This window comes from Maylandia zebra, linkage group LG12 (genome assembly GCF_041146795.1).
Source record: "Maylandia zebra isolate NMK-2024a linkage group LG12, Mzebra_GT3a, whole genome shotgun sequence".
NCBI lineage: Eukaryota > Metazoa > Chordata > Actinopteri > Cichliformes > Cichlidae > Maylandia > Maylandia zebra.
The window spans coordinates 13,257,979-13,400,186 of NC_135178.1; the positions used below are offsets into that span (position 1 = coordinate 13,257,979).

General features: G+C 41.8%; 6 protein-coding genes across 11 annotated transcripts; 5 read left to right on the forward strand and 1 right to left on the reverse strand.

Annotated features, from left to right (window-relative positions):
• The first annotated feature begins 4,276 nt into the window (after nucleotides 1-4,276).
• On the forward strand, nucleotides 4,277-5,391 carry LOC101476863 (immediate early response gene 5-like protein). The gene has a single exon (XM_004544146.5). The coding sequence runs from the start codon at nucleotides 4,436-4,438 to the stop codon at nucleotides 5,312-5,314; it is 879 nt and encodes a 292-aa protein (XP_004544203.1). The 5' UTR covers nucleotides 4,277-4,435; the 3' UTR covers nucleotides 5,315-5,391.
• A 592-nt stretch (nucleotides 5,392-5,983) lies between these two features.
• On the forward strand, nucleotides 5,984-14,260 carry LOC101477431 (carnitine O-acetyltransferase). 2 transcript variants are annotated; one of them, XM_004544148.3, is made up of 14 exons: nucleotides 5,984-6,349; nucleotides 7,484-7,753; nucleotides 7,938-8,056; nucleotides 8,704-8,757; nucleotides 8,902-9,067; nucleotides 9,193-9,367; nucleotides 9,478-9,656; nucleotides 9,754-9,854; nucleotides 9,942-10,061; nucleotides 10,167-10,289; nucleotides 10,385-10,520; nucleotides 10,605-10,667; nucleotides 10,750-10,887; nucleotides 11,001-14,260. In XM_004544148.3, the coding sequence occupies exons 1-14, from the start codon at nucleotides 6,323-6,325 to the stop codon at nucleotides 11,214-11,216; spliced, it is 1,887 nt and encodes a 628-aa protein (XP_004544205.1). In that variant the 5' UTR covers nucleotides 5,984-6,322; the 3' UTR covers nucleotides 11,217-14,260. The 2 variants fall into 2 exon arrangements, with proteins under 2 accessions (XP_004544205.1, XP_004544206.1); XM_004544149.4 differs by lacking the exon at nucleotides 5,984-6,349 and adding an exon at nucleotides 6,367-6,495.
• On the reverse strand, nucleotides 12,247-22,973 carry adamts13 (ADAM metallopeptidase with thrombospondin type 1 motif, 13). 2 transcript variants are annotated; one of them, XM_004544147.4, is made up of 29 exons: nucleotides 22,799-22,973; nucleotides 22,448-22,508; nucleotides 22,195-22,328; nucleotides 21,822-21,905; nucleotides 21,461-21,585; nucleotides 21,220-21,366; nucleotides 20,576-20,710; nucleotides 20,214-20,364; nucleotides 20,022-20,126; nucleotides 19,797-19,948; nucleotides 19,644-19,707; nucleotides 19,187-19,313; nucleotides 18,949-19,097; nucleotides 18,743-18,863; nucleotides 18,452-18,532; nucleotides 18,194-18,375; nucleotides 17,953-18,109; nucleotides 17,101-17,230; nucleotides 16,844-17,023; nucleotides 16,558-16,756; nucleotides 16,376-16,478; nucleotides 16,169-16,298; nucleotides 15,894-16,070; nucleotides 15,602-15,806; nucleotides 15,107-15,416; nucleotides 14,877-15,020; nucleotides 14,608-14,787; nucleotides 12,578-12,753; nucleotides 12,247-12,473 (listed from the first exon to the last, which is right to left on the reverse strand). In XM_004544147.4, the coding sequence occupies exons 1-29, from the start codon at nucleotides 22,874-22,876 to the stop codon at nucleotides 12,318-12,320; spliced, it is 4,143 nt and encodes a 1,380-aa protein (XP_004544204.3). In that variant the 5' UTR covers nucleotides 22,877-22,973; the 3' UTR covers nucleotides 12,247-12,317. The 2 variants fall into 2 exon arrangements, with proteins under 2 accessions (XP_004544204.3, XP_076746828.1); XM_076890713.1 differs by having other exon boundaries at nucleotides 15,107-15,434.
• Nucleotides 22,974-29,722: 6,749 nt separating this feature from the next.
• Nucleotides 29,723-50,660, forward strand: LOC101477905 (neuronal calcium sensor 1). 4 transcript variants are annotated; one of them, XM_004544153.4, is made up of 11 exons: nucleotides 29,725-29,959; nucleotides 30,044-30,166; nucleotides 30,617-30,737; nucleotides 31,766-31,908; nucleotides 37,294-37,318; nucleotides 43,457-43,595; nucleotides 45,633-45,711; nucleotides 45,897-45,985; nucleotides 46,074-46,151; nucleotides 48,390-48,497; nucleotides 48,611-50,660. In XM_004544153.4, the coding sequence occupies exons 4-10, from the start codon at nucleotides 31,845-31,847 to the stop codon at nucleotides 48,486-48,488; spliced, it is 573 nt and encodes a 190-aa protein (XP_004544210.1). In that variant the 5' UTR covers nucleotides 29,725-29,959; nucleotides 30,044-30,166; nucleotides 30,617-30,737; nucleotides 31,766-31,844; the 3' UTR covers nucleotides 48,489-48,497; nucleotides 48,611-50,660. The 4 variants fall into 4 exon arrangements, with proteins under 4 accessions (XP_012772680.1, XP_004544210.1, XP_004544208.1 ...); XM_012917226.3 differs by lacking the exon at nucleotides 30,044-30,166 and having other exon boundaries at nucleotides 29,723-30,011; nucleotides 30,617-30,744; XM_004544151.4 differs by lacking the exon at nucleotides 30,044-30,166 and having other exon boundaries at nucleotides 29,725-30,011.
• A 933-nt stretch (nucleotides 50,661-51,593) lies between these two features.
• On the forward strand, nucleotides 51,594-99,927 carry hmcn2 (hemicentin 2). Its single transcript, XM_076890714.1, has 81 exons — nucleotides 51,594-52,063; nucleotides 53,651-53,721; nucleotides 54,104-54,262; nucleotides 54,799-54,921; nucleotides 58,277-58,448; nucleotides 58,563-58,669; nucleotides 58,756-58,876; nucleotides 58,970-59,233; nucleotides 59,330-59,474; nucleotides 59,901-60,022; nucleotides 60,198-60,470; nucleotides 60,909-61,050; nucleotides 61,381-61,508; nucleotides 62,749-62,862; nucleotides 62,955-63,113; nucleotides 63,211-63,405; nucleotides 64,382-64,477; nucleotides 64,601-64,728; nucleotides 64,829-64,973; nucleotides 65,674-65,786; nucleotides 67,219-67,378; nucleotides 67,469-67,628; nucleotides 70,506-70,633; nucleotides 71,131-71,382; nucleotides 72,364-72,447; nucleotides 74,242-74,433; nucleotides 74,527-74,657; nucleotides 74,831-74,975; nucleotides 75,128-75,254; nucleotides 75,350-75,507; nucleotides 75,982-76,260; nucleotides 76,336-76,478; nucleotides 77,101-77,251; nucleotides 77,353-77,571; nucleotides 77,658-77,771; nucleotides 77,881-78,068; nucleotides 78,168-78,264; nucleotides 78,335-78,496; nucleotides 78,622-78,735; nucleotides 78,930-79,126; nucleotides 79,432-79,513; nucleotides 79,602-79,733; nucleotides 79,826-79,969; nucleotides 80,049-80,208; nucleotides 80,593-80,717; nucleotides 80,799-80,982; nucleotides 81,079-81,176; nucleotides 81,258-81,536; nucleotides 81,619-81,809; nucleotides 82,054-82,135; nucleotides 82,825-82,961; nucleotides 83,060-83,201; nucleotides 85,124-85,268; nucleotides 85,382-85,509; nucleotides 85,631-85,787; nucleotides 85,896-86,017; nucleotides 86,107-86,271; nucleotides 86,362-86,469; nucleotides 86,559-86,693; nucleotides 86,947-87,081; nucleotides 87,207-87,476; nucleotides 87,547-87,737; nucleotides 87,837-88,050; nucleotides 88,201-88,335; nucleotides 88,435-88,625; nucleotides 89,314-89,395; nucleotides 89,674-89,844; nucleotides 90,424-90,576; nucleotides 90,785-90,922; nucleotides 91,313-91,434; nucleotides 91,571-91,811; nucleotides 91,914-91,973; nucleotides 92,079-92,198; nucleotides 92,325-92,459; nucleotides 92,643-92,762; nucleotides 93,079-93,204; nucleotides 97,515-97,643; nucleotides 97,735-98,028; nucleotides 98,124-98,243; nucleotides 98,330-98,456; nucleotides 98,581-99,927. The coding sequence occupies exons 1-81, from the start codon at nucleotides 51,805-51,807 to the stop codon at nucleotides 98,957-98,959; spliced, it is 12,606 nt and encodes a 4,201-aa protein (XP_076746829.1). The 5' UTR covers nucleotides 51,594-51,804; the 3' UTR covers nucleotides 98,960-99,927.
• Nucleotides 99,928-127,488: 27,561 nt separating this feature from the next.
• Nucleotides 127,489-137,565, forward strand: angptl2b (angiopoietin-like 2b). Its single transcript, XM_004544156.5, has 5 exons — nucleotides 127,489-127,971; nucleotides 132,385-133,289; nucleotides 134,976-135,169; nucleotides 136,142-136,412; nucleotides 136,513-137,565. Exons 2-5 carry the CDS (start codon nucleotides 132,401-132,403, stop codon nucleotides 136,710-136,712), a joined length of 1,554 nt encoding a protein of 517 aa, XP_004544213.1. The 5' UTR covers nucleotides 127,489-127,971; nucleotides 132,385-132,400; the 3' UTR covers nucleotides 136,713-137,565.
• The last annotated feature ends 4,643 nt before the right edge of the window (nucleotides 137,566-142,208 follow it).

The following is a 142,208-nucleotide window of genomic DNA, read 5'->3' on the forward strand; positions in this document are numbered from 1 at the left end:
AGAGGTGATTTTTATAGAGCATAAATAGAGAGAAACCATACTCTACACCGATTTTCAACTTTAATTCAAAGGATTTAACAAACATTTTACATTAACTGTTTAAGAATTACAACCATCTAACCTCATCGAGAATAGTCTTGAGAAGGTAAGTGTTTCATTCTCAGTGTCTACAATCAAGGCAGACCTTCGTGAATACGAATACAAAGGATTTACAAGAAGATGCAAACCACTGGTTACACTCAAGAACAAGAGGGGCAGACTTTACCAGAAGACATTTAAAAAAAACTTGCACAGTTCTGGAAAAAATAAGTTATTTTAAAAATGACCCAAGATTAACTTGTGCCAGAATGATGGGGAAAGAAAAATATGGAAGTGGAAAGGTTAGGAAAAGCATTATTATGCCATGGACATGGCTGCCAATTGCACCGAGTAACTAGTGTTTATTGATTGAAGTAGACTGCTTATAAAAGTAGTATTATGAAGTGTACTGAAGTACTCTGAAGGGTACAGGGCTATACTTACTGCTGGGTACAACTAAATGCTTAAAAACTGATCAGACAACACACACATAATGAGCCAAAGGAAACTGCAAAAGAGTTTCTCAAGACAAAAAAATGGGATATACTTCACTGAGCAAGTCAGTCACTTGATCCGGATCCAGTAGAGCATGCTTTTCAGTTGTTAAATATAAAACTGAAGTCAAAAAGAACCACAAACAAGTAGCAACTGATGGCAGCTTCAGTAAAGACCTGGAAGAACATCTCAAAGGAGGAAACACAGCATTTTGGGTGTATCCATGAGTTCTAGGATTCGGGCAGTCATTGATTGCAAATGATTTTCATCCAAGTATTAAAACAAATCTTGGTTTGTCGATTTACTTTTGCACATCTAAAAATGGGGGACTAAATATATGTATATATGAAAATGGTTTTAATTCCTTAACAGTTAATGTAATACTTTTGTTAAACGTCTGGAATCAAAGCTGAAAATCTGCATCTTGATTGTTTAATTTAAAATTCATCATGGTGGTGTACAGAGGTAAAATTTAAAAAAAAAAATAGCATCTTTATCCAACAATCTTTGGACCTAACTTTGGATTACTATAGTATAATGTAAGGCAAGGCAAGGCAAGGCAAGGCAAATTTATTTGTATAGCACAATTCAACAACAAGGTGATTCAAAGTGCTTTACAGAGACATTAGAAACAAAAACAAATAAAAAGCATGATTTAAAATTGATTAAAACAAGCAAACAAACTAACTAACTAAACACACACATTTCACACCTGTTCGCGCGATCTGAACCCTTATCGTAAGGGGAGCTACCAGTCCTTCTGTGGACGAGCTACTTTCTATTTTAAATTCCCTGAATTTAAAATACTCTCTAGACCCAGTCTAGACCCAGCTGGGGAGCTACCCAGAGCTCTAAACCCACTTAACAAACAAACAAACAAACAAAACAGTATATAAAATCAAAACAGATAAAATCAGAACAGTAGATAAAATCAGTAGTTAATGCAAGTTTTGAAATTTAAGCTTAACAAACAAACAAAACAGTATATAAAATCAAAACAGATAAAATCAGAAATAGATAAGATCAGTAGTTAGTGTAAGTTTTGAAATTTAAGCTTAAAGTGTGGATTTGGTGCTTTATTCAAATGCAGCTGAGAACAGGTGAGTCTTCAACCTGGATTTAAATAAACTGAGTGTTTCAGCTGATCTGAGGCTTTCTGGGAGTTTGTTCCAGATATAAGGAGCATAAAAGCTGAATGCAGCTTCTCCGTGTCTGGTTCTGACTCTGGGAACTGATAAAAGACCGGATCCAGATGACCTGAGGGATCTGGAAGGTTCATACTGGGTCAGGAGGTCACTGATGTATTTTGGTCCTAAACCATTCAGAGCTTTATAGGCCAGCATCAGAACTTTAAAGTCTATCCTCTGACGGACAGGCAGCCAGTGTAAAGACCTCAGAGCTGGACTGATGTGGTCCACTTTTTTGGTCTTAGTGAGGACTCGAGCAGCAGAGTTCTGAATGAGCTGTAGTTGTCTGACTGATTTTTTAGGTAGACCTGTAAAGATGCTGTTACAGTAATCAAGCCTACTAAAAATGAATGCATGGACTAGTTTTTCCAGGTCCTGTTGAGACATCAGATCTTTTATCCTTGAAATATTCTTGAGGTGATAGTAAGCTGATTTTGTTATTGTCTTAATGTGTTTTTCTAAGTTTAGGTCTGCATCCATCACTACACCCAAATTTCTCGCCTGGTTTGTGGTTTTTAGATGTATGGATTGAAGTTCTCTGGTGACCTGTAATCGTTTTTCTTTGGCGCCAAAGACTATTACCTCAGTTTTGTTTTTGTTTAGCTGGAGAAAATTGTGGCACAACCAGTCATTAATTTCCTCAATGCATTTACCAAGAGCCTGTACAGGGCCTCGGTCTCCTGGTGACATTGTGATATATATTTGTGTGTCATCTGCATAGCTGTGGTAGTTTATTTTGTTGTTCTTTATAATCTCTGCCAGTGGGAGCATGTAAATGTTAAACAGAGGGGGTCCCAAGATGGAACCTTGGGGAACTCCACATGTGATACTTGTCTGCTCGGATGTGAAGTTACCTATTGATACAAAGTATTTCCTGTTTTCTAAGTATGTTTTGAACCAGTTTAGTACAGTTCCTGAAAGACCTGCCCAGTTCTCCAGTCGTTTGAGTAATATGTTGTGGTCAACTGTATCAAATGCTGCACTGAGATCCAGTAAAACTAGGACTGACATTTTTCCACTGTCTGTGTTCAGACATATGTCATTGAACACTTTGGTCAGAGCGGTTTCAGTGCTGTGATTCTGTCTAAAACCTGACTGGAAGGCATCGTAGCAGTTATTCTGTTTTAAGAAGTAATTGAGCTGTTGAGAAACTGCTTTTTCAATTATCTTACTTAAAAATGGGAGATTTGAGATCGGCCTGTAGTTTTTCATTTGTGTCTTGTCAAGATTGTCCTTTTTCAGTATAGGTTTGATTACAGCAGTTTTTAGTGGTTCTGGAAACACACCTGACATTAAGGAAAAGTTGACGATCTGTAACAGGTCTGACTCCAAAGTCTTTGAGACCTTTTTGAAAAAACTTGTTGGCAGGACATCTAAACAGCAAGAGGAGGAGTTCAGTTGACCTAAGATGTCCTCCAGGTCTTTGCTGTTAATAGGGTCAAACTGTTTGATGGTGTTTAAACAGTTTTTCGGTGGACACAGTACATATCCTGGATCTGCTGTTGATGTACCAACTGCTTGTCTAATCTTTTTGATTTTGTCTGTGAAGAATTTGGCAAAGTCATTGCAGGCCATGGTTGAATGAAGTTCAGCTGCCACTGGCACAGGAGGGTTTGTTAGCCTGTCAACTGTAGAAAATAAGTGAATAACGTGGCATAGTACCATGTTTTATAGTGTCATATCATATTATATTGCAATATACCATATAATATAGTGATATTGTTCTCTCCCAAACTTCTTTAGTTCACCTTATTATTTGCTTAAAATGTATTTATTTAGTTGATTTTGGGGAATTAGGGCTTTTTTTTAAATTAAGTTCTCATAACTGTTTAAAAGACAATTAAATAAATAATAGAATCAGTTTTTTATCTTTTAGATTCAATCATTATAATCTCGGCTTTGATCCTGTTAAGTGTAATTGTGATTTTTGCCATCAAGCAGCCATAAAATGTAGTATAGTATAGTCTTGTACTGTGGTAGCACATTGTAATATAAAATGTAACAATATAGTAGAGAAAGAATCCTCAGTATATAAAATGATAAAGTAATAAACTGTTTTGGAAAATAATAAGATACATGATTGGAACAGTCAAGAAACTGAGTAAAGTAGATAATGTTGATATTATAAAATGCAACTTAACCCTGTTTTAATGTTCATCCTCTCTACTTATATTCTACATCCACATCATCTAATATTTTTCTTATTTGTTATTACATGTTAGTACATGTTATATTTATAAATTACATCCCATTACACTATTTCACTCTATTGTACTACCCCGCTACATTCGCATCTGCTTGTTCTTCCACCTTCCATTGATTTCTGTTTTAGTGCGGACTCCAAAGTCTCCTATTTGTCTGCACTGAGATTTAAAAAGATCATATTTAGTGAAATACAGCTTGCCTGCTCCTACGTGCATTTTGAATGAGGCTAGTAGTGATATTTGCGTATAACAGAAGCACCTCCTCCCTCCCATTGGACAATGTGTACGTGAGGGCGTGGCAAGGAAAGATGAGAGTTGCAAATCCATGCCCTTACTGGGAAGACATGGAGCGCTATGGACACAGTCTACACGAATCTGATAGGAATCTCAACTAAAGGCATCACTATTTCTCCAGTTTGGAAACAAACGATTTGAGAGACCGAGAGCAAAGAAAGGGTGGCCCGACTGAGGATGGAGTGTGCATTTGAAGCACAGAATCTGATCTCCATTTCTTTGAGGAAAATCCAAAGCTCCAGGACGCAGAGAGGAGGCATCAAGCTCCACAAGAACTTACTGGTAACGTACGTACTGAGAAACGCCAGGCAGTTCTACATGAGCAAAAACTTGTCGCAGATGCAGAGGACGAATCCGTACGAGGATGTAACCGTAGTCCGAGAAAGGCAAGAATACCTCGAATGGACGGGGAGCTTCACGGAGTTGGCTGATGACTTCTACTGCAACTTTACTGGGGTTGAGTCGGACACTTGGCACTGCGGAGCGCACCAGCCCAACGGTCAGCCTGCAGAGGTGGCGCACCAAGGCGCATCTGCCTGCGCAATGGATTCACCGAGTGACTCTGACCTCATGGTTTCGGACGCCTGTTGGAGCTGTGCGGACAAATCCTCCTGGGAGTTATCTATCCCGAACACGCAAGCCAACCAAAAGACTGTCCTGGACTTGGACACCCATGTGGTGACTACTGTCACGAACGGATACTTCCACACAGACTGTTGCGCGCAGCCCAAACAGCCGCAGGGCGCGCAGTGCTACACAAAAAAGCGAAAGATTGACATAAGTTATCATATCGTTGATCCAGAGTTTTATTTGCCAGACTTTGCGCCAGTGCCGTGTAAAAGAATGAGGAGTGATGATGATTCACATTCAGACTCTGACCAGTTGGACAGCACAAACATCTCCAACCTGATCTCGGTGCTGGGCTCAGGTGGGCTATCTGAGTTTGTGAGTTGGCAGCAAACGGACCTTGAGCAAGTATTCGCCACTCAAACAATTTGTTTAAAACACACGCTGTTAACAGGCAGCGGCTGGACCAGAGCAATCGAAGCATTTTGATATGTATGACTATGTGTTTTTAATTTCTTTGTATCGTTTTATTTTGCTGCTTTTAAATAAATCATGACACGACTGCAGTTCTCTCTTGGACTTTTTATACAAAAACAGTGCTGAAATTATACAGAATGGTCATATGCATTTCCATTACTTTTTGCACATTGACATTTCCTGTGCTAGTGCGAATAATTTCTACACAGCATGACTAAACTGTAACCTTTATTTAAATATTATTTTGTGGTGGTGATTTTTTGTTAAATTATTTTTTTCTGCGGGAAAACCGGAGTCACTGGTTTGTATTTCCTGGAGAAATAAGTGAATGCTGTTTTCTCCTTGGAAAGATGTTGGACGACTACCACCATGTGGCCAGAGAAGATCTGTGCAGCTTTGTGCAACAGTTCAACGAGAATTCTTATTCTTATTCTTATTATGTAAATATATATTTATATCAGGGCCTGCTTTGATTAATCAATAAAACAAACAGTCTAAAAACACAAATGCATTGACTTCAAATTACTTGGAAAGAGGGCGCAGCGGTCAACTTAGAAATACAGACAGATTTTGTGTTTTTGTTCTTCTTCTTATTATTATTATTACAGTTATTATTAGTAGTAGTAGTAAATGTGCCATCATTTCACTGAACTTGGAGGTTTTAATATGCAATTTCTGAACACAATAACCAGAAGTAGTAAAAGACAAATGCTTATTAGCAGCTCTTGTGGAACATTTGAATCCATTTTTCCTAAAATGAATAAAACAATGAGCTGAGGAAGCTTTCATGCGGGTAGAGGTTTAGTGTAATTATTTGTTTTGAAACAGCAGTCTCACGTGTGCCAAACTCCACCTAGAAAAACACTTTTCAAGGAGAGAGAGCGCTTGTTTTGTTTGCTGTATCCGACGGGGGGCGGACAGCTGAGCGCAGAGTGCTTGTCCTTGAGACATGACTGTCCGAGGGTTTCCCCATCTATATTCCCGGGACAGTCCAAGTTTTTAGCGCGTCCGTCTGACAAGATGCTGGGTGTTTTTGTCAGAGCCGCGGTGAGTCCTCCTTTTTTCCCCTTTGCGTGGGTTTTAAGTGCGTGTTAAAAAAGCGCAGTAACGTTACGTTTGATTTTGCGACATCAGGTCAAGTGAGTGAGTGAAGAGGGAGGGGCGCTGTGCAGAATAGCAACAATGTGGCAACCGTAGGTTAAAATGTAACTTACGTTCACCCAACGTGTGCATTTAAATTGTGCGTTAAGGAATATAACGGAGTATTTTTCTTTTTTTCGGGGAGGGGGTTAGCTAACATTTTGCATAGCGTTAGCTTAGCGTAGCATAGAGTAACTTAGCGTTAGCTTAGTTCGTGACATGGGAAACAGCAATGTGACTCGGAGTCATCCCCCAGTATTATCCACATTCTTGCATCTTTTCTGTCGTGGCGTGCAATAAATACACAAAATATTTAGCAATAACTTTATGTTGATATCGCTAACCGGAAGTTAATTGTTGTGTTCCAGCTTGACATAAATATCCCTACATTTTTTCTAACCGTTACGTATTTAATTCAACCTTATTTGGAGTAATATTAAATCAAATGGGATATCATATGAATGTATCTTCTTATTTTTTGTCAATAAATCGTATAACGACTTTATATTGATGTGTTTTTGTTGTAGCTCCCATCCGAAGGTTCAACTGTGTCAACCTATTTATAAGCTGGCAGAGACTAACACCAGTTAGTCCGAATAGTATAGCTGCTTCTGTCGGTTGTTTTGGTGTCCGTTTTCATGCACCAAATCATCATCTCACTGTAAAGCACGAGCCTGTCTAAGTTATTTACCGTTGTTCGCAACGCCCGAAGCTAGTTCTTGCTTAAACCAGTTTGCAGCGACTCATTAATGTCTGCAGTCTTAGATTGCATGCACTAAACAACATGTTGACACTTGAGGTTAAAGAGATTCAATTAATCTGCAGGGTTAACGAGCCCCAGTGAGATTGTCAATAAGATTACATTTCAGTATTCACACTCATGTATGAATGTACTGGGCTATTTATATATTTAACTGTCTGTTGGGCTTCAAATAGCAATGACACCTTCAACTTTCTAAATCCATTTGTAATACTCCAATTTAATGTGTAATAGCAGAAAAAACAGAAGAGTTTTTAACTTAACAAGATATTATCTTATAGATGCGGCCAGGTATGGTGAAGCCATGTCACCTAGTCAGACCCGTAACGCAGATCCTTGCAAGGCCCCTGACACACCAAGAGGGTCTGCCTAAGCTACCTGTGCCACCCTTGAATCAAACGTGTGAGCGCTACCTCGCAGCTTTGGAACCCCTCATCAGTGATGAAGAGATGGATCACACCAGGAAGGTGGTACAGGAGTTCCTTAAGGGTGGTGTAGGAGAAAGGCTTCAAAAGGGACTGGAAAGGCGGGCACGCAAGACGGACAACTGGGTAGATAAATGGATTTATTTAACTTTATGTGTCACCGTAGACATGATGAGTGTAAAAGCAGTCTTTTGACAGAAGAATCTGTCTTTTGTAATTACATACACTAAATACATGTTTAATTTGGCTGTTTAAGAAATTAAAGTAATTCTTTTTTCGCCCTGGTCTGACTACAGCTGTGTTTGTGTAGTTAACAGAATGGTGGATGCAGTCGGCCTACCTGGATTGCCGTATGCCGGTGGCAGTTTACACCAGCCCTGGAGTAGTCCTGCCCCAGATGCACTTTCATGATCGTCAAGGTCAAATGAGGTGAGAAACCAGCATGCCCTTACAGTATCCAAACTGCTTATCTTAATAATCACAGGCCCACAAACACTAAAAAAAACCCCAGCACTTGTAATGCGTGCAGTAAATTTTCGGGGCTCCAGCAGTACCAGTTATAAAGTTTAATTGTCTGAATATAAGTGCAGCCATTAAGCTGTTTTAAAAAGTGATTTACTTTGTGTTGAAGTTACAGTACAAGCTCATTTTAAGCTGACCTTTGCACAGTCTTCCCTCCACATGCTGGCTATTTAAAGCCCCAGGGCTTCTCATACCATTGCTCAGCTGTTTTTGAATGCTGTGACCCATGGGATATGCAGTGAACATAGGGGCACCATGGAGATGTAATGCAAAAATAACAATGAAGATGATAAGAATATATGTGCCAAACATATGAGACTGTGGTAAACAAGCCAGTGCTTGTTTTTGTTTTGTTTTTACTTTTAGCTTCTAAAAATTTAACTGCGTTCCTCTCCATTCCTCTCCATAGTTCATGACTGATTTTGTTCCATCTGTGAACACTATATATGAGCGCTAGCTTTTGGAGCATTGATGCAAAACAAAGCATACACTGACCATTATGTGTAGTAATCTATAATCTGACTTGTTATTTTTTTATTTTTTTTTTTTTGCAGGTTTGCTGCCAAATTAATTGCAGGAGTTTTGGACTTTAAAAAAATGATTGACACGTGAGTTTGTCTGAAATCAATACAAACATTGTACTGCTGTAGCAATAAGCTCATTATCACCATGGCCTGCAGCTGTTTTTTATTTGTTTTTTTTTGGTTTTTTTTCAAAACTGCAAATGAATAATATTAGTTACTGTGTTGTAGTCAGACTCTGCCTGTAGAGTATTTGAGTGGGAAGCCTCTTTGTATGGACCAGTATTACCAGATCCTGTCTTCTTGTCGTATTCCTGGACCAAAGAGAGATATCGTTGTAAATCACGCCAGTGGAAAAACACCTCCGACTCACATCACTGTGGTCCACAACTTTCAGGTACTCTAGATGGCACTGCTGTTCTTTCTTCAATTATAAAGATCCTGATTTTTTTTTATAGTCATTATGAAGAAAAGGAGTAATAAACTAAATCTGTTACTGAATCAACCCGGCTTCTCTTCTAGTTTTTTGTCCTAGATGTGTACAACAGTGATGGCACTCCACTAACAGTGGATCAGATGTATATGCAGCTGGAGAAGATCTGGAACTCCTCTTTGCAGACTAACAAAGAACCGATTGGCATCCTCACATCACAGCACCGCAACACTTGGGGAAAAGCCTATAATAACCTGATTAAGGGTGAGGACAAGCCACAGTATCAGCCAGATGTATTCTATAGATAGAAAGCATTTTTTGTTAGAATCTTGTGATTCACAAGTTCCATTTCCCCCTTTTTTTTTTCTTCTCAGATAGGACGAATAAAGACTCAGTTCGTGCCATCCAGAAAAGTATTTTTACAGTTTGTTTGGATGCTCCAATGCTGCGGGTGTCTGATGACTTGTATCTGAGCCGCGTAGCTGCCCAGATTCTGCATGGAGGAGGTGCTCGTTGGAACAGTGGCAACCGCTGGTTTGATAAGACGCTACAGGTCAGTTTAAAAGAGCGCAATGACTCACAGATCCAAAGTAATAAACAGGATTCTGGCAGTGGTTGAGAATTTGAATGTACCTGCAAATCGTCCTCAGTTCATTGTTGGTGAAGACGGTGCATGTGGACTGGTGTATGAACATGCACCTGCTGAGGGTCCACCCATTGTGTTTCTCATCGATTACGTTGTTAAATACATGTAAGTTTATTTCAGATTTTAGACTAGTGTTTCTTCGTGTTTATGATGAGCTCACACTGACTCGGCGGGTCACGTTTTTCTCAACAGGCAGAGGACTCAATTCCGTCGCGCTCCCATGATTCCCCTGCCCATGCCCCAGAAGCTGCGTTTTAACATTACACCTGAGGTCAAGAGAGATATTGAGAAGGCCAAACAAAATATGAACATGTATGTCATGCTGTGCAGTCAGAATGTAGTTTTCTTGTTGCTGTTGTCATTTGGGCTTTGATGTCAGACATTTTCTTTGACTCCCTCTTTTCTCATTTTTGTCAGAATGGTACACGACTTGGATGTGAAAGTGCTTGTGTTTTCTCACTTTGGAAAAAATGTGCCAAAGAAGCATAAGCTCAGTCCAGATGCCTTTGTGCAAATGGCTCTTCAGCTGGCGTACTTCAGGTGAGAAGTCCGCTCTCTTGAAAGGGGGGGAAAGGTCCCGTGGGATGCAGACACTGAGTGCACCGCATGATATACTTTTTTTGTTTTCAATCCAGGATCTATAATATTTGCTGCTCTACCTATGAGAGTGCTTCCTTAAGAATGTTCAAATATGGGCGAACAGATGCAATCCGGTCAACTACTGCAGACTCACTTGAATTTGTCCAGGCAATGCAAGACCCAGCTAAACAGGTACTAGTAAAAATGATGGGCTCTCACAAGCGATGTAACATTTTAAATGTGATCGTAAAAACTGAGCAGTAAATGTTCAAACAGAGCGCAGAGAAGCTGGCACTGCTGCAGAAGGCCATTCAGACGCATAAAGAAAACACGTACAACGTGAGTGCTGAAATCCCCAAAACAACCACTTTTTAACTACTTGATAAATATCACTTTAACATGCTCACCATTGCTTTTTCAGGCAATTCATGGGCAGGCCATTGACAGACACCTCCTTGGGCTCAAGAGGCAGAGCATAGAAGACCTGACCTCTATACCTGAGATATTTATGGACACCTCTTATGCTGTGGCTAATCATTTTAATCTCTCCACCAGCCAGGTATATTTGCATCTAAGAAAAGCCCCAGTGTGTTACTGCTGAGCAAAGGATAATGTGTTGTAATATTTGTTTACTTGCATGTTTGCCCTCATCCCTCCCGTCTCGATGTCCAGGTTGGCTCCAAGACAGACTGTGTGATGTGCTTTGGTCCAATGGTGCCAGATGGCTATGGAGTGTGTTACAATCCCATGGATGAGCACATCAACATCGCCATCACAGCCTTTAACAGCTGCGAGGAGACAAATGCTGCCAACTTTGCCCAGGCTGTAGAGGAAGCACTGTTGGACATGAGAGCTCTCTTGGAAGACACAGCTACAGCCAAGCAGTGATTCCACACAGGAACCTGGCACGGTGTTTTTGTGCCCCCGCCGGGCTGTGGCTGTAGCTGAACCTGGAACAATGCCACACTGACACAGACCTGCAATGGACTGAGTGTGTTGGAGCTATGGGGAAACCAGTTTTTAAAGGAATTATGGGAAATTTACCGTGTGACTATCAGTATTGAGATAGAGCTATATATAGGTGTGTGTGTGCGTGTGAACTTTAGATGAGCATTATTTACTAACTGTAATAGTATAAGTACGCCCTCCATTTTTATACTTCAGCAGTTCTGTGTGCTATCTTCCAAATGACTTTGTCCTTGCTTAAGTTAAAGATTTTGAGTGCTTTGGTTTGTTTATTGTTTATTTAAGGTCAAAATAATTGCATATAGTTATAACAGTTAATGAAAAAGGATCTTTCAGTAAGATCCTTTTTCATTTCACTTTCACTTGAAGATATAATATGCAGTTATGAACCACAAGAACTGTATGGTGGTAAGTAAATCTGCAGGGAAACAGCCTTCTTGTAATTTCTTATTTTTCCTTTTTCAGGGGTGTTGCCTTTGTACAAAGGGTGTGTAGTCTCTGACCAACAACTGAGAGTGTGAGTGCAGGACTCTGTAAAAATACAGAACGAGGGGCATTACTGTCACTGTCTGTCTTCTCCGCTGTCCGTGTCATGAAAAGTCGCAGAGGTCCTTCTGTTCGGGGGGTCTGAGCGGAGCCAGAGGCAATAGCAGCCATCATGGAGCATGCGCTTCAGGTGTATTCCCACAAAACCCAGCAATGCAGCACCTCCCTTCACAGTTGTGATTTAGAATGAAAAGTGCTGCGAAACAATCACGTTATCACAAATAACATTTCATTTCACAGCTATTTGAGTCACAGCTTCGTTCTTGTTAACACCGCTCCTTTTCATCTTTCACCTTTTTCAGCTCGCGTTCGCACCGCTCCTCCCTCTCCCTTTGTGGAGCCAGAGAGGAGGGGCCAAATATAAATGTTGTGTTCAGTTTATAGAAATCACATAACTGATGACTGCTGCATATTATACCTTTAACTCTTTCTTCTCAACAGAGCACAAGTGAACATTGTCAAAAACAGTATCTGGTATCAAAGGCGCACAAATGAATATCGAGCTCTGAAGCTTCCTTCAGAATGCAGGTAGTCTCCGTGAAATTCAACCTCAGCCATATTTCCCGACGCATGCCACTGAAACAGCTGGTTACCTTTAAACACGTTGGTCTTTAAGACATCCATGTCCCGGATCTGAATAACACAACAAGCATATTGCAGTAGTTATACTCGTGCGCTTTTTGTCCTTGTAAGATACAGCATATTGAACCAACACATGTTAGAGAGCTTGTTCGCACCATAATGTATGTAGACTGGGAGTTTGTGGTGTTGAATACTAATCCTATGTGTAGTGCTTGGATTCTGATCTTCACTGAGGGAGGGGCATTGATGAGCACTCGACAGGTGTGGTTAGTGCTGGACGTTATTGGATTCTCAAACACACCGCTGGGGGAGAACAGCTGAATGTCACAATCTGAGGGGCAAATATGGATCGTTGGTTAACAAGTTATCATCACTATAGTCTGTGTGCAGTTTAGTGCAATTGCAATAAAATTTACAGTTGTCTACAAGGAATATTATAGCTGTGAATTGATTGTTCATAGCTAGAATATCACGTCCTTCCCACCTGCATGGTGGATGGAAAGGATATGAACAAAACAGCCCATATAGCTGGAAATCTTAAAACAGTCTCACTCTATCCGAGGCAAAAGCGTAAAAAACTTACAGTATTCTCATCTGACGTTATGTGTTGCAGGGCTTTTGTTTATGATTGCGTTAGACTGTGGAAGTATTCTCACTGCGTCATACAGTGCTGTGCAAAAGTCTTGAGCCAAACCTCCTTGATATTTTGTTAGGAAAAATGGGGAAATAGGTGTCAAAATTTACTGAAGATGTGCAAACATGCACGCGTGTAATATATACACTATATAAGGTATAAAACAGTGCTTGTACATTTCTAATTAGGTTTGGTATTATTACCTTTATTCTTCCACACAGCCTAAACCCTCTTAGGCAAGCTTTCTTTTAATTTAAAGTAGTCTTCAGGAATAGTTCTTCAGGCTTCTTGAAGGAAATTCAAAGCTTTTCTTTGGAAGTTTTGATCTGTTGTCTGCCAAAATAATTCCACACTGCTTCAATAATGTTGAGGTCCCAGCTCTGGGGAGGTGAATCCACGATTCACTGTTGCACCTCTCAGCTGACCTCTGACATGCTGACAATAAGTTGAACTAAATAGTTCTGGTTTAGATTCAGACCTGCTGATGATCAGTATCATCAGTCCATTTCTTGTTTAAGCTGGCATAGCTCAAAATTGTCTCCATCTTTCCCTTTCTTAAGAATGGCTTCTTGAAAGCCACTCTTCCACTGAGAGTATTTCTAATGAGGCTTCAGTGAACAGTAGATTCCACTTTCCTCCAGTTTATCCTCATGATGACTTTTGAAAATTACACATACATCCAACTCTTTGGAAGGAAAATAAGAGTGCCAACCTCAATCAGCTCACTCTCTGGGCAGTATTTTCTTTTAAGGAAATAGTAAATGAATTTTGTATGTATTAATTAGTTTTCTTTATTCTTTTTAAACATACTGCACTACAAATGTATTCAAGTAAAATCAAGTGCAAAGTGGCTTTTGTTATTTAAGAGTAGGTAATGGATAATAGGTATTGATTTGTTAATGACTGGACAGTTTGACCTCATTTGACCTTGAAGAAGAGGTCAGCGGTCCAAAGTAACATGATATTTAAAATTCCCACATATCTTTCCCTATTTACCCGTATGTTGTCAATGGCAGTTTTAAATCATTTTGACCTTCAAATCAATCTATCAAGCTTTAAGGAGAGGTCAGAGGTCAAATGTGACATATTTTAAATCTTAGTATGGTAGTTTCTATATGTCGACAATGCACACCACCAAAGACTCATACTTTCTAACTTGTATGGCTTTTGTCAATTTTCAATAAAATTATTAACTTTAACTTCAGTTGATGATCTTGGTGGATGTAACGTAAATTCTAATGGATTGCTAACATGACCCCGCTGTGCCCCCCTGTAGAAAGAGAGTGACACACATGCAAACGCTACCGAACAACAACCTTCTTTGCACAAGTAGTGAGGGGTGGCTTAAGACTTGTGTACAGGCTTGCAAATCTCTGTTAATTCAGTTTAAGTGAATAAGTTTCAATTCACTTGTTGCTGCATCCATTCAAACAACAAATGAAGGATGCTCTTTCATTAATCATAATCCTATCTTTCATGATATTTGACAATCCTTCTGCAAAAAAATTCCTTCTGCAAAAAATTCCTAGTTCTGTTCAAGCACCGTCTTACCTTGATGGTGGCTCCTCTTCTTATTTTTCTGTGAACTGTACGTAAACACAACCCCGCTCCCTGGCGTGAGCAGATTTTGACGCACCAGCAGGACATTTGTTCTGGTGGTCAGTTCAGTACCTCCCACATGCGCGCACTTCCTCATAAATGCCAGTCGGTCGAAAAATGCCACGTACTCCTCTGTAAAAACGCACGCAGAGTTGCATTTATTTTGCTGCTGCAGCCTTCGCACAGAAAGTAGCAGTATTAGTGTTATTAATAGAACCAACTTTTTCTGCAGTCCAGGGAGCTGGACACCACTTTAATGTGAATGACCTCATCCAAGGGTCGGCCTATGGATACCACACAGCGATCTGTCACATCAGTTAAATCCACTGTGCCTGATTCCTCCAGCAGTAGCTGTCCACATGCACCTAGACAGGAGCAGATGTTATAATATTAATAATAATGCTTTTCCTTCGGTTCTTCATGAGCTCTTAAAGTATTTATGTCTACTGACTTGATTTATGGGTTGGAGTGAGTGTTGTGGCAGCCACTGGGGTCACTGGGATGGTGAAGGCCTCTGTTGGACTAGGAGAAAGTTGGCGTATGCTTGGCTGTGATATGTTTTTAGGGCTTAGAGTGGAATGCAGAGGAGTGGGTTTATCTGATGTGGATGGCACATCTCTGCAGCTGCCAGTGTAGCAGCCCTGGATGGTGATTGGCTTGGGCATGTGCATGCAAATCAGGGGGCTGAGGGGCTCTGGCTTAGAGGGGCCCATGCAGGACACAGCTCTGGATTGGATACCGTAGCCACAGGATACTGAACACTTGAGAGAAACACAACACTTATGACAAGGAAATTTCACAATGTTAGCAATATCATGCTTAATGAGACATCAGTGTCCACTGCTTCGGTATTCAGCGAAGCAGTGGACGGGAGAAAAAAAACAGGTTCAAAAGAGATTATTTCATCCCATTTCTATCTAATAGCCATCCCCATCTTGTGACGTACCTGGCTCCACGGCTTCACCTCCCACCTAAAGGTGCAGACTTGCACCAAGCAGGGCACTGTGATGGCTGGTTTGACAGCTGCATGGCAGTTTTCCTCTGCCACCATGCTCTCCTTGCCGTGGATAAACTGGACACAAGACACAACCCTCTGAGCTACACCTAGGTCACAGGAGACTGAGCAGGGTAACGTCCTGAATACCTTCCACCTGGCCAAGTGACAGTGGTGGGGAGTTCATTATTTTTTTTGCTGTTGCAGAAATCGATTTCAGGTTTGCATTTTGTGTGATCTTCACCTTGCTGGGCAGCTGTGAGTGTTACATGATACCACTGCTGTGGGCTTGGGAAAGTTACTGCACTCCGAATCTTCCACAACCACCTCCTCCCCTTCTGCTTCCCGAGCACAGTACAGCACCCTGTTTGCTACCCCTCCTCCACACGTAACACTGCAGACTCCTTGCTTAGAGCGCCACCTGGTTGTTACAAGAAAAATATCCTGTAATTTTAAAACATTTATTTCAAATCTGCATCCTACTTTCTACACATCTCTATGGTTACTACAGTGTCTCACATAGGAGGGCAGGGTAAAGTGCTGCATATCTCAGACTTGGGATGAGGTTTAGTAGAGGCATCACAGTGGAAGTCAGGCACTCCCAGTGTGGTTTGATGGTCCACACAAGAAAACCACACCTGCAGAGTTCCTACAGCACATAATCAGTGGGCTTTGAGTTACTACATCTGAGTAGACAGCACTGTTTCTGACTAAGGGAGGACTTACCATTGCCGCAGGTCTTTGAACACAGGCTAATAACAGGGCTCCACACATACACACGAGGCTGACTAGAGCGTGGTAACAAATCAGACTTTAGACTGGGTTGTTCCTGGTCAAGAAAGACAACAATTGTAGAGATGTTTCACATTCTTAAAGAACACTGGAGTTCAAGTTATCGTTGATTTTACCTCTCGGTCTGATTCCCACCCAATGGGACACACGTCTACCACACAGGGCACAGAATCGGGGGGTTTAATCTGCTTTGAACAAAAACTTTGATCGACTTCAACATCCACGCCACCTTCAGGTCGGACGCACGATACAATCTGTTTTGCTTCTCCTGGCCCGCAGATTGCCGAACAATCCCCTGGCTCTGATGCGTGCCATCTATAAACGCACAGACCAAAGATTTACAATGTTAACTGTTCACACTCTGTGAATCTAATAATCAGCATTACATTGCAGATGTCATACCTGGCAGGACAGTGCTGCAGGTTACATTTTTCAATAGCGTGCGGAGCTGTATCAGGTGGACATTTGGAATCTGGAACCTTCACCACATCAGATCCATGTTTCTGAACACACCTTACAGGACGCACTCTTTCTCCCCCACCACAAGAGGCGCTACAAGGCCCAAACGTCCCTGCAGTCCATCTGTAAAATAGTACATTTTACATGTGCTAGTTTGTGCTGAGCACTGTATGTCAAAAGAAGCTGAGTATGAACCCAACCTGGGGGGACAGGGTGCAAGATTACAGGTTGTGTAGAGCAGTGTGGTTGGACGGGGTGTTGAACAGTCATGTTCCTCCAAAGGTTTGCTGGTCTCTTCATCTGCACAAATATAAACATGCCTCCGAACACCTGTTGAGGGGTGAAAGGTGGAAGACGCAAATGTTTACAAGACCTTGGATTTAACAGTTGTAGCCTCCTATAGTCTACATCAGGTATCAAACATAAGGGTGTAAATTATGGACTTCTAACTGTATTTTCATGAATTTTACAACTTTTCCTACTTATAAAGACCTCCCCCACAGCCTTCATGCTACACCAAAGTAGTGAAATAGCAGATAAACAATTAAATGACAGAAAAATTCACAGTAAAATAAACAAGTAGGACATTATCTGTAAATTAACAAGACAGTCTGGGCCTGTATTCTTTAATTTACTACAGCATAATCTCTTTATCATGTAGAAGAATTGGGATGTGCTGTTAACATTGCACCAGAGACTGGTACACTTTTTGTCACTCTTTAGCAACAAAATATGAACTTTAGTCAAGTAAAGATTGCTATGATAGTGTTAGCTTCCTTTTTATTTATGTTGCCAACTAAATGATTTTCATTCAACTTAGTTCCACTTCATTGTTTTCCCCAATAATCTAAGCTCTCAGTAGGCAGCGCACACCAGAGTTTGACAGCCACTGCTAAACACTATTATACAAATGCTTTCAATATGGCATTTTACTTGCAAAAGACATCTGTTTCCCAAACAAAAAAGCAAACACTACACGGTCTCTCAAGGTCTCAAATGATCCCCGTCATCATCAGTATTTTTTTTGTCACTTTCTTCGTTAAGTTACTTACCTGATCCACAAGATACAGAGCAGGGTGTTGGGAAAACAGACCATTTGCCTTTGGGTAACACATCCATTTGGCTGCTGTTTCTGGTAGGCACATAGAACTGGTAGCTAATGTTTGGATTTGTTTTTTCTCCATATTCTTTTCCATATTTGCGATAGATCTACAGTGAGAAAAAACAAAACAAAATCACTATAACTGTTGCACAAAGCCACGTGAACAGTTTAGTAAGATTTCCTCGCCTGACCTGTACTTTTATCTCCTTTTGCAGAGGCCCAGGCACGAGCAGCTCCTCCATCTCAGGCAAAAGGTCAGGTGTTAGATGGATTCGGTACTCCAGGCGGTTTTCATCCAGCGGGGAAGGGTGGGTCATATTCAGAGCCATGCTGCCCATTCCAGACACAATGTACGTCTCCCCAGTCTTTACAGCTGTGGATGCAAAGTTTTAATCCTGTTAAGGTTGTCTTATAGAAATGTAAATCTCCTGTCCAGTTATGCCACTCACCCATATGAGTGAAGAGAGGTGCCCTGTTGATAATATGAACCTGTGTGGCATTCACTGGCACCGAGACAAAGGTGATGTACTCTGAAACAAAAATAAATCACTGATTTATAACTGATGCACGATAATACAGCAGTTATTAATGCCATCAATTATTATTTTCAAACTAGTAAAGAAAAAAAACCTTTCACACCCCAAAAGCATTAAATTTGCTTATGTACAACAGGGAAAAAAGCAGGAAAACATCATATTTGCTTTACAAATAACTTAAATTAATGGCACTCAGTTTGTTACCTCTGGCCTGACCACCACTGTAGGAGTCAGATATCAACCTGCAGGAAGACCCATTTCCACCACACACCCCACAGATATCCCGTACTTTTCCAGAGTGCAGGACACCATCACAGCCAAACAGCTGATCAGAGACAAAAGAAAGATCACAGAAAGAGGGATATGGCATTTGATCCCTGATATATTTAGCCTCATTAACCCATCCCTACCTGGCATCTGCCTCTTAGACAAGCTGCTGTAGCGCCGAATGGAGGAGGGCTGTCTGTCTCACAGCGAGTACCATCCACAAACTGAGAGCCACGGCTCACTATGAAGTTTTCTCCATCTGACTGGCACATATATCTGCACTGTTCATCCCCTGGTTAGGATAAGAATAAGAAATGTTAGGTGTACACATTTTTCACATTTTGCTCTAAAGAAAAAAAAATCAAGTTTGCTTAGACCTACCCTGTGTAAAGCCTAATGCAGGAATCCATGTGTAGAAGGAAGCACTGTTTGGTGGCAGGTAGAGGGGGTGGTTATCTGTTTGGGAGCACTGCTCTGCCATGAAATTAAGTTGAGTGCGCTCACAGGGCTGCAATAAGGTAGATGGTAAGAAAAGTGTTATTTTCTCCTAATAAGTCAAGTTTACACTGCCAAGCCCAAATTACAGTAAGGATACTCTGGCAGTAAACTGAATTTGAAGAATAGCTGATTTGTCCCATGCTCTTATTTTCACATGTGCATGACTTATTTTCTCGTAATTCTAAGACATTTAATCATTTCTGTTGAAATTATGGGCTGCAAACTACTAAGAAAAGCTCATTCAAAGCTGGGAATGATTTTGGGTCCAATGTTCCATTGATTAAACAATATTGACCTATTGTATGGAGGCCCAATGTAAACATAGCCGGTAAGTACTTACTTGCTGGTTACAAAGTTCAGCCTCGATATCTGGGCCCTCACAATCATTCCCTCCAAACGCAGGTCTGAAAATTAGAGGTGACACATCAAAATCCCACATGTTCTTAAGAAGAAGTTCAGCAACATGTTTTTACTGACGCATCCATTTGTTAACCTTGGGTTGTTACATTGCCGCGTACGAAGTGCGACACCGCCACCACACGTCCTCGAGCAGGAAGAAAACTCAGACCAGCCAGACCAGGAGCCGTGAACCACATCAGGGGAGCTGAGATCATCTGGAGACACACAGCGCCCCTTTAGACACCACTAGAAGAGAGGATTGCATCCCGTGAAAAACACACTACTGTTTGATGACTCTCTGGTGCCTGCAGAGCTGTACCTGATTAGGACCACACTCTGTCCCATCCAGAAGTGGCACTAGGAGGCGTTTGCAGGAGCTATTGTCGTCTAGATTGACGTGGCAAGACAGAAAACGACAAGCTGGCTGATGGAAAGGAGAAAAAGGTTGTTAACAAACTGAAAATGTGGTAATGTCAATTTCCCATCCTGTGCCATGAAGACTGTGACATACCAGGTCATTATTGGTGAAAGAGCAGGCTTTCGCAGTGCTACCAAAAGCTATACGACACTGGTCATCCACGCCATAGTAGAGCCCTGGCTTCCAGTCTTGCAGGGATCCTTCCATTGCAGGGAGATCTTTTACACATTCCGCCTTCCCTTCACTGAGAATACCAACAGATGAGAAAACCCAAAGCGCTGACATTATATTGCGCTGAAAGACTGAAGACTTAATATAAATTACGTTTTAAGGATCAACCTCTGTGGCAGATATGAAGACACGACTTAAGAGTAAATACCATATTCAGTAGTGCCAGATGTGCATGATAAATGAATGGCATTTCTTGCACAGCTGCTGTGAACAGGTTGGCCCACCTGAAGAAAGTAAGAAGCTGCTGTCTGCTGCAGGGAGACCAGGTCAAATCCACACTGTTGTAGCCTCCGTCAGAGGCCATCATGAACCCACTCCTGCTGCAGGTGTTTCCTACTCCGTCATGGTTGATTCCAAAGCTGGGTGAAATACAATCAAGCATAAAAGATGTTAAAGTAACCATAGTGTAGGATGCTGTGAGCATGAGGTTGTTAAAAGATGACATTCCCTGGCTGGTGACATTTAAAGGTATTTTAAATTGCCAAGAATACCAGAGCAAACAATTACGGTAAAACAGTCTTGAAGCATGTAAAGCACCATTTAAACTGTCAATCACGGTCCAGTATGGTGACTATAGTGAGTGTTATGAGCTGAATTAAACTGCACAGTACAATTAAAGCTTTTTTTTATGGGTCTGTGATTTGTGAAGAATTTCTTGGAAACATTGAAAACATTTCCTGTATAGACAAAAATTTATCTCTGACTGAAAATAGAAAGAAAAACTCACTTAAGGGGGGAAAAAAAGCAATTAAACTGAATTATACTGTTTGATAATTTCAAAATGACAGAAATAATAAGGAATGCCCCAAATTAGACACAGCTGTAAACTAAAGTATACATTTTAGGTCCCGTGGATTATCCCTTTTACCTGTGGCCAATTTCATGAGCGATGGTGATTCCCAGGTCAAAGCCAGTGTCCTCTGTAATCACACAGCTCCAGTCACTGGAGCAAGCCCCACCGAGCTGTGTTACTCCCCTGACCTGCTTGTTTCCATCAGGTAACACCAGGTCATACCTGATTGTGATGGTAAAGCAAAAAAAAAATCATTTTGCTCATCTGCAAGATAATAAAACATCCTCTTATAACCAGATACAGACAGTTAACATACCTTGTAATGTACAGTAGAAGATCTGCATGTAGCGGGTCCGTGTCATTTGAAGGGTTAATCCTTCTGCCCCAGTCACACACACTTCTGAGAGAAGAAGTGATGTTGGTAGACAGCTGGATCTCTGGCTAAAACATGGTCAAATGTAACAAGAGAATTAAAGTACTTTGCACTGAAACTTTTAATCATGTTGCTCACATTCAGAGTCACTATGGATAGCAGCAGCTTAATAAGCTATAGATGTGACAATAGCTTACACAAGCACTGTAGGACTTCAGATTATTGTGCTAAAAAGCTATATCTAATATTTGGTCATTTGGGACTTAACTACAATGAGCTGGAGTCATAACAGAAAGCCACTTACCTCTGGCTCTGACAGGATGATCATGCGGACCAGGTGCACCCTCATGTTGGCACCCAGGGTAATGTCTCTCAACAGCTCTGAGGCCTGGGTGGAAATTGAAATATAAGTCCAATTACTATATTTCATCACTTTCAGTGTATTGGGACTATAGAATTGCGGAGCACTTACACCAGGCCAGACTATGGAAAGAATTCAGCAGACACGGTACAACTTCAGAACACATTACTGTCTCTGACTTATTGCTTTTAACACCTCTTTCATTATCTGCTGATTCCTCCCTATATCATCCTCACAGCTCCATTTACGGATTGTTCCAGTAAACATTCCCATCCACTAGTTCTAACTTCTTTTGCATGTGTGCGATCAGGCTTACAATGTTGAGGTTGGTGAGGATGTATCTTTCTGTGTCCTGCCTGTGGACCTGCTGGACATCAGGCCCCACCACTACCAGTAGCTCCAGATGGGTGATATCAGGCATCACAGCTGACCGACGCAGTCGCTCACTTACTGCGACCAAGAAGAAAACAGTGCAGACACAGAATGATAACCTGTCTGTGTGCCAGTGGTTGTGTATATACTTTTTTTCTCATTTTGTTGTATTTTCAAGCTTCCATTGACACACATACCTGTGGAATGAGAAGAACCTGGATAGGAAAGTACTCTTGGACTGGTCGAGTGATGAAAAGGCTTTTGAAAGGAACAAAACTTTGTTTACATCTAGTAGTGAAATTAATGCTATGTAACTAGATTTAGACATGTGAGTCAAACACCAAAAAAAAACATGAAAATACTGCTAATTGCTTGTTAGCAGTATGCATGTAAATCCAATAACCAAAGTTAGGACTCTCTGTAACTTGTGGGTTTTTCGCAGGATGATAAACAGCTTAAAGCTGAAGAGTTCAATGTACTTTGCAGAAGTTCCGAGCAGTGGAATGACTAACCGCAGTGCTCCTGTTCACCCGCAGCTTTCCACCTACCTTTTCCAATGGAGAAATCATTAGTGCGCTTAAGCCAGGCCGCAGCAGCAGCAGACAGAACAGAGTCATAAAAACCATGTTTCTCCTTCTTCCTGTGTGTGTACCTGCTCCGCTTTAACACCAGGACAATATGTGATCCTCCTACTCAGGCAGGACAGAGCCAAGAGTCTGTGAGTATGCGTTTATGTAAACAGTAGGGACAAAGTTGATGAGCGTCACGCGTCATTTGCTGTTTTTTTTGGGGGTTGGAGACCAAGAGGACAGCTCTTATTGGTTGGCTCTCTCAGCGTGTGCTATGACTAATATATGTCATTTCTTGCCTTTTGTCACTGAGTGATAAAAGCTATGACGACCCACCGAGAGTTTTTGTATTTGCAGTGATGGCAGCTTCCTTGCTTTATTTAGAAACCAAAAGTCCAACTTTAGACACCCCACCATATTTATGGGCCTTTCCCAGACAACAAATGAATTGTGCTGAATTTGTTACAAGTGATTGTGAAGTTTGTTACCCGTTGTAGCCATTAGAGGGCACACATGATCCTGTGGATGAAATGAAAGTAACGGGGGGAGAGAGCAGGAGCTACTCCACAAGAGTGTAACAAACTAACATCCCTCATGTTCACGACAGAGATGAAACCAGCGTTAAGCTGCTTATTTGTAAGGGCGGAAGATTCAGAGTGTAAGCAATAAAACAGCTCAATTTAAGCAACATTAGACGATCTAATAACTTTGGTCTGTGGCTATAATTAATTTCCTTTACAGTTTAAATTAGGTCAGAAGAAAGACTTTCTTCTCTCCAACTATTTTTAGTGCTTTTTTTTAACACTTGGTGGAGGAAAGCCATTTTAAATATAACTTTATGCTTTGATATTCCTTTGATGACATGAATACAGTAGCAATGAACTTATCAGATTCCATCTGACTTTTAACACAACGCTGGTTTCTCATCCTGCTATGAAAAAGATTCAAGTATAACCAGAATGTATTCCACGCCTTACATAAACTCCGAAATGTTGTGGAAATAGCATTTGACCCTCTTCCTCTCTCACTCGCTCTCTCTGTTCCTCTCCATCCCCTTCCTTCCTCTGGGGGTATAGTTTATCTCTGCAAAGCTAGGATTCAAGCCCCATCTGCCATTAGTCGGCCAGATATCTGCCTGTTGTCAGTCTGAATTAACAGCTGGGTGTCACAAGCATTACACCAGCGTTGCTGCTCCACTAAAACCTCAATGCCATGCTAGATTTGCCGAGCACAACAGACTGTGATGAGCGTCGTCGGAGTCTCATGCCTGCTCACTCTGAGGAGGGCATGAATTGTATATTCATGATGTCCTAAATTATATATATCTAGCCATATGGGATACACAAGTGGGCACAGCAGATGAAGCCTCAGGAAAATTTTGTTTGGTTGTAATTACTGAGGAAGGAGGAAGCTGTTTATGGCTTGAAAAATATTCATAGAAAGTAATCTCTGTTAGATCACTTTGTGCCCCATTTGTAGTTATCTTATTGCTAGAAACTATATTAAAGTCATGTAAAACTGCATGTCACGCATTACGACATTTTGGAAAGACATTTGGTAAACTGGGTTTTTTTCACTGTGAAGTCCAGCCTCGCAGTGTTTAATTTTGAGATGCATTTAAGTAGAGTGGCTCTGGCTTGTACATAAAAGGATTGTCGCTCATCTGCTGCTCTTTGTCATTCCATCCATCTGTCACAGAGTCGCAAAGATTTGTGTGTGTGCAACAACAACAAAAACAACAGAAATGTTCACCTGCCTCTTTATAACAGTCCATCACCAAAACTTTATGTTGGGGAAAAGCACTGATGGCAGATCAAGTATGTTAGTTTTAGTGGATGATTGAACAGAATCTTCTGACCTGACTTTTTTCTGCAAGTTATCAGCTGTAACTATAAGCAGAAGTCCTCGCATAAATATAGCACACCTTTCATGTCTCAGTAAAGCTGCATTTCTGTTCAGACTTAAGTACTGGACTATTTATAAAATTGTCACAGTGATGTATCAGATGCTGAATCAAAGTTACCTTCATGCATAAAAGTACCAGCAGAATGGCCCTGTAACATCTGTTTTTCAAACATACTGACGTTCCTCTGAACATTTATTTCCTCAATTTATGCATGGGTGTCTCTCTCTCTCTGGAAAATCTGTAAACCTAAGAATATTTCCTCCTGCTGGTGGAGTTTCTCCTCCCTTTCAGTGTTCCATCTGCTAATTAAGACAAATATTGTGTTGATGCTATACTGTCAGCCCTGATATGATAGCTTTCCAGTGTTTTCAAGGCAATACGGAGGGTGCTGAAACTTGAAATGTGCAGTCATTTTCCTGGCCGTGGCATTTCTTCCAGGAGCCCCCCAGCTGTTTTAGCATATGTCAGCATATCGCAGGGATGCCGACGTTGCGCCGGCATTTAATGATGCCACTGTGCTGCTGATGGTGATGCCTTAATGATCGTGGTGTGTGGTTTCTGATAAACGGCTATAATCTGCAAGTGATTATGAACAATCATTTTCAGGGGAGGCGCTTTTGTAATATGTGTTTCAATAATGGTGTGATGTGAGGTAAAGCGGTGTTTGATCAATGCATTATTCTGTAATGTTGTCCTGTTTGGAAGTTAAATGACTATAGGAGCAGAATTTTCATGTCTCGCTCTGGAAGTCGAGTTTTCTACACCGAGACTGTTTTATGAGCTAAAATGTGTGGCATCACAGATATGCACAAAAAAAGAATTATCACACAAGGCCGACAGCAGCAGCAAAACACTAGTTTAAAAGTCTGTGATATCACAAAGCAGATACTGTATGTATAAGCATACAGTTGGGTGGTGCAATGGTAATGCAATTGCCTTTCAAACAGATCCAGACAATGCAAACCTTACCTGCTGCAATACCTACTGAAGTTAACTTCAACATAGTGATCTAAAATTAGACAAACATAAGACAGCATTTAGACTGAACTTGATACAAGATGCAGACTTTAGTTTAGTAAACTCAACAAGGCTTCTAAAGTTCTAAACGATCCAGAAAGATAAAAAAAATCTTAGAGCAATTTGCCCCATTTTTGCCATGGCCTCTTTCTCTATTTCTCAGCCTTGTTCTCTCTATTCCTACGGGGCTACTGTAACTGCAGTTGACTGCAATAAGGGACTGCAGGGAAGGATACTGAATACTAAGCTGGCCAAGTCAGACAGCCTACATTTTGATCCAATCCTCCCATGAATTAACAGAAAGCTCCTATCGGGCTATAGGATGATGGCGTGGCAGTTGTTAATGAACAAATCCAATAGCTGAACATCTGTTTACATGATGCTCGGGGGAGTTGAATTTTAATAAGCTACGCATGGAGATGTCTGACTGCAAAGTTTGGACTCGAGCATGAGTAAGAGGAATCGCGAGCAAAAATACAAATGAGCCTTCTGGTTACATGACTCGTCCTCACGTCCTTCAGTATAAAAATCAATACACAAAACTGCAGCGCATTAATCTTTTTCTTCAGACCAATTAAAATTCCTTTCCCCATCTTTTAGCAAGTATGTATCTGAAATCATTTTCCCTTATTCCCATCTTGTGCTCTTTCCCAGCAGGACCCTGCAATCTCCAGATCAGTAATTATAGTAGCCTATGTTTGGATACACCTTACCTGAAATTTGCTGGTATGGTGTCTCAATTTACAATCCCACTCTCAAGCTTTCAGTTTTATTTACTTCTGCCACAGCCCTTCGATTGTGGATTCTTTGTCTTTTGGTCAGACGCATGGAATTTAACAGAAGAGAGTTTCATGAATTTTGGGAAAAGAAGGAACAATCTTTAAAAAAATGGGGTGGATTGTGCAGTTTGTTTTAATAACATAAATGAGTTGCACACACAGACTGTACATAAGAGATGTATGCAACCACTGAGAAAATCCCCCATTGGTTAGTAACGTTTCATCCCAAAGGCTGAGGTGATAGTTGCATCTTAGCATTTTGAAACCAGCCGTAGTTGGGTGTGGCCACAAACAGGCCCCCTCGTAGGGTAAGAAATTACCAATCACAAGGTAGGCCTGCCCCAAGGCAAATGCTGCTTTATTGCTGTGTTTTAACAGAGAGCATCATTTCTAGAATGAACATCATGCTGTGTTTAACAAACTAGCCACTGAGACCATAAAACTCATTAGGAAAGTATTTGCTGGGCTCATAGATCAAGCTACTGAAGGTTTGTATTTCCCACAGAGATTACTGAAATCTTTCTTGTTTTGGTAACAAAACGACCCCCAACCCCCTTTCACTTTTTACGTATCATTTTTCAGACCCGGAAACGAAGCCCACTTTTTAAATACAGTCAATAGCGTGGTTGCCAAGAAGGGATGGGCATTCTTCCAAAATCATCCATCATATTATAACCACAAAAAAGAAAGATAACCTTTTCTTTTTTTTTTGTAGCTCAGTGACTAATATTAGAAAATCATGCACATCCCTACCCCCAAGGCTAACAAACTTTACTCCCTAAATATTTGATGAATAATGAGGCTTTTACCTTTATTTGCAAACCTGTACACAGATATCTCCCAATCTCTCTCTAGTCAAATTTGTGAATTTAATTTTTGTGGACGTGTACAAGACCTGCAAATCTATCATTAGAGTCATATATGAAGATGTGCAATAAAAACATCCCAGTCTGTATTCAGTTTCAAAACTGTGCTGCTGAGAAAAGCAGACAAGTCGGGCAAGTCTGCAGACACGTTTTCCTTTTGCCCGGAAATTTGTATTTTTAGCAAACTTTATTAAGCATAATTCACTGGATTTTGAACCCAGGCTTTCTCTGTGAAGGTCAAAAACTTGACCCTACCTTACAAAGTTAATATAGTACCTTACGAAGCCTATTTTCAGTAGTAACAGTATTTTTCTTTGACCACAACATTTTGTTTACTATGGTTGAATCAGAGTGTCAGCATTTTATGTTACTAAAAATAACTCACTCATAAGTGATATACATGTATTCAGCTATGTATAAGCTTTGATAAACTTCTGATACCTGAGCCCTCCACACTAGTAGTGTTTTTGGGGAGGACACTGAACTAACTTGCTCCTGATGCCAGACAAGCTCCTTGCATTCCAGCTCCACGGTCGAGTGTGTGTATGTGTGTGTCTGCTTATGTGAAACTCATTACAAAGTCCTTATAGAACCTGGCAAAGGTTGAATAATATTCCGTAAGTGGCCCTTAACACATTTCACAGTTAAGATATGAAAGGAATAAATAACAATACCAGTCTGCATCAGTACAGGGTGTACTCCACTTCTCACTGGGAAAGGCTCCACTGCGACCTTGAATTGGGTAAGCGAGAGAAGATGCATGGATGGATAAATATAAGAGTACTTGGATTCACTGAACAGTTATTGGATAGTCTGGGTCCTGACGAGAAAGCAAGTGAAAAGCAGTGAGTACACACATTTTTCTTCTCAAGAACATAACATAAAACCATATATGTAATAGCATGTACGGTGTTATGTTTAGAGGATGTGTGCACTTACATACCTATCAAGCAGCAGACTATGGCATCAGCAGCCGATTCACCAACAGGGGGACCTCAGAAATTCCCTCTCATGTTTCCATGGTGGTCACGCTTTAACTCGTGTTCTCATTATGCCTGAAGCCCTCTGGTGAAGTTATTTTAATTTTGACCAAAGGCCTGTGAGTGTTAAAGTTCATACTCAGCAGTGATTCAGCAGCCTTTTGCTGAAAATGTAACGACCCACTTACACACATCATTTATTCACACCCCATTGTTTGAACGGCTTGCTGCCCTAGGGAGGCTTTGAGACTGTAGATGGGCTTTTTAACAAGCTAGCAGATCAGTCTCTCCAAACATGACTTGATGTTATCGTTTTGTAACCAAGCTTTAAAAAAACGAAACCAAGCATATCACGAAACACAAAAACTATTTCAGTGTGTAACTTGGCTACCTGCCTTGTTTTCAACCATTAACATTAAGCGTGATAATTCACTATTAATGGAGGAAAGAGAGAGAACAGAGAGCAAAAGAGGCAGGTGATCTTTTTTTGAGTATGGGCTGCTCTGCTGCTGACATTTGAAATCATTGAAAATAGCTTGTATTTAAAATGCCATTGATTTTAGGTGTTTGTTTTTTTTAATAAGTCATTGAATATGTATGATGTGTTAATGAGAAACGCCATTAGCAAATGCTAATCATTTCTGTGTTATTTGGTTTGATGTGAGAATACTGAAAAGTTTAAACAAGTGCAGATATGGAAGTGGATTACTTTGTAGCTTTTAAACATAGCAATAAATAAATAAATAGAAAAAAATAAACCTTTCTTTACTTCACACTTAAAAAGTGATCTTTGTACAAACCAGTGTTATTAACGGTAGTTATTTAGGCCAAACGCTGTAAATCAGATATCATGTAAATTTGGAATTTTACCTCAAACGCAGGACTGCCTTCAATGGCATTGTGGGACTTGTAGTGTTGCTCAACCTTGACTGACCCCGACGAAGGACTAAAAGTTAGATTATTCTGAATCGTTTTAGCCCCTTTACTTAAGGAACTTTGATATTTATGCTAAAAATGTAACTTAGTGCATTTTAATTCAACCCTTTGCCACAATTAATTTTTGTCCGTTTGAACAACAAACTCAGAATTCTCAAGTTACAAACACTAACTTTGAATCCAGTGCAGTGATTAAACATTAAAAAGGGTAAGTGTCTAATTTGAGTGTTATAAAGACAAACCTCACCACCACTTTCAACCATTTTTTTTCTTTCTTTTTTTGTGTGTAAAACTGGGCAGGCAGACTGACCTGTAAACAACGTTACATATAATGTGAATGTGAGTCGAAAAGTTAACCTCTCGCTATATGCCCGGTGACACGTGTAAAGGCTCTTAAAGCACACAAAGAGTCAGTGTGTGTCCAGTGGTACCGCGACGTCAGTGTCTCTGGCACTGAGCTAAGTTGGTCGGGGCCATGCAGCAGAGGCAGCAACGTCACTCCCTGACGGCGGCATCAGAGCAGCACGGACGGCCATCCGCGCAGCAGCGAGTCGCTCACTCCGGAACTCGGCGAAGGAAGACGGCGTCGGACAGCGGCTTTCTGCTGTGGGGCAAATTTTTTCTTTTCACCGCGACTTTCCGCTTTTGTGGCTGAGGTAACCAGAAGCCGCTTTATATGGGAACGTTTTTTTCTTTATTCGTTTAAAGGTGTGTTTTCTGTTTTTTTCCTTGTCAACTAGCTACACGGAACAGCATGGGTACCAAACGTTTCGAGTACAATGACTAGCTTCCCGCACTGTAGCCATAAACTGAGGGTTGCTATGGTACTGCCAGGCAACATCCCACCTGCTGCTGCCGCGACTGTATGTATTTCTCGCTGCTGTCAATCAAAACACGTTGAAATTAATAAAAACAAAGCGCTTTTCGAGGGTTTTAACCAGGCTATACGTTTGTTGAGAATGTATGTATTTTAGTTGTGCTGTTTTGTCTTAGCCAGCTGTTTGAATCAGTCATTTCACAACGTGACTTCATTTTCTGCTCGTTTAGGCTGTGCTGATTTAACGCAGAATACTTTAATAGCAGCCTCTACAGTTAAATTGACAGCACTCTTCTAGCTGCATATTGTGTGATGCCTGCTGGCTACACTCAGCAGCTTAGGCAGTCACTACAAAGGTCGTCTTGTTTTGAGTGTTTTTCCAGTTAAGTGCCCATGTGTCTGTGGCTCTAGGTGACAGTCCAGTCCATTTCTCATGAAATACAGCACATGCCTGTCATTCCCTTTGTAACTGCTGTCTGTTTGTTTATTTTCATAGTGTCTGTGCAATATCCAGGACCAGAAGGCTTGAGCAAACGCAAAATGGTGATTACCAGCGTGGCATCCCTTGCAAAGACATCACTGGCCGTCGACGCAGAGTACAGATGTTTGCAGTGAAGGTGCATAGTGCGTACAGTAGTCTTCTAATTCTGTGGCTCAGACAGCTGCTGTGGTTAACCGTCAGTGCATGCCAACGCCCGGCCCACGGTACAAAGAAATTCCATTATCCCCATCTCTGTGACAGAGAGGAAGAAACCACCATGCCATGTTGTCATGAGGCCAGAAAAGGAGGGAGAATTATGAGTCAGAATGGAGGAGAAAAAAAAAAGAAAACTGTCACTCTTCAAATACACATCTAAACTTGGTAGACAGCTCACATGCTTATTTTAAGAGCAGCACCGGATCTCTTTTGTGCTGTTCAGTTGGCATCAGAGCTGTAGAACCATGAACAGACTTGGCGTCTTTCTGGTATCTTCTTTTTTTCCCCCCTAGAAATTATTACTGAAGCTTTTTAAAACTGTTTCTTTACACTGTGGTGTCTGTGTAAATTCCAAGGATTAGAGCTAACGTTTTAGAGCGAGCGCAAAGTGCAGCGGGGGGCATCCAAGTCGAGCTCTGTTCATTGTATTTTAGTTTACACACCTCCTTATCTCAGCTGTCAAGAGGGAGGACTCTTTTTCTACAGTAACTTACCCTGAGCAATAGAGATAGTGGTGGGAAAGGAGGGGTGGGAGGAGTGAGAAGAACAGAGAATGACTGTGAGGGAGCGAGCGTGCTTAACCCAGCCACTGAGTGACTCTTGTATCCAAGGACGAAGGTAGCAACGCGTCCAAACGCCACTCTTCGCCCACGGGCTGCTGTAAAGAAATGAGGCGGACACATAGGCGCTCCGCAACGCTCGTATAGACTCAATAGCCTGCTGGGTCCTCTTCACGTGGTCCCCTGGGGTTTGACTCGTCTGTGTGGAGTGCTGATGGCTGAGCAGATCATGACCGCAGCTAGAGTGATATATACAGAACGATTAGCCTGAATGGGAGTGTTTTATTTCCTTTTCTGTCAAAGCAAACTCAAATAAAAGTGTCTTTCTCCTATCTCACCTGTGTCTTCGCACCTAAACTAGCCCCACTTCTCTTGCGTGTTTTGGCAGAGGAGCAGACTGGCGAGGACGTAGTAACAGGTGATACGTGCCAGCGTGGATTTGGGGGCGTCGAAGAGAGCTGAAGATCATGGGTAAATCCAACAGCAAGCTCAAGCCAGAGGTGGTAGAGGAGTTGACAAGGAAAACCTACTGTGAGTAACTGAAAGTGTGTTTGTTTTTTGCTTGTTCTTACAAAGAAAAACTTTGCAGAAACTTTTTCTGTGAGCTTGTCATAGCCTGTTGGCCTGAGGTTAAAGAACATACAGCTTGCAATAGGAATACATAATACAGAGTTTATTGCTGCGGTTTGCTAATCTCATTTTCCACCCACTGTGCACCACACAGGCTTAAGAGTAAATAACGCTGCCTGCTGGGATGCTTTGGGATGCTATACATTTTTCACCACTGACAGAGCAGATGTCAGTTGCGAATGATCTCCTCATTTGTTTCAAATTTCAGATTCTTGAATGTATCGCAGACTGCAATCAGCTAAGGCTGAGTAAAAAGTTGCAAGCGGGGGTCTTTAAGTTACGCTGAGGACATAGTAGAGTTTGTGGCAGCTGTAATGATAGCTTTTCTTTACCGATGAGAATGTGGTTTTATGTGCTGTGCTTGTAAACATGCTGTATGTTCTACTTCTAATGTGACAGACATTGATAAATTTAAACGTAGAAAGGGTAAATCAATTGTGCTTGTGCTTGTGCCGCCACACTTATAAATTGCATTCCTGCGTCAAGATCGATGGATGGGGTGGACTCACAGAAAGGGGACTGACCCTCCGATAAAGAACTGTAGCGAAGGTGCGACTTTGTAATTATATCTTCGATTGTTGTTCCCGTTGATGCATTAGGGTGCAAATTGACTGTATTTCTACCATCTTACCAGCCGTTGCTTATCAACGTCTGCTCAGCTATCACTTTGGATCACATTTCTAATTACCACCAGCAATGTCTGCTTGGTATCCACTATATTAACCACTTGTGTGTTATTTTTGGAGCACAGCATTGCTATTATTATTATTATTATTATTTGAGCACCGTGGTGTGCAGGTGTGGGTGGGAGTTGACATCCCCTGGCTGCTTAATGACAGTGTTATTTGTGTGGTTGGTCTCTCCACAGCAGAACCAAGGAAGGCTGTTGTAGCAGGAAATTGCTGTGGAGGAAGATTAGACTTCATGCTGGGCTGGACTGCTTGCTGCTGTCCCTTTCTCTCTCTCGCTCTCTCCCCCTGTCTGACTGGTTTTCTCATTCTCTCTTAACCTTTCACCCTGTCTCTTTTGCTTTTCCCCCTAACCGCCCTCTTTGAGCAGGGAATGGAATAGTATAATTAGGATCTTATCTGGTTAGCATCGCTGAGAGGGGCTCTGAGCTTTTCTCTCCCAGCGTGATCGTTCTCTTGTTGCTACTGTTGTTGCTTGACTTGAGACTATCGTTTCTGCTTTCCTTCATCCTGTTACCTCTTTCTCTTGCGCTCCCATGAGAAGCGTAGTCTGCCATTTTAGTCAATGCTTTCCTTTGGTCCTTGACAGATTGGGGACTCAGTAAATTTCCCTGTGCCCCTCTGTTTGTTTGTGTTTGTGTGTGTCTGGTAAAAGATGCAGGATGTTTTGCACAGAAAATAATGTGTGTTAAAAGGTAAACAGCAAGGCCAGAATTGAGGCCCATTTATTTACGAGGGATAAATGCTGACATCTGGATTTATTGTATTTTAGAAAATTTCTTATGAGCATATTTTTGGAATTTTTTTTTTTTTGTTATCGTCAGTAAAACACCTTCAGAGACAACAGTAGGCTGTGCAACAGCTCTCACTAATGAGTGATTTTTCTGGTCTTTAGTGGAAAACAGTAGGGAATAGTTACAAACTCGCTCCTCCCCATAAATGCTTCCCTGAATGACTGTTCTGGCATTACATGGAAGGACCAGCAATCCTATTAAAATGTCTGCAGGATGTAGCATAGGCCCATGTATCAGCATGAAGATTTTTTCTTTTTCTTTTTTTGAAGTGAAAAGAGACAATGACACTCATAGCGATGGAGGCACAAGCTGAATGTGTTCTAGCTAGACCCTGCAGGGCCAACGACTGAGTGGGCCCCGCACCCTCCTGCAACTGGCTGATTGCATTATTGCCCATTGCCGCTGACTGAGTTATGTAACACGGTTTTTTATTAAATCGCAGCCATGGTAAATTGCCTCAATTTCTGACTGCAGCAATGGCTTTTGAGGCCAATTTAATGCTAGCTTGGCTTGGCTAAAAGTAGTGAGATTGACCCTGTCATTTACTGACCAGAAAATGGTCACAGGATGAGTTTCTCGGTTTAAATGCTGAGCAGAACAAATTGAGATGGAGATATATGCAGAGCTCCTTATCCGTAGTCCCTGTATTGTTTTGCTCTTGATCTGAGGTAGTCGCATTATCACAAACATTTGGTAAATATCATGTTTTGTGTTTCAGGTGTTTATTTTCTTTTTTCCCAAATTTGTTGTGAAGGTTGTTTTTTTTTTTTTTTGTTTGTTTGTTTTTTTTAATTTGTCTGTCTCCTACAATGCGAGACTGCTGGATAATGTAATTTTATATTTTTATTTTTATTTTTATTTTTTTACAGGAGAATGTAGCCTTGCTTACTCAACACTTTTTACCCTCTCTGTGTTTTACCTGGCTAGTAACCATGACTATGAGCTGCTCAAGGTTCAACATTACAGTAGATGAAATTAGTGATTAAGTTACTGTCGTTTTGTTGTCTTTAAAAGCCTTTTACTTTCCCCCGGGCCAAACAGAAGTGGTGGTAGACAGCATCTATTGTCAGCTTGCTGCAGCAGCAGCAACATGAGTTCAGAGAGCCTCTCAAAAGACCACCTGGTTAAACTAATGCTATTGATTTCCAGCCCTTTTTTTTCATTAGTAATCCCAGGAGCCAAGAGGCTGAAAATTACTTTGGTTACTTGAGAGAAAGTAAAGAGACAAGGGAAAGGCATGTGGGAATGGTTGATTACATACTGGCAGATAGTAGTGCTTGTGTGGGCATGATAACACATCCTGCCACATAAACAGTTCTTTTTCTTAAATCAGTGGCTGACCTTCATTCCCTCTGCTTTCCTCGTCTTTTTGTGGCTCTCTAGGGTTTACTCCCACTTGTCTACTGCTATACAGGATATACTAGAATTAATGAATTCTATTTTCAGCAAAACAAAAGCTGTATTCCAATTAGGGCTGGGCCATATTATACCGTTCACGGTAATACCGGTATAATGTTAGGCAACGATAGGAAAATGAAATATCGCGATAGAATATGAGTAAACCGCGCATGCGCAGTGCCTTTGTTTTCATACGCACATGGCCGATTGTTGAGTGAAACAGATGAACCAGAATTGGTTTGTAAAAATGGTGCAACTTCAGTGATGTGGAACTGGTTTGGTGTTTGTCCGTCAGATACACGACAAAGCACATTTTTTTTGCAGAACATGCAAGCGGCCGTCGTTATTGTCATATTTGTCAGACTAAGATGCTCTTAAATCTGGGAGTAATCTGGGTCCTAAACTCCGTATGTTTCAGGTCAAACAACACTGCAGCATCACTGAGAGTTTAAAACTCTAAATTCTTTCATCTTTAATAAAACGATCAGCATTGCTGCTTTACCAGGTGTAACTATGAAGTTTAACTTCCAGGCATCCATGAAAACAAAATTTATTACATTTAACGGAGTTAGAAGTTAGCAGGAAGCTAGCGGAAGTTAGCTCGCTAGTTTCGCTAGTTACCTAAGCATGATATCCGGTTGTTCAGTCTGACGTCACTAGCCGTGTCTGGGTCTAAACTCCGCTGCAGGTCCATATATCAAACGATCACTATGGCATTACTGAGAGTTGAAAAACTGTCTAAAGTCTTTCATCTTTAATAAAATGATCAGCGTTCTGCTCTACCAGGTGTAACAATTGAGTTTAACATCCAGGCATCCATGAAAACGGAATTTATGACATTTAACGGAGTTAGAAGTTAGCAGGGAGTTAGCTCGCTAGCTTCTATCTAAATACAATATAGCATGTCCTGACTGGGGGTTTTGGAAACAAATTAAAATGTACAGCTCTGCTATCACTTCCAGCATAAATGAAGACAGAAAACTAAACAGCAGTGATGTTTGTAGGGTTACTGAAGTTGGGCTAGCTGGTATATAATGATTTGCTACGTGACCGCTAGCGACACAGCTATGTTAGCATAATATAAACAAGCTAACTTTTTTTTTCCACTCGATAAAAGTTAACGTGAGTTTTCTCGGTGGTCAGGAACAAATGTAATCGCATGGCAGGATGCTGTAAAAGGACCAAACTTCAGCCAGGAGAACAACTGAGATAATCCATCCATAATACGAGGTTAGTCATTCATATACTGCTGCATGGGCTGGGCTGTAGTTACATCCTAAGGTTTTAAAAACTGAGCTTAAATAAATGATTAGCGGTAATAAAAGCCGAGGGAGGTCAACAGGGATCACTGACTGTTTTAGGAGCTTTTTGAGATCAAATATCAGAAAATACATGTTAACAACACAAAAGCCATATTAAACGCAGAGGAAGTAGGATTCGTGGCGTCATCACTGAACAACCGCATGTTCTGACTGAGAGATTTCTGAAAAAATTCAAACGTACAGCTCTGCTTTCACTTCCAACATAAATGAAGACAGGAAACTAAACAGCAGTGACGTTTGTAGGGTTACTGAAGTTGGGCTAGCTGGTATATAATGATGTGCTATGTGACTGCTAGCGACACAGCTACGTTAGCATAACATAAACAGTGAAGCTGGAGGACAAACACTAACACTTTTCCACAACTGAGATAATCCATCCACAATACAAGGTTAGTCATTAATATACTGCAACAACATGGGAATAGAGCAGCTGCCAGAGAATTCAACATTAATGAATCAATGGTACAGAAGTGGAGGAAGCAAGAAGAATGAGTTTAATAAAGTTTGATTTATCTGACTGTTTTGTTTCACTTAATGTGCGTTATAATCCCGTGCACCTTATGGTCCGAAAAATACGTACTGCACACTACAGTTTAATGTTGCAAAGCACCTCTTTTTAACTTCAGTGGATATTATACATGGTTATGCTCAGGATATGTCAGCCCATTTCTACTGGAAATGCCTTTTGGTTAAACTTTCAGCAAGGAATTTGCATTTGCACTGTTACATTTTTATAAAGCTTTAATGTACATAAAAACCAGCTTCTTGTTTAAGTGAAAATAAATGGAAGGTTGTCTTTTTGCGCTAGTAATGTTGTGGAGTTGTATTTTGTCTCACATCAATTATATCGTCAGTTAAATCGTTATCGCAAATTTTCAAATATATCGTGATAAATATTTTTGGCCATATCGCCCTGCTCTAATTCCAATAATTGCATGTTGAAACTTAATGTTTTTTTTGTTGTTGTTGCATAAAACATGTTTGAAAGCCTAGTACCAATATGGTTGGCTACCAGGCTCCTCTATTGTGTCTGATATGCTAAGTTTTGCATCTAGCTAATGTCACTCTTTATTTCTCTTACAGTTACAGAGAAGGAGGTGCAGCAGTGGTAAGTGTGTGCATGCATTTTTAATGAGATTTTTTTTTTTTTTCCTTTGTTCATGTGGGGCTAGTCAAATATTAGCATTTAGCAGCGTCTTCAGTGACAAAGCTCGCTGGAGTTAGACGCTCCTTTCAGGTTTACTCCTTTGCATTAATCTGACAGCATCTGAATGTGCTGGTTTCATGTTTTTTTTATATAAAAGATACTGTGTCATTTTTAACACACCACAAATCCAAACTGCATGCTGTATTAACAGATTGGCAGGCACAAAAGTTTGACTCAAAGTGTCTCTTCATGAATTGCTTGGCTCACTGATAGCATGGTTGTCTTTGGAGAATGCCTTTAATTGCAATAATGTGAGAAATAATAGCATCTTGCTGGCTGTGTTTCTAATTTACAAAAGGTATTTACCTATGATGCACTCCTGATTTAGACCATCCGGTGGAGATCGCGCTCTCTATCTCTCTCAGCCTTTGTGTGAGGGGCAGTGACGTGCAGCATACATAAACGGAAAAATACATACTCGAGAAAGATATTTACAAATGCGGTCACACTCAATTAGAATCGATGTTGAGAGCTGTCGTCGTCACGATTAAAACAATTCTTTGGCACGTAAAGTGAAAGGTGTGCATCACGATCAGGTAAACACAGTGACCTTGACAGATTGACGAGGTCAGCATCGTTACATGTCCCAGGTCTCAAAAGGGTCAGGAAGTTTTACATTGACCCAGCTGGAAAAAACCCTTTTCGATGTATCCCTTCTCAGGATTCGTTTTCTTGAGTCAGCAAACAGTGTTGCTGGATTTGGTTTGATAGTCGATTTGGAGCCATCTCCTTCACACTTCCCTGAAGACAGATGAGTTCTGAAAATAGAATGACTTTGAAGCCTAACTGAGACAGAATAACTTTGAAGGCTGATAATACTGATACAAACATTTCCATGATGCATTCCTCCACAACCTTTTTGCTCTGTTTGCAAAAGGGATGTCTGATAACAGAGGAATGGCAGGGGTGCAAGCTGTTTCACTTTCAGGCAGTCATGACTACTTGGCCATAAAACCTACACAAGGTTGCTCATTAGTAATCCTTCCTGTCAGATTCTGTTCCTATTAGTCACTGTGACCTGAGCCAAGATGGGCTCATAGAGGTCTAGCCTTTGTCTGATCCCCGTCTATGTTAACAGCGTTAAAACATGCACGTCAATGTGTCAAAACGAAGCAAATTCATAAAACAAAGACAGTTTAAGCCAGGATATTGCATAAAAGTGGGCCCGGAGCAATCTGTTTTTATTGTTAAGGTGTGAATTTATGGATCTTTTTGTGAAGGGACAATTTGACAGCCTCTGGCAGATGGATAAGAAACAATGCTTTCTTCATTAGCGGAGATGATTCAAGCGTGAGCACAGTCATCTCTTTTGTTTGCCGGGTGGTGCTATTGGGCTATTATTTCTTTGAAAATCCAAATCAAAGTAGACCATAAATCAGAAAAAAGAGCTCTGTAATGAAGTGATGACTCTTCAATGTTCACATTTTAGTTCTCCTCCTTTTGACGTTTGCATTTCATGACCTAATTCCACATGCGTGAAAAGAGCTTTGCCTTTAGAACTAGTTGCTCTTCATGTTTCCTGTTGGGGAGTTTTTTTGCAGGGGGAAAGGGAGCCACGGCACATAGCAGTAGTACAGCAGCATTAGATATCACTGGACATTGGCAGGTCCAGAGCCTTCGAGCTGGCCTGTCTCTAGGGCTGCCTGAGTGCACTGGGGCGGAAACCCTCCCCTCCCCAAACCTCCACCCCGCCGGCTGTGCAGCCAGCTAGCTCGCCATCGCTCTCGCTGTCTTTCACAGGAAAGTTTGCACGAGCCCTCACTTGAAGATCAGTAGCAATCAACACGGCTGAGTGTGAGGGATGAGAGGGAATTTTACCAGGGGGAATGCCAGATGGCGTGTAATTAGAGCACAAGCACAGACACAGAAGAATTAGCAGGGTTAGATAAATGCCTGTGTTGTGCATTAAATTTATTCTCCTTTCTAATTCTCCTCTAAGGGAACATCATTAGTATGCCCGCGGCCTACCTGAAATCAATAACTAAATGCCATAGCTCAGTGATGTTCCCTGCCAGCTAGGCAGGATCAAAAGAAACATCCTGCACAGTACCAAGCCACCGTGGTAGATGCCAAAGAACACAACCAGTGCCAGAAAATAAATATCTTATCTTCATCCCAGCACCCGAGAGTAGTCTGATCCACAATGTCACATCCCCACAAGTACAGCACGTAGTTGCACTATTACACCGCTTCAAGTACAGGCTGAACGTGTGTGTGTCTTAGCACTAATGTCACCAAGTAGGATCTCTTGTACATGACGTGTTCTTGGCAAATGAAAGTGATTCGCATTATGAGCAGCTGACACTGCAAACATGTTTACACGTTGGTGCAGTGCTTACTGTATCCACTATATCTACAGTTTGAGTGTACAGTGCATATGTAAATTAGCTGTTGTATAGTTGATGTGTTTCCCAAAGTTTGGGATGCTGTGCAAAATGTCAGTAAAGGTGCACTTCACTGTTTAAACCCTGCTTTTTGTGGAAATTGTGCAAAGACAGCGTATCAAGTTGTTTTATGATTTTATTTTTTTTTTAATTTTTTAATTTAATTTTTTTTTTTTAATTTGATGCTAGCAAAATGTTTAACAAAAAAGGGGCAGGCTTAGTAGTCTGACTTATTCTTGCCGTTGTTCTTTTAATGTTACAGTTAAGTGGCTGTCTGGTTGATGCACAATTGATTTCACTTGAAATAAATAGTTAATTATTTAAATATTCAGCTATTAAAACTGAAACACTGTGGAGCTGTAATAATAATAATCATAAGATGAAATGCACTACTGCGTCATTAGAGCTCTTTTATTTTATCATGTGTAAGAAATTATTTTATAATTGTTGGCCTGTTGCTATTAACTGCTTAAATGTCACTGGATTAGTTTTGCATACAAGTATATTTACAGGTCTAAGGAAATACTACTATAGACACTGTAGTCAGGCGTTCTCACATTTTGAAACCTTGAAAATGTTGTAGATGTGCTAAATTACTGGAAGATGTTTTCTAAGATGGTAATTCCTTATGAGTTGCAAAAAGGGGGGGAATCCTTATTTACGCAGCTCTGAGGTACTCAAGTGATTTTAGCATTGCATTAAAAAAAGATTGAGTTCCTCTGAAAGAGCAAAAAATTAAAAAACTGTTCAAAATTAAAGCAGCCGAGTCCGCCCTATCCTTTTATCCATTTCCCATAATGCAACAGAAAATCACCTTCCATTAGACTGCACTTGCATCTTAAATGCTTTCTCCTCTTAAATGCCATACCTCCTGCTTGCAACACAGGCTTTTTGTTAAATTTTAAGGCTCGAGCTAAAGTCGAGAAAACCCAAACTACATCAACAGTCACTCAGTTTTGTTTTTTGTTTTTTCTATAAAGTTCCTTTTAAACCACAGAAGATTTGCTTTCACAGCCCGAGAAATGCTCCTGATGGGTGAACTGAGCCTTTGTGTGTAAAATTGATGGGTTGCCCTTCTAAAAGCCTTCTTTTTGCCATGCATAATGGCTCAAAACGCAAAGCAACAAAGTGTCTGGACAACATCATTTTTGCTGATCTTCATCTCAGTGAATTCATTTATCCTCTGGACAGAGAAGGATATAAAACAGCATTTTTGCCACGATTCTCAACACATTTCCAAACTGTGATTTTTGCCATGCAGTGTCTTGCTACTTATTAGAAAACAGATGCCAGTGCATCTTTAAGCGCATGCATCAATATGGGAGTGCTAATTTATTTTTGCTTGTCTGCAATGAGCTAAAATTTGCTGATATTTGACCCTCCTGATCTGACATTATTTAAAAAAAGAGCAAACTAGATGTGATATTGACAGAATAAGAATATTTATTTTAGATGTGATTCGATGAATTCATATTCCTCTCACTGTGGGTGTACCTATGATTAGGGCTGCTCAATTAATCGAATTTTAATCACGATTACGATCTGGGCTTTCAACGATCATTAAAAATGACTGAGCCGATTATTAGCCCCTCCCTAATTTATCCGCGACACCTTAAAGGCCGGTCCGTGAAAATATTGTCGGGCATAAACCAGTCCGTGGCGCAAAAAAGGTTGGAGACCGCTGATTAAGAGGACCCGAGGGAAGCTCGGAAAGCTAAGCAGAAGTTATTTGGAGAGTGACTGCCGTTGGTTGAAAAGAGAGTTTAAAAAAAAAAAACTTCAGTGGTGTTGCACACTATTTTATATTATTTTTTAAAGTCATTGTTAACCCTTTAAAGCCGGTCAGAGCAGCACGCTCCGTTTTGCGTAACTATTTTTAAATCCCTGTAGAACCTGAACCGTGTAAGCTAGCGCAATAATTTGTTTTCCATATGAAACCGGAGGAGTTGTACTTACATCTGATGCCATCAGCTTGTCCTCGGTCACGGTTTCGTTCCACATATAGCTTTGCAAAAATTGCATAAAAAGCGCTTGCAGGAACAAAAACATAATATTCCAGAAACACGCTTTGCCGTTCCTATCAGCTGTTCGTAACACTTCCCACAGTAAAATGATGCACATGCTGTTTTCTTTGCAAATTTGCAGCATAGGATTGTTTTTTGTTTTTCCTGCAGTATATAAAAATTGCTGTATCTCCAAAATAAAACTATGAAGACACTCAAAATAAATTTCCTGTTGTTGTAAACTATTTTTTGCAACTTTATTGTATTTAAAGTTTTGAGGGATAAGCCTCTTAAATTTCTCCAAGTAGAAATATATGTAAACAAAACAAAAGCGATTTTCAATTTTTTTTGTAGTTTATTGCACTTTTTTGCAATTTATGTAATTACTATGGACTTAATGCATACATATTATTAAAATATGGGCTATAACAGTTGTATTGATGTATAGCAACTTGAAATGCTCCCACAAATGGCACACATAGAGCACATTTCATTGTCTTCAGTCTTTTCTTTGATATTCCCCCGTCAAGCATTAAAAATGACAAAAGAATTCAGGTGAAATAGGTCAGCTCTGGATTACGATATGCATTGTGCGTTCGGTTCTTTGAATACCAATCAGGTTATAGCCTGCATAGTTAAGCTAGGCTTTCTTTTTTTTTTTCCCTGCATGTATCTCCAGATAATTCATATATGAGAATTTTGTGGTTCTGCTCTCTTCTCGCTTTTCTTCTCGCTGAACTTTTTCCCAGCTGCTCCTCAAAGCTCCTTGCCTATTTCTTTGACTGTAAGGAGCTGGCTTCATTATCTCCCGGGCAGATTAAAAGTAAAAGAGTTTAAGAGGAGTGAAGAGTCAGAGTGTGAGTGGAAAAGATCGCCCCTGGCCTTCATTCTTCATCAGAACGCGCTTTCTCTGGCCTTAATTATAGCCCAGTCTTATTACGAACAGCCAGAGCTTAAGCAGAGACGAACACGCAGTGCTCCCTTGTGTGAACTTGTGTCATTTTTGCTGTTGATTAAGAGGAAAAGCTTTTTGCAATGCTTTTTATAACTAGAGTGTTATTATTTCCCTGTCATGTCCTCCTCCTCCTACTATTCATCTAAGATTTATTTTTGTAAAGACTAAATCTCGCTTACTTGCTTCCTAACCTGTTCCTGTGTGGTTAGACTCTGTGGATGCAGACTTCCCTTATGAAGACATAGAAGAACACTGCCTACCTTTGAGTGATTGCGCTTGAAATTGCTTATGAAATGCTTCTATATTTAGGCTAATAGAGATGTTAAGTCACTCTCCAGATATGGTATTTCCAGAGGGCAAGAGGAAGCTCTCAGACTTATCTACCAGCCACGCATATTATCAAAAGAGGAGCAGAGAGTAATTTGATTAGAGTTAACCACCCTGGGCTTGCTATTGGATTAAGGCGATCGTCTTATCTGTGAATGAGACAAATAGCTTTGCACTTTACCTTTTTGATCTAGCGCACTCTTTCAGACTGAATCAGTAATGCCTATGGTAAGAGTGAGGAGGTGACTTCAGTCTACTGCTGCTGTCCGTTCTAGTCTTGATTATGAATTCTCGTTTCGTATGGTTGCATTGCATAAGGCTGTATTACTTTTTAAAATAATCTCACAGTGCGCTCTGTTTTTCTTTTTAGGTACAAAGGTTTCATCAAAGATTGCCCGAGTGGGCAGTTGGATGCTGTGGGTTTTCAGAAGATATACAAGCAGTTTTTCCCTTTTGGAGATCCCACAAAGTTTGCCTCCTTTGTCTTCAATGTTTTTGATGAAAATAAGGTTTGTAAACAAATTCATATGTTTTATTAGCCTTTTAGGGTGTGTAGGGAAATATTAAAATACCCTTGCTAGTTCACAGTAATATGATCATTTGGGGCTGGCATTGCCGTTAGATAAAAGGAGTCTGAGGAGAGGGCTAATCTGGAGGTTTTTGTTCAGATCATGTCAGTTTGTGAGAACAGCATCTCTTTCTTTGTGAACATCTAGGGACTACTGAGCAGAATAAAAGAGAAGCGTTGTAATCTTTTTCATTTTAATTATTATTCCAGTGCCATTATTGTTGTATTTTTCCCCCTCAGAGCTGTAGTCTCTCACATCTGTATACACACAGTTTTTGAATGAGAGCTGTTTGTTTTGGGCATTGTCATAAAAAATTATAGGCAAAAATGTAATTAACTATTTCCCCATTGGGACGTGTACATTACCTACAACTGAAGAATCTAGCAGTGCCAGTGCAGATATTCTTTCTGTGATGCACACTGAGTGCTCACATTATGTATTTCTGGCAACATTAGCACAAAAAGAACCTGGATATATTTTACACTTAAAGATATTATATTACACTAGGTACCCCTTCTTTTTAATAATAATAATAATAATGGATACTTTATTGATCCCCATGGGGAAATTACTTGTTTTTCTCTGCATTTGACCCATTCACTCAGTGAAGCAGTGGGCAGCCCACTAAGCAGGCGCCCGGGGAGCAGTGTGTAGGGACGGTACCTTGCTCAGGGGTACCTCAGGGTAGCCGTTAAGTGGATTCGAACCGCCGACCTTCCGATCATGGGGCGACCACTTTACCTACTGAGCTATCCCTGCCCCCCCCTTTTTTTGCTCAAAAAGGAGCAACGAGCTGCAGTGGAGTCTTCGTGTCTATAATAACCTATAATTGTAACCCAGAGAATGTGCTGTTCTCTTTATGGGGTGAGGGTTGGAGGATGTACTGGCAAAGCCAACAAGATAGATGCATTTTTCTGAAGAAATCCACCTCACTGTAGCTGTACGTGATCATTGTGATTGTGTTTGGGGACACAAACTGAAGAAGAGCAGTTCGCAGAAAGCTGCTGAGCCCCCCGGAGGTGTATTGACTTGAGTTAAGAGGCTTTGTGTCAGGAAGATCACACAATCCCCTTCATCTGATGTTTATCTGTGACCTTCATTAGCATTACGCACCCCGTAGTTAGAGAATGCATTGATCGTAGCAGTTTTTGGGACTTGTGCGATCTGCAACACATGACTTTAGCATTTTCTGTCTAGTCAGCTGTCTGGTAGAGATAGCATTAGCTGACCCTGAGGGGCACAAAAACACCAGGCTTTTTTCCCCTGCTTTAAAGAATACTGTGGCTAAACTTGCAGTGGGCAGCTGACTTAGCAGAATGTAGGAAGACGACAGACTCCGTCAGCTGCTTGAAACAGGAAGTCATAACATGATGGATTGGTTTGAATTAATGGCGTCTGAGAAACTTTGAGTTGTGTTTTTATGATGTAGAATCAAGTCAGTAGACCACTCTTTGATGCACAAAGTGTGGATTTAAAAGTGTAATTCGTCTTTTTTTTGTGGGGTTTTTTGTTTTGTTTTGTTTTTTTAGCTCAGCGAGTCACATTTTAACAACACTTAGAGAAAACTAAATTTCAGAGTGGAACGGTTCCTGCCCCGTTGGACAGAATGATCACTCGCGTCCATTCGTGATGTGAAATGACTGGAAAATGCGAGGCGTCTTTGCTCCCCGTATGTTGTGGTCGTATGTTTGCCTGCTGTAATTTTTAGACTTTGAGCCAGTAGCATTCTTCTTACTAATGACCAGAGGTGACATATTTCTACCTCAGGAGAGAGCCAGGTGCGAGGCAAAAAATAGCATCTGACTTGGAGCAAACGTCTGGCCCCATTTTCAGAAGAATCCAGCAAGGACATCATGAAAAGAACAGGACAGAGTTTGTGAAAGTACAGCCACTGCAAGTGTGAAGTGAGAGCCTCGTCTTGTCTCTGGGCCATTTCTCTTCACTCTCTTTCTCTCCCCTCTCTCGGTCGCTCTGCAGGATGGACGCATCGAGTTCTCCGAGTTCATCCAGGCCTTGTCAGTGACTTCCCGGGGGACTCTAGATGAAAAGCTGCGATGTAAGAAGATGGAATCTCCTCTCTTGTTGTTAATATTTAAATGACAGTAGTACAGACTTCTAGAGAGAAAAACGGCAAATAAAACCTTGACTTAATTTTTAAACCTGTGACAAAGTGTGACGATATTTATCCTCCTTTTTCACCCACATGAAGCCCACATATTTTAACTTCTTGTCTTTGTACAGGGGCTTTTAAATTATATGATCTCGACAATGATGGCTACATAACCCGAGACGAGATGCTGAACATTGTAGATGCCATATATCAGATGGTGGTAAGTTTTCCCAAACATTAGAGATCTAATCCTGACTCGTTTTAATGCAAACACCATATGAAGCATTATGATGTTGCTGATGTCGTAGGGGAACACTGTGGAGTTGCCTGAGGAAGAAAACACACCAGAGAAGCGTGTGGACCGCATTTTTGCAATGATGGATAAGGTCAGTGTTTGAGTACTAGAGATGTAATTAGTAGGGGTGCAACGATATTCGTATCGATATTGAACCGTTCGATACAGTGCTTTCGGTTCGGTACGCATATGTATCGAACAATACAACATTTGTAATTTATTTTATCAACTTTCCTTCTGACGATGCTGTCTGTGTTGAGCGCTCAGTGAATCTGCGTTCGACTACTCCGCCTAGGCTGCACTGTCGAGCGCAGATCCACTGAGCGCTCAACACAGACAGCATAGTCAGGAGGAAGAGCGCAGGGCAAGCTAGCAAGACAGAAGTTGCAACATGGACCTCCCCCACCCTCATTCAGATCTGGCGTTTGGAATTATTTTGGTTTTCATGTGACGTATGACCCTGAAGGTAAGCGAGTCATGGACTAAAGTAAAACAGTATGTTGGATGTGCCATGCAATGCTCAATTACATGGGTGGGAACTAGTGTGTTAGCGCAGTTAGCTCGTTAACGTGTTGGCCGTCTAGCCCCATGCACGGGGCGATCGGCAGTAGCTCGTTAACGGAGATTTGCCGTCTTGTGGCATTAAGGTCATTTCAACGAGATTAACCTGAAAGCACTAGTGGGAACACAACGAATATGACTGCACATTTATGCCGACATCATCCTAGTGCAAAGACAAAAACAACAAGCATGCTACTAACTTTAGCCGAGTCATTTAGACAGCTGTTAGCACGTGATTCTCCTTATGCTGCTGAGAATATAGCCCAGAAGAAGCGGATAGTATAGCTTTTATTTTGGAAAGAGACATTTCTCTGTAATAAACTCTCTTTTCCAAAGATGAGTGATTCCTCAATCAGATACAGGGCTTGCAATATCGCTAGCCCGACGTCCTGGGGCTAGCGATTTTTTTCAGACGGGCTACTCTGCCCGTCGGGCTATTGTAGAAAGGAAAAATATATGTCAATGCTTTTGCATTCTTTCAGAAATGTAGCTGGGTAATTATGTCATTGGCATCGGTGAGCCACTGTCAATATGTGACATATTGAAATCGCGTTTGAATTTGCGCTTGTTTTTTTGCTTTCACTTTGCAATCTTGCGAACTGTGTATAGAGAGCGACAGTACTGATCTGTGAGTGATGATAATTTGTGCACCAATTCCTCTGACATCGTCTTATTAATCGTTAGCTTACTATGCAAACATGACAAGTGAAATCTCCCGCAGCTTAAACATGTGAGAGGTTGATCGCGCAGAGAATTGCTGAGCTTATGTGAGTGCGTGTGTAAAAGCAGCAGGATTTATATTTCAGTTCTGCTGAGCCAAATAAGACAGGTCAGGGTGAAGAAGTGACAGCCAAAGAAAAGCTTACCACAAAACGGAGAAGTTATGACAAATGAGACTATAAGGCAAAAAGAAAGTGCAGCTTTATGGTTTCATGGACAAAATAATTTCTGTGGCTGCAATATGACGAGCTAAATAACCAGGGCTGCACATAAGTGGTCCGCAGGTGCGCATTCGCTGTCAAAATAAAAAACGCGCACAAGGGTTAGGGTTAAATTTAAAAACTGTACTTTTGAGTTAAAATATATATTTATAATTTTAATAAATGACAAATTAAAAAGGCATGAACATTTTTTTTGTATCGAAAAAATATCGAACCGTGACACCAAAGTATCGAACCGAACCGAACCGTGAATTTTGTGTATCGTTGCACCCCTAGTAAATAGTGATAGAGCAATATCTGATATTCATTGAGACTGACATTGATATAGTCATGAGTTTAACTTTATTAGGGCTTTCGTCTACCTTTGTTGCCACCCTCGGGGCTTTGATATGGACGCTGTTAAGTTTAGAGCTGTTAGCTGTATTCATCACAGTGTCACTAACACCGCCTGCAGTCTATAAACATCATATATATATATTCTCCTCCACCTCTAGCGCTCAGTGCTGGTGCCCGCTCTGTCAGCTCCAAGAATCTACTCGGCTTTAGTGAAAGATGAGATGCTGCCTGCATGGGCATGTTTGTCAGCTCACTACTGCCAAGATCAGCCCATAGGAGTAACTGTGCAGCACAGCAGCACTTAGTGATTTGTATTAGCTGAGAGTGGTGACTGTCCAAGTGCACTGAACCAAACATCAGTCCCAATAGCGTAGAATAGGGGCAACATGACATGGCCTGAGATGCTTTTTTGCCCCCTGCTGGAAGGTGTGTGTAAAAGCATCACAGGGCTTCAGCTCGATATATTTTTCTGTTTTTGTGTCGTGTTGCAGAATGCAGACGGGAAGCTGACTCTGCAGGAGTTTCAGGAAGGATCAAAGGCAGATCCCTCAATTGTTCAGGCATTGTCACTCTATGATGGACTTGTGTAGGAATGTAAGGTGAGTGGGGTATTAATCAGCTGCTACCTGCATACCTACCCGCATGGGTGATTTTTCAGTTCCCGGTCATGCTTCAGCCTCACAGTAATGCTGTGTAATTTCTATTTCTTCAGAGCAAAGAATACAGAAAGGAACTTCAGTCTGCGGGTTGAAACCAAAGTGAAGAAGCCACTTTCTGCTCTTGAGTTTGTTCTTATGAATTATTCATCTGGCTCATTTGTTTACTGGCAATCAAATATTCTTGCAGCGCTGAACGAAGAGCGAGACGGGACCTCCTCTCACTGGCTAATGTAATGCACTGGCTGCTGCCAATTGTTGCTGACATCCTGCTCAGCGTTTTGTCAACTGTGAAGTGAGCTTGTGAAGACTTTTTTTTTTTTTTTTTTGTAGTAACACAGCAGCTCTGTTAGTGATTACCCAGCATGCTCTGAACACAACCAGGTATCATAACTCAACTGCTCCACTCACATCCCTCTTACACCTCAGATGGATCCCACTCAGCTTCCCCCCACTGTCCGTTACACACCAGTGCAGCACCATCACACTAATAATGGGAGGAAGCCACATTTTAACTCGATCACCCAGAAGCAGATTGCAAACTTTTCTACTCCCAAGTATCTGCCCATCTGCGTTTCCAATAGCGGACTGTGAACAAATATATCGTCTGATGTGATAGCGAATCCAAACCTGTCTGCAAAACCCTCCGTTGTTTGTGCGTGCTTCTGCAGCTACGCAGCATCGCATCACACCCTTGAGTAACTCTGGACTTTGGAGTATTGTGTAGTGCGAGGTACTGAATTCCTGTGGAGATGTTCGTGTGCATCTTGTTCACATGCTGTAAAGCGGCAGATGCAAAGTGAACTGCTCACTCAGAGGAACTGTGCTGCTGCTTCATCACCACACAGAGAGACTCTAAACCACAGGAGAATCTGTCGGGGGGGAAGAAAGTGTTACTTTTGTGATAATGTGAACACTAACTTAAAGACACAAAGCAGTATAGTGTGTATTATATAATGTAAATATAATGGTAATTTATTTTCTGCTTTTTTTTTTTTTTTTTTTTTTTTTTGCTGCATTTATGGGAATTTCCTCATAAATATGGAATGAAGTTTTATTTTTAAATCAAAGGTTGTTGAAATGTATTGCACTGTATTTTTCATTATTGTTGCCCGATTCTCATTTTTGTCACGCCCCGAGGTTTCCTTTTCTCGAGAGAGCAGGGTTTTTGTTTTGTTTTTTCATGTGAGGAGGAATTTTGAAGTAGCACAGAGTTTTCTATGGATTATTTTGCTGTGTTTGCAGCCCGTGCATCCCATCGTGGTTCAGTCTCCCTGCTGTTGTTCGCTCTGCTGCCCCCGCCTCTCGAATGGCCCGGCCAAGCAGCCCAGCCCGGTTCTCACAGCAGCCGAATTGAAGCTCAGTATTTCTTTGGAGAGCACCCTCAGCAACACAAAGCCGTGGTCACTGAGAGCCACAAACGGACATCATTTCTGACTGTGAAGCTTTTGTGAGCTCTGTGGTTTCAGTTGTCTGCTTGGTATTTGTTCTGTGTGAGACCTGCACATGTATTGATGCCTTTTTTTTCTCCATTGGATTGTTTCATTTTGAGCATTAAGATGTTTTTCAGCTTCACTGATCTTTATGCCTTATGCAAATTTACTAAATTCTAAATGTCATTTTCCTGTTGATTGACAGTATAAGAGCACAGAATAAAATGCATTTAAGTGGCTATCTTTTCTATTACTGTATCCTTAGTTTGTAATGGATAGAAAACTTTCATTTAAAAAAAAAAAAAAAAATTATATATATATATATATATATATATATATTATTTATTTTTAACAGCTTTTAATAACTTTAAGGGGCTGCTTTGTAGAATGACTGTTGCTCATGTGTTTATTTGCAATATTTTAAACTTTACGAATCTTAATCAACTCTCAAGAAGTAACTCAAGTTTGCACAGACCCTGATGTTTTGTGATTCAAATGTAATTTATTATGAGTCCAGTTTTGCACTGCTGTACCACTGTTAAGGGAAGGTGTCATGTCAAGCTTTAGTGCCTGTAATGCTTTATAACACAGAATCTAACATGCCAGCTTGCTCTGTGGTATAAGCCTGCACTGTGTAGTTATGTGATGAACAATGAAGTGCATAAAACTCTGACGTCTTGGCATTGATGGGTTTAATGGGTGGGGCTCGTGTCTTTTAAAGTTGCTGGGCTCTCCGGGCCTGCTCAGACCTGCTTTCTTTCTTCTCCTGTCTCTTATCTCCCCCCCCCCCCTTTTCATGAAGGACAGATGCAGGTGTATTCAAGAGGAGGAAGGGTCTGGGGCCTTGACCTGAAACTGTTTCTTTACAGAGTTTTTTTTTATTCAGCATAAGTTTCAAATGTAGCATGTGTAACTTAAGTACAGTAAAACACGAGTGTGTTTTCATGTGAATAATCAGTTTCTTAAAAGAAATGTTCTGCTTTTATGCAGCTTACTTTGGAATTAGCTGACATATTTGCGTTTGTAAGATCTGGGGGTGGGTGGTGGCTTCCTCTGTGAGGTCTGATCACATTAAAAACGATATATCATAGCTGGGCACCAAGTCCACGAGGATAACATTTTTAATGATCAATAACATTTCATCCACATCAGCAGAAAAGAAAAGAAGCACAGTGACATTGCTCTTCATTCATATGTCAAGGAGATATTTGTCAGCGTGGGCTGTGTATAAAATTAGGTTGGTGTCAGCTGAATATAAACTATGGCTATTTATAAAAACCAGGCTGTTACTGAGACAATGTTCTCGACACGTCCAAAATACAGACGCCAGGCCCCGCTGGTAACAGGGGAAAGCTGTTAAAAAGTGCGTCTCCAGGGGCCCACCGCCATTGTAGAGAAAAATAAACTGACGGGAAATGTTGAATAGGGTTAAAGAAGCCTGGAAGTCACAGTGGGGTCGAGTTACACACACACACACTTTCACACAAACACACGAAGGAAAGGAGAAAAAAACAGGTTGGGTCCCGGGAACTTTTTAATACCCATCTCCGCCCCCGTTTGGAGCGTCAGAGCACCAGCTCTCCTGGGGCCAGTCCACATGCTCCTCCAAACTTTACGCACGGATGTACTCCCGTGGAAGTATTCAGCACTGGATTTTGAAGTGTTTCAGCTGAGCCGCGTTGTTCTAAATCTACTAGAAGCAGTGCCAGAGTCATTTGGGCGGCTTCGAAATCAAAACTTTTTAAAACTTTGTGATCCTTTTTTTTAAAATATATGACTCGCCTTATTCCAAAAGACAGATGCAGTAAATTTGGAAAATGGCCGGTGCCTTATTAAAGTGCTTAGTCTTGGCGCTCTCAGTATGCGCGCACAGACTTTTGGCAGACCCCCGCGTTGAGACGGGTGATGAATCCGATGACAGCGCCTCGACCCTGGCCTTTGTGTTCGATGTTACCGGCTCCATGTACGACGATCTGAAACAGGTGATAGAGGGCGCCTCACGGATCCTGGAGAAGACGCTCAGCCGGAGGACCAGACCCATTAAAAACTTTGTCCTGGTCCCCTTCCACGACCCAGGTACTTTTTCTACCTTTAACACAAGTTTGTTCTTTAACTAAAGAGCCACAACTTAAGAAACTTTTTTTTCGTGAAAGTGGATGTATGGAATGCGTATGTTTGTTAATTCATGAATATGATTATAATTTATTGGAGCATTGACTTCAAAGGAAAAGACTTTCTTGAATTACTACAAAGAGAGCGTGGTATTTTTATAGTTTCCGCGCCTTGCACTGATTTACTATTTATATCTGCCATTTACACACTTATACTTGCAACGCATCTCAGAACGTGTAGCAGAGTGTGCTGCTGCATAGCGGCTTCAGTGGAAGCCCACTTGTAGAGAGAAGTGAAACTGATGCAAGACGTCAAGCAGGGGAGGATATGCGAGCTCACAGTGGGTCTTGGGGACAGGTAAGGCTCTTCATCCCAGCCCAGCATCTTCCTTTCTATACGGGAAAGCTACAGCTTGAAAATAAGAGTGCTCCAATGGGGGGAGGGTGTTTGTGCGCTGATGGGAAGCATATGCTGTCTGCTTGTGTGTGTAATTACCCCAATCGCCACCCCACACTCACCCCACCCTACTCCTGCCTCTCCTCCCTCTTCTGCCTCGCAGCCCCCCCACTGGCCACCCGGGGGGGGGGGGGGGGGGGGGGGGGGGAGTTGTGGGGGTTGCGGGGGTTGCCTACCCTAACGCCACACATTTTGTCTGTGTTTAATGCGCCTATGCCCTTGGGGACCTTGTAAACTTCCAAGATCCCAGAGAAGCCCTCTGTGGCTGACGAAGAGGCGTGACAGCGCCGTCGGTGTTTCCTCTCAGGCACTCTTGAGAGGTCGACAAGCACTTGAAAGCAGCTGGAGAAAACACCGAGAATGAATTAGAAATGTCATGGCCCTGACACATGTCTGCAAACTCTGTATCATTAGTCTCACAAAGATACTTCAAAATTATATTTGACAGTTGGAATAAAGAGCAATGACACACCAAAATCATGAGGTATACAAGACTGGATGAGGGTCTTTTTCTGTAATAACTGTGATGAAGTGCTCGTGTTTATGGAGGGCAGCAACACAATGCATTCCCTCTGCACTGGTTAATGTTTACTGTTCTGTAGTTTGGCCCCAGAAGACATCCAAATAAGTGTCAGGCCCTGACAGGCTTTTATCCATCATCCTTGGGTCTGGAAAATGATTATTCCGTCATCGTGCAAACTGTCGCCAGATTTTTAGTGATTTGTGTAAAACAAAATGTTACGCTGTAATTTTGTCAGCACGGCCTCTCTTGTGCCCTGTGATGTGTGATTGATATTCATGTGGTGCACAACGGCTGTGGGGCATCATTCTGGCCTTGATAAAATGTGCTTTGGCTTAATAGGGTTTTTGATGCTGTGTGCTTTTCCTCTGCTCATAAGGGCAAAGCTGCTAAGAGGAAACAAACAAACGCTCTCCCTTCTAAAAATTCCAGACCATAGGCGTTTTGTGGTTGCAATGATTATCCTGTTCTGTATAGGCATACACTCTTCAGAAATCAGAACAGAACCGGCTGACTGGGTTTGATTTTCTTCACAGAAAGGTTTTTTTTCCTGATGTATATTTTTAATCTGACAGATATCGGCCCCGTGTCCATCACCACCGACCCAAAGAAGTTCCAGCAGGATCTGCAAGAGCTGTTTGTCCAGGTTCAGACACAGATTACATAAATTAATAATTTTGTACGAATGAAACCTTTAGATTATGGTGAACAGTATGTGGATTGCCAGCCCCTAAAACTGTAATCATGATAAGCAGCACATCTGTTGAATGTTAAGAACCCCAGATTGTACTGAATTGAACAGTACTCATATAAGGCACATCGTTTATGGGACCGGTTCTTTCTTCTTTCAAAAGTAAATTAGTGCTGCTTTTATGGGTAGTGATTTAAACGTATTTAAGAAACATTTGATGTGTCTCTCCACAAAATGGATGTGTTCAACAACACGATATCTGAATGAACATTTAAAAAATATAAATATCTGATTTTTTTTTCTGGAGTTTTTAAGCAAATGTGATTCTATCACACAGGGTGGAGGCGACTGCCCTGAAATGAGTATCGGAGCCATAAAGAAAGCACTGGAGGTTTCCCTGCCTGGATCCTTTATCTATGTGTTTACTGATGCCAGGGCCAAAGACTACCGCCTGAAGAGAGATGTTCTGCAACTGGTGCAACTCCGTCAATCACAGGTACAAGGCAGGGAATTTAAACAGGCCTCTTATACATCAGGACAAAACTGATACATACTTAATCAGTCCAATGTGTGCTCTTTATTCAATGTCAAACATCCGATAGATGCAGGCTTCTCTTTGATCAAATCTATGGTATGTAAACTGATTAAAAGAAAATAAAAACATGCCCACAAGCATCTCATTTGTATTCACTGGTGCTGAATACTCCCATAATGATCAAGATGCCATTTAACTGATGTTATCTGGAACACAGTTGAACCTACAAACACGAGCCCCATCCCACACTGTCTTTAGAGCCTCTGCATTTATTGCACGCTGTCACAAAAGGGATACAACAGCAATGCTGTAAAAAAGAAAAACCATCTGCATTCCAAAGAAGTTCCCGGGATCAGCTGAGTGCAGGAAAGTTGCTCGTCTCAGCCCCTACATGATGCATGACAATGAGCATTTGGAGCAAAGTGAAAGCGACTCAGCAGAAAGCAAACACTCAACAAATGTAATCCTCTTAACTCCTCTGTCCTCTTCGTTCCCAGGTAGTATTTGTGTTGACCGGGGACTGTGGAGACCGCTCTCAGCCTGGTTACAGGGCGTACGAGGAGATCGCCGCCACCTCCTCTGGGCAAATCTTTCACTTGGATAAGCAGCAGGTCAATGAGGTGAGAGCAACGCAGAGTAACCGTGCGCTCTGACGACTGGCCACCGAACCCCCATTAAGCCCTCACACATAATGAATTAGCCCCTAAATTGGAACTCTCTAGTGTATTTGAATATGAAAGGGGTGATATTTTCTAATAACAGAGGAGAGCAGGAGCAGAACAACATCAACTCCCATTTGACCCACCGATAATAGATGATAATGAGGAATTCATTTAGCCTAATCAAATGATTCCAGTGCTGATATTAAACTTCCTGGTCATACGATACGGGCCGGTGGTTCCTTTATATCGGAAGCAGCATGTAACAGGAGCTGAGTCTCAGAAGCCAAAGACAGCGGGGCTCACTTCCCAAGCAGACGTAAAAGAAGCCAGAGTTTCCTCTGGAAGAGACACTGGTATCCTACATGTCAACACAGGAGATGGCTGGGCAGCGCTGAGCTGGAGCCAACAGCTCTGCACACTGGTGGCCCACTGAACCTCTGAACTCAGATGTGTTTGTGTGGGTCTTTGTGTGTGTGGGGGGGTCTGTTTCCTGTCAAGTCATGCTTGCATATAGCTAGACATACAATGCCTGTGTGTGTGTGTGTGGCAGCTCGTTTCATTATCACTCCATAATCCTACCAGCTGTTTAAGGAGTGCTTAAAAGTCATTTTACTGTTGTCGTATTAAGGGAACAGGGGACCAAATGTAGTCTAGACCTTATACCTCAACACCAGATGGCTTTGTGCTAATGTAGCCCTATTATTTTGAACATAGTCTTTGTGTACATTTTCATATAAACAGGCTTTTTTTCCCCTCTTGGATTTACGCTGTCTGTCAGTCGCTTCTCTTTTTTTAACCTGTATGATTTTTTTAGCTCCTGGGTGGCATGCTTTTACCAAATTAATGCAAATCCTTTAATCCCTTAAAAATCCTCAGAAGTAGTACAAATCTAACCAAATATTCACCATTAATAGTAGTTTAATAATGTGCAGCCAAATGAAATATACAGTGTCTTTTTGTGGTATCCAGGGGGGCCAGCGCAGAGAAAACAGACTGCTTATTTTACTCTCTAATCCCAGGATGTGATCTTTCATGGTTTCGCTTCTTCCAACACAGCTGCCCAGTGGAATTGGCTCCAGGTCCTCGCACAACAGTTTATTGTCAGCTCTGTGTAACACGCTCTTTACGCGCTTTAAATTTTAATTGGTTATGATAAGTGAGTGAAAATGGTAACACAGAACACAGGCAATGAGAACCGCTGTCTTTAAAGTGTTGAACATTTAAAAATATCTGCGTTCTTAAGTGCCCTAAAGTGCTGAAGAACAATGAGGAATGTGATGTTTTACTGGGTGATGTGATGTTCGCTCAGAGAAAGACCTGAGATTTATTAGTTTTGTGTTTCTAGTTGGTGCATACATGGATAACTCGAGCACCTTGATGAGTTGTTTATAAGATTAGCCTCGGGGTCTTTTCTGATTATGGGTGCTGCAGCGAGTTAAGGGAAATGGCAATGGTAATGGTTGCCAGGCATAAAATCTAGGTACCTTTTACCCACAGTCCGGCTAAACAAAAGCACTGCTTATCCTGTAGCTGAGCCTCTCTATGTGGAAACTCCCACTCAGAAGGAGCAGGGTATCTGTCTGGGTCTCGTTTACTTTAATAACCTTGATTTGGAGCGGGCCATCTTCATGCAAATATCCGGTAAATGCTGTGTTTATACCTGCGTAAAGACAGAGCTGACCTCTAGCCCGCTGGGAGGTCTGGAGGCAAGCTGTTCTACCTTACAGTGGCGCGGTCACGCATTTTCTTCTTCAGGTAATGTACCTGAATCGATGTGGGGAATACACCATCACCCCAGCTTTAGGTAACACTTCTTCTCTGCCCCATCTGTCATGCTTCTATGAATAGCAGCAGGGGGTCTTTCCTGTTACAGCCCTGTAAGCCTGATCATCTGAGACACGCTGGATGAGGTTTCACGGGGACTTAAGGTCCTTTGCATTCCCAGTGGTAGAGCCAGGGAGAGGCTACGGCGCTCGGCTCTTCTAGACCCTGCAGGCCAGCCCAGACAGGGAACTGGCCCCACCTCTGGGCTCTTCTTCTCTTTCATCTGAGGTCCGAGGGCAGAGAAATGCCCACTCCTCTTTGCTCTACCGCATAAGACACAGACATAGATGTGGGTCACTTCTAAGCAGTTTCCTGCTCTGACTGTGACGACTGCACACGTGGCAGACATTACAGCTGTTTCCAGTTGTAAAATGGCAAGAGGATCCAGCTGCTGTCAGGACCTTGCAGACCCGATAGAGGAGAAGTCGAGGGCTGATAATTAAATTATCAAAGGCTTTCCCTGTTTCATTTTTACGTCTGTGTCGTAAAACGTGTTGGTGTTGGCCTCATCTCTGAAGGGCCTGCCGAGGAAATGTTTTCATTTGGCTTCATTACAGGCACAGTTAAACCGTGATGCCTCTCAATACGAGGTGAAAACAAATATTAGACAGCAGCTGCTTGTTAAGCGTTTGGAAGATGGACGACATTTAGTTTGCTGTGACCGCTGAAATAGGACTCTGTGAAAAGTCAGTGGGCTTTTGCTGTGCTTCTGTTTTGATTTGAGTGAAAACAAAAGAGAAACTGCATTTTTAATCAGTACCTCGCTGATGATTACACCCAGAGGGTCAAGCACCTGTCAAAGCTGAAATCCTGTAACATCACAGATTCCTGTGGAGAGCTGCTGAGGGAAATTAAAGTCTAAGTAATGACTGTTTTTACCATCATGTACAATCAGCTTGTTCAACCTTTCTGTAATCTTTGCTCAAAGTGGTGGAATGACTAAGAAGAGAGTCACTGTCTGACCTCATCAGACTTCTTCAGCTTAAACCTTTCAGCAGAAAAGTGTGAAATGCCTGCCTGATTCAGTTTAATGCTTAGGTTTAATTCAAAACCACGGCCGTTCCCACAACCCGATCCACCGCTTCCGCTTTGTCTTCTGAGGAACAAGCTTTATGATTAATAAAACCTGCGCCGCTGCAGCGGGACTGCTGCCTGACAGGCTTCCACTGTGAGAGACACTTTTTCTGGGAATACGTGCTTGAAAGTGCAGAAAACTGTATGTTATCAGTTTGACAGCTGAGCTGCTTCACTTTTCCTTTGTTTAGGCAAAATCCGTCTCATGAATAGTTTTGTGATGAAAGAATAGTCTGAAAGACGAAGAACAGGGAAAAGCAAGGGCTTTGTGGGGGCTTTCGGAGTTAAGGCCAGTGCGTCCTTCCTGTCCCTCTCCTGCCTTTTGAAGTTTACCTCTCTGACAGTTTGATTAATGCACTCAGGAATATCTTGCTTGGTTGTGCTCCTGCAAATGCTGTGTTTTGCCTCCTGCCAGGTTTTAAAGTGGGTAGAGGAAACAGTTCAGGCCATGAAGGTCCACCTTCTGTCCTCCAATCATGACAGTGCCCAGGAAAACAACTGGGAAGTTCCCTTTGACCCAAGCCTCAGAGAGGTCACGGTGTCACTCAGTGGACCAGCACCAGAAATCGAGCTCAGCGATCCTTTGGGTAACTCATTCCTGCTTTTCCTATTTATTCTTATCTACTCCTAGCATTATCAGTGCTTTTAAAGAAAGTCATGTTTTTCTTTGAAATAACATCTGTTATGTTTCCTTTTCCAAGGTCGGGCAGTTGGTGTAGAGGAGGGCCTTAAAGAACTCTTGAATATTCCCAACTCAGCTCGTGTGATAAACCTCAAGTTTCCTAGACCCGGTGCCTGGAAACTGAAGGTATTTATTTTGGTGAATAAATCACAAATGTGTTTTGTCTGACTTTTTTATGATGCTGAATTCACTTCACACGTTTCACTCTAAAGATAAGCTGTAGTGGGCGTCACACTCTGAGGGTCACAGGAGTCAGCAGTCTCGACTTCCGCGCAGGCTTCTCCAGCGTACCTGTTACAGAGTTCAACCACACGAGAGAGAGGCCGATAAAAGGTGTCTGGCATGTGTCTGTTAGCTCTTTGCCTTTTATTTGACCGAGACCATGTGCAGAAAATTACCTCATGCCGATCTTCCTTTGTCCTTCAGGGCTCCCATCCCATGTTTTACTGAAATGCACCGGCCTGAAGCCTCCAGGTCATCTGAGCCATGTGGAGCTTGTGTCAGGCTCAGGCCGCTCCTTGCGAACGATCCCTGTACCGCTGCCCTCTGACCTTGGAAAACAAGGCCTGTGGAGTCTCCCGGAATTCCGCACCCCTTCCCAGAGCTTCTTCATCAAGGTAACGGGCAAAGACGAAGAGGGCTACCGCTTCCAGAGGCTGTCCAGCGTCTCCTACACCAACATCATTCCAGGCAAGGCATCCCTCTTCACCAAAGCCACACTGCAGTGTCTCCCATACCTCATCAATCTCTTTATAGCCTTTAACCTTTGTTTCCTCCCTTGTGCAGATGCTCCAGCTGTGAGCATGTCGACTGTAGTGAAGGGCGTTTATATGCAGCCAGCTGTGATTGGCTGCTCTGTAAAGAGTGACATTCCCTACAGACTAAGATTCACCAGAAGTGGAATTACACTGGGAAGCGAGAGGTTCTTTCAGTGAGTCTCTTCTCTATTTGCTCAGCACTCCATAACATTTGGCTCACCTTCCTTCCGATTCCCTCAGATCCCCGAAGCTTCGCGCGCCTATTACCTCATTTAAAAGCATTAATTAAGTCACTCCCTAATCTTACCAGTGGGCACGCCTGTAAAGCATTAGTGCTGCCTCACTCTTGCATTTTATTGGTTCATCTGTCAACAAGTGGATATATACACAGTTGATTTTCTAAACATCACATACTCAATTTAACAAAGCAACTATTTTGTCTTGGTGTTGACTCTCTGGCTTGAATTACTTTCATGAAGTGCAGCTGACTTTTGATGAAAATTATTTCCAGTGCGTGGATGTGCCAAAGAGCCACTGGGTGTGACATGAAATAAGAGGAATATGTGCTGGCCAATAAACCAAACGTGTCTTTGCTTCAGGTATTCTGCCGTTGCATCATGGGAAATTCCGAAGGCATCAGCCGAGGACGAAGGCCCGTATGAGTGTATGGCGCAGAGCAGCGCAGGGCAGGGGTGGGCTGTAACACAGTTAACTGTTAGAGGTATGTCACACAACAACAATGCAAGCGCACACTCCCCTTCAGTTGGACGTGGGTGCGTTCCAGCCATTTAGATACAAACCTCTGCTTTATCGTTTAGACATAAACTAGATAGAAAGCATGTCTGCACAAATATTTGTTTTAAACATTGTCTGCACTCATGTTTCCACTAAAACAGATCCTCCTCCGGTCTTGAAGCCCCCAGAGAATGTGACATCTTCTGTGGGAGGCGTGGCTGTGCTGTCCTGTCAGGTGGAGGGAAACATGCGCCACAATTTGACCTGGCATCGAGGGGGCTATGCTATCCAGGCACGGGCAGGGAGGGTGAAGCTGCTGCCCAACTCTTACCTGCAGATCAGCGCTGTGCGGGCTCAGGATGCTGGGGAGTACCGCTGCGTGGCAACCAACCCCTACGGAGACAGCAGAATCGCCGTGTGGCTCCACGTCCCAGGTATGATAGCCCAATACCCTGCGGCTCATCTGCTTAAACATTTAACGCGGCAGGGCTTAACGGATCCTCGCGGGCCCCCGTCATCTGTTTTCCATTATTGCCTCGACCTCCTTGCAATCAGATTAAGCCACTTCCTTTTCTCATCAGCAAAGACTTATGCGTGTTGAAAAGTGTGGCGTCTACTGAGGGAATGCACTCAGATATTTGCAATGACTTCAACAAACAGGCAAATAAATATGTCTTCAAGAATATCCTGTAGTTATGAAGTCAGACATGGAGTGTTTTTGTAATTGCTTTGCAGCCCACAGCATCAAGTTTGCTCTTGTTAAGCTTGTGATAGCTATAAATGACATCATGCAGCCTGTGACAAGGCCCTGAGTCATCGTCTGCTTTTTATTTTTTTTTACATTTTTTGCCTTCCTTTGATTTCAACTGCAGAGGCTCCTTCTGTGGTAGTGCACCCGCAGTCCCTGGCTTTCTCCCAAGGCGATGAGATCCGCCTGGTCTGCTCGGCGTCCGGCTCCCCCCCTCCCCGGCTCTTCTGGAGCCAAGGCAACGTGTTCCTAACTAATCGGCCGAGGTAAGAGGGGAACTCTCAGCCCACTCGGCACCTCTGGCACAAAGGACTCAGAGAGTCATTACGTTCCACTTGACCTACATGCGCCATCGCCTCATCTTGTTTGCATCGCTTTGGAAATTTACATCTACTCATGTCAACCCTTTTTTTTCCCCCCAAACCACAAGTATTTTATATGTCAGCAGTGAAATATACATTCGCACACACACAAATTTCTCCCGTGACACCAAACGGCAGCATAAAGATTCAGAGAGATGGATCTCTGTTTTACATCTGCGCTTGTAATCAACAAAAGTATCAACAAACATGAATCCTGTCCACTGTATGCTACAGGTTCAGTCTGAACCAGCATGGAGTTCTAACCATTAAAGGGGCCCTCCCAGAGGATGCTGGGAACTACACATGTCTGGCAAGCAACGAGGCTGGGACTGCCTCTCAGTCTGTGTCACTTAGTTATGCGGGTAAGTCAACACATCCCGACAGATGTCTGGTTGAGGATGCCAGCGCGAAGATATATTGTTGCTGGAATTAGCCTTTCGTCATTCGGAGTTGTTAAAGTTTCTGTTCTGAATAATTGCTTCTCTTCTGACTTCATTTTTAACTTCCAGTGACACGAAGCATTTTTGCCCGTGTTGACTGTTTTTAAGGCGCATTTCTTTTAATGATATCCAGCAGGATAGAGCAGAGTATACAGCAAGCGAACATGGCCACATACAGCTCTGTCTCACACGACGTGATGTTTCTCTCCTTGTTTGGTGAGCGCTGACAGTTGTGGGCCTGAAGTTTCACTCACGGCTGTCAGTTAGTGCTTGACAGAAACCGTAACACTGATGGATTATGGCAGCATTTTCCTGGGGCTTGCTGGTATTATACGCACTTGTCTCTGAATGTCATTTTTAACAACACTGATCTGTCAAATCAGGGAAAACCTTATAACACAGTAGATCATCTCATCCTTTCAGCTCAGCTGCCTGGGTCTAAAGTATAAGCATCATTTTTACATTCACATCAGGGTTTTTCTCATGCCCTTGCTGGTATAAACAAACAGCACATTACTGTTCACGTACAGTAGCGCTGCATGAAAGACCGGTGCATTGCTATAAACTAAAAAAAGGGGGGCCTAACATAAGGCCCGGGGGGCAGAATTGGCCCAGCAAAAACTCCAATCCGGCCCACTAGATGTCTTTAGAAAATGTGAAGGAGAGCATAAATTTTGGACTTTAAACTGTAAGCTTGTCCTACTGATAGACCTCCAAAACAGCCATTCATACTAAACCAAAGTAATGCAGAAATAGAATTTGCAATTAAACAATTAAATAAATGAATAAAATAGAACAACAAAAATGCCCCACTTTAAAACCACAGGAGAATCTGGCCCACGAACTATCAGTACTTCTGTAACTTTACACATTTATTTGTTACAGTTTAAGTCCACAGAGTCATGCTGACAAATTTCTTTATTTTACTATAGCAGCGTTTCTTTATCACGTGGAAAAACTGAGACGCACCTTTGAAATTCCACTTCTTTTTCTTACATTGAGATATCGCAGGGTTTAAATGTGCAGTTAAACTCCTTTGCACCAATAGAAAGGGGATTTTCACTGGTCCGTTTAAAATCAAAGTCCCGAGGCCTATGATGTAAAATGACTTGGACATCCCTGGAATAAAAAGTTCATCCCACTGATTTTTTTTGTTCTGCAGAGGCACCAAGAATAACAGTGGTACAGCAGGTTGTGCTAGTGACTGTTGGTGGTGATGCAACTCTCGAGTGTCAGGCCACAGGCTTTCCGTCCCCTCTTGTCCACTGGTTCAAAGGTGAGTTAACGCCATACACAGTGCTTTTATTAAAATGACTGTGGAGATGTCTCTGTTAGAGGACGACAAGCTTATATTGCTCGTACTTCCAGGTGAACTCGAGGTGGGCTCTGCTCCTTTTGTTGAGCAGGACGTACATCGCGGGACGCTGCACATTCGTGGCGTGCAGGAGGTCGACGCTGGTCAGTACAGCTGTGTGGCGAGCAGCTCTGCTGGAACCTCCTCTGGCACTGTTAGTCTGGTGGTTGGAGGTGAGGCCACACTACAGTTTTCCACATAATACTTGTATTTCTCTCACATTTATACAAAGGAAAAAACATCCATCTGGCACCACTCTTCCTTCCACAGCGGGTCCATTGTTTTCCGAGGCACCGGCTGACGTGACAGTCAATGTCGGGGAGAATATCACCCTCCCCTGCACTGCCCGGGGATTCCCGCAGCCGACGGTGACCTGGCGCAGACAGGATGGCAGACAGATTCTCATGCGTTCAGACAGCCACAGTAAAACAATGCAGCTGGAGAACGGACATCTTCTAATCCAGAGTGAGTTATCACAGCAAAGAGCTTTGGTGTGCTGTGCGGCAGCCTCACGGTTTCCCTGCTCGAACTGGCTTGACTCAAATTGTGCAAGTATATATAGAAGAGTATCATATTAAATCCAGCTAAGATTTTCTTAAGAGGTGGGAGAGCCGGGATGTCATTGCCATTGGTAAAGTTACAGTAAACCGATGCCTCTCGAATATCCATCCTGCTAAAAGCATTATCTCTGCTCTGTGAAAAGACTCTCCTTAAAATGTTGTTAATTATTTGGCAAGAGAAGGCGTCTGTCTTTGTCCTCATCAGGGCAGGGGGATCAAAGCTGTGAACTCTGGAAGATATTTCAGCCTGAAACATGACTATTCTTAGCCACATACCGTGATGCTTTGTGCTCCTGAGACTAAATGTTTATAGTGTGAAATATAATATTGGACAGGAACAGACATATTTACATGGGCCGTTTCTGTCACTGTTTCCATTTGCGGCTGCCCTCTGACCTGATTGGCTCCATCTGCTACAGATGGCTTTATTTTATTTTTATTGCCTGCAGTTTCAGAAATGTCTCTGTTCATATTGCGTAGTGCTCAAACGCCACTATCTCCTTGAATCGTGCTCCTCACTAGTTACCTTTAATGCTTTATCCTGGAATCCTTCAATATTTGCTAGGACAGAAGAATTGAAACATATGTTGATCTTCCAAGATGTGATCTCAAGAGAATTTACTGAGTGGGACAGCAGGATAGCAGCTGAGCCAAACCCATTAATCCTGTTATTTTCTATTTTTAGCTCCTAATTACAGCACTGTCAGGCCAATAATACCAGTTGTTACTGAGTAGGGGTCTTAGCTGCTATTAGCATGAACTTATTTAGTTTTTTTAGATAGACTGTTTTCTTTCTTGGTAAGTGTGATGATGCTGCTACTCTCAGATGTATTGTAATGTGCGGCGGGGTGCATTTTTCAATGATGTGTGTTTGACTGTAGGTGTCTGGCTGGATGATGAAGGTCTATACATCTGCGAGGCCAAGAACCAGTTTGGAACCATCAAATCTGAGGCCAGAGTTAGTGTCACTGGACTGGGTAGGCTCTTTTTGTGATCCCATATATGCATGTAGCAGAAACACACAGAAGGACACTGTGGCTATAACACATATATTCCTGCTCTTGTTGTTTAATAATCATTTCAAATCCTTTTTCTTGCAGAGCCACCTCTATTGGCCCAAGTTGCCCCAGTGATCACCACCGGGAGCGGTCAGTCACTTAGTATTCCTTGCATGTTGTTGGATGGAATTCCTCTTCCAGAAAGACACTGGTCCAAGAATGGAAAACCTGTAAGGCTGGTAAAAACATCAAACTCAAACCTGCCTCTCCCATGGATCATATCTGTGTTTGTGTATGACAGGAATATTTTTACTTTTTTCGTTTGCACAGTTCCATCTGAACAGAAGGATGTTCTTGAGGAGCGATGGCAGTTTGTACATCGAAAGAGCCATCCCAGAGGACACTGGGATTTATGTGTGCACTGCGGTTAATGTGGCAGGCTCCGCGAACATCACAGTCAGCCTGGAGGTTCACGGTAGGAGAGTAAAGGAATAGTAACACTCACATTACCAATAAAATCAAAGCCAGCAAACAATAAGCACAAGCAGCTAAGACAGGCTTATAGTCTTGGAGATACTCCAGAAAGTAACTGACTCAAATTATTGTAGTAAATGACCCGCTGTAAAATCCCAAATTGTGTGTGTAATTTACATTTTTGGCACAGCCAGGTTAGTTGTTTCCCACTTTCTTCAAGTCTTTATACTAAGCTTCCATAATCCAAGCTAAACTAAACTTACATCTCCTACATCTGGTTCTATCGTCATATTTAATGTGCACTAATAAAATATCAGCAAGAAAATATATGAGCCTAATCTAAAAGCAGACCCTTTCACTCACTGAATGCACTTTCTCAGTGCAAAGTTTGCAACCACAGGCTATATAATTGGACAATTAAGCCAAAAATGTGCCAACTCAGCATGGAAAACAATTTTTGAATGAATCGACCACCTGTTGTCATCACAGAGAGAGGGCCTGCTTTATTGCATGCTTTGATAAATGGAGTCATGAGCATGTAATGACAGACAGCCAGGATCACGGTTCATCATCAGTTTGTAATGAAGAAATGCCTCAAACGCCGATGTTGCTGGTCAGCTGAGGCCGGTGGTAATGCAGCAGCAGATCGCTTCTTCACGCTCAGTCAGACAGCTGTGTTTTATGACCTTATTCTTCCACAGTGCCCCCAGAGATCAGCGCTGGTCCGTACCACTACATAGCCAACGAGGGTGTAGCCATCAGGCTATCATGCGAAACCACCGGCGTTCCCAAACCAGATGTTGTCTGGTCCAAGGTAACACTCGCAACCTTCAGCTTCAGCTCAGTAAATCAAGCGTGACTTCCACAGCACCGTCTAGTCCAAGGTCAGCCCTTTGTATCAGTTCAGCTTACAATGAGTCATTATTAGCACTTTGGAAATAATTATCACAATCAGGCAACAGCAAAAATCAATACTCAGCGGTGATGGGATCTAGATTATCCTTAAGAGTGCAATCTTGGACCGTGCCAGTCAATACAAGCATAACGATATTAATAAAACCAGAATCAAATCAGTGTGAAATGACTGATAATGAAAAAGGGTTTTAATTCTGAATTCATTTTGAGGCACACTGAGTTACTCTGGATATTTTTTTTATTTTACACATACATCTGTAGCACTTCAAATCGCCTTCACTTACTGTGATTACATTTACATAAATACAATTACATTTTTTTTGTCTTATTCAAACAGTTTTCTTTTTTTCCCCTCTGGTCTTTTCTTTGATTTGTCAGAACACAAAAAAACAGAACAAAACAAAACAGCACCAACAAAAACAGTTTCCACTGCAATCAAGACTTGATTAACCTGGCCAGGGAGGGAAGTAACCATGGCAACTTTACTATATTGCTGCTTGACTGGTGCAAATCACCCTGTTTTTATCGTACCTTAGGAATCTATTTCAAGACTTTCCCGCATCCCCTCCTAGTACAACACTTCATCATATCACGAGAGGAAAACACAAAAGTTTATGTGCAACCAGGCGGTGCTAAGCCGATGCTCTCGATCCATCCAGGATGCAAAAACAGATCTTATTACAGCTTGTGTGGTACTGCAGCGTTGCCTTTGACAGCCGCTGCAATATAACAGATTAATAATTTGTAATGTTGCTAAAGCTGTGAGATAAATATTGCCTGGTAAAAAGTGTACATTTATCTTTGACGTGTAGTGAAGCAGAAGCGGCAGTTTGTATACTGTTAATGCATCTGTTTCTCTTCCACCACTGAAATTAGGAACTGCAGTGATATCATCTTTTCTTTAAAGGCAAGAAAAACATGGCCGATGAAATACCCTGCCACTATTACGTACCCTGTACTAATACTACCCTGCACGAGGTCAGCATGCTGTTGTTGTCTACATGTTGCTGAACTGAGCCGGATTTATATTCCACCCGGCCTTTCCCCTAACATTTTCAAAATGTTACTCTAGAGTCAAGTAAATTTACCTTCTTGTCAGATAAAAGTGTATCTGTTAAAGCGCTCTAATGTTCAGAGCGAGTGGATGCGCAGCTGCCTCGGTTCTTGCGTGTGCACGCTGCAGATAGAGAGCAATCCGAAGGGGTGGCCAGTAATTCCATTAGACATCAAAGGTTGGGTTGTAAACTTTGAACTAATCTTAGCATCCATGCGCACGCTTGTGTGGAGGACTTTTCTAATATAATATGTTCTGTCTGATCTTATTCTGCCAGGGGAGGCAGCCCCTGCCCAGGGACAGCTCCGCTCTTCAGTCTGACTCTGAGGGACACCTCCACATCCCCAACCCCTCCGCCGAAGATGCAGGCATCTACATCTGCACTGCCACCAGTCCTGTGGGCTATGCTAGTCGCGAGATCCAGCTGAGTGTCAATAGTAAGGCGAACGGAGGCAAACAGTTTGCGTTTGGAATTGTAAAGGAAGTGCCTATGTGGTCGTCTAACAAGTTCTTTTGTTGTGTTCAAGCTGTGCCAAAGATAATGGGCGTGACTGGTCACGACAACACAGTAAACATGGCTGCAGAGGTGGGGGCAGAGGTTGTTCTCCCGTGTGAGGCTGAAGGGAGTCCTTCTCCGTTAGTCACGTGGAGCCGAAACGGGCATCCCATCCCCCCCGTCACAGCTGGGTAAGAGGAAGCCTTACCTCACCCCGACAATCATGCAGTTAAATGTCTCAAATATAAGCTGACATAATCCAAAAGCACTAACCATACTTTACCTCTGACTTAACTAACACCTGAGTCAGCTTTTACAAAGAGCTCTGGCTGTTGTTCAAAGCTTCTGCTAACATGTCGTAATGCCTCTGGAAGAGCGGCCAGGCAGAGGCAGCAGAGACTAGAGATCTGTATGTGGGCATCACCAGATGGCTAAACCGAGGTAAAACATCTGGTCCCACGTGGTTGCCTGATTCCTGGCTTTCATGTGTGGTCACTCTGGGCGCAGACAGGCAGGCAGGCTGCCCCGAGACACGAGCTGGATGGATGACAGGCAGACTCTTTGGGCCAGACACCAGGCCGAATCATTTAGTGCAGATAGAAGAATGACAGAGGGAGTTGAAAGCCGTTGTGACTCAGATACAGTATGACTTGTGTGGGGTCAGGAAGAAGGAAACGGTGGGGGGTGGCGTTGGAGGGAGGGGGTGCCAGGAAGAGGGGCGGAAAGTGAACTGACAGTGGAAGAGATACAAGTTGTGTCTGTCTGATGTTCAGATTCCCCGCGGTGTTTCGGCAGTAAAACAACATGCTGACTCTTTACTAGTCCTGTCTGATGAGAATAACACATCCCTGTGAACAAACCCAGCGTCATGCTTTGCATACGCAGGGACCTATGGAAGGAGCGGGCTCTGTAAAGGAACATTAACTCCTTTAAGCTACACTCTGAGGTTCGGAGGAAATAACTGAGGGGTGCTGATTTTTAAAATAACTTAAACAGTGGGAGATGATATTTATCTCATATCCATGTATTCAGACTAGTACCAGGCAGGGAGTTTTTTGTTTTTCTCTTTCCTTTTTTCAATACTGAGTCAGAAGATTTGGTCACAGGAGACCTGATCCTGATGAGGCCAATTTGTCCCAGTTAGTCTTTGGCCAGTCGCACTGTGTACACAGATGACACCAATGTGGGGAGTGATGGATGAGCGAGAGGGGCTGTTCATGTCACGCGGAGCAGCACCGCTGTAGCCTGAGCTCACATTAACCACTGCAGAGGCCGCCTTTCAGTTTTCGAGCTGGATGCTGTCGTCTCTCCTACGGCTGTTTGGGGAGGTGGGGGGGTGGGTGAAAGACATTACACCATATGTGCGTCTAAAATACAGAGCTCTTTGTGCTTCTAGCTCGTTTCCACTTAGACAGGCGTGTTATTGTTAGAATTTGGTTGCTTAGCAGACACACTTATCAAAGATAAATCGCAGAGGTGTGTTTACATTGCTGTATATTATACATTTGTACAGCTGGATAGCTTCTGTAGCATTTCAGGTTACCACACCCTCCTTTAAAGTTGCTGACCCACAGCAAGCAAGGCCTGACTTTGGAGCTGAGGTTGTGTACTGGAGTGTATGTGATGACCACCATCTGTCCACTTGTTTGACTTTGACAAACATCAAAAAAAAACAAATGGCAAGTTGGGCCAAAACGTTGCTTTGAACTTAGTTGGTCCCAGGAAGGATGACGCTTTGACTTTGGAGACCTGTGCGACCTTTCATTCGAGCTCCACCATTAAGTCAACCTTTTGATTTTCACTTTATCTTTATTTCCTGACCCCGCGGTCGTAAACGCACAATAGCTGCACACGCAAACAGAAAAATCCGCATTGATCTTTTTGAACCTACAACCTTTCCCATGGTGATATTATCAGGTCAAACACTGCTGACCCTTTCACATTGTAATTATCCCAGACAATCGTACTTAGCTCTGGATGAGGTCCAGACTCCGGCTATTGCTTGCTCTTTATGAACTCTAACCCTCACACATTTTCTTTTTCCATTTCAACAAAACAACATAATTGAATAAGGACCACTAAGTGTTTGACAGCATAATTCAATTTATGTATACCTGTCAAATGCTCTGATACTTGTTGTACAACCCAAATACCAAAAAAAAAAAAAAAAGTTTGGACGCTGTATAAAATGTCAACCAGAACGTAATGATTTGCGTCTCTCATAAGCCCACATTTTATTTACAATACAGCACAGAAAAGATATTAAATGTTTAAACTCTGAAAAAATATGAGCTAATTCTGAATTTGATGGCAGCAACAAATCTAGAAAAATTGGGGCAGGGCCATGTTTACTACTGTGTAGCATTCCCTCTTCTTTTAACAGCAGTCCATAAACATCTGGGAGCTGAAGAGACCAGCTGTGGGACTTCTTGGAATGTTGTCCCGTTCTTATGTGATATAGGATTCTAGCTGCTCAGCAGTCCTAGATCTTCTTTGTCATGTTTTTCACTTCATGATGCCAGATGTTTCCAGTTGGTAAATGTTTTGAACTGCAGTTCAACACCCAGACTCTTCTGCTATGAAGTCATTGTAATAGATGCAGTGTGCAGTTTAGCATTGTTTTGCTGAAATGTGCAAGACCATCCCTGAAAAAGACATCATCTGGTACAAAGTTTCTCTGGAATCTTTCTACCTTTGCAGATGTGCAAGCTGCCACTTTTGCTATTGCACCCCCTGCAGGATTTTGAAATGAGTGCTGATAACAACACAGACGCTCCCTCTCTTCTTTGCTGCAGAGATTTTTGTGTCCATTTTCTCCAAAAAAGAAGTTAAAGTCTTGATTCATCTGAACACTGAACAGTTTTCCACTTTTCCTCAGTCAGCTTTAAAGGAGTTCTGGCCTGCAGGAGGTGGTTTATATGCATGCTTCAAAATATAGGAGATATAGGAGAGAAAAAGAAAACAGACACACCTATTTTATCAGAACACAGTAGCTGTAGATCTTCAGTGACTCATAAAGTTCTGTGTTTTCTCCATGTCTTTGCCCTTGACCCCTAACCACTCCCCAGGTTCACTGTTTTGCCTTCAGGCTCTCTGAAGATCACTGATGTGCGCCTGATTGATAGTAAACTGTACACCTGCACTGCAGAAAACCCAGCAGGCAACGCGTCCCTAAGCTACAATTTACACATTCAAGGTAACTCCACAGGGTTTCAGTAAAAGTTGAAGTTTATGGAAACTTGTTTGTTCAGCCAATATCTTTAAGTCTCTGTGTGAATATATCACTTATATGTGAGACGTGTGTATGAATACAGTTCCAAATATTTTTGCACATAGATTTTTGCTACTTTAAAGCCATTTACCATGACATACTCAAGTTACAGTTTTATGATGGGCTTAAAGCTGCTGTCGAGCTTCAATATTGCATTAACAGCTGGGGAATTTCATTCATTTTTATGCACAGTTCTCTATGTTTTTTTTTCATTTCAGGTTTGAGAGTTGATGCGAAATCAGTTGGTTATCGGTAGTTGTGGGCCATCCCTTTGTTATTTCTTCATAAATTTAGCAGGAAAAGGGAACTGGAGATTATTCAAAGCTACAGCATGGACAGCCTGTAACTTTAATGTGATAAAATTTGTGTCAATGTTCAAAACTATGTGCATCTAATATTTAGGATATTTGTTTTGTCCTCAGCTAAACCCAGGATTCTGCCAGCACCCTCCCTCCTGAAAGCCCTGCTCGGCCAAACAGTGACTCTGCCATGTATAGCGCAGGGAGAGCCGAGCCCTGAGATCAGCTGGTTTCGCAATGGATCACCTGTTGGGGACAAGAATGTTACACCCCTGAGGATCCAGCAGGTCAGCCACGCCGACCAGGCCGCCTACCGGTGTGTGGCCTCGAACAGTGCAGGACAGGAGACCTTGGAGATCAAGCTGGAAATTCTTGGTGAATGTCACGAGTTCAATTCCTCAGACCTGCTTGTTCACTTGCAGAACTATTAAATTGTGACTCATGGTTGTTTTCTATGATATATCTGAACAACTATTCACTATCACTGGTCATATGAAGGTTCACTAATGATGCATCTGTTTTCGGCCCTCTCAGCGTTTAGAGGCACATTCACTTTAGGCGCACATTGACCGTACAAACTGGCAAACAGTGAGCTATTTGACCTTCTGATAAACATTCACAAAGGGAGATGACTTCGGGTTAAGAACTCAGAGTCGTGTCCATTTGTACTGAATCAAGCTTTCTTGTTGTTATTTACGTGATATATAAATAATATTATTCTTCCCGATCAGTCCCCTTTTATATTTCCATGCCCTTGTTCCTCTCTGACACATGCTCTTACTCATCTGCAGTCTGCCTTTGATGCTTTCCCAGCTTCCCTACTTAATCATTTACTCATTTTCAACATCAAGGGGATCAAGCGCAGGGACATTCTAACCTCTCCTAAACCAAAACTCATCTTTTAAAAGCAAAAAACTGGATTTTCCCATTCTTCTTACAGATGTTCAGGCTTTAACAGCTGTTGTTTCTTTTTGCAGCAACCCCTGTAATTGCTTTGATTCTCTCTATTTCACGCTTGACTTGTTGGTTTCAGTTTGACTTACATGTGCCGTTTGTGTGGTCCTGTCACTTTGTGTGGCATTTTTTGGGGTCTCTCTCTTAAAAAAATGATCTCGATCTCAATAAGACTGTCTGATTTAAGAGATAAGAAAAAGAAGTCAGCCTGGCTCAGGCTGTCAAAGCATGATGCACGCTCTGGTCATTGGGGAGAATCTGTTCGGTTTTTCAAATCATGTTTAGATCCTATTGAGGCTTCTTCTTACTCCGAAACCTAAAACTAATTGTCATTGCACCTCTTATTTATTAGCTGCCCTTGCACTTTGAACTAGCACTTAACATATTTTTCTGTACTCACAGAGGCCCCGACCTTTGCCGAACCTGGAGATGTTATCATGGAGAAAGTGGCAAACAGCAAGGTCATCATCCCTTGCCCCGCTAAAGGTATGGAATGATTCACAGATGAGTCAGCGTGGACACACTGAAAAGGTGTAATTCAAGTTTTAGGGAGCCTAAAACTGAACTCTGTCATCTTTCAGTTTGTTTCTGCAACACAGAAAGGAGAAAAAAAAGAGAGAAATCAATGTTATATGTAGGACAGTGATGTGTTTTTGTGCGCAATCAAAAGAATGTTTCACTGTCACCACAGACTCCTAGTTGCCATCTTAAAAGGAGAAACTTCTTTTCACTGCAGCACCCGGAGGCATGCCATTGTCTCTATTTCCTAACATCCATTTGCGAACGAGAGACATTCTGTAGGGATGTGGAGGACCTGCTGTTTTATCAAAACGCAGCAAGCGTCGGTGTCGCGTCTCCGTCTGGACTGATGGCTACTCAGTGGCAGCCCGCACAAACAGGTATTGTTTGTGTGGAGCTGTGTCATGGTAACCAGCTCAATGAGAGGAGGTGAGCACTGTGTATAATGTGGAGCAACAGCTGGAACATCAGTCTGCCTCCTGCCTCTGTGAGCCACATCTGCTTTCCTGTGTGTCGGTCCTGCTGGGAGCGGAATCCTAATTACAGGCTGCTTCTGGCAGATAAAGGACAGAGATGTCTGAGGTGCGCCGTGAAGCACAGGAAGAGAAAGACGAAGCCTCGCTGGCCTCACCTTTCTTCTGAGTCATACGGAAGGGTTGACAGTACCAAGCACAGAAATACAGAAATGCTTGATGCTCTTGACGGGCCGGAGAGGCAGTCAGCCTGCAGCACCAAACGAGGATCCCCACTTTCTTTGGTCCTTTTGTTTTCTTTGAGATCTATCTGCACGAGGGGAAACAAGCACAGTCTCTGCCAGAAGGAAATTATTAATTCACCAACAAGCACATTGCATTTGATAGAGGTAATTATTGGAGAAACACATGGAAGAGATAATCTCAGACTTCGTCAGCCCCGGTAAATAAATTCAGAGCCTGCTAATGAGATCTGTTAACATCTAAAACACAACATCTGTATGCATTTCCCGCAGCAATGAGATAATGAATTTGCTTCAGAGCTCCTTAACTGTAAACACGTGTTCTGAGAGGAAACAGACAGTAACGTCACCTTTGGTTGTGCTGCGTCTTCTCCTGCTTTTTGGGGGATGGAGAAGGAAGGGTGCTGCGGTTGATTTTTCAAGTGGTGTTTGTATATGTGTCACCTCTGTAAATCGAGGGAGTGTGGCTCTGTGCTGCTCTGTTAGTCTGTTAGGGAATCTGTTGTGGAGATTTTTGGAGGGTTACAAAGCTTTTTAAATTCTCCACCTTGTCCCTGATCCAGTTTTCTTCTGTCGGGCATTTCTAGCTCTATTTCCACCCAATAATCCACCAAACACATGTGTTTTTAAGGCTCCTGAGGAAACACGCCAGTGCCTTTGAACCACTTGTTCAACCACTATCTTTCTTACAGCTCTTACTCTCTCTACTCACTCTCATCCCAGTGTTTAGCAATAAATCTTTGTCTGCATTTTAAGTATTACATCCTCCGTCACTCCTCTATGCAGTGTTTTACTTTTTTTATGTGACTTTGACCTTGAAATCTTAAGCCTGCAGGCGACAAGGACTCTAACCATTTTGGCATCCACTCCCTGCTGTCCTGCTGTCTGATAAATGTAGAGAGCTGGCTTTTTTGTAGTCTGGGCTGCTTGCCCGTTAAGTTATCCTGCACAGAAGAAGAGAGATGGAAGTAACTCTTCTTTCTGTCCGATATGATCAATAAAGCTCATTTTATCCTCACTCGCTTTTCTTGTCGCTGCACCTGCAGGTTCGCCTAATCCCAAAGTACGCTGGTTCAAGAATGGCCTGGAGATACACCCCGAACAACCCGACTTTTCCGTGGCGAGGGATGGAGCTCTTGTAATTAGCGCAGCGTCTGCCAGCCACAGTGGGGACTTCAAGTGTGTGGCAGTTAATGAGGCAGGCTCTGTGGAGAGAAAGACCAGGCTAAAAGTGAATGGTGAGAACTTATCTCATGGCTGTTTTCCTGCTGTTAAAAGTATATTTTACACATAACGATGGTCCATAAACCTTTCTTTCTGTGCTGTCTTAGTTCCCCCTGAAATTCAAGATAATGGCCAACCGCTGAACCTCACTGTCACCTTGAAGCAGCCTCTCACGCTGGGATGTGACGCCTTTGGGATCCCCTCTCCAACAATCACCTGGACTAAAGATGGCAAAGCTGTGAGTGTGTCATCCTGGATTCCCATTTACAGAAAAATCTAAAAGCCAGGTTACATGTTTTTACTGTAAATGCTATCTTGTCGATCTCTAGCGGTACAATGCCACCAAGTGGCAATTATTTCAATAACATTTAAACAGTGTGGATGCACTCAAGCTGATTTCTGTGTGTGCAGGTGGACAACCCTGGGGTGTATCTTGAAAATGGAAATAGGCTGCTCAGAATCTACAGAGTTCAGCCTGAACATGCAGGACAGTTTGTCTGCACAGCTCAAAACTCAGCTGGAGAGACCCAAAGACAATATAACATAGTGGTGCAAGGTGAGCTCATTATAAACCTGCTTTCACATGGATATTTAAGAGGAAGGTATAAGGCAGCAAGAAAGACCAGTTTGGGGATCTGTGATAAGATACACATTCAGCATTCATTCTTAATGCAAACTAGTTATTGAGCATGTGGTGTTTTTCGCCAGCTCCACCTGTGATCTCAGGAACGTCTCGAATGCAGGAGTTAACTGTGGTACTGGGCCAGGAGGTGGAGTTTCAGTGTCGGGTTAGTGGAAAACCAGCGCCAAGAGTGGAATGGAGCCGCGATGGAGAGTAAGAATCTCTTTTATCGACGTGACATTCAGCAGCGTACACAGGATGCAGGATTCACTGAATTGATTCGATCATCCTTTCCGTTCTTTCTCCAGGGTTCTGTCCCGCGATGGAGACCCTCATGTGGAGTTTCTGGAAGATGGCCAGGTGCTGAAGGTGAAGTCAGTAAGGCCGAGAGACCAGGGTCTTTACCGGTGTCTGGCCAGTAACGACGCAGGAACTCAGATGCGCCAATTTAGACTCAACGTCCAAGGTTGTTTTGAACATTTTTTTTAACAAAATGTAAACCTCCAACTACACTCACCTGAATTTAACAGCAGTTATTGATTTAACACCTATGAAAAAAACAAAGCAAAAAACAAAACAGTTGTATAGATTCAGGATATTACTCTGACATTTTTCCCTAAATTGCTGCTGTTATGGCAACACTCTGAGAAAGAGAATTGCGAGGCATCATATATAATTCATGTGAATGCCCAGCCTCTATAGTAACATAAGTTAACATTGTATTTAGCCATGTGGTCGATGTGCACATATTGAATTCTCTTTAAGGGGACATTTCTCTGTCAGGTGCAGTAATAGAGTACCACACGCTGCATTTCTTTTTTAGAAGGTTTCCTACACAAAAGCAAAGCATTCTCCTGTTGCTCTGGTTATTCTGTACTGTGTGCCAGTAAAAAATGATTTGGCTGTTAAAAATAAACGTGTTCTCTGTTTTTTACTCCAGCCCCTCCCACTATTAAGGGGACTACTGAGACATCAGAGGTGTCAGTGGTGCTGGGTTTCCCTGCAATCCTCCCCTGCAACGTCGAGGGCTTCCCCACACCCAGCATCACCTGGCTCAAGGACAATCACCCCATCGTATCCACTCCCCAGCTGACATACACCCGCGGTGGGCTGGCCCTGCGGCTGGGTTCGGCACAGGGAGACAGCAGCGGCCTCTACACTTGCAGGGCTACAAATCCAGCTGGCACTGCCATCAAGCACTATTCACTCAGTGTTCTGGGTAAGAGACATGTGCATCTCTAACAAGGTGAAAAATAAAAGAGGGATTTGATTTTTAATGTTTTCATCTCTTTAGTCCCACCGCAGATAGAAGGAGACTCTACCTCCCTAACGTTTGGTGGGCAGGAACAGAAAGTGCGGATCAACGGGAGCTTAACTCTGTCCTGCCTCGCCAAAGGTTTCCCCGAGCCCAAAGTCCAGTGGTTCAAAGACGGACAGGTCCGTGTGCGTCACCGTTAAAAGCTATGCTTCCTAAAATCAAAATGTGTTTTCAATGGAACAAGTTCTAACCTCTGCCAGCCTCTATTGGCAACTGGTATGAATTACAGCAACCCTCTTGCACAACCCACCTCCACTCGCCTTATTTAGTGTGATGAGTAAGCCAGTTAATTATAGACATAGAGGAAGAATCCAGTGATTAAACCTCAAGACATAAAACACTGTGCGATTTCTTTTTTTGTTTTTTTCGTGACCTACTGTGTTTTGATGTACTGTGTCCTTTATTCTGTTCAGAATGCAAGTGCACGTGTATGAATATTCTGCAGGGCCTACAATATGAGAAGCAGGAATTGGATTAAAGATGATGTAAAATATGATTTTCTTTCTGAGTGTGGGTGGAAGCTCTGTATGTCTTGGGTGTTTTAAAGCCACATTTAAAGATCTGCTAAATATTTTCTTGACACAGTAGTTCAAAGAGGCAACAAATCTTAAGGAGGCTCCATCGAGCTTAAAGAGCACTTTTGAACAAAGTATCAGAGACAGTCTGTTTTATTTATTCATCAACCCACAGATTCCTGCGAGCAATACTTCACATTAACTGTGTATTTTCTTTGTGTTTTAGCTGCTGACTGGAAACATCCATGCTGGCATTAAAGAGAGCGGCCACTTCCTTCACATAGAGAATGCCATGCTGTCCCATGAGGGTCAGTACACCTGTGTGGTCACCAACTCTGCAGGAGAGGACAAGAGACACTTTCGTGTAACTATTCAAGGTGTGTTCGGTTAGTTCAGTGTATAGCAGCTAGAAAAACACTTCATTTTAAAACCTTTGTATAGAAAGCAATCTGGCTCTAATGTGCCGCTGTCTCTTTAGTCCCTCCGATTTTCCACCGGGTGAATAACAGGGAAGCATCCTGGGGTTTGGGACACGAAGACGACCTTAATGATGAGAACGTGGTGGAGAAGCGGGAAGTTGTGCTAGGCCATCAAATCAGCCTGTCCTGTGAGAGCAATGCCATTCCCCCTCCCAAGCTCAGCTGGTATAAAGACGGCAAAAAGTTAACCTCTGCAGATGGAGTGGTGCTTCTTCCAGGTCAGGGAAAACTCTGTAAAACCTCATGTAAAACCACTAGTGCAGTTGTTATATGTAACTGAGGAGTCATTTTTAATGTATGACAGGGGGACAAGTGCTACAAATTGCCCGAGTGCAGAAGGAGGATGCTGGAAGGTATACGTGTCAGGCTGTTAATGAGGCAGGGGAGGATCGCATGCACTTTGATCTGGAGATTCTAGGTAAGTGAGTACATATACCTAAGTTAGATGTAATTAAAATGTTTGCATAATAAAATCTGTGATTATAGAGATGTAACTTAATAATTTCAGTTGTGTTTAACTTCCATAGTCCCTCCTGTTATTACTGGAGCATCAAAGGAGTTTATGGAGGAGATAGGAGCAGTGGTTAACAGCACCGTGGTTCTACACTGTGACGTGATTGGACATCCAGCTCCAGTCGTCTCCTGGCTGAGAGAAGGGCAGCCGGTGCACATGGACTCACAGCACCACATCAGTGAGGATGGGACTCAGCTTCAAGTTAGTTATCTCTGACCTTTGTGCACCGTTGCCAGCAAATAGACAGATCCAACCGTAACGTTCTATAGTGAAGAATAACGCTTGTGTCCTAACTTACAGCTTCTCAGTGTCCAGGTTTCAGACATGGCTGGGTATTCGTGTGTAGCGGAGAACAAGGTCGGAACAATTGAGAAGCTCTTCAGTCTGACAGTGCAAGGTAAACCCCCCCCCCAAAAAACCCCAAAAAAGTCTTTACTGTGATATGCAACTCTCTTCTCTTTTTGCAGTCCCTCCTAGAATAACAGGCCCTAAAGAGGAGGAGGTTAGTGTGACTGAGGGCCACATGGTGTCTTTGCTGTGTGACGTCCAAGCATACCCTCCTCCAGAGATTACCTGGACCAAAGATGGACAAGTCCTCCATTTCAGCACCAGCATTCACATTCTGCCAGGTTAGCCTCTGGGCCATCTTCAATACCCAAATCCTTCAATCAGAAGCATTATATTGGGTAGAATCTAATTCTTGCACTGATATTTCATATCATTATTTGATATATTGCCTATATATATGTAATAGGTGGCCAGATGCTACAGTTGCCCCGGGCCAGACTAGAAGATGCAGGGCAATATGTTTGCACAGCCACCAACTCAGCAGGGCAGGACCAGAAGAGTATTCTCCTCAGTGTTTATGGTGAGCAAACACACTGTGACCCATCTGCACAATTCAGCCACATATACAGATGATCAAATCCCAAAACACTGCCTGGCAAAAAAAATCTGTTTATCTCAAGCCAGCTGTGACTGAGAAGAGTTCAGGAGTGACTCATTCGAATTCTGAATGAATCAAACTGAGATCATGTCCTCTCTAAATGTGCAAACCAACAGTCGTGCCCACCCTGAAGCCCCGGCACGATGCTGAGTCAGACTCGGTGACCCCTCAGGTTGGCTCCTCAGTCACCTTGCGATGCGAAGCCCACGGCTTCCCCGAGCCTGAAGTCACGTGGTACAAGAATGGGCTCCAGTTGGCTGCAGGGAACGGACTAAAGATGGATCAGTACCAGCTGGAGATAATAGGAGTCCAGGTCAGACTCATCAGACATTTTTTATGACTGCAAACAAAACATAAAAAAGGATTTTAAGGGGTTTTCAACAGCGTGCTGATGTGTAATGTATACATATTTTCACTGCACTCACTGTTCCTTTATCTGGTGCATTTAAAACCCCTGAGATAATTCTGACTAATTCTAACAGGCTGGAGCTGAGATCACCCATCTGAAAGCATTTGAAGCCGGTGTTCCAAAAAAAAAAAAAAAAAAATCATGAATCCCTTTGGATTATAACTTGTAAAGAAAACACAACTCACAATTTTTTCCTTTGTGGTTACTAGATGGGAGATAGTGGCACGTACACTTGCAAAGTGTCCAATGTGGCTGGACAGGCGGACAGAACCTTTAGGCTGACGGTTCATGGTAAAAATCACTCTGTAGCATTTTGGAACAAAATCGCTATAGACAAATGTCTTTAATGGACTAAATTCTCATAAATATATATTGACAGTTCCACCTGTCCTGGATGGACCTCTTCGAGAGTCTCTAAATTATAGCCTGGGCTCCCACGTGGCTCTGCTGTGTGAGGCCACAGGCGTACCCGTTCCCAGCATCTCTTGGCTTAAAGATGGAACTCCTATTGGTAAGTGGGAGGGAGTGACATGGAAATGTGGAGAAATGCAGACGTGCCAAAGGGTGTCACAGCTAGATTAAGTGGATCTGTGTGGTTTCCAGAAAGCAGCCTGCAGTGGCAGTGGTCTGTTCGAGGCACCAGGCTGGAGCTGGGGCCTCTCAGCCTGTCTCATGCCGGAACATACACGTGTGTGGCCAAGAACAGCGAGGGAGAAACACGAAAAGAGTACACAGTCACCGTGCAGGGTAACGAGGTTTCTTAAAGCATGTGTTATGAGAGAAATGATTTCAAAAGGTGTTTAACAGTAATCTCTGCCCTACTCAGTCTCCCCAACCATCCTGGACTCTGACCTCCCATCTGAAGTGAGTGCACCCAGAGGAGAGGAGCTGACCCTGGAGTGCAGAGCAAATGGAATCCCCACACCTCGCCTCAGCTGGCTGAAAGATGGAGTGACTCTGGAGGGATCGGATGCCCGTCACATTGCGTAAGTCATTCTCAGGCCCCGCTCTGTCAAGTGTGAAGTAATCATAACAATGGTAAATATTTGAATCGATGAACAGCCTTCATTAAGGGTTTGGGAAAGTGTCACCGTTAATCAGAAACACAGAGAATGATGTGCACGACGAACAAATGGTTTATAGTGTCTTGCCCAGTTAGATCATGAAAAACTGTAAAAGCAGCTGCTTCACAGCTGTTCGCCAGCTTATGTGGTCATCAGACAGTAAGCGACTGTGTTTATGTATCTGCATGCGACTGTGAGAAAACTGTGGGATGTGGGTGATAATGAAAGAATTACACCGAGGTTCAGATGTGGACAAATAATAGAGAAAAATGGATGTGAAAACAAAGCGTGCTTGTTCTCTGGCAGCGTGACATCTGATGGCAGCACACTGACTTTGCTGCGCCTGAGTCCTGAGGATTCTGGGACGTACACCTGCCTGGCTGTGAATTCGGCCGGCCAGGAGAGCAAAATCTACACCGTCTTTACTCTAGGTTGGTTTTTCACCCCTTAGCTTTGTTTATCTGCGTTAAGTTTCTGAGCGATTTCTTCACAGTCTATTTCATCTGTGGCAGTACCGCCATCTATTTCTGGTGAGACCACCATCCCCAAAGAGGTGCAGGTCACGCAGGACAGCGCTGTGACGCTAGAGTGTCAGGCAGCAGGAAACCCCCCGCCTCAGATCAGCTGGCTGAAGAATGGGCATCCGCTGCTCCTCAGTCACCGCGCTCGCCTCCTCTCCGGTGACTCTTTGCTGAGGTCAGTTAAGATGATTACAGACTGTGTTGTAAAAAGATTACAGGTTGGTGGATGAGGTCATTCTAAATGTTCTCTTTCTTCATTAAAAAAAAAAAGGATTTCTCCTGTGCAGCTGTCTGATTCTGGAGTTTACACGTGTGTGGCACGCAGTCAAGCTGGTCTTGCAGAGCTCAGCTATAATGTCCAAGTCCAAGGTACAATCCCAACAGTAGATGACATGAAAACAGAACATGCTGGGTCAGTGGGGTTTCACACTCTGTGTTTATGGTCTGCAGTGCCCCCCGGTGTGAATCACGTCGAACCGGTGGAGCCAGTTTCAGTAATCCAGGGATCCTTGGTGACTTTATCCTGTGAAGCACGTGGCGTCCCCCCTCCGACGCTAACGTGGATGAAAGATGGACAGCCGCTGTCCCTTCACCGCAACCTGCTGCTGGATGGACAGGAGACAAGACTGCAGCTTCCTGACGTGGCCCCCTCAGATGCGGGCTTTTACAGCTGCGTGGCTAGTAACCAGGCTGGAAGCAGTACCAAGAGCTTCAACCTCACCGTGCTTGGTACGATCACCCTCTTTTTATTTATTTATATCTGCAATAAAGAAAAAGAACATAAGCTAACACATTTTGCTTTCTAATGCAGAGCCTCCAAAGATAGTCAGCTCCGACTCACCAGAAGAGCTGACCATAGCAGTTAACAGTCCACTTGAGCTGGAGTGCTCTGCTGTGGGAGTCCCACCTCCTACCCTCAGCTGGCTCAAGGATGGTCGGCCCGTGGAGAGATCTGATATCGTTCAGCAGGACGGAAACTTTATCAGGATTAGCAAAGTTCAGGTATAAATTACTGACTGTGCGAGCACATGTTCTCCTGAGATTGGCAATTTAAGGTGTAAAACTTTATTTAAGACAATGTATGTCGCTAAGACTTTTTCTAAGCAATCACTCCTGTTAAAAAACAAACAGAAAAACATACCCACTCTTTTTAAACCTTAGTCGTCACTTTAGTTGAGTGTAAATTTTCAAATAAAGCATTGTCATGCAAGAACCACTCAAGCTGATTGATATTGTCTCTTTAAAGGTCGAGGATGCAGGTCTGTACACCTGCTTGGCCAGCAGCCTAGCCGGAGAGGATGGAAAAAACCACTGGGTCCGGGTCCAAGGTGACACAAGCTGTTCTTGGATATTATTCAGCATGGAAGAAATATGTCATGCCCCCCTTTTCCCTTAACTTCCTCCTCTCTTTGCACCTGGTACTGCATGAATAAAGCTCTGTGTGCGATCAGGAATAAAAGTCTGGATTTTTACACAAGTGAAAAACAGACTTGCGCTGCTTGTATATCGGTCTCGCTGTTTTGCACGCAATATGACATGCATGCAGCGCAGGGTGCATTTTCTTGGGTTTTTATTGATGGCCTGACTTTAATTTATGAGTGTGCACTACTCACCATTTATTCCACTTGTTAATATTTGAGTAAAATGATGCTTCTATAAATATAATCATACACAATGCAGTTAAGACCTGCCAGACTGCTTAGATCAGTGTTTTCCCAAATTCATGGTGTTTCTTTTCCCCATTCCTATAATTAAGACTCTTCTAGAAGATTCAAAACTGTGTGGCACACATTTTTATAGCACTTTTTTTAGTAATGTCTTTTTTTAAGTGAAAACACATGCTTTTTATACCCCCGATCTACATTCTGACTTCATCTGTTCCACACGGCCTCATAACTTTACCAAGCTCTTCCTGAAGGAGCACTTCAGGCTCACAGCACTTTTTTTTCTTTTACTTTCCTTTTGTTGCTGTTATTGTGGATCACATAAATCTTAATGGTCAGTGGTTGTGTTGCAGTACCACCAACGCTCCTTGGCTCCGGTGATGTGAGGACATTGACAGTGCCGGTTAACGGTCACCTCACTCTGGAGTGCCTGGCTGACAGCGACCCTCCTCCACACATAGAGTGGTACAAGGGTGAAACCAAACTGCAGGTGCAGAATGTGAACTCAAATAAGTCATCCACTATTAAAAGTATTGATCTCCTCTTTGACTTGCGTATTCTGTCTTTCCTTTCCTTCTGTTGTATCAGCTGGGTGGTCGTATCCAGCAGCTTGCAGGGGGTCAGTACCTGGAGATACAGGAAGTCAGGTCTGAGGATAGCGGCCAGTATAGCTGTGTGGTTACCAACATAGCTGGAAGCAGCAGTCTCTTCTTCACTGTGGAAATTCTCTGTAAGCATACTTGTCATATCTTGTTTTTAAACTGTTGAACTTTTGAACCGTAGACATAAACACATGACAACCAAATATTTAACTCAGCAAGTTGCCAGTTACTGCAGTTAGTAACCAGTCCAAGTTATCAAGGAGAGAGTGAAAGACCAAAGTATACTCCATTCTTTGGAGTCATGCCAAACACTGCAGACAATGGAGCTCCTTCTAAAAATGTTTTGCAGTAAAAGTGTTAGTGAGCTATGAATGAATGGCACACTGAGCTGCTATTTATCAAGGGGTTGCCACAGTGAATACATCTGGATGCTTTGACTTGCCACAGATGGAAAAAAAACCCCAAACAGTGGATGACCTTTGTGGTGTAACCCTCTAATTCAGGGGTCCCCAATCCCAGTCCACGAGGGCTGGTGTCCCTGCAGGTTTTAGATGTGTCCTTGATCCATCACAGCTGATTTAAATGGATACATTACCTTCTCAACATGTCTTGAAGTTCTTCAGAGGCCTGGTATTGAACTAATCATGTGATTCAGGTGTGTTGACCCAGGGTGAGATCTAAAACCTGCAGGGACAACGGCCCTTGTGGACTGGGATTGGGGACCCCTGCTCTAATTGATCCAGTCTTGGAATAAGACAAATGCAAGTACGATACCTCGTGAGCCCCTGAGGCTGGGTTTCTGTCGCCTCCTGGTGTCAAACCGGGGACCTACATGTAAGGCAAATGTGTTAACCACTACACCACGGAGCCACTAGTTTCTGAAATGCCTGTTAGAAAAAACAAACAAATGTTTAAAAGAGCTAAAAGAGCTGTCACTTTAATACATTGTCATGACTTATTTTGAACTTACATAAGAAGGTCATAGATACATGCAAAGAGTAGCTAGTTGTAGCTGAGGCTCTGCAGTACAATAGAACAGAAGCCTAATTAATTGTTCGAGGTGGAAATGATCAGACACCCCACAGTATGATATTATCACAGTTCTTCACAATGCAATACTAGTGTGATGTGCTGAGTGCTGAATATTGCACATATATTGTGATTTATCCCCTTTTTCATCTGCTAATCATGTTATCAAAGTTACACTTTTTATCCAATAAGATAAAGTTATCTCAAGTCATTTTTCCTGCTGGATAATGAGGTTGTCAAATATACCAACACTGCTACTGAAACCTGCCATAAATGTTTCTATAAGATGGAGTTAGTCTACTATTATTCTATTTTATTCTACTATACTGTTATATTTACTATTATAGCTGATAATACATCAACTGGGATAACTCTGGGATAAAGATGACATATTTGACCTCAGCAGCATTCCTGCTGTATAGGAATAAAACTAAAATACAACCAACTGGCAGTCCGTTGAGTTGAGTCCCCTTGAGTTTTGCTCATTAACAAAGACTCAGTCAGACTGTTGGCAACCTGTCTGCAACAGACTGCAACTGTTTGCACAAAGTTTGGGCGACATGTGCAATCACTTTGTGAGAAACCAATCAAATCTCTGTGTTGTATTAATTTAGAAAGGTGGTAAGTAACTTTGTACTTGCATGTGATCCAGATTCCTAAATATTTATATGTGTGAGGACTAATAGAGATGAAAGAGAAATTCCCCTGTCGTATTTCAACTTTTAATGCTGCCATTAAAGGTTGACTGTAGGTGAGTAGCTGGAGCAAAGTTCAAGAAGTTTATTTAGGAGGCTGAGTAAAGAATTAGAAGTAACATGTGGTAACATGTAACATCATCATTTGAAGAGCGGCTTAAAAAGAGCCACCTACTCAAGCAAGTTTCAAGGGAAACCACTGTTTGTGCGTTTAGGGTGGTTTTAAGGGAAATAAGTGTTTGGTGTGTCGTTCAACATTCATGTCTGGGGAGAAAAAAAGAGTTTTATATGCTAAACACAACAAGATTCTGTCTCTTTACTTCCAGTACCACCTGTAATAAAGGAGAGCAGCTCAGTGGTGACTGTACATATTGGCCAGGATGCAGTTTTACCCTGTGAAGTCAAAGGCGACTCCTCACCTGTGGTCATGTGGAGGAAAGACGGCTTCCCCGTGCGTCAAGATAACAATAAGTACGTCCTGAGATTTCTCACAGGTGTCTGTAATTGTATACGTCACACTCGACTGTATCTGTCGAACACAGACGCGGTGTATCCCCAACTCATTCATCTTTCGTGCATTTCAGATACACCATATTATCCGAGGGCTCTTTGCGCGTACATGCAGCTCAGCTGAATAACGCTGGTCGCTACTACTGCACCGCGTCCAACCAGGCTGGCTCAGATCACCGAGGAGTGGATCTTCGTGTGTTTGGTAAAGACAGTATAAGCAGTACTTAGCTTATGAAGATTTTGGGGATGCCAGCAGATTCAGTTTTTAGCACAATTTTTTATTGTTATAACAGCTTAGCTGAAGGTCTTCTGTGTCCTTTTAGTGGGTCCCTCAATCACTCCGGGTCCATTCAACGTGACAGTAACCACTGGTATCAGAGCCCTGCTTAGCTGTGAGGCTGCAGGTATACCTTCTCCTAAAGTATCCTGGAAGAGGAATGGCACTCCCCTGGATATCAGCCAGCAGCCTGGTGCATACAGGTATAGACAAAGCTATGCCTGTACGCTTCAAATACACAATTGGTATGCAGTACAACTCGTACAGCTATAAAAACTTCAAAGCTGATGCAGTTCTGCTTATCTGTTCAGGTTACTGTCCTCAGGGTCTCTGGTTCTTTTGTCCCCAGCCAATGAGGATGAAGGTTATTTTGAGTGCACTGCAGTCAATGATGTTGGAGAGGAGCGCAGAGTCATCGAGGTCATCCTGCAAGGTATTGATTTAAAGTGTTGTGAAAATCAGCCGGCTGTAGAATGCTGTTTCAGATAATTCAGCCCACAAATTTGCTGTTCTCTCCCGTAGTCCCTCCATCTATTGAAGATGATGTTACGGCAGTTAAAGCTGTGAAAATGTCTCCTGTCGTGTTGCCTTGTCACATACAAGGACGCCCAATGCCCACTGTCACCTGGACGAAGGGTGGAGCCAAACTGAGCTCCAGAGGAGGAAGCTACCGCATCCTTCCCACTGGTAAAGCAGCACACCAGTTGCTGTTTCCTTACATTTTCATACATCACGGTCCTCTGTAAACACATGTTCTTTGTACTCACTTTAATGCAGGAGAGTTGGAGATAACTGCTGCTTTGCCCAGTCATACTGGCAAATATACATGCTCAGCCAGAAACCCAGCTGGAGTGGCTCACAAACACATCTCTCTCTCAGTGCATGGTAGGCCTCCAAGGACATATGTTATCTTATTATGTTTATGTTAAAATGTATGAAACCATATGACACTGTGTTCTGTCTTCCACACACAGAGCTGCCAGAGATCAGACCAATGGCAGAAGAGGTACAAGTAGTGCTGAATCACGGGACTCTTCTCCCCTGTGAGGTTCAGGGCTTCCCCAGACCATCCATCACCTGGCAAAGAGAGGGAGTTCCCATAGCAACAGGTAACGGTACAAAAAATATGAGCCAAATCCTTATTTATGAAGAGACAGACAGATGAACATTGCTGTAATTATGCACAGTTTTCATATATTAGAATCCAACACATTTAACAGCAACTAAGTCATACTCCAACAAGAATCTTTTCTTTGTTTTGTTTTAACGTTTTACAGATAAGACAGCAATGTCATCATGCTGTGGGCTTTAATTTGACCTGTCTCATGTGGACCAGTAATTTTCATGTGACTGTGTGTCTAGGTCACAGGCTGGCTGTGCTCCCGAACGGAGCTCTGAAGTTTTCCCGTGTGACGCTTGGTGATGCAGGGACCTATCAGTGCCTGGCAAAGAATGAAGCTGGTGTAGCTGTGGGCCGGACAAAATTAGTCCTTCAAGGTAATGCCGATTTTTTTTATCTCACCATGGGAATAACATTATGTAATGTTTCATAATCTTATGAAACATTACATACATTTTAGGAAATTTGCAAATAAATATCTGCTCATCTTATGTTTCCGCAGTTCCACCAGTGTTGAGCGTGCCTCATGTCGAGTACATGGCTGTGCTAGGCCAGCCAGTCAGCCTGGAGTGCATAGCTGATGGGCAGCCTCTGCCTGAAGTCACCTGGCACAAAGAGAGGAGGCCTGTGCTTGATGGCGCTCATGTGCGCGTCTTCTCCAATGGAACTCTGGCAATTATTTCTACCCAGCGCAGCGACGCGGGTCTTTACACGTGTACTGCTAAAAACCCCGCCGGCAGAGCCAGCCATGATATGAGGCTGCTCATTCAAGGTGAGTGAAGCACTTTACAAGCTGCGCTGTGTCGTAACATGTTTGTGTTAATAGTGGTGTCTCTTTTCAGTCCCACCCGTGATTGCTCCTACACAGACGCAACTGTCAGTTATCCAAGGATTTCAGGCTCTGCTGCCCTGCGCTGCTCAGGGTTCACCAGAGCCTAAAGTGTCATGGGAGAAGGACGGCAGCGTGGTGCCCAACCTCCCTGGCAAATTCACCGTCTTACGGTCAGGAGAGCTGATCATAGAGAGGGCTGAGGTTAGCCTCTATGTCATGCTTTCTCTGCACTTTATTATGAACTGCATCTCTCTGTAGTTCCATGTGCAACACTCAGCTGCTGCTTCTTTCCTTCAACAGTCAGGAGACGCTGGTGTGTTTACATGCGTAGCCACCAATGCAGCAGGCTCTGCGAGGCAAGACATCCGACTGACCATCAATATGAGGCCTGCATTCAAGGAGCTGCCAGGCGATGCAATGCTAAACAAAGGGCAGACTCTTGCCTTATCGTGCCATGCTCAGGGAACGCCTTCTCCTACTATCTCCTGGACTGTCAACAACAGTCCCTATGCAGGTAGTGTTTTCCTTTTTTTCTTCAGTTAAACAGCTCATAATTGCCACACAGATTACTGTATTTGTTATTATGTGTAATGCATTCAGTTTAAAAAAAAAAGAAGCCTAATTTAAAATAAAACTGTGGTGTAAAACTGCAAAACTGTTGCAGGTGCCACTGTAGATGAGGCAGGCAGAAGCTCCATCATCATTGAGAATGTGACTCGGAGTGATGCTGGGACCTACGTGTGCATAGCAGCAAACAGCGTGGGTTCCATTAGAGCGCTCTCGTTCGTCCGTATCAGAGGTGAGATTTATCCTCGAGGATTCCCGCTCACTGAACTTTCTATAGATATTTACATTATGACACATTCTATCTGAAAATACACATGCTATGTGTTTCCAGAGCCTCCGGTGTTGAAGGGTGAAGCCCACACGTCTCAGACAGTCATTCAGGGTGGCTCTGCTTTGCTTGACTGTCCCGTCCACGGAGACCCCAGCCCTGTCCTCCGCTGGCTCAGAAATGGAAAACCGCTACCTCGCTTCCTCCGAATGCAAACCCTCCACAACGGATCTCTGGTCATTTACAGCACCACTGTAAATATAACATTTTCTTTTCTCCTCCTATTTCTGTTCTTTTGAGCAGTAATCCTGCTTCTAAACAAGTTCTGTCAAGCCTAGCTCACTCTGGCATGAAACATTTTCCGATGTAGTTTGCGCAAGAAGGCTCCATCACGCAATCTGAGTAGAACAGCGGCGCTTTATTCATCCCATCTGAGCTTCATCTACAATACCCTTGGGTAGAGGAACAGCGTGTGACTGTCCTGTAGTGTCCTGCTCCCATCTAAATCAGATTCAGTTCAGCCGGAGAGGCTAACAGCATTAGGCTCAGAGGGAAGAAACAAACAGAATGCTGTATGTTCCCAGACTCTGCCCCTCTTTCCGTAGCCTCTAACCTTATTATGGTCTCTAACTGCTGCTGTAATTGCACAGCCTGCAGCTGAGACTTTCTCACAGACAGATGACTGTCCTTCCAGCAGAGTGCTCTTATTATGAAATTTCCTCTCTCTGTCCCTGTAATATTAATTATGACAAACAATTCAATGGAATAAAGTCAACTGCCCCATTGAAAATGTCAGATTTTGTTTGCTTGTATGGTAATTTCCCTAAACTGTAAAACTGTACCCAATTCAGAGATATGTTTGTCTGGAAGGTTTGTAGTCCTATTAAAGGATAACTGTTCCTTAGATAATTCGATAATCAGCTAAACCTGGTTGATCTACAGGCTGCAGATGAAGGGGAGTATCAGTGTGTGGCTGAAAGTGAGGCTGGAACAGCTGAGAGGACCATTACGCTCAAGGTTCAGAGTGAGTTCTGTCTATATGATTTATTTAACGGGTTATGAAATAAAAAATTCAAACAAGTTTGTACCATAATGTACTTCCCAAACTGCCTCCAATCCACTTTTAAGAACGACTTTAAAATGTTAGTTTCCCCCCGTGTTCACTTATTCATGTCTGTTGCTTTCATGTGTTGCAAGTGCTCCTTTCCTTTGCACAACAGCAAGTTTGCACAACATAACCTGTGCAAATGAACTTCCTGAGGACCCACTGTTGAAAATTCTTTTCTTCTCTTCCTCTCTTAGTCAATGGAGGCTACTCTAGCTGGCAGGAGTGGGGACCATGCAGTAGCACCTGTGGCCAAGGCTTCCAAGAGCGAATCAGACTATGCAACAACCCAGAACCAGCTAATGGAGGCCGATCATGCAGCGGCCCCAGTATCGACTCTAGAAAATGTCAGGTCGGCTTGTGTCCAGGTACCAGTGGCTTTGTTATTCATTTCGATTCATTTTGATGCCTCCAAAAAAATATGTCTGTGTAATGCATGAGGAAATTTGAAAATTAAAATATATTATCTCAGTATTTGCAATCTTGGCCGTTGCCAATAACTACAAAATATTTCATTATTCAACCCTTCAATTCAATTTTATATATACACTGCCAAATCACAACAGCAGTCCCCTCAAGTTAGCTCAGTACCATAAGAACTAAAAATAATACAGAGAAAACCAAGCGCTTGGTGACAGTGGGAAGGAAAAACTCCCTTTTAACAGGAAGAAACCTCCGGCACAACCAGGCTCAAGGAGGGGCAGTCATCTGTTGTGACCAGTTGGGGGTGAAGGGAGGAAGACAGGACAAGAGACGCAATATGGAAGAAAGCCAGAGATTAATAATAAGTAATAATTAAATGAGGAGTGGTGTCTAACACAGAAGTATGCTCTTTCTTTCCAGTCCATGTCAGTAACTTTAAACACTTTCAGGGAGCGTTTAGGACAACCTGATATTAATGAATTTCAGTTAATGTAGCTTATTTAAACGTATTTTGGTGCTGCCAGGTGAGGTTCCACGCAGGACTAGAGGCAGCCTGATAGGAATGGTCAATGACAGAGAGTTTGGTGTGTCCTACCTGGAGGCCAACATTACAGACAATGATGACGAGGGGAGCAGCACTGTGCAGGCACGCCTTGACAATATTCCTCCCACTGTGGGTGAGTGATGGCATGTACCATTGTGTACCATTGGTTGCTGTTGACCTCAGCCTCATACCTAACAGTTACCACTTCATTAAACAGTGGTCACGCTGAATTTTACTAGAAAGAGTTGAATTCTTGGGGATGCATTCCCAATCTTGTTCAAATCACATGTTGATGTGTAGCAGAGCAGCAGAGGCACAGAGCTAATGCTGTCTTGTTGTAGGTCCCTTGCTGCGGGTGCTGGTGTCTGTGTTTGCACCCATCTACTGGACCACCGTGCTGCAGAATGGAGCAGCCAGAAATGGCTACGCTTTCACTCAGGGCCAGTTCAGACAGGAGTCTCAGCTGGAGTTCGAGACTGGTGAGCTTTGCCTACTACACATTTTTGCTTTGTTTTCCGTGCATATGCCAGTTAATATTTAAAGCTTTTGATTCATTTATTTAAGGTCATGCACTGCATATTTAATCGATGAAAGTACTCGGCTTAAGATAAGTTTTGTTCAACTCTTTTTATTTCTGTTTAGTTTCTTCTAAACTGTGGTGTGATTTTACAGGAACAACAACAAATGTTGAGTTTTTCATGTCCATTATGCGCTCTTTTGTAAAACAGTCAGTAGATGGCAGCACTTACTAGCAGTCACATACATTGAACATGGAGGCTTGTGCTTCTAAGCAGTTACAGCACGCCCCCTTGTGGTTTTAAGTGGATTTACAGTGTTATGTTTTTTGGTTTTTTAATCTCTTCTAACAGGGGAAATCCTACGTTTGACTCATGTTGCCAGAGGTCTGGATTCGGAGGGTGTTTTGCTAATTGACATAGTAATTAACGGATTTGTTCCTCCTTCATTATCATCATCTCACATGAGCCTTCAGGTGTGTTCACAGCTTTCATCGCAATGTGTATTTAAAGATCATTCAGATCAAATCCTGACTTAAAGACATGACACTTTAGTTTCACACCTCCGATCCTCTTTAGTTTGTGTGACCCGATTTCACTCCTGCCCCGTAGGAGTTCGATGAGTCATATGTGCAGACGGGCCAAGGGCAGCTGTACTCGTGGTCAACGCAAACCCACCAGAGAGGAGGAAGCCCCATGGTGCTGCGTTGTAATCACACAATTATTTACGAGGGCCAGGAAGAGCGCCAGGGTCCTGTGCTTCAACTGCTCAAGGTTTCTGGGATGAATAGTGCCTACAACATGTTTACGCTCACTTTGGACTTCCATGTTACTGCCAGCCTACACGTACCAGGTCTGCAAAAATATTAAAAAATTCCAGCAATTTAAACTCGATTTTACATGAAATCCAGGATCTGTTGGAAAGCCTAACATTGCATGTACTCTGTGTTTGCAGATGGTTATGAAGACGCATGCCCTAAAGGTTTCACTCTTGACACCACCTCCTACTGTGCTGGTATGCTGTGCTTATTTTTTAATACCTCAATCATTTTTAACACCATTTATTTGAACATTTGTGACTGTTCTATTTTATTATTATCATCAAATGCATTCTTATTAGATGAAGATGAGTGTGCGCTCCAGTCTCCCTGCTCTCATTCGTGTAACAACATTATGGGAGGCTTTTCCTGTACCTGTCCGTCTGGCTTCACCATTTCTGCAGACACCAATGTATGCCAAGGTAAGACAAAGAAAACCTGCTGGGTGATTTTTTTGCAATATCCAATATTACAATACACAGTGCACAGAGATAATGTCCTACTTAAGTAAATCTAAAATGATCTCACTAACTGTTTCCCTCATGCAGATATCGATGAATGTTCCCAAGGCTCACACATGTGCCACTACAACCAGCAGTGTGTCAACACAGTGGGAACGTATCGCTGCCAGGCCAAGTGTGGACCAGGATTTAAGGCCAGCATCACAGGAACCAGCTGTGAAGGCAAGTAGCTGTTAATCACTGTTAAAATGTCCAGCATTTCATATGGAGGCATAAACGTCTCATTATTTTCCTGTTCGTGTAATATTTGCACCTGCAACAATAATAAAAATCTCATTTCTTGCCAATCACTTAAGTGTTAATCAGCGATAAAGCCCTGCTGTATGTGTCGAATTGGTCTTTTAGATGTAGATGAGTGCCAAGAGTCCGCTGTCTCCCCGTGCCAGCACCAGTGCCTCAATACTCTGGGTTCCTACCGCTGTGTTTGCCACCCTGGATACCAGCTGTCAGGACGTCACTGCATTGGTCAGTTGACATAAAAAGAACAAAAACTACCTGCCTGCCTTAACTTGTTTGAATTCTTATTAAGTTATGCTACAGAAGATTTCAAAAGATAAGACTACACCCAACTGCATTTTTGTATATACAAACTTAGCACAAAATATAAGGAAGTTTGTGTTCAGTTTGTGTTCTTTGTTGTAACGCTGCTTCTTATACTTATAATGTTGAAAAGCCTGTTTATTCCCCTTGGATGTATTTTCCATTGATACAGCATCCACAGTAATGCGGGCCCTGCAGAATATTTACTAACAGCTCCGATGTGACGGTTTAACTTTTGCAGACATCAATGAATGCACGAGGAACGTATGCCCGGCTCACCAGCAGTGCCGTAACACAGAAGGAGGATACCAGTGTTTCGACAGCTGCCCAGCTGGAATGACCAAAGCAGAGAATGGGGCCTGCGTGGGTAAGCTGCTTTTATCCACTTTATTTATTTAGACATAGATAGATAGATAGATAGATAGATAGATAGATAGATAGATAGATAGAACTTTATTAATCCCTCGGGTGGGTTCCTCTGGGAAATTCGATTTCCAAAAAAGCACAGCACCGACAGAAGTTACATAGTTACAGAATATTATATATATATATACACACACACACACACACACACACACACACACACACACACACACACACACACACACACACATATATATATATAAATACAGAGACAATATAAATAAAATATACGAAGGGGATAAATAGAATAAATAGGAATAAAAAATAAAAATACAAGTGAATTGCACATTTCAAGTATTGAGGTCTATTGCACTGTTGACTATTTACAAAAGTATTGCACAAAAGGTATTGCACAGTGAGGTGAAGAGGCACTACAGCTTAGTTGTTCCCTCCTTTGTCCTCCTGTTTCCCCTCCCTCTCCCCTCCAGAGAGAAGTTAAACAGTTTGATGGCGTGTGGGACAAAGGAGTTTTTAAGTCTGTTAGTTCTTGTCTTTGGGAGAAGCAACCTGTCACTGAACAGACTCTTCTGGTTGTTTATGGCCGTGTGCAGAGGATGCCTGGCATTGTCCATAATGTCCATCAGTTTCTTTAATGTCCTTTTCTCTGCCACTGTCACCAGAGTGTCCAGCTTCATGCCGACCACAGAGCTAGCCTTCCTGATCAGTTTCTCCAGCCTGGATGAGTCCTTCTTTGCTGTGCTGCTCCCCCAGCACACCACAGCATAGTAAAGTACTCCAGCAACCACCGACTGGTAAAACATCCTCAGGAGCTTCCTGCAGATGTTAAAAGACCTCAGCCTCCTGAGGAAGTACAGTCGGCTTTGGGCTTTTTTATACAGGTGCTCTGTGTTGCATGACCAGTCCAGTTTATTGTCCACCCACAGCCCGAGGTACTTGTACTTGTTGACCACCTCCACCTCCTCCCCCTCTATCTGAACCGGCAGTGGACCTGCTCTGGACCTCCCGAAGTCCACAACCAGTTCCTTAGTCTTTGAGGTGTTGAGTTGCAGGTGGTTTGTGTGACTCCATGCGACAAAGTTCCTCACCAGACTTCTGTACTCCTCTTCCTGATTATCCCAGATACACCCCATGATGGCTGTGTCGTCTGCAAACTTCTGAATGTGGCATAATTCAGAGTTGTAGCCGAAGTCAGAGGTGTACAGGGTGAAGAGAAGAGGGGACAGCACAGTTCCCTGTGGTGCTCCTGTGCTGCTGACCACTGTGTCAGACGTGATGTCCTTCAGCCTGACGTACTGTGGTCTGTCGGTGAGGTAGTCGGAGATCCAAGCGACCAGGCAGGGGTCCACCTCCATCCTGTTCAGTTTTTCCTGAAGCATACAGGGCCGTATGGTATTAAAGGCACTGGAAAAGTCAAGAAACAGGATCCTGACCGTGCCTTTTCCCCCATCCAGGTGTGAGTGGGCTCTGTGTAGGAGGTACAGGATGGCATCCTCCACTCCGACACCCGCCTTGTATGCAAACTGTAGTGGGTCCTGGGCATGTTGTACCTGTGGTCGGAGGAGGTTGAGGAAGAGCCGCTCTAGAGTCTTCATAAGATGTGACGTCAGTGCCACCGGTCGGAAGTCATTCAGCTCATTGGGCTGGTTCTTTTTGGGGACCGGGACGATGCAGGATGTCTTCCATAGGGCGGGCACTCTCCCCAGTCGCAGACTGAGGTTGAAGACTCGTTGTAGCGGCTCCCCAAGTTCAGCAGCACACGCCTTTATTGCTTCATTTAACAGTTCCTGTTCATTAATCACTGCTTAATTTATTGACTGACAGCATGAACTCATTCATGCCTTGAAAGACTCAGATTTGGCTTCTACCTCCAACCCTTCAACACTGTATCGTGAATTTGCTAAAATGGTTTTCCTAATAAGTGGAAATGAAACCCCCTGTAATCCTTTTGAAAGCCAAAAGAACCACTGATCACTGGTCAAAAGAGGCCAAATAGAGAGCAAAAGATTTTATGAACTGTAAATCCACTGCTGCGAAAAGAAAACTTCTGTAACAAGATGCAGCAGAGTTTATGGTAGACACTGCTGCACGGCAGCTTTAAGGTACTCAGGATATCTTCTCTTTAACTGGCTTCAAGTCAGCAATCGCAGTCAGCATTAACACACATATTAGCTCAGGTCGTCCCAATCTAGCCAAGTGCACTCACGTAAAAGAGGCAGTGTTTGCAGTGTAGGAGCAATCACTAAACACAGGCGTGTGTAAAGGGGTCTTTTTTTTTCTTAATAAAGAGAAAATGATAATTTCAGGAAAAATACAACAAGAACAAGATGCATAATCCAGGCTTAAATCAACCTTTATTTAGCCAAAGTGAGGAAAAGCAAACTAAAGTTATCGGTTTTGTCAATATAACCATTAACCTTAATCTATCGTTAAGGTATAGCTGGATATGACCAGTGTTGGGACTAACGCGTTATTAAGTAACGCGTTACAGTAACTACGTTATTATTGTGGTAACGAGCACGGTAACTAGTTATTGTGCCAAAATCAGGAACGCGTTAGTCGTTACTGGGATTTAGATGGGCTCGTTACTCGTTACTTCGTGTGGTGGCATCGCGGAGCTTCCACAGATTCAGTAACATTAGCAAGTGGTGGAGGCCAGCAGGTGGATGAAGGAAAGGGGAGGCAGGAGGAGGAGAGGCCCGAGGCGGCCGCAGGTCCAAGTGTGAACTGAACTTCAGGTAAGAAGTTCTGACCTGCGGTCTCTCCTCTGGGTCAGATATGAACCAAGTTTAGGTGGAGTTTATTTTCGTTATTCTGACTTTTTCGTACTGCGTGCTAGCTAGCATGACGGAGTTTCTATACAGCTGGGTGGGTGCTATGTTACTGATGTTGAACTTTATTTTGTTCATAAGTTATTAGAGTTGCCAACCGTCCGGTATTCAGAGAAAATATTACGCGTTTCTTATTGAGGTGAAAAGGAACAGTTTGTCCCGTAATTCAGCTACAATGAAAAAGGCACAAAGCTGGAGTTATTCTGTGTTTACGCTGCACAGCTGCCTCTTCTTCTTTCATTCTCTCCCTTCCCTCTCCCGTTTCTACTTCAGTCATGAAAACTGATCAGCTGATCAACTGTTCTCCCTTGTTTGTTTATCGCTCACTTTGCGCCAGAAAGAGGAAACCAGCGGATGTCGCGCTAAACAACAGCAGCGCGTTTAAGCTTGATCAGCTGTTGTTAGAATTTATTTAATATTAATTTCTAGTATCAGCTGATGTTTGCTGGAGCCACAGCTGTAAAGCTGCTGGTCATGATGTCGGTTTGGAGATGTGGTGAGAGGGAAACATGAAGATGAAACCAGGAGATGTCCTTACTGAACCATCAGAGCTGTGATGGAGAAACAGGTTTACCTTTTAGGTGACATGAATGAGTTGAAGTTATGAACTGTTTCTGAGAGACAAATAACACCAGGATCCTTTTTTATGTAGCTGACAGCTGGTAACTGTGCAGGGGCGGGTCTAGCAAAGTGTTGCCAGGGGGGCATGTAGGGCATTAACAGGGAGAGGGGGGCACAAAGAAATACTTTTCTTTCTTATTCTCATTTAAAATGTCTAGCTTTTATTAAATAATTATCTGAATCTTACAACAAACGATTGATAGATTGATGCATATATACCATCAGAACAGTGAACATCACTGTCACAACAGTGTTTGTTTTCATTCAAAGGCTTTATGATTTTTCCTATAATGGTGGCCAGTCTCTAGTCAAAACGCCCGGGCCAATTTTCTGTCCCAGTCCAGCCCTGTATGCAGCTCATCTGCAGTCTGGTGTTACCTACATCTTCCTATTCAGAAGGCAGAATTTCCGAGTTCTGAGTACAATCAAAGCACCACGACTGCAGTTTTTGTGTTGGATGTAAAAGGCGCACATGACGCTGTGACGTAGGCTAGAATCATGGCAGCAGTCAATGACGGTCCAGGCGTGGGATTTCTCTCGTGGAAATGTGCACATTATCTTTTCCTTTCTATTGGTAGGTGGCACAGTGCACTGTGGCAAGTAAGCAAGCTAGAAGACTGGCAAAGTTATGGAAGCAACACATTAACAAGAGAAGTCTGAGTAAAACCAAAGTTACTTTCCCTGGTAACTAGTTACTTTGAAAGTAACGAGTAACTTGAAGTAACTGAGTTACTTTTGAGAGAAGTAACTAGTAATGTAACTAAGTTACTATTTTAAAGTAACTTACCCAACACTGGATATGACTGTGTGAAAATCATCCTTTTTTGATCTGGACATTTTTCAGATATTGACGAATGCCAGGATGGAAGTCACATGTGTCGCTACACTCAGATCTGTCGAAACACAGTCGGAGGTTATGGATGCGTGTGTCCCAGAGGCTATCGATCTCAGGGAGTTGGGCTTCCATGTTTGGGTAATTATTACGTTTGTTTAACAAAAAAACCCTAAACATCACACCCAACGGAAGCACAAATCACTACTTAACTTTTGTTTTTCATTTCCAGACATCGATGAGTGTCTGCAAACGCCAAATCCCTGCGCCTATCAGTGCCGCAATGTGCCGGGCAGCTTCAGGTGTCTGTGCCCCCCTGGGACAGTGCTACTCGGCGATGGGCGCTCCTGCGCAGGGCTTGAGAGAGGGCACACCTTCACAAACGGAACCAGAGTCAGGGCGAGACTCGTCCCACAGCTGGTGTCATCCCTCGGCAGGCCAATCCTCTCCCGTTCCCATGGAGTATCTCGCATCACCAGGCAGAGCTGTCCTGTCGGGTACACCAACAGAGACGGCAAGTGTGTTGGTAAGTTGAAATCAAAAAGACTCCAAAAGATGTAAAATAACAAAGGATTCTTACAATATAAGCCCAAACAATGTTCTGTTGTTTTCCACTTACAGATGTGGACGAGTGCCTCCTCAAGAAACCGTGCCAACATGAATGCCGAAATACGATTGGTAGTTTCCAGTGCCTGTGTCCCCCTGGATACCAGCTGCTACCCAACGGCCGAAGCTGTAAAGGTAAATGTCTCCTTAAACTGTTTTAAAACTTCCACCTTCCCCTCAAATTATTACAGCTATATACTTATCCCCTCTCTTTCTCTTAGACATTGATGAGTGTGTAGAACAAGGCATCCAGTGTGGACGCAACCAGATGTGTTTTAACACCCGAGGAGGATACCAGTGTCTGGATACACCCTGCCCTGCATCCTACCAGAGTGGAAGAAGACCCGGGTAATTTGCAACATTAATAAGTGTTATACAGGGTTATTAATTAAGTTGTAGATACCACACAAATGCAAAATTATGTTCATTATATGAATTAATAATTTATTTTTTTTCCGGACGACTTTTAAAGGACCTGTTACAGGCCTTGCTTGCTGGATTGCGCCACCGGAGGCTCTCCTCTGCTCCTGCAGTACAAGCTGCTCACTCTTCCCTCCGGCATTCCAGCCAATCACAACGTGGTACGACTGTCAGCTTTCTCAGAGTCTGGCATCCTGCAGGAGCGCACATCCTTTACAATACTTGAGCAAGAACCGGAGGCAGGCGGGCTGGGGCAGGTGTTCGGTATCAGAGATGAGGCCGGCAGAGGGATCATCTACACCCTGCAGGTTCTGGACAGACCTGGACTAGTGAGGCTCAAAGTGCAGGCCACCACTATATCGCTGCAAGGCCGCATTACCTACCAGAGCATCTTTATCATCTACATTTCCATCTCACCCTACCCCTACTGATCGTCCATGCTGCTTTCCACATGACTCTGCCCCCCCAGGATGTTAGCAAGTGGATAATTATTGTGTATCTTGACTTGCGACTGAATCATAGCAGGAAAAGTCCTGTTCCAAATCTTGGCTTCTGTGGGATCTTTTGATCACAGAGCAGAACATCCTGTTCGGAAGACATCTGAAGTTCATTTCATTACCCTGCACCCTCTTTGTGGTTAAAAAATGCAGAGAGCATCTAATTCACATCTGAAAATTCAGAATGTATCAGGAACTTTTTTTTTATGTTCTTCTATCAAACATTTTGTATGTTAGTTTAAAGTGTTGCATTTCTATTACTGGGAAAAATTCCTTTTCATATAAAAACATGTTTGCAGCATGGAAATACAAGCCTGCTGCTAAGCTACTATCACAGCTACGAAACTGTACAATGTTACCCCTATTATTTTAATTTATTTAAGGAATTTGAACACATCACTGGTTAATAAAACTTCCTGTCACAGAGAGTTTGACTTATTAAGGATCTACTGGCATTGTAATGGCACATTGTAACTAGCTAACAACAGTCTTTCATCTATCTTAATATTTTTGTACTCTTTTCTTACGTTTTGTTGTCACGTAAATTGTAAAGGTGCTATTCTGAATGTATTTTGGCGATACCATTACAAGCGATGTGATTGGTGCTGATTTTACAAAGGTAATATAGTTATTAACAAATAATGAAGCACAGTTGGACTGCACTTACATTTTCTCCAGCGTGGCGCTACAAACTAGCATGCCTCTCCTGCTTTCACACCACTGTACAGAGCACTGTATTGAAAGTTATCGATGGTGTTCAGTAGTCAAATATGTGCCGCTGTTGTACAAATCTGAAAAGGAACATAACCTGAAAACCATAAAGTGCAGTTTAAGTACAGTATGTCCCTGTTGCTGTAAATGAATGTCAAATATCCACAGAAATAAAATGGACCACAATTTTGTTTTTGTCTATCTTACTGCCATACCACCGTAGTTTTAATTATCTTCTGTTGAAGAAGAAAAACTCAAAAAACAAACTTTAACTTTGGGGACCATACTAAGAAAATCCTCCCTTTAATGGGGCAAGAAGAACTTTGAGTGTTTGAGCTTAATCTTGTTATATCATTATTCCTTTTTGGTGATCTCAGTCCAGACCTTTATTTAACCTGGATTTTTTACATCTAAAAAAAGCAGTTTTATATTTCAATCAGAAAGGGGTCAAATCTAACAGGATATACACAGGGATAACACATTAGAGTCCGACCAATACAAAATTAATCACAATTATTACATTGTTGCAAAACAATACTTCTGTACTCATAAGAGTGATCTCTTCCAGAATGACAACATCCCCATCTACAGGCCATGATGGGTCATGATTTAGATCATCAGCTTCACAGTGGCCAGATCTCAACCATCCCTTCAGTAGAGTCAATGCCAACACAGTAAAGCTGTTCTAACACCACGTGATAGCCCAACACCAAGAAACTTCCTGCATTTTTTTTGTTTTGTTTTTTAATTTGCCCCCCATCTGCAACATAAAATTTGCTCTGGACAAAAATATGCTTTAAATCAAGAATCTTTTAGCGCTTTAATCAAAACCAGGAAGTCATATGAATCATAGATTCTTCACTTTGGAAAACAGGAAATCTCCAGTAAATAGCCGTTGCCTGAGGTAATACCTCAGCTGCTCTGTAGATGGAGCAGGATTTAGCCCGTTTTTAAAAAGATCCACTCGCGGGTGATCTCTAAAGTCCTCGCTGCTGGGTAACGGTGCTCTCTTAGCGTCATTAATCTCAGATGTTGAGCTGCTGGTCATAACTGACAAAACCCAAATCGCACTGGGCAGCTCGAACTTTACAGGAGAGATGTTTATATTAGCCCCCCCCCCCCACATCGTACACGGTTTCTCCTGAAACCTATGATGTGCTCATCTGGAATACAGAACCCAGTTCTTTGCTGTTCATTTCCCCGAAATGAGTAATAGAGAAGGTCAAGGAAAGCTGGCCTGCGCTGTACCGGGGAAGCGTGTTTGTTGATGCTTCAGTGCTGTGTGTGTGTGCAGTTGCCTCAGGTTGTTTTCTATGATGTGCTCATTAGCCGTGACTGCATGTTAGGAATAACTAGTGAATACAAAGCTGATGGCGTTTGTGAAGATTTAGTATTTGTTGCAACATTTACAAGAGAATTGATCTGCTGAAATAATGTTGGAGCACTCTGTTAAAGCCAAAACCTGTCATGTAGCAATACTAACATTACTATTAGGTAAAAATGTTTCCTTTTTAAAATAAATGCAGGTCTGTGAATACTGTCCCATTATGTTCCATGCTGCTCGAGTTTCTAAACAAACACGCATTAAACTTAATTCTTTTTGACTATGGTGCATGCCAGGCTAATTAAAACCATCTGCGCTGCGTCTTTAATATTTCTGAAGCATGGGCAATAACTAAATCAGTGCTACCACTGGAATTTTTTAACAGATATGTGTAAATAGAACGAGCAGTGGTAGCAAATAATTAAAAATAGCATTAAAATGAGAAAAAATTACATTTCCTTCTCCCATTTCTTTCAGAGAAAAACAGCAGGACTGCACACAAACTTGGAAGCTTATCCTTCATTAAGTATCACTAATTCCCTGTAACACATGTAAAAAAAAAAAAAGCGCTGTAAGGCAGACTGAAGGCTGTTTTCCCTTTTCTATAAAACACAAAGTATTAGTGGGAATGAATGCTTACGTCTGAGCGATGGCTACCAGTACCATCTCCCCTACTGCTTTACACAGTCAGGATGTCAGGAGAAATGGGGACTTGCTGTGCTCCACTCGCTAATGAGCACAACACTGCTGCCTATTAGTAGGTATAAGCAATGAAGCTCGGAGCATAACCATAATTAACAAATTAAACCTGCAAACAAAAGAATTCTTCGAGTCAAACTCTTGTCAAACATTTCACTTTGTCCTAGATTCTGCTTCACGCACAAATCAGCCGCTGTTTAATCACTCAGAAAACTTTCACATCCTGAAAAATATTTAAAAAGACCAAAAAAAAAGTGCTGAAGTAGTCCATATTTTAAACAAAAATGACAGTGTGTGATATGAAGGGTTTAGCTCATGATGAACTCACAAAGAATTATTATTCAACTCTCAAGCTCTTGCAGAGCTTTTCTTTTGAGTCTTTAAGCTCTCTTTTCCAGATGCAGGCAGCTGGTTTTATTCAAAAAAATCCAATGATAGATGTATTTCAAACTACCTGTTGAGCATCAGTATACTGAGAAAGTTAGCATCTGGTGAACCACTGGGATATTTAGTTGATAAAGAGATTTTCTCAGAAGTCAGTGGAATAAAAACGCAGTTAATAGGAGGATGAATGTCAGATATTAAAACCACTGACGTGAGAAATAAGGAGCATTGATCGTCTTGGGCAGTCTCTCTGGATTTCTTGTGGATGTTACTTATATGTGTACCACAAAAATAAACTCCTTTTCAAACTTTGCTATAAAACAAAGGAGGAATGGCTCCAGACACCACAGGACACAGGAGGTTCCTCATCAGTGCAACGGTGGTAAAAGAGCTGTTTTGTAGGGATGAGGGAGCGCTACACAATATTAGACAAGTGGTTTTAATATTTCACATTTCTCGCCATGTGTAGGGTGTGCGAGCAAGCACTGGTTTCATAATACATTTTTTTATAAGCTGATAATGTGTCAATGCTGTGTTTTTATATCTAGTTCAACTGTCCAGAAATGGCAACAGAAGAGTTAAGGCAATAATATGTTACCATTTTACCTCCAAATATTACACTCAAAGTACTTTTTATGGTACACTGACTGAGCCAGCTTTAGCTTCATGGACAATAAATTAGAGCTTCTCTGGCTAAGACTGAAAGCAGATAAGGAATTGTTGCTTTCTTCTGACCAAAACTTGGCTCAATAAAAACTTGCCAGATTCAGCTTTTCAACTTGGTCCTTCTTTTGTGAGCAGACTGAGACTCGGAAAAGTTTTACAAATGATATCAGGGAATAACAGAAGAGGCTGACCAGTATATGTCTCATATTGTTGAACTTGCTTAATGTTTGGCTTTGTCAGCAAAGTTAACGACTTGCAAAATTTTGTATTCAGATGATTTTCAGCTTTACTGTGTTCCCGATTCAAACCTAAATTTAATGCAATTCATGTAGCCTTGAATAGTCTAACATTCATAATTAAAGGTAGAGCGTGTAAAATCTCACCACCAGATGGCAGTAGATAACAGCTTGCAGTCAACTGAATTCTGTTTTCTTACCTGTGAGTTATCTCCTTTTCTTGTTTTTGTTTTTTTTTTTTTCAGGTTACGCGTATGTGGCCGTTCCCTCGCCACAAACTCAATACGCACTTAGGTGGAACGGCCATGTCCATCTCGGCCACTGTGTTTAAGATGATGGGACAACATCTCGGTTTCCACAAATCTGTTCCTGTGTATTCTTGAAACCTTCCTGTCGTGTTCGGATTAAATCTGACTGATTTACAAATTAAAACACTCATAAATATTGTGTTTTACATCTGATTGCTTCAAGGCCTTATGACATCCTCCACACTATGAACTTGAACATATAAAAGTAACGAGCACCTCTTTCATTGAATTTTGAGTGCTTTAATCAACTTTGTTATATATGTGGTGTTCCCGGTCAAAAGTGTCCGCCATAGGAAATGAATGGGAATCCACCCCCCACCCCTTTCGGCCTCTGACCCCCTGAATGGCCCAGTGAATGACCAAATAAATAAAAGACCCACTGAACGACCTATTGAACTGAATTTGTTGGTGAAAAATGTTTGTTGTGTTAATTTAAGAGCTGTTAAAACTGACTGGTCCATTGTGACCGGAAACTCTAAAGTAAGGGGGATGGGGGTCCACAAAATTCTACATTTATACATTTTATCCTTGCACAATATTATTTTTTCTTTTCAATAACCTCAAAAATAGCTTAATATACCTTTAAAGTAACTTTGGATTGTTTAACATTGGTAATTGAAGGAAAAACTCAAGAATTTGCAAGAAAAGCATGTGTGTGTTGAAAGAGCCTGTACCCATTAAAGTTGGTACAAGAAGTTTTCCAGACGTTTTTTTTTGCTTTTTTGCTTTTTTTCAATGACACCCTTTTATTTAACATCAGACACAACTGGAATCCAAACCAGTAAGGAATATGACTAATGTCCAACATTCATATGGTCACCAGCATCTGTGGAGAGACTGAGTAATACTATGAAGTGGCGACTGAACTACTGGTAAAAGCGTAATGGAGGATGTCCATGAGCAAAAGTGTAGTCTGAGCCAATTCGCCAAACACTGAGTATTTCTTGCATATTCATCATTATTGTTAGACATCTTAAAATGTGAAGTTTAGAGCAGATTGTCTGGCACCGAATCAGTGCATGAAGTTGAAACAGAGGATGAGGGTCACCAAAGGCCCAACTAATGCAAATGTAATCATGCTGCACACTGCAGTAACTGCGTGAATATAAAGATGCTGGCAACATGCTTGAGAGCCATTAATGCATTTTGTTAGCACATACTTTGTCAGCATAGCACTCAAGTGTGGAGACCAATTTATAAAATTGAAATCTATTTTCCAGATGACATTTTAAGTTTCTTGCTCCATACAGCTGTGCTGCCAATAAATGTGATAATCAACATACATACGCAGTATAGTATTAACCATAACATTACCCTGTGCCCTCCTGGAAACCACTTGTGCACAGATGAAAAGCATGACATGGCAATATTTACTTGTTGCCATAGCAGCAGTTGAACATACATACATAAAAAAAGAAAATCTTTATGAAAGTAAGCCAGAGGAAAATAGGTAAGTGTGGAATAATGCAGACATGGTCCATAAATAATAATTTGGGTAATTTTGTATTTAAAAGGTTATTTATAATGCACGTGCACTCACACATTTTAGCTTAATTTTTGTGGTGCTAAGTGAACTTTCTCTCACTAAGGCGGTTGTGAAAAAGGATAAAATGTTTATTTATTTATTTATATGTTTATTTTTTGCATGGAAAAAAGGCTAACTATGATCAGAGGCTGATATCTCAGGCAGATGTGTCAGACATGTCTACAAGCTCACACCGACCTGCATTACAAATCTGCACCAGCGAAGCCCTCAAAGCCATCTCTCCTCTCGCCGGGGCAATAAAACACAAATGCTGTGTGGCATATTCGTTGACATCATTCTTTTCAACTAGCTTGACAATATTTCCTGCACACGTCAGTGAACAGCTTGCCAAGAACATTAGTAAGTTTTGAACTGGTCTTTACCTTTTACAGCGCTGTATAAGACATCACATGGCTCTCTGTAGAATAGCCAGTGAAATCATTACTGGGACACTCTTCCAGCCACCCGCAGCGCTCCTCCAACACATGCAACAGAGACATCAGCTTGTCTTGATCTAGGCTAACACCTTCATGTGTTCTAAGCATGTTGGCTGGAATCTAGCTGTTGGTTGACTGAATGTGTCTGGTAAAGATTTAATGCGAGCCAGACACTGACTTCATCCCCACAGAGTTCACCACAGTAGTTCCATCCATCCTGCTACCCAATCTGCCAGCCAAGCCCCGCTTCCTTCCATTACTCCACGGGACTGCAGATGGGAGCGGGAGTGGGGGGGCGTTGTACCAAATCAAACATTTTTTTGCTACAGAAGGAAATAGGAATAAAGACCACCACATACACACTCTTACACAAAAGTCTCAAAGCTACTGTTTTGGGTTCGATTCGACATTTAATGTCATTCACATCAGTCCTGGCATTATAGCAGGACATCAGACGCCAGATTTTCTTCTTCCTCACATTCACATTTCTTCTTAGAAAAAAGACTTTCCAGGCTCAATTGAATAAAACTCTTATATAACCACTTGCACGAAGAGGTCCAAGCAAAATAAAGCAACGCAGCACACCACTAAGAGTAGTAACGTGCACGAACTGAATTTTGTTGTTTTAATTGCGCATAATTCAGTAACCGCTATAACTACATAATTATAGAGAATTACACAAAGACATTGAGACTTATAAAGCTGCTATAATCAATATAGTAATAAATGATGTAACTGCTGTAACTCACTGTGAGAAATCCAGTGATAATTATGAGCCCTCTGTGCTATTCTCTACAGCCTTTCAGCTCAGCTCTTCCAGCTCAACCGCACTACTCTCATTAATGCCACATTCAGCAACAGCAGGCAACAATAAGACTTTTTAACAACAGAACTCTTGTCATGATAAATCGAGTACTTAGATAGCCAGGTATGCCCCTCGATAGTGAGCAGAGAGAAAGGTCTCTGCTGTGTGTAGATATCTAGTTTAAAGCTCCAGATAAAAAGACTTTTATTTTACTTGCAACCCCCGCCAGTTTAAATAGTTGGCGGCACAAGCACTCTTTGCTCCCTCAGGATATTTTGTGTCTGCACCATTAGTGAGGTCAGACCCACAGTTGTTACCTAATCACTCTGCTTAGATCTACAGCCCTGACAGGATAGGTAATTGTCAATTTTGCTCCAGCAATGACTTTTAGACACACCCCATGCTGTGTAGGACTGATACTAAAGAAGTGCTTTACAGCCCCAAACCAGAGGCAGTAACGCTGAGATGAACCCCCCCTCAGCCAAAGCCCTGCAACAACTCACATGCTACATTGCAAGTTTTAGTGTTTTGGTTACAGAAATATAGTTGCTTAGACGTGTGACTGCAAATCAAGATTTACTCCCTGAGTAAGACATAACACATACGTTTTGTTAATTTTACAAACTACATTCCATATTGCTATAATATATAAGATACTTTACCAATATGAGCATAGGTCAGTTCAATTCGGTTTTACTTACATTGCTCCAAATCACAACAACAGTTGCCTTGGTGACCTTTATATCATAAAGGCAAAGATGCTACAATATGAGAAAGAAGCCCCATCAATCAGACGACCTTCTGTGAGCAGGCGCTTGGAGACAGTGAGGAGGAAAAACTCCCTCGTTATCAACCAGATGCCTCTCTGCTCCACGCCCGTAATCACACACTTGTGAAATGACTTTTTAAAAGGTCACGCTGTTCATGTTAGGTGTTTTTGACATCTGGTCCCCAGTCTGTAGACACTTGGTGCTTTCCAATTTCAGAGTTGACTTTATTACACATATTCAGTGCAATCAACACCAGCAAGCTGCAGCTGGCAGAGTGCGACGCTCCATTCATTTCATCTACAGCCTGGAACGGGACGAAATGGAAATATCAGCATTATAAATAGCTTTGCAACAAAGAGGTTCAGGATAAGCCGAGAGTCTTCCGTTCAGCGTCTATGGGGAAAAAGTGGTTATGACTCTGAACAACCGGTTGCATAATGATTTGAAAAAGCTACTCTCATATTTTAGACGGTACCAACTTCTTTTAAATCATTTAGTTAAGTAAGAGCTGAACATGTGTCGCTGTGCTTTAAAAAGAACTAATGAAGTCTTTAAGGACTCTTCTTATGCAGCAACAGTTGCAGCCATAACTGGTCATTTCCTGCCTCTGATGAGAAGTCAGACACTACATAGACCATCAGCAAATCTGTGAAGAGAGCATAGGGTAAATTACGGGGTGACATCACTGGATACACCCCCCCATATAACTGCAAACAGAATTACCTCATAAGAAAAGAATGGGCCTTATATGGTTCCAATAAAGACATGCTATACCACATCTGAGAGTCAGTCAATGTTGTATATTTTCAAGAAGAAGTCTTGGAAAAAACCACGAAGACACTGTTTGTCTTGGCAGCCATTTAGTGCAACATTTACATTTTGTTGCTTTGGCTCTATTCGACAGTTTATGAGTTTCAAAGATGTATCGGAGCTTTTCCCGTCATGGGGCTGAGAGTTCTGGTGGCTGACTTCCAGAGAGACATGACCTCCAGTGGTGTGACCCCAGGAAATGGGGTGGCACTGGAGGGGCTGACAGCCATCCATCACAGACGGTGCCATGGGACCAGCCACGGTGTGCTCTCCGGCTTTCCTCTCAGCACCGTCTATTTCGTGCTTCTTGAAATCCAATACACATTTATATTTAGCTTGTCCTCTCCACATTTTACAACACGGACAGAGCCAACAAAGACTCATGGCTCTAGTATGAGACATAACCGTTCATGGGTGTTGTATGAAATCCTGTCCATGGCAACGAACTGCAACCGCTCTGCTGTTTCTTTGTTGTTGCAAATGACACGTAGCAGCGAGTGACCAGAGCGATAAACAACCAAAAAAGAATGACAAATGGAAGTCAGCTGTGGGCAATAAATCAGCACATTCGGGTAATTATGTTGCAATTTCTTAAAAAAAAAAGTTAGCAACCTAAAGCCTAAAATATTTCATCAACCTTCTCATATAGCACGGTTAGCACTTGTAAGCGCCACACACAATATCCCCTGAAAATGGAGAAACTCTTTGTGGCATATTTGACTAATCAGCTTAATTTTAATATTTGTTTTTGCCACATCTCACATCCCAAGTTTAGGAAATCACTTAACTATTCAAAGAATCGCAGTGTAAGTTTAGAGCTCTGCTCTACCTACAAATGAAGACAGAGGCCATAAGAAGCTGAAATCCTTTGACACGTGACGTCACGAGTTTAAGTGGAAGTGATCTTTGTTTCCATAACTCATTACTCCTCGCTTCAGAAATGCACTGAAGTAGAGGCACAACATTTTTCTAGGAGTATTTAGTAAATAAAGTCAAAACCGGTCAATGTCATTAGTGATCAGACTTTATCCAAATACTTGGTATAAACAGCTGACTTCTTTTAAAAACTTCTGGCCTGAGTGATTACAACAGTCCTCCTCTCCATAAACATGAAAACATACAACGACTGGAGACAACATCGTGTTCAGACTTTCAGACGTTGACAGTCAGGATGGAGCTTATCCGTTGCCACAGTAAATATAAACCAACGGCCGGTGATCACACGAGAGAGAGAAAAATCAAAGCTGAAGAGGCCAAAAAAAATGCCGAGCCTCGGTGAGATCCCACTTGGAGAGGAGTGGGGTTTTTGAGCAGCACCAACTGGATATTAAAACATTAGATAAAATGGGCATATAATTCTTCACAGTACGGTAAAATTCAATAAATCTGATGTTTTTGTCATAGTGCGTAACATAGGTGTTTTCAGTGTTATGTGGGTATGTCTTTTATTTTAGATATGAAAATGTGAAATTTAGCCTGTGTGGCTAAATCTGGCACATTTACATGATGCATTTAAGTACTTATGTGAATTAATATGCATTGCCCCCTTTGAATAAACAGCAGTACCTATACCAGACTGACTTATCAGAACTGAGCTGTTACAGCATGTACCGTTTGCCTCTTTGATCTCATCTGGTTAACAACACGAAGTATTAACACAGCTTTTCCTTATGCCTTGCCATCCTTTTTGCAAATTTGTTGCGCCGTTGAGTTTATGACAAACGATCCGACTTAAATTTAATGAAAAACAGCTACTCTGCGAACTGCCCACGGTTGGTGAAAACATCCCAGGCCAAACTACTGTAAAACCCACTCTCTGTGATATCAGCAGAAGCAGTCTGCACTTCTTCTGTGGACTTATTTTAAGACTCTAGAGATGCATGTTCTCTATTTTATTTATTACCGGGAATTAAACCAAATTGTTAACTGGGGAGGATTTATTTCTAGGTATATTATCACAAGGCTAAGCTGTTATATTTCACACACTACTATGAACCTAGTCAGTGTGTAAAATATGAAACAGAGCGATTTTAGCCAGTGCTTACAGTACCCTCACCTACAAGTCAGTGACTCAATTTTACAACCTCAATGAAGGCTTCCCCCAAGACAGGTCTTACATTCATTTGATACACACTGTGGGTGCTGACACAAGCACTGTTCTTTTACAAGCTCGATGTTAGCGCACTAGTAAAGTCGGGAGTCAAGAAATTTAAGTTTCTTAGCTTTGTTTCCAAAAAAGGAAAGTTGCAAGAGTTAGGCTCAAAACAAACAGGTCAAGTACTCTGACCTGACTTTTACTTTACTCTCTGGGACATTCCTCCAAAATTACCTCATAGGGGGGAAAGCAGGCCTGGAAAGCAATAAAACCAGTCTCAGTATAGATGGCTTTTCCATCAGCTCTCCAGGTTCATTGTTCGGGGCTAAAGTTCCAACCTGTAGCAAAGAGGTTGTAATGACTTAAACTGCTGAGGGATAAACTCCCACGTCTCAAACTGTTGCAACTTTATAGTAGCTAAAGTCTAAATTTACACCTGAGTTAGCTAAAAGTTTCATTTTGGTTTGCAGCGTTTTGCTGTACATGCATGGGGACAGGTCGGGTTTCAGATGTCCAAAGGCCACGTTTAAGCCAAGGTTCTTCAACTACAGGAAAGAATTTAAAAACATGCAAACACTGCTTCCTGTAATTATTTAATTAAACTAGAACATAGGACATGGAGAATATACAGTACAGGGCAAAGGTTTTAGGTACTTTAGACGTTTAGATTATTATCCTTACAATACAGTCAGGAAGTAGATGATTATTGGTCCAAAATTCTTTCTACAGCATGACCAGCATGCCAGACTCTGGCATTTCAGCATGGCTGAGCTGCTGCTGAGGGAGAAGCTGCTGTCTTTACTCTCAGTAGTGTCTCTGGAGGTTCCATAACAAGGACATCTTTACTTTGCTGTTATGCAATGGCAAATAGCTTGTGGAAGAAAAAAAAAGACAATCCAGCTAACTTTATCCCAAATTGCTCAGAAATTGGGAAACAGGTACAGTGACTTGCGCAAACATGTGCAAACACACATAGAAATACGGTATATAAGGGAAAAAAAAGTTTTGAACAATTCTAACAAGCCTGAAAGTCAGTATTTGGCATGACCACCTTTATTTTTCAACACAGCCTGAACTCTGCCATGCTTTCTTCTTATTTCTTTAAGCAGTCTTCGGTCATAGTTCTCCAGACATCTTGAAATATATTCAAGGCACTTCTTTGGATGTTCCTGCCTTTCGTTCTGTTCTCTGTCAAGATGATCCCACACTGCTCCAATAATCTTGATCCATGACTGATCCATGATCCATGACTGATAGTGTTCAATTGCGTTTTTGCTGTCCACGTGTGCTTTTACTGCATTGGCCATATGTTTGGGATCATTGTCATGCTGAAAGAAGAAGCTGTTGCCAATCAGATGCTTTCTAGATTGTCTTGCTCGGTGGATGAAAATCTGACCATGCTTTTCTGCTTTCATAATTTCAACCATTTTTTAACCACCGGCTCCTAACCTCCTTGATACTTGTGTTCAAAACAGTCTAGTCATTCACTCTAGTTCTTGTGTAATTTGGTATACCTCAGTCTTTTCTCCCTGTTTCCCATCCTTTAGGTTTCCTGACAGCCACTCTTCCACTGAGGTCACTTCATGTATCAGCTGAAGGGCCAAATACATCGCTCATTATTTATTTTTGGAAGCCTGATGCTCAGTCTTTTGGCCTTCACTTATCCAGTTGCTGAGTTATGTCTAGTTTTAATAGATTCTTGGGAATCAAAACAAAAGTATCCATAACTTGAAATTTGGAGTTATTACCGGATTATTATTATTATTATTATTGTTATTACCTGGAAGGATATGGAGCAGAGGAATGTGCACTCAAAACCAGATCGTGAGCTACCAATGTATAGCAACAAATTGGCGCTTTCGAGAGTATGTTTGCTGATAGTAACGCCATGTGATTCAGCTAATAACACCAAGGATTTCATCATTTGTGAAGCCACGCTGAAAATACTCAGCAATTTGTGCATTCATGACTGACTGCAATACTGGTAGCTTAGCTGTAGCATTTGTAGCTGAGGGCTTCAGCTTCCGAGTAACAAGAAATTACGTCATTCACGAAGTCATTGGCAGCGCTAACTTGAAATTTCGAGTTACTTTTCTCAAAAATTTGAGTTAATAAGTCAAAATTTTGACTTACTTTTGCTTAGTTATGGATATATTTTTTGTGGTAGAAATGGTCTTCCATACAATTCTCAAAGATTTAACCAAAGAGATGATAAAAAATTATTTCTTTTGATGACAGGCTGCTTGTAACAAATTGCTTAAAGATGCAATTTTAGATTGTTTCATTGGTAATTTGCCTGTTGTGTGTAGACACCACAGTGGTTCATCCCTTAACTTAGGTGACTTTTTTATGCTTAAATGACTGTAAAGTGGCTTAACACAAAAATCTTGACAATTTGTTTTGAAAATGGTCAAGTACAAAGTCTAGACTGAAAACGAATGCGAAAGCAGCCAATGTACAAAAAAGAAGAAGACCATCAGAAATCCTGGAGAACTATTGCTCAACTATTGTTTTCCACTTTAAGAATTACAAGAAGCTAAACAGAAAGAAAGGGTGGCTCAAGACTTGTGCACAGTACTCTTAGTCTCTCTCTCTTTCAGAGAAGAATAAGGAAAGCAAACAATAAGAAAATCTACAATATCAGGAAATATCAAAGAATTATTTAGCTGAATGAGCAGACAGCTGTCTCCTGTTGACTCCCTCTAACCACTTCCGCATGTTGTATAGGAGGCAAAAAACCACTGATAGCTGCGATTCCCTAAAACTACAAATGATGGATTGCATAACGAGGGCTGATTCACAACTTAATTAAATGTTTAATGCACACGTGCACACAATTAAAAGATTTAAAAAGGAAATTGGGTTTGAGAATGTTAAATCAGGCTGCTGAAAAGCTGGCAGTAAAAAGTACACTAAGTAAATTTAAATACTCTGACACTGGTTTAGCGAAGCACACATAGTGGATAACAGTCTTTGTCACAGATGCAGACTTCTATGCTGACAGGAGACTCAGCACTATAACGCACAGTGTTTACATAATCTGAGGATGTTGCCTGAACAGACACACTGGTGTAATACTGTCTGTCTGGGGCTCCAGTCTTTTTAATGGCCTGACCAGTGGAAATAGCTGACTAAATATTGGCTGGCTCAGGGAAGCCATGACAGACAAACATTAGGTAACAGTGGTTAAGCACCTTCAATTTAAGGTATTAAGACAGAGGTAACATAACACAAGCATAATGATCCGCATTTAAAATAATCTTTATGCAGCAGGCTACCAGCTATGTTTTTGCAAATGAACAGACCATGAATTACTCTACTTTATTCTTCTAGTCCACAAATAGGGGAGTAATCAAGTACAGCATCTGCTACAAATAGCCGTGCAAATGAGAGTTTAGGGCTGATTAAGTGTCTGACTAGAGCAACGGTTGAAACAAAAGCCATGGAGTTTTTTCGACTGAGTACATTGCAGTCCGGTACCTTAAGGTCATCCAAGTAAGGTTATACGAACAGAGCTCTTGGAAAAGAAATTTGCTGCATGGCTCTGGAGGAACAGCAAACGTTATAAAGTTTTCCTTTTGAGACAATTCGATCGACAGGCACCCTATTGTTCCACAGTGAAACCGACTGCCAGTGCTGTGAAGGAAAAGCACGAGTAATAAAAAGTTTCATTTGATTGCTGTTGCTGGATGAATGTAACTTTTGAGTAGTTTCAGCAGGCGTTTTATGTCACGGCATCAGGTCCTCGGGAATGACATGCGACATTTACAACAACCTGTCAAATGGACAGTAATTATGGCAACGAGCTCCGCCGCTCGCCGGAAATTAAACACTTGACGCAGCATTCATGTGCAGGAAGCCGGTGGCATTTCACTAGTAAACGCTTCGCACTTCAGAAACTTTTCAAAGGAAAAGTGCAGAGATGAAACTCTGTCCCTGACATCTGCCTGTTCAACTAACCAAATTCAAACCTCTTTCCTGATCCTAGCTGCAATGACGAAGAGGCAGAGCTAAAAGGACCTGACTTTGCATGTTCAGAAATGATTCCCAAGCTAAACTTCCAAACTAAACATGCATGTCCAAAGCGGGATTGGAAGACTGTTCTTATGAGGTAGTCTGAAGGAACGAGACAAAAAAGCTTGCAGACACTCAGCCAAATTATGAGCTCAACACTGGCCTCTGAAAGCAGTCTGTGCTGAATGGGGAACTAAGTGTATACATGTGTTTGTTCAGAAGCGTGTGGTAATTAAGCTTGTCTCGTTTTCTGATGTGGTCCAGGAAATGCCTCACTGTTCCACTCGAGCCACGTTTAGGTTATACTAGTAAACATTTTGTATCCAGATTTCTCCGAGCTGTAAGACCCGTGGTGTAAGAGTCTTATAAAATCTTTCCGAAGGCATCTACTCATTACTGTAACTATAAAGCATGAAATCACATTACATCAGTGTGAGCTGTTGAATCCAATAAATTAAAGAAGAATACGGCCGTTTCTAAGCCAGTAGCTCATCTGTAGGACTTTGTCGTATAAAAGTATTATTTAAGTCTTGAGCAGACATGGGTTCTCCCGGTCGTTTTTTGCGGTTCCTTTGGTTTTCTCCTGTGAAATTTGGGTCCGTCTTTGGAGCGAGGGCAAAGAGCATGCTTTAATGTGAAAAATATTACCAGGGGTGGAAGAACATGGGAAACAATAACAGTAAGAGGATTCCTCCTCTTCCATCCTCTGGGCTGCGTGATTAGGAGATATGCTTTCGTCTGCAATTTTACCTCACCACAGCAAACCGCTTGGCCCCCATCCTCCGCTACTCTTTTTCCATCTTCCTCTAAAGTGGGCTTTTGTATTGGCCCGCACATTATGCAGAAAAGCAGTAACAGCAAAGAAAAACCCTCAGGTAATGGTTATATTAGTCAGTACTAAACTAAACTGTGCTCACCCAGACCATTTAACACGTTCATTGAACTTTGTGCTTTCAGGTGACTCTTTTACCTCCTACCAGCAGAGTCCTAATAGATGACACTGACTTGTCATGAGGTTTCATTGCCCTGTGTGGAAAGCTTCCCATGTTCAATCGAATACTTGCACTTCACACATGGAGAAGTCATCAAAACAAGTGGAGCAAGTAGTGCTTCCTTCAAAGCGAAATGACTCCCTTCTGTTTTTGACATTGAGAGAGCCAAAGCTTTCCGGCTACTGATTAACTACTGTTTTCACGGAGGAAACCATAACAAATGATTTGTACGCTGTCTAACAAAAAATCACCACGGGGACAGTAAACAGAAAATTGAATCCACTTTTACTTCCTGCTGGGTTGTATTGCGGAAAATACCTCATGGAAAGGTAAGGCTACTGAGAAATGAAAATATGTACAAATCAGCGCCAAGCCAAATACTCTTATGCTTGATGCCTTTACATAATTACTGAATAGTTTGAATGCTTGAATGCCACAGTCAAGGTCCTAATCGAATTAAAGAGTGGTGATTTGTGATGAAAACCTGAAAGCAAAGGGATGCAGTAAAACTTGCAAGAGTGCAAGCAGACCTGCTTCAATGAAAGTACTCAAAAAAAGTGCAAGAAAAGTCTGCACACACAGCTGATTATCTGAGTCACTGTCACAACAGGGGATGATAACTGTACGGTTTTTGCATGTGAGTTCTGCTCAGAGGGAAATTCAGTCACATATTAAGCTCTTAAGTGCTGAGTATAGAAAACTGTCAGGTCACAGAGGCCGATTGTGTAAGTTCTATGATTTGACAGTGTTTAAAGAAATTTGAGTAAAATAGTTTGCCCCATTCATGTTTTTACCGCTCAAAGCATTTCGCACTACGATCCATATTCACCCAAGGATACTTCAACAACAAGGAGGAGCTCCGGGGATCAAACCGCCAACCTTTTGATTAGTTGACTATTCGGTTGCACCTCTTGAGCCACATTTCTATATGAAAGGTGTCTGTTACTACAAAAGTCAGTATTTGGGGGGAAAATGCTTACTTACCTCGTGGTGGGGGGACATGACCCCAACTGATCAAGGTGGATGGCGCACCCCGAATCTGGTTCTTACAAAGGTTTCTTTCATTTAAAAGGATGTTTTTCCTCATGATTGAGGTGCTGGCTCATGGGCAAACTGTTGGGTTTCTCTCTGTGGTACCTTTTCCTGGTTCAGAGTCGACTTTTGGGGGAGGTGACTATGCTTTAAACCATAACCAGTCTCCACACAGACAAGGCAATAATTTTCTGTTACTCTATTAGATAGAAATGTCTTTCTGTAGTTTTTGAAAATTTTATAAACAAATGCTTATCGTGCGTGAGTAAATTGAACAAATAAACGAAATTTCATGTGCAAGAAAAGATGGTCTTTTTTCTAATGTAATTAAGTGCAGTTTTAACCTTATTAACTAATTAATTAAAAAGAAATTTGAGCATTGCTTTATTTTACTGTAATGATTGTAGTGTATATATGTGTATGTACCCTATCTCCCTTTGATGAGTGGCTCAATTTGAACAAAACTTTGCACATCGTCATAATTACAGTGACGATGTATCTTATGTCCATTTTATGTCCATAAATATGTCTTATGTCCATTTCGTCATCAACCTGATACTTCAGTGTCCTGCACTCTGTTTACAAAAGTAACTGTTAGCAGACAAACAGGAATCTTTCACACAAACTACAGGTGATCGTGACAATCGGCCGCTTCCATCAACCTCCCGCCTCCTGGTGAGGAAATACACATTTCTCCCTAGCAACTGGAGGTTGCCAGGAAGTGCTGACCATTGTTTAATCAACAGAAGAACGAATGAGATTGCAACATGTGGTTAAAAATGAACAGTTTCCTTTTGTTGCTTCCCCCTCAGATGTCACTGTAATCTGTGCAACTCTTTCTAATGGAAGATCCACAGCCAGCCAATTTTTTAATGCTGTGTTTATGTCAAACCCATCAAACTGCTACATCTGATATTATTATATCACCATCTTATGATTGCCAGGTATTAGCATTCAGGCAGTCCAGCAATAGATGTGATGTTAAATTGCATCTAATGTTACAAAAAAAGCTAAATAATGTGTAAATGGAGGAGGTCAGGCATTAAATCCACTATTTATTCACATATTATTCAAAACAAATACAAACTTGAAATCTAAATTACACTTTTGCTATCATTATGTGTAAATTTTTTATCTTGAATGTTTAATGCATAATTACTCTATTTTTATAGTAAGAGTTGGCATTTTGGAATTTACATTTTACAACATTTAGTGCTGGTATTTAACATTCTTTCCTGATTTCACAAGCTGTCAAGGCTAACTAATGGCGACATTAATCCTGGCTGGTAGACTTTGTTAAAGACCTTCTTATTTGGGTATCAGGTTTAGATTCAGGTCATTATCCTTCAGCACTCAGAAGGTTTCACATATGTTGAATGCAACAACTGTTCTGAAGACGGCTGGTGGTCGAACGCTTTACTGAGACTTTTTTCATTTGTTATGCAAGTTCAAACTTTAAAAGGCTTGATGATAAAATAATTCATAAAAAGCATCTACTAAGTTTTAATTAGCAGTGCTTTAGAGCTCATTAGTAGCACAGCTAATTAGCCTCGTAGATTTAAATTTAGTAGGTTAGCAAGAACTTAATACTCACAGCACTGTTCACGTTTTTACGAGAATCACACAAACACACATGTACTCTACTGAAGGAATGGAAAAGGCCACGCTTGACTGAATTTAGTCACATAAACCGGAGTACATATACTTTGGGACTTTCAGGTCAACGGCTTTCATTTGGAAATCTCGTCATTAAGGCTGAAGTTTACGATACAAAGCAAAGAAGAATAAAAATAACAATAAAAGCCATAATCCAAGAATAATGCTGCATTTTTGTGCTTTGCTTGTTCCTTATTTCAGATTTTGTTAGGAAAAAAAGTCAAATGACGAATGTTGTTCAATATTCATCATCATCAAACTGATCAAAATGAATTCAAGATATTCAGCTTACAGCTGCCTTTGATTTGTGGGATGACAATAAATGTGTATGTGTAGTTGATGCAAACATCTATGCTTAAGTCTGGATCTGTTTCCTCCCGTTTTAAAAAAATACATTTGTATATCAGGTCTAATTTTTAATGTTTCTGTAATTAATTTTTTCTCTAATTTTGTCTAAATGTAATAGTCTACTTATAATGTCTTCTTTTAGTTTTGTTGGACTCTCTTGTCTACTAGCTTTTCAAACTTTTATCATCAGCCTGTTTAGAATAGGAGAACACAATTATTAAATCAGCCTGAGCCTGGTTCTGCCGGAGGTTTCTTCCTGTTAAAAGGGAGTTTTTCCTTCCCACTGTCGCCAAAGTGCTTGCTCATAGGGGGTCATATGATTGTTGGGTTTTTCTCTGTATCTATGAAGCGCCTTGAGGCGACTTTTGTTGTGATTTGGCGCTATATAAATAAAATTGAATTGAATTGAATTGAATGGCCTGACCAATATTTTTATTGTTATTCATTAATTCAAATGTAATATTTTTATTTACTCATCGCATGTAAGCATGTCAAACCTGAAGCCTACTATGTCACAAACTGAGTTCATCTGCAGCTCAAGTGAACGAGCTGCCCTGTGTTTGAAAGGTGATGCCAAAATTTTGACTTGCAAATGTATAGTTTAGTATACATTATAATGATAGTATCAGTATAAAATGCTGGTTTTCCATCTACTTACTAACACCAATAACTGGTAACTGATGATCATCATTGTGCAGCATGAAGGTGTAGAAAGCCTGATACTGTTCCTGAAAGTGGAGTGACAATCAAATATTTGGACAAACACATACATGTAAACATATGTGTAACATCTCTTTGTCATAAAAGCAGCATTATTTATGAAGTGGTATTAAAAACAAAACTTCCAACTGTTTTTTGCACAAAGGACATTATTAATAAGAACTTCTCTGACAGAGTGGAGGCTGCAAATTTTCAACAAAGTTCCTTACATTGGAATATGCCCATAAACTCCATAAATTCCTGACTTCTTTGACATAATGTCTCCCTAGTGCTGCTACTAATGTGTTAGGCAGTATAGCATAGTTGCAGTTGAGTTTTAAAGGCACCCCCAGGCCTCCTGGGGTTTGGGGGTGGCCCTGCTATCATCAGTATTTCCATAAACAGTAATGAAATGAGCTATGGGCCATGCTGCGGAAAGGTGCCTTTCCAATCTTTCCTCATGCTGCTTTTCATCCAGAACTTCAGCCATTAAATCTAGTGGACCTGAACCTAAAAATATAGCAGCAGAATACAGTTTTCACAAATAAAGGAGGCAAAACTAGAGGAAACTAGAAGGAATCAGACAATAATTCAAGGATTTATCGAGCTTATTCAAAGAAACGTGTCCTATAAATGTTCAGTAAGACTGGAAAGAGACAAAAAGATAACATTTAAACAGTGATCAATGCAACAGTGGAAAAAAACTGTCAAAAGTCCAGATATACTTGTTTCTAATCTTGTCCATCTCTCACAGTGAAAATCTAAACATCTTTAACTCTGCCATCTCCAGGTCTGTGTTTTCATCAGTGCTACTGTCTCCAAACCATTGCAAACTTTCCCTTTAAATACTGTTGCCATTCTTTACCAATCACCCCTGACGTGGGTGTTTAAACTCGTCCATGTTCACTACCTTTACTCCTGGCAGCTTCACGGTTACACCTGTCTAGCTCTCATTCACGCAAACATATTTTGTCTTGCTTCTACTGTTTTTATTCCTCTTCCCTTTAGAGAATACCTCCTGCTCTCCAGGCTCTCTTCCACCTGCTCCCTACGCTCACTGCACATCATAATGTCGTCTGCAAACATCATAGTCCACAGAGAGTTCTGCCTGACCTCAACATGCCTCCCCATTTTCCTTTGCCAATAGTAGCACAGTTTCCACTTGCACCCTGTTGTCCAACAGTAGAGACAGTAGTTGTTAACCCGGGCTCTGTCCAATTGGTCATGGAAATTTCATTTTTTATGATCCACATGTTTGATTTGGCCACGATTTTTCACCAGATGCCCTTTCTGACACAGCCCTCCCTATTTACCCAGGCATGGGACCGGCACTATAGGAGTGCACTGGGTTGTAGGCCTCTAATGGCTGATTTAATTGCTAATACACCCACAGACACACACATATATATACTGTATGTAGTGATTATGTAGTATACTATTTGCTCTACCAGGTGAGTTTTAGGGGACATTCTGTTTAATTGTGGAAATAATGGTCATCAAGCTGAAAAACTAGGTCAAATATGCTGCTGACATAACTCACACAGAGACTTACCAATTTCATTGTGAGCTGTGAAATCTGAACTGCACCACAGCCAGCCGGCACTAATGACAGAGCTATATGTGTTATGCGTGAAACACATTCCCATGTCTAGATTTTGACAGGCCACCGGGATGGCCTATTAAAACTTATCCATGTACAACACCCGTAGAAAACAAGTGGGATTGCTTTTCACCTGTACATTAGGTCACACTTAATTATATTTTCAACTAGATCTTTAGTTGTTGTCCTGCTCTGCATCCATGGATCCCAAGGCACAGCACCTGCAAAAGCCTTTACCTGAGTGCTCCTTTGGATTCTTTCCAAGTGATGTAAGGAAGACCAGACTTGTCTGGAAAGCACACAACAAATCTTTAATGCTCTCGAAAAATACATACGGTAACATCAATCTTTAAATTCAATGTCATGAGACAAGATGTATTTATAGCTTATTGAGATTATTTAGGGTTTAGAAACAGGGAAAAAGGTGAACATCAGGCAAAGTTAGTAACTTCTGAATTCCTGAAGTTTGGTCACAAGCTGCACATGTGGACAGATCTCTTAATGTTATTAGCAGTAAACGCATTGTTAGACCGTTACACCGTTAAATCGCTGCATGAATAACGTTGAGTGAATTTCAGACGGGGCCACACAGGTTGCTCATTCCTTCAACGTCAGAATAATGAAGTCTGAATGAAATCCTGTTCCTCTGAATTCTCACACGTTGAATATTTACTAGTCTCATTTGGCGGTTTTGTGCAACAGTTGGGGTGAGCTCGACAAAATCCTGAGCCAGTCCCATTCTTTCCACTCAGATCATAAAACTCAAAGTTTTCCTCCCAACAGAATGGTCCTTGTAGGTCCAACCACAGGGAACAGTAAGCCCTACACAGCAAGGCCATGAAATAATTACGCAAACTCTTTCCATACCACATCATATTTATGAAAATATGAATATTTATGTTTTAATAGCTTTGTTGGAGTGCCATCTCATTAGAGCGGAGAGATGTGTCAAAAAAGGCTGTTACAGCAGCAGCTTCCAAAGGCGAAATCACAGCTCTAATAGGCTTGTCAATCAAACACTGATAACAAAGAAGCAACAAGCCGCGGGTGACAAGGTCGACGAAGGTCACCACAGACCCATCCGTCATGCCAGGCAGACAGGGAGAAAAGCTGGCCTGTACAAGACTGCGTTTAAACAAAGGTCGCTATGGAGACACATCTGCTACGGACGTACACTAACTGCCAAGATACAAATCAGTGACTTAAATCATCTGATTTGCAAAAAAATACAGATACATGAAAACATAATAACATTTTGTCAAGGATGAAAGTAAATGGGACAACTACCTGAAGTACATTTTATGTTTGACTAATAAACTGCTGACTTCAGAATCCATTAATGAAAGTGCACTAGAAACGTCTTCCTGTGAAGATTTAGTTTAGGGTCATTAATATCTAAGGTTTAAAATTTGAACCAAACAGCAACCCTGAAACTGAACAATCAAGAGGACAATTTAACTATAAGTTTAACAACCTGGTTGATATCCATTAAAAGATACAGGAGCATTTCCCCATGAATACAATGCCCCTAACAGCTTCGTAAGTCTTTTCTGCTTTATTTATAATTCCTAACCTCTCATGCAGAGCAGCCTGGCAGAGCTGGTACGGACCATTTCGTTTTTCAAATTCCTCAAAGAATTTTCTCCATTAAAGTTGAAATATCTGGTTCCTGTAGAAATATAGTCTTTTGTTCAAACCCTCATGGGGGCTCAGAGTCATACTTGTGGTATTTTCCTAAATAAATACCAAATTGTGGTAATTTGTTTAATCAAATTCATTCTGGTTATATATCTGCACTTTCACTACATATTAAAGAATACATGGCCTTAATAGTAATTTGTAACTATTTTAACTAAACAAACAAACATGCTTTTGTCTTCCTGTGTATTTGTACTACGATCAGCTGATTTCAGTTTGCGGAGGAGGAAAATGGCAGAGTGAGCTACGTCTTCTGAGGAGGTGATATATGGACATTACTTTTATTTTTATCCCACAAAAAGACAAGAGCGTGATGTTAAAATGAAACCTGCATCCAGGACATAAACAACCACATTATAGTGCTAACAGAACTTGGACTCTATCCAACTTTTTGCACAGACAGCATGCTAACACAAAGCTAGCCAAGAAGCCAGAGCTATTTTAATGCTGACTGCATGCCGACCACAACCCAGCAGCCAGAGCTGATCGTCAACAGATAATAAAGGAAGTGATGAGCAGTCAGGCTGCAGCCGCCATTTCTGCCTGTTCGTGTTTCTAAAATAATCACTGATGCGATTGCTTTGAAGCCTCTTTGGGCTGATTGCGTGGCTTCATGTTTATATGTTCAAAGCAAAGGAAAGATTGCATGTGTGTACTCTTTAGGATAAAGTCCCTAAAGGAATAAAGCCTCAGATTTATATCACTTTGTTAATAATTACTAATGAATTACTTGACAGTACATTTGAGGTCATTTTATGGAGTGAAGAGAAAGAAATGTAAAGAGTAGTGTAACAAATTACTGTTTCCGGTAAGTAATTAAGTAACATACTGCATTACTTTTAACAAATCTTACGAGTAATGGGTAATGCATTACCCTTTTTTGAGTAATGACCCTAACACTGTCTTCACAATATTATGAATCCTCTGTAACATTATGTGCTTCCCTTATTTGTATTAATTTCTCCTTCCTCTGATAATGTCTCTGAGCCAGCAGTTAGACATCAGACACCCCGTTTTATGTGGGCGTATACAGAGCCTGAAGCAGAAGCTAGGGTTTAACAGAGAAAACTAATTATACACAATTGTACTAACGAGGGTTTTAAGTGTTTTCAGGCAAGCTAAAACTAAGAAAGCCTGACAATCTTGAACTTTCTTTGCATTATACCCCCCAAGAAAGCCTTCAAGTACACAACAGTTTCTTTAAACTATTACTTTCACAGAATGAAATACTCCTTGAAAAAAAAGGTCATTTATTGATTTTAATAATGTAGTCTTTGCCACCTTACCACCTTTTTTTTATATCTAATTCAAAACAATCTGTCGTATTAGTGCCGAGACGGATTTTTACGCACCATGCGTTTACGTTCCCTAGTGCATGCAACAAGGGGACAAGCCCAGGCATGTCTGAGAGCAAGAGCACGTCTGCTTCCTAAAAACGGAACTACTTTAACAACCTCCAATAAAGTACTTCCAAGTAAAGTGCAGGATGCTTTCACAACTTGAGGCAAAAACCCGACATTGAGTACAAACAGGCTATAAAGGTGACGTGTGACCCAAATCTAAATAAATGAGTTAGTCATAGATTTTTTTCCTATATCATGAGAAATATTCTAGGTCACCCAGAGTACATAAATGGTACACAGTAGTAATAATACAGTACACACTCTGTTAGTTCTAATGTTTTAGATATATTAAAATGTAATAACAAATGATCTGGTCATTAGTCAGTGGAAAAATTAAGAAAAAATGTCATAAGTGTGTCATTATGTGTCAATGACCCTCTACTAGACTTTACAGGCCTCAGTTAAATGTTACATTTCATCACAGTACAGTTAGAAAAGGACCAAACAACTTATTTAGAAGAGCTATTGTGAGAAAGCCTCTTCTCTCTAAAATGAACATAGCAGCACAGGCTCAGTTAACAAAGCTGCATCTGCACAAAGGCTTCTGTAGCGATGTTTTCTGAACCGACCAGAGCAAAGTGGAGTTGTTTGGTCACATGTTTGGTCAACGTGTACTTTTATACTTTTGTATTTAATAGTGTCTCACTGACCCACTGATGTTAAACTCTTAAAGTCTGAATTGATTCCACAGCATGTTATGTTGTATGAGTGCAGCGATAAGATTTAATTGCCTTCAGAGTTACTAAAAAGGAGGGGAAAACATGATGTCATGCTTTTCCTCCCAGTTCTCAAGGGAAACCGCTGTTGATGAAACATCAGCTCATGGAAAAAAAAAGGAAAAACATGTCTATTGATGTAATCCTAAAGCTCTGTTTTATTGAAAACTGTAGCACTTGTATTTTGGCCAGTAATATTTCTATCAAAGTAGAGGACTACAGTTCTCTTTCAATAAGCTTTCATAATCAACCACATCAGCGTTCAAGTCAGGACAACGCAAATCTTTTAAATACAATATGTTGTAATATTTGAAACACATGGGGACTAGAATAGTTTGCTTATATGAAAAAGCTGTTTTTAGCTGTTTCTTTCTATTTCCTCTTATGTGTGTGGACATGTGTTCAGAGTTGCTGCAGGAATATGTCAAAGAGAAGAAGACGCTACATTTTTTATCTTAAACAGATCCAAAATGTTCTATACAGCAGTTCATTTCACTTCAATTCAATGTTATTTATATAGCACATCACAACAGCAGTCACCTCAAGGAGCTTTATATTGTAAAGTAGAGATACTGTAATAATACAGCAGCAATTGGCGACAGTGGGAAGGAAAAACTCCCTTTTAGCAGAAAGAAACCTCCAGCTCAACCAGGCTCTGGGAGGGGCTTTGTCAAAAAGGAAAGCTTTGAGCTTAATTTAAAAGCAGACAGTGTGTCTGTCTCCCAAATGCAGCCTGGGAGTTTGTTCCACTGAAAGCTGAAGGCTGCCTCCTATTTTACTTTTACACCAGGCTCTCAAATTATTAACTCATTCACCAACATAGGAGGCCATCTGTGAAACATTTCCAAACTGAAGATCCTTTCCACACTCTCTCCCATGTGGTAGCAGCTTTAAAATGCATTGATTGGTCACCATTTCAGCATGGGTGCAACATTTTCCCACTGACTTCAGTGTTCCTCCCACCTGCTAGAGATTAGAGATGGAAAGAGACCTAATCACTGCACCAACACGGTGGTTTTGGATGAGATTCAACAATGAGTCAGGCAAAAACGCTGAAAGCACTGTCATTCATGTGCTGACCACATTCAGCTGCAGCTGTCATATAAGACAGGGAAGAAAACAAGGAGGGCATTAGAAAAAATGCCAGTGTAACATGTGATCCATGAGATCTAAGTGGAATCACAGTTTCTTTGATCACAAATCCCTTTAAGGGATTATTTTGTCAAATGAGTGACTACTCCATCAGTCTGCCTTAATCCAGGATGTTGCTGGTCCAGTATCTTTTGCCAGCAACTTTGCTCCACAAACGCAGTTTTACATTCCCACTGTGTCCTCAGGAGGAACATTTAGACTGTTCTATTCACTTTAGGAAGAAACTGAAATCAACATCTGTCAGCCTGTAAACACTGAACCACACGTGATCTGTGCAAAGAAACCGACAGAAGAATGTGAAGCGAATATATCAACAGTACCATGCTGCTTATTGTGGTGATGAGGTTAACCATTACACATATTCAAATATTTGTTGTCTTTTGCTTGATTTCTTTCTCTGTTTCTCATTGTACTTTCAGCACGCAGCCGTTTGCAGTAATTTCTTTTTATTAACTGCAAAAATGCATGAAACATGAGCAAGGTTCAACAGTGCCTGATGTGCATAGCTTTTTTCCTTTCTTGCTAGAAGTTATTTAATAGTGCACTGAAACATTTCCGAAAACTGAGGTATGACTTTTTTATGATTGGCCTATTCCTCGGAGAGAATGAAAACCGTACAACAGCCTTGATTTCAGAGGTGTATTCAATCTGCAGGCTTAAAAGGAACTTATATAACCAAATAACACAATGGAAAATGCTGATTTTAGAATACACAATTACTGGAACAGCTGCATACATAGTTAAGAACAAAAAAAAGGGGAGGGGGGGGGTCATTTAACTGTAAGACCTCAGCTATTAACTTGAACACCACTTGTGGCCCCTTTATTTAGCATGAGTGGATTTGGACATGTCCAATAATGGAGATGTCTGCTGCTTCTGCTACTTAACTCTCAAATTAAAGCTATGTTGCAGAAACTTCATGAATTTCTTCCCCATTCTTTCCTTTTTATATGCATCCCAACACTTTTACAGGTTCGTTAACGCGCATAAAAGGTAGTCGCCATCTGCAACATATTTAAGGTTTATGTTCCAGAAGGGAGAATGAGATATCCCATAAAACAAACCCAGCAGCAGAACTGACAACTTTAGACAACACAGAGTCAGAAAAACACAATGATGTTTGCACATATACTATTTAATTATTCAAAGCATGACAAAATGAATACTTAGAGTAGTGATACCATCTTTTTATTCACTAAGGTATAAAAAAGGCTCGAAGCCAGTTAAAAGAAGATGATTGACAATGAAGCCCATCTGCAAGTTTAGAGATGCAGCAATTTGTGAGTCATAAATCACTATAAGTCAGTTTTGGCTTTGCTGACTGCTGCTGACCTGTCATTAGATAGGATGTGATCACCTCACTGTCACATTATCTAATGCTAAAAAACTGAATATTGGCCAGATTAACAGTTAGCAAGTCTTTGTAATACAAGCTGGTTTGAAACAATTTAAACAGCTGACTACAGTTTTAAGAAGAAGAAGAAATTAGATTAAGAGCAGCAAGAGAGGGATAAATTCCTCTGTTGTTATGGCATTGTATGTGTTTCTATGATACGTCCTTGCTTTGAATAGAAAATTATGAAATGGCAAAAATCTTAGTAGAGACAGGAATCCTACATTACTGGCAGGGCAAAATGCAAAACAGGAAGACAACACAAGAACAACAGACAACCAGCCACATGAGACCAATTGAGGAATTTGTAGATTGCTGGCAGCGCTCTCCACACGCACATCATCGTGTTTTTCATGTCGTCTTGTTCAGCCCCGTATGATTGATACACTCCTGAAGTTAATTCATTTTTACTATCTCTGAGCAGCATCACAATGCAGGAATCCAGCCTGCTTCAAACACGTCATGTCCACGATGTGAAGCAGACCTGGCTTTAGTCAAACACCTGGATCTGCTTCCCATCCGTCAGGCTGTTTCTCAGGACGGGCGCTCATTCACGCACAGTTAGGATGTGATCAGTCTGACGTCCCTGCTGTCCAACACCAGGAGAACCGTGCAATCCAAGCCAGAAATAGTGGTGGTAGTAGTGGTGGTGGTGAACCAGTAGCCAGGGGGCAGGGGTTGGAAATCTGAGTAGAGTGTGTGTGAGTGTGTAGCTTGTGTTGTGCGTGATTGTGAATCTCTTCTGTGCCATGGGGGGAGGGGTAGAAGACAGAAGGCTTTTGCTTTAAAAAAAGAATGTGTTCATTTAAGTGTGTGTGTGTGTGGAGGGTGGGGGTGCGGGGCTCTGACTACTGAAACTACTACAAGATTTTTCATCATTTAAAAGCACAGAGGAGAGAGAGAGAGAGAGAGAGAGAGAGAGAGAGAGAGAGAGAGAGCGGGTGGGTGAGAGAGAGAGAGGTGCAGTGGAGAGAGACAGCCTCTTAGAGCTGTGAGACAGAAGTGATGGATTCAGCCCACAGGAAAGTGACAGTCCTCTCCTAACGGGCCGCGGGCAGCACACAACCTGCCTCAGACTCTCACTGTTGATCAGGAAACTACCTCTGCCACCTGGCTGACGTTACCAGCTGTCCCTTTTTTCTCTTCACAACTTTTTTTTTTTTGTTAAAGTGGATCTGGGAGCAATCTCCTTAATGTTTGAAGATTCGTTTCAACTTGACGTTCTGTTTGGCTACTGACAGTTTCTTTTTTTAACAATTACAACAATAGGCTTTGAAACGCCACCTTTTCACCGGTGGAGTGGACTAAGGTGAGAAAAGGCTGAGTAACTATAGACAGCCAGAGCGCAGAGAGGACTACGCGGGGGTGCAGGTTTCACCCTTGGGATGACGTTCAACCATAAGAAACTTCAGACAAGTCTGGCAGGAGGGCAAAGGAACTGAAGGAGCCTCACCAGTATAGTGCAATTATCTCGTAAGCATGATGTAACCTTGTCATGAATCTGCAGTTACCTTATGATCTGGTTTATTTCAACAGGGTGTTGCATTCATTCAAAAATGACTTTACTCGTTTTTAGTATCTTGAGGTAGCGAGTTGTGAGTAGACTCGGTCTCAATAACTAGTTCTAGTAGTGTGGTTAAGCTCACTTTGCAACAGCAGGCTGAAGTCAGACTTCTGTACTTGGTTTAATGATTTCTGCCTAATCCTGAATTCAGCAGTCATCATGCAGCATCCGTCATCTGACTCACTGCTTGTAGCCAAAAGGTAATTATGCTTTATGGTGACTAACTGGACTGATGCTGACTATGACAGATTTGGCCAAGGGGAGGTTAATTCAGCACAGGGGGATGCTGGTGAGTGAGCCTCTATAGTGAAGTGCCTCTTTATTACTCATTAGGAAAAAAAAAACTCTGTGTTTTCAAAACACAGAGCTCTTAAAGTTTAAAATGAAGGGACATGCCCTGTACGTGTTATATGTATGAAGAGCTCTTTATGATGGTGCCGGACACAAGACTTCTTTTTATTATCTATAAATAACTGCTCATTTATAAAGAGGGGGGAGAAAAAAAGGGACAACTTTACTATGTTAAGCACACTGCAGCTTCAGGATGTTCCCCTGGACTCAAGAGGACAGGGAAGCAGGCGGTTGAATCTAGTCTTTGTTTCTGTTGCCAGGGTGGTGTTTGGATAAGGGGGCTTTGAGGTAGAATGCTGGAACTTATCGAAACAATTCCCAAGACCCCCTGCCTCCCCGTCTGAAATCACAAGAGAGGAAAAAAAAGAGCATTGAGTGGAACAAAACCTACATTCAAAAAAAAACAACTTTATCTCCGCTTTTCAATAGACAGTGGAAATTACAAAAATAACCCCAGTTACCAAGCTGGTAACTGGGGTTAATCATGCCTCAAATGACATGTTACACGCTCATAAGGATTACATGCTTGAGGAAAGAATGAGGTTCGCCTCAAGGTAAAGCAATAGTGCAGATTACCATGAGCAGATTGAATTTGACTCTGATCCAACACTTATTGGGTGTCATGCAGGAGACTGCCAGTTCTCAGCAGCGGTGGCGCTAATTTGAACATGCAGCACAAAGCCACGCGGCAAAGTGTCCGCTTCTTTTTTGGCAACTGGCAAATGAGATGCTGTGTAGCCGTGTTGTGATCTCCTGTTGAGGGTGATGATGGTGTGATTGTGATGCATTCACACAGAAAGTAGGACAATGAATGAAGTGGGTCAGCAGCTATGGAGCATCTTACAGGTAGATGACGAGGGGCGGGGGGTGGGGGCGTAGTAGTGGTCCTCCATCTACAGGGTCCGGCGCTCTCGGTTCCGCCACTGCCACTGACTCTCGGTGTGAGTATGGCGGCTCGCTCTAATGAGGTGACGAAGAATGTTTGGAATGCCATGCTCAGTCTGAAATGAGAGGGGCTGGGGTGAGAGGCACGGACCAGCCGGAGCAAGGCAGCCCACCTTCTAATTAATATGTGCTGAGCATGACCATGGCGCTGGTCAGAGACACAGTGACCTCGCCCCCTTCACCCACCCATCACACTTAATTTAACACGGAGCAAAATCCAGAAAGAGGAGTCGTGTAAACACAGACTTACCACCTGAAAACAGTGAAACCAAAACATGTTGGTGTGAAGCAGACTCGAAAAAATTACCTAAGAGGAGCTGCCAATCATACTGCAACAAGAAGGCTCACTCATTTCATTCGATCATATGCCTTCAGGCCTAGAGCAGAGTATGTATGGATATGGCACTTTTAAGGACCACTCAATAATTGCAGCGTTTGGTGGTCAGTAGCAGTTTGTTTAGGTGGACTGATCTTAGGACTATAAAGTCCACGGGGTTTTAACAGGAAATAAGGAGGTAAAGGCTTTTCCGCTGATCCCCCTGGCAGACTATGGATAAGGTAATAACATGCTGCCTCTGCTGGGGCAGATGAGACTGGCTATTGTCCCCAGGATACTGAACGCCAGCAAGTGTTGTTATTAGAAACACATTAACAGGGGGAAAAACATTCATAGACATGCACAGACTGCATCACACTTGCGAACACACGTTTCACAGCAAGCTGCAAACATTTTCCCCTCAGCTTTGAAGTGTAGAGAAGCCTAGAGCAGGAGATTCCAGGCTAACTACGTCCAAAATGGGAGTCCTCCACAGCAGGGGCAAATCACACGGCATTTCTCTGAGACAGAGCTCATGTTCCGGGGGGGAGAAACCGCAGGAGCCGTGGACAAATACAGTCATCAGCACATTGCAGGACAGGCCCTGAGCTGCTCTATTATCATGCCGCGGGCTTACTTGTAAGCTATTATTAGTCACTTCTTCAGGGTTTGATCTGTAAGACTTTAAGACTATATTTGTCAGACTTGATTAGAAGAATCTCTTTGCATAGTGTGAAAAATATTTTGACACTACAATTTCGGCGTCAATCAGTAATAGCAGAGATGCCCTCACTGAGCCGGGCTTTGTCAGATGGATTAGCTTTTCTGAAAGACAGAAGAGTTTCGTGCTTTATCTAAAGAAGAAACTGTGCACTTATTTTTTTTATTTTTATTTTTTTGCATAGGTGACGAGTGCTTTAAAGTATTGTATTACCAAAGTACCTCTGAGACCTTGTGCTCTTTTGTACTGTAATTTAAAAAGAAAATGTTCTGGCTGAGTAAACGATGACATCAAAAACACAGGTTACATAAGACTAGCATGAACTGTGCAGAAGATCATTTCTATTACTTTTTTTTCCCCCAGGAAGAAAGTGTTTACACATTTGATTCTAGACAGATAAAGCCAGAAGAGTCAAATGTGCCAAGGGTCATGATCTTGGACAGTGCTGCATTTCTCTTCTCCAAGTCTCCAATCTAATGTGCTGGCTACACGCCCGGATTAACAAGACAAAAACATTTCTGCTCTCTTCCCAATTTTGTGCTCACCGCTATATGGTAGATGGTCTTTTACACAAAGATAAGCAATAACAAATGGAAGTCCTGAAGGCAGGCAATCGTTACACAGCCAATTTAGGTTTCTCTGTAATGCTTTATGATTAGGCCGGCCCACTTTGACTCCAAGGAGGTGTTAAACAGGACCCCTCTGTAATCCAATATGCAGCAGCTTTCAATTATGCTGCCCAAGGAGTTACAGGCCTTGTTATCCTTATGCAGGAGTTACATTTACCTCAACAACCAGTAGCACATTCCTCCAGATCTTCAAAAACTCTGAAAACTTATTTTACTAATAATATAAATGAATTCTAGGGGAATAGCTCATATTTTAATTCTCCTGAACCCTTGAGGAAATGCTTAATTACACACAGGAAATATGATTTTAAAGAGATTTTAAACTGAACTTTATCTCAGATTCAATCAAGCAAAGATGAGGATAATATTAGCTGCCTTTATTCATTCATATTCATGCTGAATGCTAGGGTAAGCTTTCAGTCTCGCGGTCAAAGCAGAAACAGACGCGTTTAAAGTCTGCAAATTAAGATGAATTTCCTTCATGACTTATGATTAATCGTCTGAATGCAACCAATTTCCCAGTTTTGGTAGGAGCTATATATACACAGAACTGATGCAACATGCTCAATACTTTAAACAGAGCTTTGAATAGCATCATCTGGTGGTGTCTCAAATTTTCCATGAGTTAAGATGTCCAGGCCTGCAGAGTGGAACAGATGCATGTTGGAGTGCGTAAGGGACAAGTGGTGGCAGTCGCTCAAGCGGAGCCGACGCCAGAACGACAAATTAAGCTAAGCGCATGCTCCTACCAGCGACTTAATAAACCAAAGTGATCAGCACATCACTGTTCGGGGCAATGAGGTGTATTAGTAACTATCAAACCACGTGTGCATGTATTGCTTTTGAAGCTCGGACTTCAATTTTAAAAAAACAGGCTCAGCACATTTCGTAAATTACACTTAAAGCCAGAGGCAAAGCAACAGTGTCTGCTCACACCAGCAGTGATATGAACAGCAAAGACACTGAGACACTCAGATTTATGGATTACGCATGAATATAATGCATCTGTGACACTCAGCAGGGCAAGTGAGCCATTTTCTTTCAGTTGACTGTATCTTTGCCAACTTCTGCCCAGCCTACACTGACATGTGTATGCATGCTGCTTCTGTACCTGTTTGTTTCTTGTGGTTAATGAAGACAAAACCAGTGTATCTTGATGAGCAAGCTTTTTCTGGTAATAGACCTATGTTAACATCAAGATTCTCTTGATATTGCAACAAAATAAGGTTTTGGTTTATTCCTATTTGTGCTTTTAAATGTAGAAGTAACAGATTGAGCATAGCTGTGTCTTCTGCTTAACAGTTGATAGTTTCCCCCTAAACATCTCCATGTTTTCCATTTTCTTACTTGCATTCTTTAGAGTTGGACACTAACTCATGGAGCCCCCTTCAGTGGTCCTGCTAGGGCTCCTTCTAGTTTATGGACTAGCCTGTGGAGTCCAGCAGACGTTGGGGAGTCGCTCAGACGGCAGCCGTGGCAGGGGCAGTACCCAAGAATTTGAGAGCAGCGAGGAGGGTCTGGAAAGAGATTTTATCTATGCAGGAAGGAGCAAACGTGCTCCAGCTGACCAGCAGCAGGACAAATGTTCCTACACTTTCATTGTACCTCAACAAAAAGTGACTGGAGCCATCTGTGTCAACTCCAAGGAGCCAGAGGCCATGCTGGAGAACCGGGTCAACAAACAAGAGTTAGAGCTGCTTAATGTGGAACTACAGAAGCAGAAGAGGCAGATCGAGACCCTGCAGCAGTTGGTCGAGGTGGATGGGGGCATCGTCAACGAGGTCAAGCTTCTGAGGAAAGAGAGTCGAAACATGAACTCCAGGGTCACTCAGCTGTACATGCAGCTGCTCCATGAGATCATCAGGAAGAGAGACAATGCGCTAGAACTGGCACAGATGGAGAACAAGATCCTCAACCAAACCTCTGAGATGCAACAGCTCACCAGTCGGTACAAAGATCTCGAGCACAAATACCAGCACTTGGCTTCTTTAGCCACCAACCAGTCGGCTCTCATTGCCGTGTTGGAGGAGCAGTGCCGGAGTCGACCTCCTCCTCGCCATGTTCCCGTGCCCCAGCCCCAGCCGCGGCCTCAGCCTCCACCACAACCCTCACCCCCTATTAACAAGCCCTACCAGCCGCCTGTAATCCCACGCATCAACAACCCAATCAGCAATGAAATCCAGAGTGACCAAAAGTCTCTTCCACCAGTTCTTCCAACAATGCCCACTGGTACGCACAGTCCATCTACCACTGACAAGCCCTCTGGTGAGTCTAACAGTCCAACAGAAAACATTTGTATTTGATGCATTGGTACCAAAACAAACCAGCTGCCATGACAAACAGCATTCGCAAAACAAAGACCGTGTTTGTGAGTGAACCTCTTAATCATTAACACCCATTCTTCGTAGTCACAGCAAATTTAAATTTATCCCACACATTCCTAGAGGAGAGAGCTGGCCGTGAGAACAGAAACGCTGTTGTCTTCTGCCTTTTCAGATGCATATCATCAAATTGCCACGATTTAACCCGCATAAAAACACAAGCATGGCTAACTGTGTGCGCCTAAATGGATACCTGGCCCTAAGCCCATTGTCTTTTTGAACATGTGCGTGCAGATTTAAGAATTGATGCGAAGGGTATTTGATGGGATCAGTTGCAGTGAATAGTACACCGCCACTCCTTTTTATTAAAAGACTTTCGTTTTGGTGGAAAAACAGCGGACTATTCCCAGCATTTCCAGTGGGAGCATTTTCCGTTGACATTTCGTGCCACTGCATGCCACTTTTCACCAGGCTGCATGTGAACAGTAGCCTTTGTATGAATTTTTGAAAGGAGGCAAGTAATTTCCTGCCCACGGTCATGCAACTAACACCCCAAAAAGTTATTCAAAACTGTAACAGAAAGCTACACACCACGAAGAAGTAAAGAGAGGAAGACAGGGATTTGAAAGGCAAACAGAAAACATGAGGATGAAGTCTAACAAAAAAGGGAGGGTGTAACTACAAACAGAAAGAGATACCCTGAGTCAATGATGTCATTTGTTCCAGCTGAACCAGGCAAGACTCGGTCATATGTTCCACCGAAGAAGCAGACTTTATCAGGCAGAACAGAGCAAGGGCAGGGCAGGGCAACTTTCTGGCTTGTATCGGCCCAACACAGACATTCCTGAGAGTAAATGGGTGGCTAAGAGTGGACTATGAAACAGATATCATCCACAGTGATTTCTTGAAACCAGAAACATGTGTATAACAACACGTTCTTTGCTTCTTTCTTTCATATGCTTGCTTTTTTTCCTCGTGTAAAACACTGATGGACCTCATCCTCAAACTCCAATGCTCCGTGCGGCCCATAATTGTCTTTCTTTTTGCATTTAAAAACTGTAACACGGGCCAGTTAGCAAACCACTCAAGCATGCAATCTTGAGAACTTAAATACATTTTAACATTTTTGCAGATGAGTGTTTTTACCATATTTGCTATGCTTGGAAGAAATACAGGCACATGTTCAAATTAGGGTAGATACAGCTGCTGAAAAATAATGCAGTTTTGATGCTGCTCAGGCTGTTCTGTGCAGTTTCTTTCCCCTCTGCAATAACATTAACATCTTGGTAATATAAACACACACGGAACTCTAACGTGTTATACATGACTGAAACGTTTTTGCTATTGTTTCATCATTCAGTAGTCAGGATTCCCTTTGCCCTCATGCCAGTGTTTCTTTTGGCTGCGCAATCAGCAGCCATTTCCCTTGTGATAGTAGAAGCCAAAGTCAATTCTACTGTTAAAATGAGCGCCTGTGCAGAAAACTGGGATTCCCTGTGGTAAAGTACAGTAACTCTTTGTGTCACTCTGAGTTTTTCTCTTTTTCTGACTCTCAACCTTTGAGCAAAGACTTGCAACTGAGTGTGTTTTACATGCTGTGTACACATTATGCTTTAATCTTTCTGTCTAGGCCCGTTTAGAGACTGTCTGCAGGCTCTAGAAGACGGACACGCAACCAGTGGCATGTACCTGGTGAAGCCAGAGAATGCCAACCGACTTATGCAAGTGTGGTGTGACCAGAGGCACGACCCAGGCGGCTGGACTGTGATTCAGAGGAGGGTGGACGGCTCTGTCAACTTTTTCAGGAACTGGGAGACGTACAAGGTGCGGCAACTTCACACCAGATCAAGGACTTCATGGTCTGGAGGGAAGCTGGTTACTTATGTAGGGTGTTTTGACACTAACCAGATGTCAGTGACCAATGAATAGGTGACTGTTAAGCTTTCCACGTGTCTAATATAGTCTGATTGCCCCTGCATACGTCATAGCCTAATACCTCAATAATTTCAGCAATGAGGTATTTGTCTCAGTGGTCTTCTGAGACAAATTCACACATACAAAACTATTGGATTGCATTTGGAAGTCATGTTAGTGTGTTGTATTATCATTACTGACATTCTGGAAAAATACTTTTTGAATATTACACCAGAACTACCAGATAAATGGCTATGGAGGGCTGTGGAGAACATTACCACTTACCCAGGGGAACTAATTTCCTCTATCTCTTGAATGGGAAACCTCTTACAGTGGAAGATGGAGTTCATAGGTAAACATTTATAGGCTGTGACTCCTGATTAAATCTTAGCTCAGAGGAACAAAAGAAACTTTTTTGCAAAAAGACCTCTAAACCACACAAGATCTCAAATTGCCTTTGTGCACTCATCAAAAGAAGTGTTTCCACAATTTGAAACACCACAAACCAACTTATAATATGACCAGAGCCAGAAAATAGTGGCGCGCCAGGATCAAGTATGTTGGCTTTCACACTAAATGCACTGTATCCTGCTGCATTCTCAATAACAACATAACAGTGGAAATCTGGAAAACCGACTGAAGCTATAAATTCGACTCAAAGGGTCCATTTATGATAATGTTCCTTGACGATAAACAACCACAAAAAAAAAGAAAAAAAGAAAAGAGAGATAAAATTCACAATTATAACCAGAGCAGGAGCAACGACCCTGAATCATCCCCCGGCCGTCCAATCTAACCATTCAAAGCTTTTCAAACAACATTCAGAAGGGATTTACTAATTGTACTGATAATGTTTTTTTTTCTTAACACTGCACTTCACAGCAAGGTTTTGGCAATATTGACGGCGAGTACTGGCTGGGTCTAGAGAACATCTACTGGCTGACTAACCAGGGAAACTACAAACTGCTGGTCACACTGGAGGACTGGTCTGGCAGAAAGGTGTTTGCGGAGTATGCCAGCTTCAGGGTGGAGTCTGAAGCTGATTTCTACAAGCTGAGGGTAGGCCGCTACCATGGAAATGCTGGAGACTCGCTGACCTGGCACAACGGCAAACAGTTCACAACACTGGACAGAGACCACGATGTGTATACAGGTAAAAATCTGGGTGACGTTCCGGCAGATTAGCTCCAATAATTTCTCCATGTTTATGAGCATAGCTTGACTGTTTCTCATTTATTTTCCACGTTTTTAAGGAAATTGTGCCCATTACCAGAAGGGAGGCTGGTGGTACAACTCTTGTGCCCATTCTAATCTGAATGGAGTTTGGTACAGAGGAGGACACTACCGCAGCCGCTACCAAGATGGAGTCTACTGGGCAGAGTTCAGAGGAGGAGCTTACTCATTAAAGAAAGTAGTCATGATGATCCGTCCAAACCCCAACACCTTCCACTGAGCATCCGAGGAACATATACTATACTGTATGCCTCCCTAAACAAACTATTTACAGGCCATTATTATTCTTTTTTTTTTCTTTTTTTTGGGGGGGGGGGACCTAGAACTAGGTCAAGGTAAATTGAGATAAAAGTGCAATATCAAACATTAGGGCAATACTCATCTCCATGACAACTTTACACATTTGCTCCCTGCTTTTTCTGAGGTGTGTACATTCTCAGTGTAAAATATGAGACAAATGAAGGCGTGCTCATTGCTCAGAAGTTATTATAGAGACAGGAACCTTAGGTGACCCTTTAGGATGTGAGGGAGTAGCTTTAAGTTAGGGACCCTACAATATATAGAGTTGACACAGGAAATGTATCCAGTGATTTTTTTTAAAAATTTCATTCATTTTTCAAAAGTGCAATTTGTAGAACCAGTTAGATTTATTAACTTGTAATAGAGCCTTGATTTTTTTTTTGGCCAGTTTTTTTTTCTTTTCCAATTTGAAAAACTGCACAGTTCATGTACCCGGCGACATCTCCTCTTTTCCTCTTCTCTCTCTGTCTCTGTCTTGTTTTTTTTTTTTAAACCTTAAACTGTTAGCGAGTACAAAAACCTGATTGACAGTATTTTATGGAACTTTTTTTAAGATCAACGTTTTTTTTATATTCATTTTGAAATCTTGAATAGCTTGAGCAGGTATCATAAAATTTGCTTGTATAAATCAAGCACTGTATTTACTGTATAAATCTCGTGGTTTGTTGATGTCAGCAGATCCAACAAATTGCGTTTGTACATAAGAAATTTGTAAAATAATGTATTAAAAATTGTCATGACACTTGTAATTGCAATAAAATATGTACAGCTTGTGCACGTTTTTGTTATTTGTGCCTCGTGGGTCAGTAACGTCAGCGAGTAGGCACTCAGTAGTCATAATGTACAGTCAACTAGACAAGGTTTTTTCCTTTTTAATGCAACTTTCTATGATTAAGACACTTCTAAAAGCTTAACCATCTCATAGTGTATAATCATCAGATGTTTCTTATTATACTGAAGCATTAAGAATGTGGCTTATAAGATATAACCTAATAATCTGAGCAATATTCATTAGAATAACTGTGTAAAATACTTTGTGTTTTTACTGCGGATAAATGTTCATCTACGTAAAAGGTTTCTAATCAAATTACCCCAATAACTGACTTATAAGTGGAGTATTGCTCTTTTAAACTTCTTCTGAGTCCTGTGCTCACCGTGCCAGTATTTTATGTTCATCATAATTGCTACCTTGCAGCATACAGTGCTTTTCACAAATTTGCTTTTATGATGTCTTTTACTGCAATAACCACATTCTGTTCTGCTTTAATTTGCTCCAAAACAACTCAGCAGCTTACATAACATCATTAAAAAGCTTAAAAACAAGATGCTTCAAACACTGTCGAGAAAGAATTTGCATAGGACAAAGAGTTAGCGTACCAAATATGACTAATGCAATGTGACAGGCTCGTAAAATTAATGCATCCAGCAGCCCCTTTACTCTGACAGCAGAAACCACCTTTAGCTCGCTATGTGTCAATGAGATTTCTGGAAAACAAAGCAAAAACGACTCAACACTGACATGAACCAAACTCCATTAATGTCATATTTGAGATCAAATTGTAGCTGAAAAGGGTCTGGACAGAACGGAGAGCATTTCAAATCAATTTAAACTAAATTCCTCTGACTGACAGCTTCAAAGATCATCGAAGATTGTCTGTTGAGACCGATTATTACGGAGTAAATCTTTGCCACTTGCGGTTTAAATTGCCTCACTTCAAAATTTACCATCTTAGCATTTTTGGGCTGCCAAAGTAAAGATATATGAATATGTGACAGCAGCCAAGACACTTGTTCAACATTAAACTGACAAACGCTGGCTGCTATATCTGGCTTATGAGTCAAAAGTTAAAAAGCTTTCTCCTTCATAACAAAGAGGCTGTGGATGGGACAAAGGAAGGCATTCATCCCAGTGACTGAAACGCTTATAAGCTATGTACTTAGTAAAGACGGATGGGACAGTAAATTTTACTCTGTACCAAGTCCAGTCTTCCCAGTTAGATTAACACCATTTTTTAGAGCAATTACATCTTATAACCAGTTTAAATCTGCTTTGTCAATTAACCTAATCGTGGTAAAACACAGGATGGTGTTTCATCGTCTCCATAAACACAGACGACAGACTCTCTGGATGCCGGGTATGTCTGAGGACTCACCACTATGGAAAACCTTCAGTAAGGGTGGCCCCAACTCCTCAACCAACATGGAAAACCTTGAGCTGACATAGCGCTCGCTCAGCACAAAAAGAACCACATTTCCTGAACCTTCAAACCTGAACCTTCAAACTTGGCGTCCATTGTTGTTTCACATCTGTAAAAGTCAGTGTCCTTGTGTTTTCAATTGAAAAACTTTTTTGTTTCCTGTCCCCCCACCATCACCATCACTAGCCGTTTCACGTCAATGTTGGAGTTAATGTAGTCATAACAATAAAAACCACCGAACAAATTTCTCTCTGGAGGAAATCAACCATGCACATTTCATGCTTTTACTCAGAGCAAAACAGACACGTCCACCAAGGGGACTGTCCAAGTCACATAAGTTGTAATTAACTGTTAATTATTTAGAGCTCAACTAAATATGATGAACAAATTGAGGTGAATTATAGGCTTAAAGAAATTATTCTATTAGAACTCCTGTGTAACAAACGTTCTGAGCATAAAACATCCTTGAACGGAAGATGTCAACACTTATTTTCAGGATGTTAAATGTTTTGACATCCAGAATTATGAAAGGACTGTGAAGGGGAGGTGACTTTTCAACTGTATCCTTTTTCCATTTTCCAGTGGCTGTGAGCCAGTGTCAGGGTAACGCTTTTTTTAAGAAGATGAAGAAGCCAGTATAACTGCAAAATAAGATTGAATAATAAAATCAAGAATGCTGATAGCCTTTTCAATAAATTAAAATAATAAATTATATATTTAATTGAAAATGCTCCATATACAATTTATGACGGCATACACAGTATTTTGTTTAAAGTGAGAGCTCTGGTGTGTTTTCTGGAAAATATGCGCTCATTTTGATTTTTTAATGCCAGCAGTAGGTTTCAAAACAGTTTGGGCAGGAGTAAACTCCCCTCCGTGTTGCATCATGCCTTCTGTTAACAACACAGTAACAATTGAAAGCATTTGGTAACTCAGGACACAGACAGCTCTGGTTTTGAAATCAAAGGGCTAAATAATTTTTTGCTCAACAGGATTTAGGTTGATCAACAAGTTCGGGGCCTCCATATTTCTGATTCACTTTGTGCCAATTGGTGTGAATGGATCTAAAATGATGTTTGGCACCTGGATTCTTTTACTATTAAAGCTCTACTAGTGTTACATCAGTACAGAATGTGATATGGTATCGTCTTGCTTTAGTAAATAGGGATGCTTTGATTCCATACGTGGACTGGAGATAAATCCAATCCTGACTCTTAAAGCTAGACTGAGTATTGGTGAAAATAGGCCAAAGTATCAGGTTGATCTTTTGAATTCAGTTCTATATTATTCAGGGTTTGCAGCACAGTGAACAACTTAGATTATACAGAGAAAGCCAACAGCTAAAGAGTCTGTTATGGATGCTACGCCAACAGCTTTTCTTTGCATGCTTGCAAAAGTTTTCAGTTATTTTCATTTAAATGCAAACTCAGATGAGTTGACCAGTCTGCTTCTCTCTGTACCTCTGACATCTCACAGAAGGAAAAGGTCAAAACTAGTGCAATTTTTCAAAGTGGTCTTTAGCAGTAGTTCTCCGGGCTTTCTGAAGGTTATTCAATGATTTTTTTCAAATTTTTAGTTCAGTCCCTGAACCTGATCACTTTCAGAGGAATATTTTTTTGTTTGCTCAGCCACTTAACGCTGACCTATGAATTATTTAAGCAAAAAAGAAAAAAAGAAACTTATTTTAAGGGATTAACCAGTGTTGAGTCTACACATAAAAGACAACTTCGCAAAGAACTAATTTTAACATGCAGCTTTAGGCACTTTGTCACAATCTGTTGCACAAACACATCATTTGTTACCATTTCATTAGTTGAATCTATGTAAAAATGCCAAAGATAGCACATTCTGACAGGTATAAGTAGAATAGCATTTTTACAGCAACAACGTGATTTCCATAGAGTTCTATATCAGAAACTTGGCATATCTTGGCATGGTGTGCAGTGTGTCTTTAAAACATCTGAGGAAACTGGAAAAGTGGAGAATAAAAGAAGAAATGGTGGGTCTAAAACACTATCTAGAGCAGATAAAAAGTATCTGAAAGTCATGTCCTTAAGAAACAGGAAAAAAAAACCTGAAGATCCAGATGCATCTGGACCTTCAGTTGATCCATCCACAGGTCACTGACCTCATTAAAAATAGTCTCAGAGGAAATGTCGCTGTCAAGAAGCCATTCTTAAGGAAGGGAAAAGCTGAAGTATGCCAAATTACACAAGAACTAGGCTGCAGCCATCAGTAAAATATAATGGAGGTTTGGAGCTGCATTTCAGTCAGTGGCTATTGGGATTTTGTTGAAATTTATGAAACTGTACACACAGGAAGGTACAGTCAGATTTTGAACCACGATGTAATACCATGGTCCACACACACTGCCAGTGCAGTAAAATATTACCTGTATAGAAAAACACACAGCGTAACAGTATCAGTCGTGGATTGGCCTCCCCAGAGCCCGGACATCAACATTACTGCACCAGTGTGGGATCATCTTGACAAAGGACGGAACTAAAAACACCCAACATGCAAACAAGACCTTTGAATGCCCTTCAAGAATTCAAGAACTATTCCTGAAGACTACTTAAAGAAATGACAAGAACGCTTGCCTAAGAGAGTTCAGGCTGCTGCACCTATGTTTAAGCTGATCCAGATGTTACACATTAAAGAACCTCTCCCTGTTCTTTCCTCAGAATGATGAATAAAATTGATAAATTTAGCAATCATATCAGATCCCTTCCCGAAAACCCAATTTAAAAAAAAAAAATCTCAGCAGCAGCATTTGTTGCTCTAAAACCTGTATATCATCGGTCAGTATTAATGGGGCCTTCACAGATGTGCACTGAAGCATTTTTGCTGAACTCTATGCTGATGCTCTCTCTCCTCTTAAACCCAGAGGACACAATTTCCATGATTTCCAAAGAGAAGTTCAAATTTTGATTGCATAGACCACAGGAAAGTTTTCCGCTTTGCCTCAGTCCATTTCATGTGAGCTTTGGCCCAGAGAAGGCTGGGTCTTTTTTTCTTTGCATGGCAGCATTTTAATATCCATCAGTGAAGCGCAGTACAACTGTATTCACTCATAGTAAGAAGTGTTCCTATGTGAGCCTTTGTGGTGATTTCCACTACAGGACCATGCCTGGTTTTATTGCAGGGCTGTCCAATGGCTGGAAGATCATGGCTTTTCAATGGTGTTGTAGTTTTGCCCCTTGAAGACATTTCTACTA

Bases quoted from the DNA above. Each gene is read 5' to 3' on its own strand.
- adamts13 (XM_076890713.1), bottom strand. From the start codon at position 22,876: ATGGTTTTTATGACTCTGTTCTGTCTGCTGCTGCTGCGGCCTGGCTTA. The intron at 22,329-22,447 runs GTATGTGTGTCA...TCTTGGTCGCAG, and splicing joins AGGTTCTTCTCATTCCACAG to TAAGTGAGCGACTGCGTCGG. The intron at 18,864-18,948 runs GTAGGGATGGGT...GTCTCTGATCAG, and splicing joins GTCTAAGAGGCAGATGCCAG to CTGTTTGGCTGTGATGGTGT.
- hmcn2 (XM_076890714.1), top strand. From the start codon at position 51,805: ATGGCCGGTGCCTTATTAAAGTGCTTAGTCTTGGCGCTCTCAGTATGC. The intron at 74,658-74,830 runs GTGAGTGTGTCA...CTGTGTGTGCAG, and splicing joins GGACTAAAGATGGCAAAGCT to GTGGACAACCCTGGGGTGTA. The intron at 86,272-86,361 runs GTAAAGCAGCAC...ACTTTAATGCAG, and splicing joins CTACCGCATCCTTCCCACTG to GAGAGTTGGAGATAACTGCT.
- LOC101476863 (XM_004544146.5), top strand. From the start codon at position 4,436: ATGGAGTGTGCATTTGAAGCACAGAATCTGATCTCCATTTCTTTGAGG.
- angptl2b (XM_004544156.5), top strand. From the start codon at position 132,401: ATGGAGCCCCCTTCAGTGGTCCTGCTAGGGCTCCTTCTAGTTTATGGA. The intron at 135,170-136,141 runs GTGCGGCAACTT...TGCACTTCACAG, and splicing joins GGAACTGGGAGACGTACAAG to CAAGGTTTTGGCAATATTGA. The intron at 136,413-136,512 runs GTAAAAATCTGG...CACGTTTTTAAG, and splicing joins AGACCACGATGTGTATACAG to GAAATTGTGCCCATTACCAG.
- LOC101477431 (XM_004544148.3), top strand. From the start codon at position 6,323: ATGCTGGGTGTTTTTGTCAGAGCCGCG. The intron at 7,754-7,937 runs GTAGATAAATGG...GTGTTTGTGTAG, and splicing joins CACGCAAGACGGACAACTGG to TTAACAGAATGGTGGATGCA. The intron at 10,062-10,166 runs GTATGTCATGCT...CATTTTTGTCAG, and splicing joins GCCAAACAAAATATGAACAT to AATGGTACACGACTTGGATG.
- LOC101477905 (XM_012917226.3), top strand. From the start codon at position 31,845: ATGGGTAAATCCAACAGCAAGCTCAAGCCAGAGGTGGTAGAGGAGTTG. The intron at 43,596-45,632 runs GTTTGTAAACAA...GTCGCTCTGCAG, and splicing joins ATGTTTTTGATGAAAATAAG to GATGGACGCATCGAGTTCTC. The intron at 45,712-45,896 runs GTAAGAAGATGG...GTCTTTGTACAG, and splicing joins TCTAGATGAAAAGCTGCGAT to GGGCTTTTAAATTATATGAT.